The following is a 120,335-nucleotide window of genomic DNA, read 5'->3' as shown; positions in this document are numbered from 1 at the left end:
AGGAGGGAACCGGTCCAGGAGGGAACCGATCCAGGAGGGAACCGGTCCAGGAGGGAACCGGTCCAGGAGGGAACCGGAACTGGAGGGAACCGGTCCAGGAGGGAACCGGTCCAGGAGGGAACCGGTCCAGGAGGGAACCGGTCCAGGAGGGAACCGGAACTGGAGGGAACCGGTCCAGGAGGGAACCGGTCCAGGAGGGAACCGATCCAGGAGGGAACCGGTCCAGGAGGGAACCGGTCCAGGAGGGAACCGGAACTGGAGGGAACCGGTCCAGGAAGGAACCGGTCCAGGAAGGAACCGGTCCAGGAGGGAACCGGTCCAGGAGGGAACCGGTCCAGGAGGGAACCGGAACTGGAGGGAACCGGTCCAGGAGGGAACCGGAACTGGAGGGAACCGGTCCAGGAAGGAACCGGTCCAGGAGGGAACCGGTCCAGGAGGGAACCGGTCCAGGAGGGAACCGGTCCAGGAGGGAACCGGAACTGGAGGGAACCGGTCCAGGAAGGAACCGGTCCAGGAAGGAACCGGTCCAGGAGGGAACCGGAACTGGAGGGAACCGGTCCAGGAAGGAACCGGTCCAGGAGGGAACCGATCCAGGAGGGAACCGGTCCAGGAGGGAACTGGAGGGAACCGGTCCAGGAGGGAACCGATCCAGGAGGGAACCGGTCCAGGAGGGAACTGGAGGGAACCGGTCCAGGAGGGAACCGGAACTGGAGGGAACCGGTCCAGGAAGGAACCGGTCCAGGAGGGAACCGGTCCAGGAGGGAACCGGAACTGGAGGGAACTGGAGGGAACCGATCCAGGAGGGAACCGGAGGGAACTGGAGGGAACTGGTCCAGGAGGGAACTGGAGGGAACCGATCCAGGAGGGAACCGGAGGGAACTGGAGGGAACTGGTCCAGGAGGGAACCGGAACTGGAGGGAACCGGTCCAGGAAGGAACCGGTCCAGGAGGGAACCGGTCCAGGAGGGAACCGGAACTGGAGGGAACTGGAGGGAACCGATCCAGGAGGGAACCGGAGGGAACTGGAGGGAACCGGAACTGGAGGGAACTGGAGGGAACCGATCCAGGAGGGAACCGGAGGGAACTGGAGGGAACTGGTCCAGGAGGGAACTGGTCCAGGAGGGAACTGGAGGGAACTGGTCCAGGAGGGAACTGGAGGGAACCGGTCCAGGAGGGAACCGGAACTGGAGGGAACTGGAGGGAACCGATCCAGGAGGGAACCGGTCCAGGAGGGAACTGGAGGGAACTGGTCCAGGAAGGACAGTCCGGCTGCAGGTCTCACAGCTGCCAAAAGCTCCTTCTCTAGTTCTTACTTTTAGTTTTTTATTTCATATTTTAGTATTTAAAAATTCCTTATTTCACTTTTTTTTTTTTTTTTTACTGTATTTTTTGTTTTTATTTAAAAATGTTTTAAATGTGTCTTTCTTCATTTATTTATGTTTTTACATTTAGATTTTTTTAAACTTCCTTATTTAATCATTTTTAAATCTGCAAGTTCTTAACATTTAAATAACTTTTTTTATATTTTGTTTTGGGTTTTTTTCCCATTTTTATTTGTTTTAAAAAAATTAGTAATTTTTTTCTTTATTTTTGTCTTATTAAAATATTAATGACGTGAATGAACGTAAATAAAGGGGAAAAAGCTAAAAGGTTTAAATAAAAGAATAAAAATAAAATTAAATAACTCAATAAATAGAAAATAAATAAAAGTTAAAATTGCAAAAACAAAAACAAATAAATAACAGCAATGTTTCAGCGCCTGTATTTTTTAGGAGGAAATACTTGTTTTTATATTTGAAATAAACAATGTTTAACGTCCTGCTACCGTCCCCCGTGTCTAACTGGAACCAGTATACTGTGATGGACTGGCCACCTGTCCAGGTGTTCCTGGGGACTGCTGGGATAGACTCCAGCTTCCTGCATCCTGACCTGGACTAAATGGTTCGGAACATAAATGAATGAATGGAAGCAGTCAGTCAGGGGTGTCCAGGTCCGGTCTGTGGGACCCACCATCCTGCAGCTGCAGCTGTTCTCCTCACAGCTGGATGTGTCGTTTCCAACCAGCTGCCTGGGAACGACACATCATTTGGTTCAGACCAGAGCTGCAGCATCTCCAGACCTGGACTTGGACCCCCCTGCAGGGACCACACATACTGCCCTCTGCTGGTGGCAGAACAGAAATGTGTTTAACTTTTTCATTTACATTAAAATCAGATTTCCTGCCAGGCCAGCCAGAATGACAGCATGAATCTAAGAAGCAAGCAGAGCAGAGCATGAAGAAGTGGTTCCTCTCCGACCACCCAGACCTCCAGCTGCACATCAGCAGGTTTTAAGATGAGAAAGTGGCCTCAGTCTGGAGGAAACAGGCGCGTTTCTCAGCATTTCAACACATTTTCTAGACATTCTAGTTTCTACAACAAAGCAAACAGACCTGCAGCTTCTAGAACATAAATGCAACAAATCTGCATCATTTACTGGACCTGGCTCAGGTCCCATCAACATTTTACAGACTTTTCTAGCATAAAAGGGGAAGAATGCTTCTCCTTTGCAAGCAGACGGAAGTCTTCATGCATCTCCCAGTTTCCTGATCAGCTTTTCATTCCTGCATCAGACACTTACAGATCAGCCGCTCTGCGTCCCCGTCCTCCACACACCCGACTCCCACGTCCATGTAGGGAGACGCTGGCTTGTTTCTGCAGGAAACACCCCCTAGGCCGTCCTCTCCGCCCACATCTCCACCCTTTGCTGCAGCACAGCTGCAGGAAACAAATGCATCTGCAGCTTGGAACCAGTTGAACCAGTTCATCCAGTTTACATGATCTAAAGAATCAAAATGTTTCCATGGATGTCTCTGTGGACAGCATGGACGGCGTGTCCTGCAGACTAAAGAGGAGAGGGAGCATCCAGCTTGTTATCAGCCTGCATCTCTGATGGGATGGGGTTGCATTAGTACCGCTTCCACATCTGGAGGTTTTAGAGCAACATCTGCTCCCAGATTCTCTTTCAGGGAACACCTCGCAGAGTTCATGGGAAACAATATGGCTTGATGACATTCTGGTTTTATTCATCCAGTCTCACCTTTTTGGGGTCTAAGATTTTATTCTAATACAGTCATCAGCGATGCTTTAATCCAAGAGTGAGAGTGAGAACACCACAAGCAGAAGATCCAACAGTAGGAACAGCATAGACCAGTGCTGGTCAGACTGGTGCGAGTCCAGTTGGATGCAGGTGTTACCAAGTAGAGAAGGAGTCTCTATTGTTCCCTTCCTTCCTGCAACAGTCCCTTTGTTAAAATACAGAAACTATAAATCCAAAAATATTTGTTCCAAAGAACTGGGCTAAGTTCTCCAGCTCCTCTGACAAACAGTTAAACTAAGTTCAGAAACGAACAGCTGAGTCTTCATCTTGAAGCAGATCAGGACTCTGCAGAGCGGACAGAGTTCGGCAGGTTGTTCCACCATCGTGGAACAACAGAGGAAAAGAGTCTGGTGGTGGTTTCGTCCAACGTTGTCATGGTAACGCTAGGCGTCTTCTAGCTGTGGAGAGGGAGTGTAGGTCTGGATTAGGGAGTGGAGGTAGACGGGAGACGTTTCAGTTATTGTTTTGTAAACCAGAAGCAGAGCTCTGAATCTGATGCTCTGCAACTGGAAACCAGTGAAGCGCGATTAGCAGCGGAGTGACATGAACCCGTTTGGGTTGGTTGAAAACCAGACGCGCTGCTGGTTCTGGATCATCTGCAGAGGTTTAACCAGCATGCAGGCAGACCTGCCAGTAGGGAACTGCAGTAATCCATGTGTGAGATGACCAGAACCTGAACCAGAAGCTGAGTTGTGTGTTCTGTCAGGTACGTCTGATTCTCTTGATGTTGTAGAGAGCATATCAGCAGGTACGGGCAACCGAGGCAACATGGACCTTAAAGGTCAACTGGTCACCCACCATGACACCCAGATTCCAGGCAGCAGACGTAGGAACAAGTGTGATAGAGTGGAGCTTCACACGTATCTGCAGAGGTAATGAAGGATCAGCTGGACAGACAATGAGCTCTGTCTTGGACAGATTGAGCTGAAGGTGGCGATCCTTCATCCATGCAGAGATATCAGCAAGGCAAGCTGATATTCTCAGTGAAACATTGTGTCGTCTGGTGGGAAGGAGAGGAAAAGCTGAGTGTCATCTGCATAGCAGTGGTAGGAGAAGCCATGAGAGCTTCTAACTGCACCGAGTGAGGAGGTGTATGGTGGAAAGAGAAGAGGGCCGAGCACCGATCCCTGAGGCTCCCCTGTTTTCATGTGATCTGGACACTTCTCCTCACCAGGATACTCTGAAGGAGCTTCCTGAGAGGTAGGACGTGGACCACGAGAGGACAGATCCAGAGATGCCGAGCTCAGAGAGTGGAGAGGAGAATCTGATGCTTGGCTGGGTCAGAAGCAGCAGACTCTAGGACTGACCGGTAGATCTGGTCCAGCAGGACCAGGACTAACCAGTGGATCTGGTCCAGCAGGACCAGGACTGAGTGGATCTGGTCTAGCAGGACCAGGACTGATTAGATCTGGTCCAGCAGGATCAGGACTGACCGGTGGATTTGGTCCAGCAGGACCAGGACTGAGGACTGAGCGGTGGATCTGGTCCAGCAGGACGTTGGACAGGATAGGATTCGTGGATTGTCTCGGTCTGAACCGCATCAGACAGGTGTGGGTTTAGGTGACATCGTGCTCGGTGGACTGGAAGACTCGCAGGCCTTCCCCCTTAGCGGTCTCAACCCGAGGTGGACTGGCGCTTCAGCGCAGCAGGACGCCTCTTTCCGTCCCGGCGGGGAACGGGAGCGTCGCGGACTCGGCTGTCCTCAGGTTGCAGGGAGACGGAACCAGCAGTGCAAATAAGAACCCGAAACGGAGACAGAAGGTCCAGCATCAGAGAATACCTCAGACCGCTCATTTCTAAAGTTTCTCATTTAAATCGTAAAAAGGCAAATAAATGCCGTTGGAGCAGAGTGAGGATCAGGAAGGCTGCTCCTCTTCCTCCTGAACTAATCCCAGGATTTTTATGGTTCCAGGAGCTTTTATCACCCCCCCCCACCCCATGGTTTTCCTCAGCACCTCCTCCTCCTGTTCCTCCTCCTCCTCCTCCTCCTGTTCCTCCTCCTCCACCTCCTCCTCCACCTCCTCCTCCTCCACCTCCTCCTCCTCCTGTTCCTCCTCCTCCACCTCCTCCACCTCCTCCTCCTCCACCTCCTCCTCCTGTTCCTCCTCCTCCTCCTGTTCCTCCACCTCCTCCTCCTGTTCCTCCTCCTCCTCCTGTTCCTCCACCTCCTCCTCCTCCACCTCCTCCTCCTGTTCCTCCTCCTCCTCCTGTTCCTCCACCTCCTCCTCCTCCACCTCCTCCTCCTCCTGTTCCTCCTCCTCCTCCTCCTCCTCCTCCTCCTCCTCCACCTCCTCTTCCTCCTGAACTAATCCCAGGATTTTTATGGTTCCAGGAGCTTTTATCACCCCCCCCCCCCCCCCCCCCGCCCCATGGTTTTCCTCAGCACCTCCTCCTCCTGTTCTTCCTCCTCCTCCTCCTCCTCCACCTCCTCCTCCTCCTCCTCCACCTCCTCCTGTTCCTCCTCCTCCTCCTCCTCCACCTCCACCTCCTCCTCCACCTCCTCCTCCACCTCCTCCTCCTCCTGTTCCTCCTCCTCCTCCTCCTCCTCCTGTTCCTCCTCCTCCTCCACCTCCTCCTCCTCCTGTTCCTCCTCCTCAGACCCCGTCGTGTTTTCCTGGAAGCAGCAGTGAGGCTGCGTGGGAGCCAACACACCCAGACACATACTTCCTGCTCCAACACGTCTGTCTGCTACATGATGAATGTGTGGTCAGTACGGGAAGCCTCGGCAGGTCGCAGACCGGCATGATGGGAAAAAGCTGCTTCCTGGTGCTGAGTTCAGGAGGAAAGCTGGATCCTGCTGGCTGAAGCGGACTTCACATGTTGAACAACAAAACTTTATTTCATTCTGTGACGCTTTCTGACATCAAACTGGATCCGCCGTCCCTCTGCGGGGATTCAGGCGCCACGGCTAGCCAGAGGGAGCCAATGAGGAGGGAAGGTTACGTCACCCGTTTGCCTGATGGTTCCACCATGGTGGGGGGGGGACTCCGGTCCTCAACGACTGCAGTCCTGAAAATGTTCGCAGCAACACACCATCATCTGTGTTGAAGCAGGGAAACTCAGAACGTCTGCAGGACTGTGGCCCCGGAGGGGGACCGGCTCCTCCTCCGGAAGGCGGTCCCCCTCCGGGAGCCGGTCCCCCTCCGGGAGCCGGTCCCCCTCCGGGAGCCGGTTCCCCTCCGGGAGCCGGTCCCCGGACCGCCCCTAAATATGCTGAACTCAAGATTAAATTACTTTTAAACGGGCGAGTTAGAAAAAAACATGTTTATTCCTGCTGTAAACATGTTTATTCCTGCTGTAAACATGTTTATTTCTGCTGTAAACATGTTTATTTCTGCTGTAAACATGTTTATTCCTGCTGTAAACATGTTATTCCTGCTGTAAACATGTTTATTCCTGCTGTAAACATGTTTATTTCTGCTGTAAACATGTTTATTCCTGCTGCAAACATGTTTATTCCTGCTGTAAACATGTTTATTCCTGCTGTAAACATGTTTATTCCTGCTGTAAACATGTTTATTTCTGCTGTAAACATGTTTATTCCTGCTGCAAACATGTTTATTCCTGCTGTAAACATGTTTATTTCTGCTGTAAACATGTTTATTCCTGCTGTAAACATGTTTATTCCTGCTGCAAACATGTTTATTCCTGCTGTAAACATGTTTATTCCTGCTGTAAACATGTTTATTTCTGCTGTAAACATGTTTATTCCTGCTGTAAACATGTTTATTCCTGCTGTAAACATGTTTATTCCTGCTGCAAACATGTTTATTCCTGCTGTAAACATGTTTATTCCTGCTGTAAACATGTTTATTCCTGCTGTAAACATGTTTATTCCTGCTGTAAACATGTTTATTCCTGCTGCAAACATGTTTATTCCTGCTGTAAACATGTTTATTTCTGCTGTAAACATGTTTATTCCTGCTGTAAACATGTTTATTCCTGCTGTAAACATGTTTATTTCTGCTGTAAACATGTTTATTCCTGCTGTAAACATGTTTATTCCTGCTGTAAACATGTTTATTTCTGCTGTAAACATGTTTATTCCTGCTGTAAACATGTTTATTCCTGCTGTAAACATGTTTATTCCTGCTGCAAACATGTTTATTCCTGCTGTAAACATGTTTATTCCTGCTGTAAACATGTTTATTCCTGCTGTAAACATGTTTATTTCTGCTGTAAACATGTTTATTCCTGCTGTAAACATGTTTATTCCTGCTGTAAACATGTTTATTCCTGCTGTAAACATGTTTATTTCTGCTGTAAACATGTTTATTCCTGCTGTAGACATGTTTATTCCTGCTGTAAACATGTTTATTCCTGCTGTAAACATGTTTATTTCTGCTGTAAACATGTTTATTCCTGCTGTAAACATGTTTATTCCTGCTGTAAACATGTTTATTTCTGCTGTAAACATGTTTATTCCTGCTGTAAACATGTTTATTCCTGCTGTAAACATGTTTATTCCTGCTGCAAACATGTTTATTCCTGCTGTAAACATGTTTATTCCTGCTGTAAACATGTTTATTCCTGCTGTAAACATGTTTATTTCTGCTGTAAACATGTTTATTCCTGCTGTAAACATGTTTATTCCTGCTGTAAACATGTTTATTTCTGCTGTAAACATGTTTATTCCTGCTGTAAACATGTTTATTCCTGCTGTAAACATGTTTATTCCTGCTGTAAACATGTTTATTCCTGCTGTGAAGTTGGTCTTTTTAACATGGGAGTCTGTGGGGATTTGCTGTGTTTTGCAGCCCCTATGCACTTCAGCATTGGCTTCACTTTTTACCGCAGGAGGCTGCTGATTGGTCCAGATGCAACTTATCAGCTGATTATTCTCCTGAAACAGGGTTTGGATTTACTGTTAACAATGATAATGACGATGAAAATGATGAGGATAAATATAATGAAGATGATGATGATGATTAAGGTCAGCTTTGTCGTGGTAGAACCTGGTGATGTTCATCTTCCGATCTGGATCCAACATGCACATCTGGGTCGGAGTAAAAATCTGGATCAGAACAGCCGGTTTCAGCTGTTTCCATCATCACTTCATCTTCATCTCAGCGTGCCTGCAGAGAACGCTCCATTTAAATCTGATGGTCCTTGTTCTGGTTCGGTGAGGTTCTGAGAGGTTCTGAGGTTCTGTGAAGTTCTGTAAGGTTCTGTATGGTTCTGTGAAGGTCTGTAAGGTTGTGTGAAGTTCTGTGTAGTTCTGGGAGGTTCTGTAAGGTTCTGTGAGGTTCTGTGAGGTTCTGTGAAGTTCTGTGAGGTTCTGTGAAGTTCTGTGAGGTTCTGTGAGGTTCTGTGAAGTTCTGTGAGGTTCTGTGAGGTTCTGTAAGGTTCTGTGAGGTTCTGTGAAGTTCTGTGAGGTTCTGTGAGGTTCTGTAAGGTTCTGTGAGGTTCTGTGAAGTTCTGTGAGGTTCTGTGAGGTTCTGTGAGGTTCTGTAAGGTTCTGTGAAGTTCTGTGAGGTTCTGTGAGGTTCTGTGAAGTTCTGTGAGGTTCTGTGAGGTTCTGTATGGTTCTGTGAAGGTCTGTAAGGTTGTGTGAAGTTCTGTGTAGTTCTGGGAGGTTCTGTAAGGTTCTGTGAGGTTCTGTGAGGTTCTACCAGCAGCCTCTGACTGTCTGACCTGACAGAAAGCTGCTGAGGAGAAACGGCGCCCTCTTGTGGAAGCAGGACGAACTGCAGACGTGTTTCGGGGCAGGATGGAGGAAAGCCTGCCGTCTGGTTGGAACCAGATTTGATCCTGATGAGATTTTCTGCAAAACGCTACGAAGGACAGACTGACGTCATTTCTCCTCATGTTGCATCTCCGCTTTATTCTGGCAGTAAATAAGAAAAATAAACTGTAAATGGTGAAGAGACAGAATGGTCCACTAGGTGGCAACAGCGTATCACACTGGTTAGCGCAGGTTAAGGCTGGTTAGTGCAGGTTAAGGCTGGTTAGTGCAGGTTAAGGCTGGTTAGTGCAGGTTAAGGCTGGTTTAGTAGGTTAAGGCTGGTTAGTGCAGGTTAAGGCTGGTTTAGTAGGTTAAGGCTGGTTAGCGCAGGTTAAGGCTGGTTAGTGCAGGTTAAGGCTGGTTAGTGCAGGTTAAGGCTGGTTTAGTAGGTTAAGGCTGGTTAGTGCAGGTTAAGGCTGGTTAGTGCAGGTTAAGGCTGGTTTAGTAGGTTAAGGCTGGTTAGTGCAGGTTAAGGCTGGTTAGTGCAGGTTAAGGCTGGTTTAGTAGGTTAAGGCTGGTTAGTGCAGGTTAAGGCTGGTTTAGTAGGTTAAGGCTGGTTAGCGCAGGTTAAGGCTGGTTAGTGCAGGTTAAGGCTGGTTTAGTAGGTTAAGGCTGGTTAGCGCAGGTTAAGGCTGGTTTAGTAGGTTAAGGCTGGTTAGCGCAGGTTATGGCTGGTTAGCGCAGGTTAAGGCTGGTTAGTGCAGGTTAAGGCTGGTTAGCGCAGGTTAAGGCTGGTTAGTGCAGGTTAAGGCTGGTTAGCGCAGGTTAAGGCTGGTTAGTGCAGGTTAAGGCTAGTTAGCGCAGGTTATGGCTGGTTAGTGCAGGTTAAGGCTGGTTAGCGCAGGTTAAGGCTGGTTAGTGCAGGTTAAGGCTGGTTTAGTAGGTTAGCGGTGTAAACATATTCACGACTCCTCTGATCACATGATCGTCCATCGTGACACCTCATTGGTTGGATCATTCTCCAACATCAGCTGAAACAGAGTTTTGTCCCTTTTGGTGCGCCGTGGTCCTGAAACATTCCCTGGTGTGTTTGAGTGCAGTCGTAAATGAAAGATGTCCTGATGCTGACTCAGGTGTAAGTCTCCTCCTTCTTCCACAGCTAGAACATCTGGATCTGCTCCACATCAGGCGACTTCTCCTGCAGCCGCCGGCCTACCTGCTGGGAAGCAGATGATTGGATGCAGGTGGCGATGACATCACTGTGCTCTTCGTCGCCGCGGCAATCGGCCACACCTCCTTCAGGTGCAGGAACGTCGCAGCAGACCTTCATCCCTCCATCATCACGTTACCTGAAGCTGGACTCCCATCAGCTCCTCCTCCGCTCGCCGTGTTGACGCCGTCCATCTGCTTGGTGTCCATGACGACGTCAGTCAGAGCTTCATCTGCTGCCAACTCCTCCTCCTCCTGCTCCTCCTGCTCCTCCTCCTCCTGCTCCACAGTGCGCTGCCTGGACAGAAACGTCGGGAGGTTTCCTCTCGACCCCGTCGCTGCATTTCTGACTTTTTTAATCATCTGATTCATTTATTCATTTTTTTCACTCTGACTTATGAATTTATCTTAAAACATGTTTATATTCATATTTATTTAATGTTTTATTGGATTTCATTCTTTCCTTCTGTATTTATTTATAGTTGTGCTCATATGTCTTCATCCCCTTTCATTAAAGAAAAGCTGAATTTACAACAGTCACTCAAATAACTGGAGACTTAAAAAAAGGAACAACAACTAAAAATTTGCAAAAATATAATTTAGTAATATAAGACACTGTTTTTTCATTTAACTGAGTTGAAGAAAAAAACAACAACAAACAAACAAATGTGTCCTGGACAAATGAGAGACTTTTCTGTTGAACAGTGGGACAAAATACCTGTCAACAGGTGCAGAAGTCTGACTGAGAGGAACAGAAAACACCTGACTGGAGCGGAAACATTAAAGGATTGTTCAACTAACCATTACTTTATGACTGATGGAATATGTAATAAATTATCTTTGTTTGCTTTATGAAAAAAATATTTCTATTGAAGCAGAATTAGAAAATAATGTAATGATTTTCATAAAATTTTTATTTATTATTACTTGAGTCAATTTCATCCTATTTTACAGGCAGCTGTTTTTTTTTCCCTCCTTTAATGAAAGGGTGTGAATAAACATGCATAATTATGAATACATATGAATAATTATGAATAAACATACATAATTATAAATAAATATGAATAATTATGAATAAACATACATAATTATGAATAAATATGAATAATTATGAATAAACATACATGATTATGAATAAATATGAATAAACATGTGAATAATAACGGAATAAATAAACCATTAAGGGGATAAAAAGGTGAAACATCATTTCTAAGCCGGAGTCAACGGCACTGATGATGATGAAGATTATGATAATGACAATGATGATGAAGATTAAGATGATAATGATGATGATGATGGTGATGATGATGAAGGTGGTGATGAAGCTCCCGCCGGGACATTACCTGTCGGCGACGCGGCCGGTGTCTCTCCACTGGACGCAGGACGTCTTCAGCGACGGAGGAGGATACGTGTTCAGACCGTCTGAAAGAAAACATTGATCAGCTCAGGATGAAGAGCGAGCATCATCATCATCACACATCGGCAGCTGTCACGTCGCCGCTGCAAAGGATTGTGGGAGATGAGCCTTCGTCCAGCTGTCATAGCGGTGCTTTTCTTAAATTCGACTGGAGAACTGGATCCAGAACCAGATCAGACCAGTTTAGACCAGAACCAGGCCAGACCAGGCCAGACCAGACCAGGCCAGACAAGACCAGACCAGAACCGGACCAGACCAGGCCAGACAAGACCAGACCAGACCAGGCCAGACCAGACCAGACCAGAACCGGACCAGACCAGGCCAGACCAGACCAGACCAGACCAGACCAGAACCGGACCAGAGCAGGCCAGACCAGGCCAGGCCAGACCAGACCAGAGCAGGCCAGACCAGGCCAGACAAGACCAGACCAGGCCAGACCTGTCCAGACCAGGCCAGACCAGGCCAGACCAGACCAGACCAGGCCAGGCCAGGCCAGACCAGACCACACCAGACCAGACCTGTCCAGGCCAGACCAGTCCAGACCAGACCAGACCAGACCAGACCAGACATGTCTAGACTTGACCAGGCCAGGCCAGACCAGACCAGACCAGACCAGACATGTCTAGACTTGACCAGGCCAGGCCAGACTAGACCAGACCTGTCCAGACCAGGCCAGACCAGGCCAGATCAGACCAGACCAGACCAGAGCAGGCCAGACCAGGCCAGACCAGGCCAGGCCAGACCAGACCAGACCAGACCAGACCATACCTGTCCAGGCCAGGCCAGACTAGACCAGACCAGACCAGACCAGACATGTCTAGACTTGACCAGGCCAGGCCAGACTAGACCAGACCTGTCCAGACCAGGCCAGATCAGACCAGACCAGACCAGACCAGGCCAGGCCAGACCAGACCACACCAGACCAGACATGTCTAGACTAGACCAGGCCAGACCAGGCCAGACCAGGCCAGGCTAGACCAGGCCAGGCCAGGCCAGGCCAGGCCAGGCCAGGCCAGACCAGGCCAGGCCAGATCAGACCAGACCAGGCTAGACCAGGCCAGGCCAGGCCAGGCCAGGCTAGACCAGGCCAGGCCAGGCCAGGCCAGGCCAGACCAGACCAGACCAGGCCAGGCCAGATCAGACCAGACCAGACCACACATGTCTAGACTTGACCAGGCTAGACCAGGCCAGGCCAGGCCAGGCCAGGCTAGACCAGGCCAGGCCAGGCCAGGCCAGACCAGATCCGACCAGATCAGATCAGATCAGATCAGATCAGACCAGACCACACATGTCTAGACTAGACCAGGCCAGACCAGGCCAGACCAGGCCAGGCTAGACCAGGCCAGGCCAGGCCAGGCTAGACCAGACCAGGCCAGACCAGTCCAGACCAGTCCAGACCAGACCAGACCAGACATGTCTAGACTAGACCAGGCCAGACCAGGCCAGGCTAGACCAGGCCAGGCCAGGCCAGGCCAGGCCAGACCAGACCAGGCCAGACCAGGCCAGGCCAGGCCAGATCAGACCAGACCAGACCACACATGTCTAGACTTGACCAGGCTAGACCAGGCCAGGCCAGGCCAGGCCAGGCTAGACCAGGCCAGGCCAGACCAGATCCGACCAGATCAGATCAGATCAGATCAGATCAGATCAGATCAGATCAGATCAGATCAGACCAGGCCAGGCTAGACCAGACCAGGCCAGACCAGTCCAGACCAGACCAGACCAGACCAGACCAGACCAGACATGTCTAGACTTGACCAGGCCAGGCCAGACTAGACCAGACCTGTCCAGACCAGGCCAGACCAGGCCAGATCAGACCAGATCCGACCAGATCAGATCAGATCAGATCAGATCAGATCAGATCAGATCAGATCAGATCAGATCAGATCAGACCAGGCCAGGCTAGACCAGACCAGGCCAGACCAGTCCAGACCAGACCATACCAGACCAGACCAGACCAGACATGTCTAGACTTGACCAGGCCAGACCAGGCCAGACCAGGCCAGGCTAGACTAGGCCAGACCTGTCCAGACCAGGCCAGACTTGTCCAGACCAGGCCAGATCAGGCCAGACCAGACCAGAGCAGGCCAGACCAGGCCAGACCAGACCAGGCCAGACCAGGCCAGGCCAGACCAGACCAGACCAGACCATACCAGACATGTCTAGACTAGACCAGGCCAGACCAGGCCAGGCTAGACCAGGCCAGGCCAGACCAGATCAAACCAGATCAGATCAGATCAGACCAGGCCAGGCTAGACCAGACCAGGCCAGGCTAGACCAGGCCAGGCCAGACCAGACTACTGTGTGTTCTTACTGCTGAGGGCGGAGAGGAAGACCCTGAAGAAGCGTTGGGTGTAGGCCAGCTCCTCGGCCTCCAGCCTGCTGACGTGGATCAGGTGCTGCTGGACCGGAAGACCGGCCAGCTCCTCCACCTGCGTCCGGTTGTAGCGGTCGCCCACTGTCACCACGAACATCGCCACTCCATCACACTTGGCCTTCTGGGAGACGTAACGGAGCCTGGCCTGGTCCCCGGAGGCCGTCTGGGTAGCCACCACTGTCAGCAGAACCTTCTTCCGGCCCGGCTGGCCGGCCTTCAGCAGAACCTCCTTGAGGGTGTAGTCCAGGGTCTGTCCCAGCACCGACGAGCCGCCCTGCTGCCGCGTGTTCTGGATCAAGTGCCTCCTCATCAGCTCCTGGTTCTGGTAGGTCTGCAGGCCAAACTCTAGCTTGGCGGTCTGGGCGACGCCCTGCTGGACCAGGGCCACCCGGGCCCTTTTTGCGGCCCGTTGAGGTTGAGAGCTCACGGCGAGCTGCTCCACCACAGAACCCAGCAGCTGCTGAGCCCCGGCGTACTGGTCCGCCTGCATCTCCCTGGACCCGTCCAGCACCATGGCCAGGTCCACCTCCACCTGCTGAGGCTGCTGCTGGTCCTGGATGTAGGAGCAGTCCTCTGAGGGTCTGCAGGGGTCTGAGGACACACACAAGACCACTTAACCAAAGATCAGAACCTGCTGGTCCTGCTGGAGACTTGCTGCTTACCGTAACAGATGGCGCAGTTCCTGACCTTCCTCAAGTCAGCAGCCAGGGTCTGCGGCCTCCCCAGAACCGTGAAGATGGACTGCCCCGTCTCGTCCACCTGGAAGGAGACAGAACCTCAAATCAGTTTTATTTGTAAAGTCAGAAACACAAAGAGCTTCACGTGCTCAAACCTCAGTATTAAACTAAAATATTCACACAGTAGGTATCAACTTACACACACTCTCATGGTATCACACAGCCTACACACACACACACACACACACACACACACACACACACACACACACAAAGACAAACCCCATCCCTCACCACCTAAACCCGCACAACCACAAATCCCCAACTTCTGTCATTTAACAGAATAAATATGGATGGATGAGTGGGTGAGTGAATGGATAGATGGATAGACGAATGAATGAATGGAGGGAGGGATGGATGGATGGATGGACGGACGGACGGACGGATGGATGGATAAGTGAATGAATGGATGGAGGGATGGATGAGTGGGTGACTGAATGAATGGATGGATGGATGAATGGATGGGTGGATGGATGGATGGATGAATGAATGAATGAATGAATGAATGGATGGATGGATGGATGGATAGACGAATGAATTAATGAATGGAGGGATGGTTGGATGAGTGAATGAATGAATGAAATAATGAATGAATGAATGGATGGATGGATGGATGGATGGATGGATGGATGGATGGATGAATGAATGGATGGATGGATGGATGGATGGATGAATGAATGAATGAATGAATGAATGAATGGATGGATGGAGGGAGGGATGAGTGAATGAGTGAATGAATGGATGGATGGATGAATGGATGGGTGGATGGATGGATGGATAGACAAATGAATTAATGAATGGAGGGATGGTTGGATGAGTGAATGAATGAATGAAATAATGAATGAATGGATGGATGGATGGATGAGTGAATGGAGGGATGGATGAGTGGGTGAATGAATGAATGGATGGATGGATCGATGAGTCGATGGGTGAATGGATGGATGGATGGATGAGTGAATGAGTGAATGAATGGATGGAAGAGTGAATGAATGAATGGAGGGATGGATGAGTGGGTGAATTAATGAATGGATGGATGAGTGATGGATGGATGGATGGATGGATGGATGGATGGATGAGTGGAGGGATGAATGGATGAATGGATGAATGACCTCCATGGCTTTAGCGATGGCTGAGGCGTCCTTCAGGGAGATGACCACAGGGATGATGTCCAGCGCCCGGTACACCATCATGGCTCTTACAATGTCTTCGGTGTCCTGGGATGGCCCAATGGTGAAGAAGATGGCCACCTTTCTCATCCTCAAACCGGACCTGACCCGCTTAAAGATGTTCTGACCCACAGCGAGCATGGCGGCTCCGAGCTGGCGCTGGTCCATGGTACGATTCCAGGGAAGGTCCCGCACGGCTGCCATCAGCTGCTTCCTGCTGCGGTGCTCCTGGAAGCGGATCAGAGACCTGGTCTGGCCTCCGAAGTCTACCACAGCGACCCGGGCGCCGGTTGGACAGTTGCTCTCCGCCACGGTGATGTCCTCCAGCAGGGTCAGCAGGGCCCGGCGCTGCCTCTCAAAGAGGGCTTTGGACACGTCTCTGGACTGGTCCAAACCGAAGACCAGCTCCGTGGGATAGGCTGGGCACCTGGATGCACCTGAACCGGATCACGTGGAGAAAGACAACACACTGAGGTTAGATTGGGTTTTATGATGTAAAATTTCTTTTCCTATGCCTTATAACTGCATGTCCATCTACCGGGGCTTGGTGCCCACAGTGGGGTGGGAAACTTATCTGTTCAGATTGTTAAACAATAAATTAAATTTCATTGCTTTATGGGATCCAGATCACACTAGACCAGGTCTTGTTGGGACCAATCCCGGCCACCTCTGGCTCATTTACGGCACATTGTGGACAAGCCCAGCCCTTGTGCGTCCCATTTCCAACCCGAGCAAACATGCGGTTGCTGTTTCTGTCCAGCAGAGGGCGGCGGTGCAGTTGGACCGGACTTCCTGGTGGAGGAAGCAGCAGGTGATGTATCACCATGTATCAGGCTTCGTAATCATTTCATAATGATTAATCACATTTTAATTACATGAAAACAAGTTGTTTTAAATTGTATTAAGTATTTTTGTGGACAACGTTAAACTGGAGTCATGGAAATGGTGTCTAGTAGAAAACACTCCAGTCTACAACACATTCCAGGATGTACAGGTTTTCATCCACATGTTTCAATAACAGACCTAACACTAAACGGGGGATGGGCGGACACCACTGGAGCTGCGCTGTTCGAGAACGGGGGAGGAACCTGCAGCAGCGTCTTTCACATCAGTTTCCATGGGAAAGTAGTCAACAGATTTGTCAAAATCTGGTATGTGTAAAAACTCACAAAGCGTAGCAAAAAGTAGCTGAGTTAGCAACAGTATTAGCGACAGCGTTAGCAACAGGGTTAGCAACGGAGTTAGCAAGAGTTGGCAACAGGGTTAGCAACTGCATTAGCAATGGAGCTAGCAACAGGGTTAGTATCAGAGCTAGCAACAGGATTAGCAATAGAGTTAGCGACAGTGTTAGCAACAGGGTTAGCAACGGAGTTAGCAAGAGTTAGCAAGAGGGTTAGCAACTGCATTAGCAATGGAGCTAGCAACAGGGTTAGTATCAGAGTTAGCAACAGCATTAGCAATAGAGTTAGCATCAGACTTAGCAACAACATTAGCAATAGAGTTAGCAACAGGGTTAGTAACAGTGTTAGCAATGGAGTTAGTAAGAGCATTAGCGACAGCGTTAACAACAGGGTTAGCAACAGCATTAGCAATGGAGTTAGCAACAAGGTTAGCATCAGAGTTAGCGACAGGGTTAGCATCAGAGTTAGCAAAGGTATTAGCAACAGTGTTAGCAACATAGTTAGCTACAGCGTTAGCAACAGCGTTAATAACAGACTTGGAAACCACATTAACCAAACTCCGAGCACATGAAGAATTTGTCCAGAATGCAAATGAATATATTCATTATTAATTAATCAATATGTCCCATAGTTGTGTTTTTATTAGTTTATTTTATCATCCTGACCAAGGTGAGAAAATGTTAACACTTCACTCATAGTGAAATTTAAAATTTAAAATTATGTCAGCTTTTTTTTTTTTTTTTTTTTTTTTTCTTTTTTTGTCATATGTTGTCTATTGAACTGTTTTTTTATTCAAGCTTTAATGTTGATTTATTTTATGAACCTGTACAACACTTAGGATACCTTGTGGTTTATGAAAGTGCTCTATAAGTAAAGTTTTTATTTGATGTTTGATTTGAACATTGTTTTCCTGCAGTTGAAGCTGATTATTTGTCCTCAGAACGTGTTTTAGAACCAAACGGAACTGCAGTTCTGTCCGTATCAAGCAGTGTTGTTGTTACAGTTAAGGTTGTGACCCGCTGCTGAATCATCATGTCGTTATGCCAACAACACGGCAATTAGTTGCTTTGAAATGAGCTGCAGGAGCGTGTGGGCTGCTGGTTGTGGTTTTAGCTTTGTTTTCTGTCCAAACCTGCTCATGAACCTGTTTAACTGGGAGCTGTGGTTTGTTTTCTCTGCAGAGGTTCTGATGTCCTGAAAAAACAGGGACCTTTACACCTGCTAGTTTTGGGTTTTTCTCTTTTAAGTGGCTGAAACCAAAGAAAAACATGGTGAAACTTGATACAGAGTAGTGGTTCCCAAACTGGGGGCCCAGAGTTTTCTCAGGCGGGGGTGCGGCAAGGCTAAATAAAATTTGGGACTTTTGGCACTGGACAAATTTGTAAAAGTACTCATAGGAAATGTTGATAAATCAACAAGAAAGACTTCAAGTAATTTAAAATTAAATAAACAAACCTATGATGGAGCATATCTGTCCCTGTTTGACCCGTAATAGTAATAACCAATGGTGGGTAATAATGAGACCATTGTCTTTTGCATGTACCAAAACATTTTCTAATATAATGAAGTATGAAGTCAAACAAGTTACACCACCACTTGAGGACTTTTCCTCCTGAACACAAAGAGAAGCCTGCAGGTTACTTTAGAAATAAACTATCCAACCATCATACACTATTCACAAAAAGTTAGGGATATTCAGCTTTTGGGTGAAATTTCACAACAAGCCTAAAATGCATTAAAACCTGTACAGGTGAACTTAATGTGATCTTCTCTAAGCTTTTAAATGCACATGTCCAACTGTTAAATGTTTCAATAAATTTTGCACAAGTTGCTGTTCTCTAACAAGGAGCTTAACGGCAAAAATCCCGGCAAGTGTGTGATCCTTGAATTGACCAATAAATGTCCTGGTTCAATTAGAGCTGGTGTTTAAACAGTTGTCCTTATCATGCTGTTCACATTTTGACATCATGAGACCAAGACGACACCTAACAATGGAACAACAGTCCCTTGCCATTGCGATGCTTCAAACAGGACGTTCTCAGACAGAAGTGGCCACTGAGCTTGGAGTGTCACAGAGTGTCATCAGCAGGTTGCAGCAGAGATATGGAGAGACTGGAAGAGTCACAGAAAGGCCTAGAAGTGGACGTCCTTTGGCCACATCCCGTGCTGATGACCGCTACATTGTGAACACTGCCCTGAGAAACCGGATGATGAATGCCACTCAACTCCAGGCACGTTTAAGAGAGGTGAGAGGCACCAAGTGTCACGTCAGACCATTCCAAACCGTTTCCATCAGCGTGGTCTGCGTGCTAGACGACCTGCACGGGTACCTGACCACACCACCAGGCACAGGCATCATCGTCTTGCATGGGCCAGGGAGCATTTACGCTGGACGAGGAACCAGTGGGCCTCAGTGCTGTTCTCTGATGAAAGTCGATTCACACTGAGCAGAAATGATGGCCGGCAACGATGTTGGAGACGTCAGGGAGAGCGCTATGCATCAGCCACTGTTGTCACCAGGCCAGCTTTTGGTGGTGGCGGTGTTACAGTGTGGGCAGGGGTGTCCACTTGGTACAGAACTGCCCTACACTTTGTGAATGGTACAGTGACAAGCCCATACTACCTGAATAACATCATTAATCCAGTGATTGTGCCCCTACATGAACAGCACAGGCCTAATTTCATCTTCATGGACGACAATGCTCCTGCTCATCGAGGCCGCATCATCAGGGAACGGCTGTTGGAGACTGGTGTACCTCAAATGGAATGGCCTGCACTCTCTCCAGACCTGAATCCCATTGAAAACCTGTGGGATCAGCTGAGCCGTCATGTAGAGGCTCGAGACCCTGCACCCCAGAACCTCAATGACCTGAGGGCTGCCCTTCAAGAAGAGTGGGATGCCATGCCTCAGCAGGCAATAAGTTGCCTTGTGAACAGCATGAGACGTCGTTGTCAAGCTGTAATTGATGCTCAAGGGCACATGACCAGATATTGAGACGTTCAAATTTCTTGTTGTGGTGTAACTACCATTGTTGTTACCTTTTGTGTTGAATTAATTTTTTGAGATGAGGAAATCAGTAGTGCATCCTTCTACTTAAATGTCTTACTTTTATGATATTATATCACTGTAGCATGAACATATTGCATTTTCCATAAATTTCACCTGAAAGCCAAATATCCCTAACTTTTTGTGAGTAGTATAGCAAAGTTGTCTGACAGAAGCAGCATCGTCTCATAGAAAACTCACCTGAAGTAGTTTGCAGAGATTCCTGGTTTAAAATGTTTCAAACTGAAGAAGAAGAACGAATAATGATACTGACACGGTTTTAATCATAATTACCTACAATACAGACTCTAAAACTGAAGAATGTTTCGTATGTTTCTTTGGTTTATGAGACGGGAGTGGGGGCTCGACATTATTGTCGTCAATGAAAAATCTGGAAGAAGAGATGTTCATGACGCACTGTTTTCCTCCCTTGTACCCCTCCCTCACCCTCTGATTTACCACTTTCCTGGACTGTGTGTTGTCTTTGTTTGAATTTGTGCTTATGTGTACAAGAGGTGGTTTTTGTCTCTCCAGACTGCACCTTCTAGAGGCACAGTCTGGTGGTACCTGTTTTTTTCCCTCGACCCTAATGATCCTAATGTACCTCTGTTCTTATCTGTTGTAAGCCTGCGCTGGTAAATCTGGCTGTGGGGCCTGAGTTTAGTTCGGACCGGTTAATCTGTGTCATAAATGTTCACTGTCTGTCAAATCTTGGACGAGCTGTCTTAAACTTTGAATCTCCCCTTGGGGATGAATAAAGTATCTTTGATTTGATTTGATAACTGGTGTAACTTCATCTGCTGTGGTGTTTCCTGCAGCTCACGCTACTACAAACAGCCACAGGGTTTCTGGAGAGATACTGCTGGCCGCTGGCATGGCCACCATGACAAGTTGCTGAGAGGAGATAGGTGGTCTTTGCACTGAAAATCATGACATCCATGCTGGTGGCATCTTTATTCCTGCTGTAACCCTAACCCTAACTCTTCCTGCTGTGAAGTTGGTCTTTTTAACATGGGAGTCTATGGGGATTTGCTCTATTTTGCAGCCCCTAGTGGATGAAGGGGGAACTGCAGTTTTATGCACTTCCTCATAGGCTTCACTTTTATCGGCCTGAGGCTCCGTCCATCTTTCACATATGGTCTGTGAAAACATCTCTCTATGGCCGAGATGGATAAAAAGCTGAAAAAATACAAAAGAACGTGGAAGGAACCTGAATTCCTGCTGCAACACACAGTCAGATTGATGTGCAGAACTTCTGAGGCTGATCAATCGAGAAAATCAGTCTGTTGGAGCAGGGAAATCCTGCAAACCTGCAGGACCCAACTGAGTAGTGCTGGTCTAAAATCTCCAAGCAGAACCTGCTGCGTCTTTCCAGACACGCTGAAACAGTTTGTTTACTTCTAGACGTCCTGAAGGTCGACATTAGGTTTGGATTCTCTGGTCCAGAATTCCAGTCAAACAAATCCAGTAAACGTGCTGAAAGACACGGAGCCACCGGCAACACGAAAGTCTGACTCCAACCATCACACGCTTCCCTCCACTTCCACCTGAGTTTAACTTGCAGGACTTCTCTTTTCAGGCGTCTTGTGGCTGAATGAAGGCGAGAACTGCTCCCTGTTTCTGGTTGTGTGTTATGGGGAGGTCGTGTCCCTGCAGAAGGCTGGTGCTGCTGGTGGGAAGGTTGGGTCTCCTTCAGAGAGCGCAGACATGCAGCAGGAGGGCGCTTCTTCCGCGCCACAGCAAGCATATCTGGTTGAACGGGTTTGAAACTACCTGCAGACACTACCTGGAAACCAGGTGACAATGGCGTGGAGGAGGGTGGAGCTAAACCTGCCTCTGCCAATAATCATTCAGACGAAATTTACTCTGCAGCATCTCAAGACCTCCGACGTTATCTAGCCGCCGCGTTTCAGCATCAAACTGCAGACCGATACCATCATGGACTTCTCAGAACCTTTCGGTACAACAGGAAATACTGGACCACATCTCACCAGACTAGACCTCTCCAGTCCAGACCTCACCTGTCTACATCACACCAGTCCAGACCTCTCCAGTCCAGACCTCACCTGTCTACATCACACCAGTCCAGACCTCTCCAGTCCAGACCTCACCAGTCTACATCACACCAGTCCAGACCTCACCTGTCTACATCACACCAGTCCAGACCTCTCCAGTCCAGACCTCACCTGTCTACATCACACCAGTCCAGACCTCTCCAGTCCAGACCTCACCTGTCTACATCACACCAGTCCAGACCTCTCCAGTCCAGACCTCACCTGTCTACATCACACCAGTCCAGACCTCTCCAGTCCAGACCTCACCAGTCTACATCACACCAGTCCAGACCTCACCAGTCTACATCACACCAGTCCAGACCTCACCAGTCTACATCACACCAGTCCAGACCTCACCAGTCTACATCACACCAGTCCAGACCTCTCCAGTCTACATCACACCAGTCCAGACCTCACCAGTCCAGACCTCACCTGTCTACATCACACCAGTCCAGACCTCACCAGTCTACATCACACCAGTCCAGACCTCACCAGTCTACATCACACCAGTCCAGACCTCACCAGTCCAGACCTCACCAGTCTACATCACACCAGTCCAGACCTCACCAGTCTACATCACACCAGTCCAGACCTCACCAGTCTACATCACACCAGTCCAGACCTCTCCAGTCTACATCACACCAGTCCAGACCTCTCCAGTCTACATCACACCAGTCCAGACCTCTCCAGTCTACATCACACCAGTCCAGACCTCTCCAGTCTACATCACACCAGTCCAGACCTCACCTGTCTACATCACACCAGTCCAGACCTCTCCAGTCTACATCACACCAGTCCAGACCTCACCAGTCTACATCACACCAGTCCAGACCTCTCCAGTCTACATCACACCAGTCCAGACCTCTCCAGTCTACATCACACCAGTCCAGACCTCTCCAGTCCAGACCTCACCTGTCTACATCACACCAGTCCAGACCTCTCCAGTCTACATCACACCAGTCCAGACCTCTCCAGTCCAGACCTCACCAGTCTACATCACACCAGTCCAGACCTCTCCAGTCTACATCACACCAGTCCAGACCTCACCAGTCTACATCACACCAGTCCAGACCTCTCCAGTCCAGACCTCACCAGTCTACATCACAGCAGTCCAGACCTCTCCAGTCCAGACCTCACCAGTCTACATCACACCAGTCCAGACCTCACCAGTCTACATCACACCAGTCCAGACCTCACCAGTCTATATCACACCAGTCCAGACCTCACCAGTCCAGACCTCACCAGTCTATATCACACCAGTCCAGACCTCACCAGTCTACATCACACCAGTCCAGACCTCTCCAGTCCAGACCTCACCAGTCCAGACCTCACCAGTCTATATCACACCAGTCCAGACCTCACCAGTCCAGACCTCACCAGTCTATATCACACCAGTCCAGACCTCTCCAGTCCAGACCTCTCCAGTCCAGACCTCACCAGTCCAGACCTCACCAGTCCAGACCTCACCAGTCTACATCACACCAGTCCAGACCTCACCAGTCCAGACCTCACCAGTCTACATCACACCAGTCCAGACCTCACCAGTCTACATCACACCAGTCCAGACCTCACCAGTCTACATCACACCAGTCCAGACCTCTCCAGTCTACATCACACCAGTCCAGACCTCTCCAGTCCAGACCTCACCAGTCTACATCACACCAGTCCAGACCTCACCAGTCTACATCACACCAGTCCAGACCTCACCAGTCTACATCACACCAGTCCAGACCTCACCAGTCTACATCACACCAGTCCAGACCTCTCCAGTCTACATCACACCAGTCCAGACCTCTCCAGTCTACATCACACCAGTCCAGACCTCTCCAGTCTACATCACACCAGTCCAGACCTCTCCAGTCTACATCACACCAGTCCAGACCTCACCTGTCTACATCACACCAGTCCAGACCTCTCCAGTCTACATCACACCAGTCCAGACCTCACCAGTCTACATCACACCAGTCCAGACCTCTCCAGTCTACATCACACCAGTCCAGACCTCTCCAGTCTACATCACACCAGTCCAGACCTCTCCAGTCCAGACCTCACCTGTCTACATCACACCAGTCCAGACCTCTCCAGTCTACATCACACCAGTCCAGACCTCTCCAGTCCAGACCTCACCAGTCTACATCACACCAGTCCAGACCTCTCCAGTCTACATCACACCAGTCCAGACCTCACCAGTCTACATCACACCAGTCCAGACCTCTCCAGTCCAGACCTCACCAGTCCAGACCTCACCAGTCTACATCACACCAGTCCAGACCTCTCCAGTCCAGACCTCACCAGTCTACATCACACCAGTCCAGACCTCACCAGTCTACATCACAGCAGTCCAGACCTCTCCAGTCCAGACCTCACCAGTCTACATCACACCAGTCCAGACCTCACCAGTCTACATCACACCAGTCCAGACCTCACCAGTCTATATCACACCAGTCCAGACCTCACCAGTCTATATCACACCAGTCCAGACCTCACCAGTCTACATCACACCAGTCCAGACCTCTCCAGTCCAGACCTCACCAGTCCAGACCTCACCAGTCTATATCACACCAGTCCAGACCTCACCAGTCCAGACCTCACCAGTCTATATCACACCAGTCCAGACCTCTCCAGTCCAGACCTCTCCAGTCCAGACCTCACCAGTCCAGACCTCACCAGTCCAGACCTCACCAGTCTACATCACACCAGTCCAGACCTCACCAGTCCAGACCTCACCAGTCTACATCACACCAGTCCAGACCTCACCAGTCTACATCACACCAGTCCAGACCTCACCAGTCTACATCACACCAGTCCAGACCTCTCCAGTCTACATCACACCAGTCCAGACCTCTCCAGTCCAGACCTCACCAGTCTACATCACACCAGTCCAGACCTCACCAGTCTACATCACACCAGTCCAGACCTCTCCAGTCCAGACCTCACCAGTCTACATCACACCAGTCCAGACCTCTCCAGTCCAGACCTCTCCAGTCCAGACCTCACCAGTCTACATCACACCAGTCCAGACCTCACCAGTCTACATCACACCAGTCCAGACCTCTCCAGTCCAGACCTCTCCAGTCCAGACCTCACCAGTCCAGACCTCACCAGTCCAGACCTCACCAGTCTACATCACACCAGTCCAGACCTCACCTGTCTACATCACACCAGTCCAGACCTCACCAGTCTATATCACACCAATCCAGACCTCTCCAGTCCAGACCTCACCAGTCCAGACCTCTCCAGTCCAGACCTCACCAGTCTATATCACACCAGTCCAGACCTCACCAGTCCAGACCTCTCCAGTCCAGACCTCACCAGTCCAGACCTCTCCAGTCCAGACCTCTCCAGTCCAGACCTCACCAGTCTATATCACACCAGTCCAGACCTCTCCAGTCCAGACCTCACCTGTCTACATCACACCAGTCCAGACCTCACCTGTCTACATCACACCAGTCCAGACCTCTCCAGTCCAGACCTCACCAGTCTACATCACACCAGTCCAGACCTCACCAGTCTACATCACACCAGTCCAGACCTCTCCAGTCCAGACCTCTCCAGTCTACATCACACCAGTCCAGACCTCACCAGTCTACATCACACCAGTCCAGACCTCACCAGTCTACATCACACCAGTCCAGACCTCACCAGTCTATATCACACCAATCCAGACCTCTCCAGTCCAGACCTCACCAGTCCAGACCTCTCCAGTCCAGACCTCTCCAGTCCAGACCTCACCAGTCTATATCACACCAGTCCAGACCTCACCAGTCCAGACCTCTCCAGTCCAGACCTCACCAGTCCAGACCTCACCAGTCCAGACCTCACCAGTCTATATCACACCAGTCCAGACCTCTCCAGTCCAGACCTCACCAGTCTATATCACACCAGTCCAGACCTCACCAGTCTATACCTCTCCAGTCCAGACCTCACCAGTCCAGACCTCACCAATCCAGACCTCTCCAGTCCAGACCTCTCCAGTCCAGACCTCACCAGTCCAGGCCTCTCCAGTCCAGACCTCACCAGTCCAGACCTCTCCAGTCCAGACCTCACCAGTCCAGGCCTCTCCAGTCTACATCACAGCAGTCCAGACCTCTCCAGTCCAGACCTCACCTGTCTACATCACACCAGTCCAGACCTCTCCAGTCCAGACCTCTCCAGTCCAGACCTCACCAGTCTACATCACACCAGTCCAGACCTCACCAGTCTACATCACACCAGTCCAGACCTCACCAGTCTATACCTCTCCAGTCCAGACCTCACCAGTCCAGACCTCACCAATCCAGACCTCTCCAGTCCAGACCTCTCCAGTCCAGACCTCACCAGTCTACATCACACCAGTCCAGACCTCACCTGTCTACATCACACCAGTCCAGACCTCTCCAGTCCAGACCTCACCAGTCCAGACCTCACCAGTCTACATCACACCAGTCCAGACCTCACCAGTCTACATCACACCAGTCCAGACCTCACCAGTCTATATCACACCAGTCCAGACCTCACCAGTCCAGACCTCACCAATCCAGACCTCTCCAGTCCAGACCTCTCCAGTCCAGACCTCACCAGTCTATATCACACCAGTCCAGACCTCACCAGTCCAGACCTCTCCAGTCCAGACCTCACCAGTCCAGACCTCTCCAGTCCAGACCTCTCCAGTCCAGACCTCACCAGTCCACACCTCTCCAGTCCAGACCTCTCCAGTCCAGACCTCTCCAGTCCAGACCTCACCAGTCCAGACCTCACCAGTCCAGACCTCTCCAGTCCAGACCTCACCAGTCCAGACCTCACCAGTCCAGACCTCACCAGTCTATATCACACCAGTCCAGACCTCACCAGTCTATATCACACCAGTCCAGACCTCTCCAGTCCAGACCTCACCAGTCCAGACCTCACCAGTCCAGACCTCTCCAGTCCAGACCTCACCAGTCCAGACCTCACTAGTCTACACCTCTCCAGTCCAGACCTCTCCAGTCCAGACCTCACCAGTCTACACCTCTCCAGTCCAGACCTCACCAGTCCAGACCTCACCAGTCTACACCTCTCCAGTCCAGACCTCACCAGTCCAGACCTCACCAGTCCAGACCTCTCCAGTCCAGACCTCACCTGTCCAGACCTCACCTGTCTACATCACACCAGTCCACACCTCACCAGTATAGACCTCACCAGTCTAGACCTCACCAGTCCAGACCTCATCAGTCTAGACCTCTCCAGTCCAGATCTCACCAGTCCACACCTCACCAGTATAGACCTCACCAGTCCAGACCTCAACAGTCCAGACCTCACCAGTCTAGACCTCACCAGTCCAGACCTCACCAGTCCAGACCTCACCAGACCAGAACCAACCAGTCTAGACCTCACCAGACCAGAACCAACCAACGCTGCAGATGTGAACTGAAGTGGGACTAATTTCTCCATGTTTCAGAAGGAACTGGGGCTCGCCGTGTGACTCCCGGCTGGAGGCGGAAATACGTACCATGGGAACAGACTGTGGAGGAGGAAGACGACCTTTAGTTTTCAGGTGGAAAGCAGCGAGTACAATTTCTGAATGTCAACACTCACCACAGTTGTCCCTGATGAAGGCGATGAGCTCACAGTCCTACAAAGACATGGAACGGTTTTACTGTCACGGTTTTTCCTGACTGACGCTGCGGTGGACTTACCGTCTGGTTTCTGTGTCCTGCAGAACCTCTGAGCCCCTGCAAGCAGGAGAGAGAGCAGAAGCTTCAACTCCTTCCAGACTGAAACTAGGAGTGAAATGTTCCTGATGAAAAACCGTCAGCTGATGACGAGACCAGAAGAAAGTTTTTTCACTGAAAACTAAAACGAGTTTCAGTCGAGATAAAATGACTCATTCATTCATTTACCAAAACCGCTTAGTTTAGTTAGGGGTCGCACGGAAGGCTGGCACAGATCCCAGCGATCCCAGCTATCCCAGCGATCCCAGCAATCCCAGCAACCCCAGCAATCCCACTGATCCTAGCTATCCCAGCTATCTCACCGATCCCACCGATCCCAGGTATCCCAGCTAACCCAGCTAACCCAGCTATCCCAGCTATCCCAGCGATCCCAGCTATCCCAGCTATCCCACCGATCCCACCGATCCCAGCTATCCCAGCTATCCCAGCGATCCCAGCTATCTCACCGATCCCAGCTATCCCAGCTATCCCACCGATCCCACTGATCCCAGCTATCCCACCTATCCCAGCTATCCCAGCTATCCCAGCGATCCCAGCTATCCCACCGATCCCAGCTATCCCAGCTATCCCAGCGATCCCAGCTATCTCACCGATCCCAGCTATCCCAGCTATCCCACCGATCCCACCTATCCCAGCTATCCCAGCTATCCCAGCGATCCCACCGATCCCAGCTATCCCACCGATCCCACCGATCCCAGCTATCCCAGCTATCCCAGCTATCTCACCGATCCCACCGATCCCAGAAATCCCAGCTATCCCAGGTATCCCACCGATCCCACCGATCCCAGCTATCCCAGCTATCCCACCGATCCCAGCTAACCCAGCTATCCCAGCGATCCCAGCTATTCCAGCTATCCCAGAGATCGCAGCGATCCTTGCTATCCCAGCCAACCCACCGATCCCAGCGATCCCAGCAATCCCAGCTAACCCACCGATCCCAGCAATCCCAGCTATCTCACCGATCCCAGCTATCCCAGCAATCCCAGCGATCCCAGCTATCCCAGCTAACCCGGCTATCTCACCGATCCCACCGATCCCATAAATCCCAGCTATCCCAGGTATCCCAGCGATCCCAGCGATCCCAGCAATCCCAGCAATCCCAGCTAACCCACCGATCCCAGCAATCCCAGCTATCTCACCGATCCCAGCTATCCCAGCGATCTCAGCGATCCCAGCTATCCCAGCTAACCCGGCTATCTCACCGATCCCACCGATCCCATAAATCCCAGCTATCCCAGGTATCCCAGCGATCCCAGCGATCCCAGCAATCCCAGCAATCCCAGCTATCCCACCGATCCCACCGATCCCAGCAATCCCAGCTATCCCACCGATCCCAGCTATCCCAGTGATCTCAGCGATCTCAGCGATCCCAGCTATCCCAGCGATCCCAGCTATCCCAGCTAACCCGGCTATCTCACCGATCCCACCGATCACAGAAATCCCAGCTATCCCAGGTATCCCACCGATCCCAGCGATCCCAGCTATCCCAGCTATCCCAGCTAACCCAGCTATCCCAGCGATCCCAGAAATCCCAGCGATCCCAGCTATGTCACTGATCCCAGCTATCCCAGCTATCCCAGTGATCCCAGCGATCCCAGCTATCCCAGAGATCCCACCGATCCCAGCGATCCCAGCAATCCCAGCTATCTCACCGATCCCAGCGATCCAAGCTATCCCAGCTATCCCAGCAATCCCAGCTATCCCAGCGATCCCAGCTATCCCAGCTAAACCACCAATCCCAGCGATCCCAGCGATCCCAGAAATCCCACCGATCCCAGCTATCCCAGCAATCCCAGATATCCCACCGATCCCAGCGATCCCAGCTAACCCGGCTATCTCACCGATCCCACCGATCCCAGAAATCCCAGCTATCCCAGGTATCCCACCGATCCCAGGTATCCCAGAGATCCCAGCGATCCCAGCGATCCCAGCTAACCCAGTAATCCCAGCGATCCCAGCGATCCCAGCTATCCCAGAAATCCCAGCTATCCCAGCAATCCCAGCTATCTCACCGATCCCAGCTATCCCAGCTATGTCACTGATCCGAGCTATCCCAGGTATCCCAGCTATCCCAGTGATCCCAGCGATCCCAGCTATCCCAGAGATCCCACCGATCCCAGCGATCCCAGCAATCCCAGCTATCCCACCGATCCCAGCGATCCCAGCTATCTCACCGATCCCAGCGATCCCAGCTATCTCACCGATCCCAGCTATCCCAGCTATCCCACTGATCCCACCGATCCCAGCGATCCCAGCTATCCCAGCTATCCCAGCAATCCCAGCTATCCCACCGATCCCAGCAATCCCAGCAATCCCAGCTATCCCACCGATCCCAGCAATCCCAGCTATCCCACCGATCCCAGCTATCCCAGCGATCTCAGCGATCCCAGCGACCCCAGCAATCCCAGCTATCCCACCGATCCCACCGATCCCAGCAATCCCAGCTATCCCACCGATCCCAGCTATCCCAGTGATCTCTGCGATCTCAGCGATCCCAGCTATCCCAGCGATCCCAGCTATCCCAGCTAACCCGGCTATCTCACCGATCCCACCGATCACAGAAATCCCAGCTATCCCAGGTATCCCACCGATCCAAGCTATCCCAGCGATCCCAGCTATCCCAGCTAACCCAGCGATCCCAGCTATCCCAGAAATCCCAGCGATCCCAGCTATGTCACTGATCCCAGCTATCCCAGCTATCCCAGTGATCCCAGCGATCCCAGCTATCCCAGAGATCCCAGCGATCCCAGCAATCCCACCTATCCCAGCTATCCCAGCTATCCCAGCGATCCAACCGATCCCAGCTATCCCACCGATCCCACCGATCCCAGCTATCCCAGCTATCTCACCGATCCCACCGATCCCAGAAATCCCAGCTATCCCAGGTATCCCACCGATCCCACCGATCCCAGCTATCCCAGCTATCCCAGCTATCCCACCGATCCCAGCTAACCCAGCTATCCCAGCGATCCCAGCTATTCCAGCTATCCCAGAGATCGCAGCGATCCTTGCTATCCCAGCCAACCCACCGATCCCAGCGATCCCAGCAATCCCAGCTAACCCACCGATCCCACCGATCCCAGCAATCCCAGCTATCTCACCGATCCCAGCTATCCCAGCAATCCCAGCTATCCCACCGATCCCAGCTATCCCAGCGATCCCAGCGATCCCAGCAATCCCAGCAATCCCAGCTATCCCAGCAATCCCAGCTATCCCACCGATCCCAGCTATCCCAGCTATCTCAGCGATCCCAGCTATCCCAGCTAACCCGGCTATCTCACCGATCCCACCGATCCCATAAATCCCAGCTATCCCAGGTATCCCAGCTATCCCAGTGATCCCAGCGATCCCAGCTATCCCACAGATCCCACCGATCCCAGCGATCCCAGCAATCCCAGCTATCCCACCGATCCCAGCGATCCCAGCTATCTCACCGATCCCAGCGATCCCAGCTATCTCACCGATCCCAGCTATCCCAGCTATCCCACTGATCCCACCGATCCCAGCGATCCCAGCTATCCCAGCTATCCCAGCAATCCCAGCTATCCCACCGATCCCAGCAATCCCAGCGATCCCAGCTATCCCACCGATCCCAGCAATCCCAGCTATCCCACCGATCCCAGCTATCCCAGCGATCTCAGCGATCCCAGCGACCCCAGCAATCCCAGCTATCCCACCGATCCCACCGATCCCAGCAATCCCAGCTATCCCACCGATCCCAGCTATCCCAGTGATCTCAGCGATCTCAGCGATCCCAGCTATCCCAGCGATCCCAGCTATCCCAGCTATCCCAGCTATCCCACTGATCCCACCGATCCCAGCGATCCCAGCTATCCCAGCTATCCCAGCAATCCCAGCTATCCCACCGATCCCAGCAATCCCAGCAATCCCAGCTATCCCACCGATCCCAGCAATCCCAGCTATCCCACCGATCCCAGCTATCCCAGCGATCTCAGCGATCCCAGCGACCCCAGCAATCCCAGCTATCCCACCGATCCCACCGATCCCAGCTATCCCACCGATCCCAGCTATCCCAGTGATCTCAGCGATCTCAGCGATCCCAGCTATCCCAGCGATCCCAGCTATCCCAGCTAACCCGGCTATCTCACCGATCCCACCGATCACAGAAATCCCAGCTATCCCAGGTATCCCACCGATCCAAGCTATCCCAGCGATCCCAGCTATCCCAGCTAACCCAGCGATCCCAGCTATCCCAGAAATCCCAGCGATCCCAGCTATGTCACTGATCCCAGCTATCCCAGCTATCCCAGTGATCCCAGCGATCCCAGCTATCCCAGAGATCCCAGCGATCCCAGCAATCCCACCTATCCCAGCTATCCCAGCTATCCCAGCGATCCCACCGATCCCAGCTATCCCACCGATCCCACCGATCCCAGCTATCCCAGCTATCTCACCGATCCCACCGATCCCAAAAATCCCAGCTATCCCAGGTATCCCACCGATCCCACCGATCCCAGCTATCCCAGCTATCCCAGCTATCCCACTGATCCCAGCTAACCCAGCTATCCCAGCGATCCCAGCTATTCCAGCTATCCCAGAGATCGCAGCGATCCTTGCTATCCCAGCCAACCCACCGATCCCAGCGATCCCAGCAATCCCAGCTAACCCACCGATCCCACCGATCCCAGATATCCCAGCTATCTCACCGATCCCAGCTATCCCAGCAATCCCAGCTATCCCACCGATCCCAGCTATCCCAGCGATCCCAGCGATCCCAGCAATCCCAGCAATCCCAGCTATCCCACCGATCCCAGCAATCCCAGCTATCCCACCGATCCCAGCTATCCCAGCTATCTCAGCGATCCCAGCTATCCCAGCTAACCCGGCTATCTCACCGATCCCACCGATCCCATAAATCCCAGCTATCCCAGGTATCCCAGCGATCCCAGCGATCCCAGCAATCCCAGCAATCCCAGCTATCCCACCGATCCCACCGATCCCAGCAATCCCAGCTATCCCACCGATCCCAGCTATCCCAGTGATCTCAGCGATCTCAGCTATCCCAGCTATCCCAGCGATCCCAGCTATCCCAGCTAACCCGGCTATCTCACCGATCCCACCGATCACAGAAATCCCAGCTATCCCAGGTATCCCAGGTATCCCACCGATCCCAGCTATCCCAGCGATCCCAGCTATCCCAGCTATCCCAGCTAACCCAGCTATCCCAGCGATCCCAGAAATCCCAGCGATCCCAGCTATGTCACTGATCCCAGCTATCCCAGCTATCCCAGTGATCCCAGCGATCCCAGCTATCCCAGAGATCCCACCGATCCCAGCGATCCCAGCGATCCCAGCTATCCCAGCTAAACCACCAATCCCAGCGATCCCAGCGATCCCAGAAATCCCACCGATCCCAGCTATCCCAGCAATCCCAGATATCCCACCGATCCCAGCAATCCCAGCTATCCAACCGATCCCAGCAATCCCAGCTATCCCACCGATCCCAGCTATCCCAGCGATCTCAGTGATCCCAGCTATCCCAGCTATCCCAGCTAACCCGGCTATCTCACCGATCCCACCGATCCCAGAAATCCCAGCTATCCCAGGTATCCCAGCGATCCCAGCGATCCCAGCGACCCCAGCAATCCCAGCTATCCCACCGATCCCAGCAATCCCAGCTATCCTACCGATCCCAGCTATCCCAGCGATCCCAGCTATCCCAGCTATCCCAGCTATCCCAGCTAACCCGGCTATCTCACCGATCCCACCGATCCCAGAAATCCCAGCTATCCCAGGTATCCCACCGATCCCAGGTATCCCAGAGATCCCAGCGATCCCAGCGATCCCAGCTAACCCAGCAATCCCAGCGATCCCAGCTATCCCAGCTATCCCAGAAATCCCAGCTATCCCAGCGATCCCAGCTATCTCACCGATCCCAGCTATCCCAGCTATGTCACTGATCCGAGCTATCCCAGGTATCCCAGCTATCCCAGTGATCCCAGCGATCCCAGCTATCCCAGAGATCCCACCGATCCCAGCGATCTCAGCAATCCCAGCTATCCCACCGATCTCAGCGATCTCAGCTATCCCAGCTATCCCAGCGATCCCACCGATCCCAGCTATCCCACCGATCCCACCGATCCCAGCTATCCCAGCTATCCCAGCTATCTCACCGATCCCACCGATCCCAGAAATCCCAGCTATCCCAGGTATCCCACCGATCCCACCGATCCCAGCTATCCCAGCTATCCCAGCTATCCCACCGATCCCAGCTAACCCAGCTATCCCAGCGATCCCAGCTATTCCAGCTATCCCAGAGATCGCAGCGATCCTTGCTATCCCAGCCAACCCACCGATCCCAGCGATCCCAGCAATCCCAGCTAACCCACCGATCCCACCGATCCCAGATATCCCAGCTATCTCACCGATCCCAGCTATCCCAGCAATCCCAGCTATCCCACCGATCCCAGCTATCCCAGCGATCCCAGCGATCCCAGCAATCCCAGCAATCCCAGCTATCCCACCGATCCCAGCAATCCCAGCTATCCCACCGATCCCAGCTATCCCAGCTATCTCAGCGATCCCAGCTATCCCAGCTAACCCGGCTATCTCACCGATCCCACCGATCCCATAAATCCCAGCTATCCTAGGTATCCCAGCGATCCCAGCGATCCCAGCAATCCCAGCAATCCCAGCTATCCCACCGATCCCACCGATCCCAGCAATCCCAGCTATCCCACCGATCCCAGCTATCCCAGTGATCTCAGCGATCTCAGCTATCCCAGCTATCCCAGCGATCCCAGCTATCCCAGCTAACCCGGCTATCTCACCGATCCAACCGATCACAGAAATCCCAGCTATCCCAGGTATCCCACCGATCCCAGCTATCCCAGCGATCCCAGCTATCCCAGCTATCCCAGCTAACCCAGCTATCCCAGCGATCCCAGAAATCCCAGCGATCCCAGCTATGTCACTGATCCCAGCTATCCCAGCTATCCCAGTGATCCCAGCGATCCCAGCTATCCCAGAGATCCCACCGATCCCAGCGATCCCAGCAATCCCAGCTATCCCACCGATCCCAGCGATCCCAGCTATCTCACCGATCCCAGCGATCCAAGCTATCCCAGCTATCCCAGCAATCCCAGCTATCCCAGCGATCCCAGCTATCCCAGCTAACCCACCAATCCCAGCGATCCCAGCGATCCCAGAAATCCCACCGATCCCAGCTATCCCAGCAATCCCAGATATCCCACCGATCCCAGCAATCCCAGCAATCCCAGCTATCCCACCGATCCCAGCTATCCCAGCGATCTCAGTGATCCCAGCTATCCCAGCTATCCCAGCTAACCCGGCTATCTCACCGATCCCACCGATCCCAGAAATCCCAGCTATCCCAGGTATCCCAGCGATCCCAGCGATCCCAGCGACCCCAGCAATCCCAGCTATCCCACCGATCCCACCGATCCCAGCAATCCCAGCTATCCTACCGATCCCAGCTATCCCAGCGATCCCAGCTATCCCAGCTATCCCAGCTATCCCAGCTAACCCGGCTATCTCACCGATCCCACCGATCCCAGAAATCCCAGCTATCCCAGGTATCCCACCGATCCCAGGTATCCCAGAGATCCCAGCGATCCCAGCGATCCCAGCTAACCCAGCAATCCCAGCGATCCCAGCTATCCCAGCTATCCCAGAAATCCCAGCTATCCCAGCGATCCCAGCTATCTCACCGATCCCAGCTATCCCAGCTATGTCACTGATCCGAGCTATCCCAGGTATCCCAGCTATCCCAGTGATCCCAGCGATCCCAGCTATCCCAGAGATCCCACCGATCCCAGCGATCCCAGCAATCCCAGCTATCCCACCGATCCCAGCGATCCCAGCTATCTCACCGATCCCAGCGATCCCAGCTATCTCACCGATCCCAGCTATCCCAGCTATCCCACTGATCCCACCGATCCCAGCGATCCCAGCTATCCCACCGATCCCAGCTATCCCAGCAATCCCAGCTATCCCACCGATCCCAGCAATCCCAGCAATCCCAGCTATCCCACCGATCCCAGCAATCCCAGCTATCCCACCGATCCCAGCGATCCCAGCGATCTCAGCGATCCCAGCGACCCCAGCAATCCCAGCTATCCCACCGATCCCACCGATCCCAGCAATCCCAGCTGTCCCACCGATCCCAGCTATCCCAGTGATCTCAGCGATCTCAGCGATCCCAGCGATCCCAGCTATCCCAGCTAACCCGGCTATCTCACCGATCCCACCGATCACAGAAATCCCAGCTATCCCAGGTATCCCACCGATCCAAGCTATCCCAGCGATCCCAGCTATCCCAGCTAACCCAGCGATCCCAGCTATCCCAGAAATCCCAGCGATCCCAGCTATGTCACTGATCCCAGCTATCCCAGCTATCCCAGTGATCCCAGCGATCCCAGCTATCCCAGAGATCCCAGCGATCCCAGCAATCCCAGCAATCCCAGCTATCCCACCGATCCCAGCGATCCCAGCTATCTCACCGATCCCAGCGATCCAAGCTATCCCACCTATCCCAGCAATCCCAGCTATCCCAGCTATCCCAGCGATCCCAGCTATCACAGCTAAACCACCAATCCCAGCGATCCCAGCAATCCCAGCTATCTCACCGATCCCAGCTATCCCAGCAATCCCAGATATCCCACCGATCCCAGCAATCCCAGCAATCCCAGCTATCCCACCGATCCCACCGATCCCAGCAATCCCAGCTATCCCACCGATCCCAGCTATCCCAGCGATCTCAGTGATCCCAGCTATCCCAGCTATCCCAGCTATCCCAGCTAACCCGGCTATCTCACCGATCCCACCGATCCCAGAAATCCCAGCTATCCCAGGTATCCCACCGATCCCAGCAATCCCAGCTATCCCACCGATCCCAGCTATCCCAGCGATCCCAGCTATCCCAGCTATCCCAGCGATCCCAGCTATCCCAGCTAACCCGGCTATCTCACCGATCCCACCAATCCCAGAAATCCCAGCTATCCCAGGTATCCCACCGATCCCAGGTATCCCAGAGATCCCAGCGATCCCAGCAATCCCAGCGATCCCAGCTATCCCAGCTATCCCAGCGATTCCAGCGATCCCAGCTATCCCACCGATCCCAGCTATCCCAGCGATCCCAGAGATCCCAGCGATCCCAGCTATCCCACCGATCCCAGCAATCCCAGCTATCCCACCGATCCCAACGATCTCAGCGATCCCAGCTATCCCAGCTATCCCAGCGATCCTAGCTATCCCAGCTAACCCGGCTATCTCACCGATCCCAGCGATCTCAGAAATCCCAGCTATCCCAGGTATCCCAGCTATCCCAGCGATCCCAGCGATCCCAGCGACCCCAGCAATCCCAGCTAACCCACCGATCCCACCGATCCCAGCTATCCCACCGATCTCAGCTATCCCAGCTATCCCAGGTATCCCACCGATCCCAGCTATCCCAGCTATCCCAGAAATCCCAGCGATCCCAGCTATGTCACCGATCCGAGCTATCCCAGCTATCCCAGTGATCCCAGCGATCCCAGCTATCCCAGCGATCCCAGCGATCCCAGCTATCCCACCGATCCCAGCGATCCCAGCTATCTCACCGATCCCAGCGATCCCAGCTATCCCACCGATCCCAGCTATCCCACCGATCCCAGCAATCCCAGCTATCTCACCGATCCCAGCTATCCCAGCTATCCCACCGATCCCAGCTATCCCAGCTAACCCAGCTATCCCACCGATCCCAGCTATCCCAGCGATCCCAGCTATCCCAGTGATCCCAGCTATCCCAGCTATCCCAGCAATCTCACCGATCCCAGCTATCCCAGCAATCCCAGCTATCCCAGCTGTCCCAGCGATCCCAGCAATCCCAGCAATCCCAGCTATCCCACCGATCCCACCGATCCCAGCAATCCCAGCTATCTCACCGATCCCAGCTATCCCAGCTATCCCACCGATCCCAGCTATCCCAGCTAACCCGGCTATCTCACCGATCCCAGCGATCCCAGAAATCCAGGCTATCCCAGGTATCCCACCGATCCCAGCTATCCCAGCAATCCCAGCTATCCCAGCGATCCAAGCTATCCCAGCTATCCCAGCAATCCCAGCTATCCCAGATAAACCACCAATCCCAGCGATCCCAGCGATCCCAGCTATCCCACCGATCCCAGCTATCCCAGCAATCCCAGCAATCCCAGATATCCCACCGATCCCAGCAATCCCAGCAATCCCAGCTATCCCACCGATCCCAGCAATCCCAGCTATCCCACCGATCCCAGCTATCCCAGCGATCTCAGTGATCCCAGCTATCCCAGCTATCCCAGCTATCCCAGCTAACCCGGCTATCTCACCGATCCCACCGATCCCAGAAATCCCAGCTATCCCAGAGATCCCAGCGATCCCAGCGATCCCAGCTAACCCAGCAATCCCAGCGATCCCAGCTATCCCAGCTATCCCAGAAATCCCAGCTATCCCAGCGATCCCAGCTATCTCACCGATCCCAGCTATCCCAGCTATGTCACTGATCCGAGCTATCCCAGCTATCCCAGCTATCCCAGTGATCCCAGCGATCCCAGCTATCCCAGAGATCCCACCGATCCCAGCGATCCCAGCAATCCCACCGATCCCAGCGATCCCAGCTATCTCACCGATCCCAGCGATCCCAGCTATCTCACCGATCCCAGCTATCCCAGCTATCCCACTGATCCCAGCGATCCCAGCGATCCCAGCTATCCCACCGATCCCAGCTATCCCAGCAATCCCAGCTATCCCACCGATCCCAGTGATCCCAGCAATCCCAGCTATCCCACCGATCCCACCGATCCCAGCAATCCCAGCTATCCCACCGATCCCAGCTATCCCAGCGATCTCAGCGATCCCAGCGACCCCAGCAATCCCAGCGATCCCAGCTATCCCAGCTAACCCGGCTATCTCACCGATCCCACCGATCACAGAAATCCCAGCTATCCCAGGTATCCCACCGATCCAAGCTATCCCAGCGATCCCAGCTATCCCAGCTAACCCAGCGATCCCAGCTATCCCAGAAATCCCACCGATCCCAGCTATGTCACTGATCCCAGCTATCCCAGCTATCCCAGCTATCCCAGCGATCCCAGCGATCCCAGCTATCCCAGAGATCCCAGCGATCCCAGCGATCCCAGCAATCCCAGCTATCCCACCGATCCCAGCGATCCCAGCTATCTCACCGATCCCAGCGATCCAAGCTATCCCACCTATCCCAGCAATCCCAGCTATCCCAGCTATCCCAGCGATCCCAGCTATCCCAGCTAAACCACCAATCCCAGCGATCCCAGCAATCCCAGCTATCTCACCGATCCCAGCTATCCCAGCAATCCCAGATATCCCACCGATCCCAGCAATCCCAGCAATCCAAGCTATCCCACCGATCCCACCGATCCCAGCAATCCCAGCTATCCCACCGATCCCAGCTATCCCAGCGATCTCAGTGATCCCAGCTATCCCAGCTATCCCAGCTATCCCAGCTAACCCGGCTATCTCACCGATCCCACCGATCCCAGAAATCCCAGCTATCCCAGGTATCCCACCGATCCCACCGATCCCAGCAATCCCAGCTATCCTACCGATCCCAGCTATCCCAGCGATCCCAGCTATCCCAGCTATCCCAGCGATCCCAGCTATCCCAGCTAACCCGGCTATCTCACCGATCCCACCGATCCCAGAAATCCCAGCTATCCCAGGTATCCCACCGATCCCAGGTATCCCAGAGATCCCAGCGATCCCAGCAATCCCAGCGATCCCAGCTATCCCAGCTATCCCAGCGATTCCAGCGATCCCAGCTATCCCACCGATCCCAGCTATCCCAGCTATCCCAGCGATCCCAGATATCCCAGCGATCCCAGCTATCCCACCGATCCCAGCAATCCCAGCTATCCCACCGATCCCAACGATCTCAGCGATCCCAGCTATCCCAGCTATCCCAGCGATCCTAGCTATCCCAGCTAACCCGGCTATCTCACCGATCCCAGCGATCTCAGAAATCCCAGCTATCCCAGGTATCCCAGCTATCCCAGCGATCCCAGCGACCCCAGCAATCCCAGCTAACCCACCGATCCCAGCAATCCCAGCTATCCCACCGATCTCAGCTATCCCAGCGATCTCAGCGATCTCAGCGATCCCAGCTATCCCAGCTATCCCAGCTAACCCGGCTATCTCACCGATCCCACCGATCCCAGAAATCCCAGCTATCCCAGGTATCCCACCGATCCCAGCTATCCCAGCTATCCCAGAAATCCCAGCGATCCCAGCTATGTAACCGATCCGAGCTATCCCAGCTATCCCAGTGATCCCAGCGATCCCAGCTATCCCACCGATCCCAGCGATCCCAGCTATCTCACCGATCCCAGCGATCCCAGCTATCCCACCGATCCCAGCAATCCCAGCAATCCCAGCTATCCCACCGATCCCACCGATCCCAGCTATCCCAGCGATCCCAGCTATCCCAGTGATCCCAGCTATCCCAGCTATCCCAGCAATCTCACCGATCCCAGCTATCCCAGCAATCCCAGCTATCCCAGCTATCCCAGCGAACCCAGCAATCCCAGCAATCCCAGCTATCCCACCGATCCCAGCAATCCCAGCTATCTCACCGATCCCAGCTATCCCAGCTATCCCACCGATCCCAGCTATCCCAGCGATCTCAGCCGATCCCAGCTATCCCAGCTAACCCGGCTATCTCACCGATCCCAGCGATCCCAGAAATCCCAGCTATCCCAGGTATCCCACCGATCCCAGCTATCCCAGCTATCCCAGCGATCCCAGCTAACCCAGCTAAACCAGCTATCCCAGAGATCCCAGCGATCCCAGCTATCCCAGCGATCCCAGAGATCCCAGAGATCCCAGCGATCCCAGCGATCCCACCGATCCCACCAATTCCACCAATCCCAGCAGAACCGGTACTGACCTAGGTTCTGACCGGTTCTGGTGTAAGTTCATATCTGCTCTGACAGCGGTTCGGACTGGTTTTGACATTAGTTTGGACCAGTTCTGGTGTGGTAAGGGTTCGGACCGGTTCTGGTGTGGGTTCGTTTACCTCTGAGACAGAAAGTAGGTCTTTAAAACTGAACTGACCCTTCGTCCGGGATATCCTGGTCTTCCCGGCGTTCCCGGGTCTCCTGACGTTCCTGCGTATCCCTGCACGTCGACACGACAATCATCGCTGATGAAACAAACGCTGATGTGATTAATCAGACAACCGATTAGATGCTCACCCCTTGGCCTTGGTTCCCTTTACGTCCCGGATGTCCCTTGGATCCCTGCAGACCGGACTCTCCCTGAAGACAGAAAAACCAACAAGCATCGTCCAACAGTGAAACCCGTTTCCTCCCGTTCCCCATCCTCCAGACTCACCGGCAGACCAGGATAACCAGGAAAACCGGGTTCTCCCTGCACAGAGACGGGATGAAGGAATCATTACACTCATGTGGAGACTCTGAGGTGGACTTTCCTCCACCAGCTGACATCAGGACAGCTGTCAGGCTGCTAGCAGAAAGTCAGGCAGCTGTACCTTGGCACCGCTGGGTCCTGCAGGTCCAAACCCATCTCTTCCGTCGGAGCCCTGAGAACAGAGTCAGAGTCACGTCTGGAAAAGATTTTCACACATCAACATCTGATCATTCCCTCAGAGTCACAAGATTCAGTCCAGACGTCACATCGAGACTGGAGTCTCCATAGCAACGGCTTCTGTTGATCAACAGATCAGCATCACCAGCAGCCGAGTGGAAAACAGCATTGTTCCCAGCATCATACTGGGAAACCACATGACTCCCTCCGTCCCGGAGCATCACTTTACCGCAGCATTTCACTTTACGGCACCTCGTCACACGCAAGCAACTGGGTATCAACGCTCCGGCTACAGCAGGTCTCAGCATTCAAGACACCAACCGGACATTATCAGAGGACGAGAGAGAGAAAGGAACAGAGGACAGACAGGTCAACATCAGACTGACTTTCAGCGGCTTGAGGGATCTCAGAGGAGAAACAGGAGGAAAGTATCGGCCGTCGTAAGGAGACGTCAGAGAAGAGTCGTGATAAAGAAGCTAGAAGAAGAAACACTGAGAAAATCGGTAAAGTTTGTGGTTTCTGTGTCGGGATTTTGAGCACACAGAACCGAATCCACCTGAAACACAGGAATGACTTCATATCAGTTAAAAAAACCAAAGATCTACTGTTCAAACCAGAGGACGCGAGTTCTCCAGGATGCATGTCGGACCTAAATGTTGACGTCACCGGCAGTGTTAAGGTCAAACTGGGTCTCGTTTGGACGTTGTCACAGCCAGCCAGTCCCTGTCTGTCCCAGTCTGTCCCAGTCAGTCCCAGTCTGTCCGAGTCAGTCCCAGTCTGTCCGAGTCAGTCATAGTCAGTCATAGTCAGTCCCAGTCAGTCCCAGTCAGTCATAGTCTGTCCCAGTCTGTCCCAGTCTGTCCCAGTCAGTCATAGTCTGTCCCAGTCTGTCCGAGTCAGTCCCAGTCAGTCCCAGTCAGTCCGAGTCAGTCATAGTCAGTCCCAGTCAGTCCCAGTCAGTCATAGTCTGTCATAGTCTGTCCCAGTCTGTCCCAGTCAGTCCCAGTCTGTCCCAGTCAGTCATAGTCAGTCCCAGTCAGTCCCAGTCTGTCCGAGTCAGTCATAGTCAGTCATAGTCTGTCCCAGTCAGTCCCAGTCTGTCCGAGTCAGTCCCAGCCAGTCCCAGTCAGTCCCAGTCTGTCCCAGTCTGTCCGAGTCAGTCCCAGTCAGTCCCAGTCAGTCCGAGTCAGTCATAGTCAGTCCCAGTCAGTCCCAGTCAGTCCCAGTCAGTCATAGTCTGTCATAGTCTGTCCCAGTCTGTCCCAGTCAGTCCCAGTCTGTCCCAGTCAGTCATAGTCAGTCCCAGTCAGTCCCAGTCAGTCCCAGTCTGTCCGAGTCAGTCATAGTCAGTCATAGTCTGTCCCAGTCAGTCCCAGTCTGTCCGAGTCAGTCCCAGCCAGTCCCAGTCAGTCCCAGTCTGTCCCAGTCTGTCCGAGTCAGTCATAGTCAGTCCCAGTCAGTCCCAGTCAGTCATAGTCTGTCATAGTCTGTCCCAGTCTGTCCCAGTCAGTCTCAGTCTGTCCGAGTCAGTCCCAGTCAGTCCCAGTCAGTCCCAGTCTGTCCGAGTCAGTCATAGTCTGTCATAGTCTGTCCCAGTCAGTCCCAGTCTGTCTGAGTCAGTCCCAGTCTATCCCAGTCTATCCCAGTCAGTCCCAGTGAGTCCCAGTCAGTCCCAGTCTCTCCCAGTCAGTCCCAGTCCGACCCAGTCACTCCCAGTCAGTCCCAGTCACTTACAGTCAGTCCCAGTCAGTCGCAGTCAGTCCCAGTCTGACCCAGTCTCACCCAATCAGTCCCAGTCCGACCCAGTCCGTCCCAGTCAGTCCCAGTCTGTCCGAGTCAGTCCCAGTCAGTCCCAGTCAGTCATAGTCTGTCCGAGTCAGTCCCAGTCTGTCCCAGTCAGTCCCAGTCTGTCCGAGTCTGTCCCAGTCAGTCCCAGTCTGTCCGAGTCAGTCATAGTCTGTCATAGTCTGTCCCAGTCAGTCCCAGTCTGTCTGAGTCTGTCCGAGTCAGTCATAGTCAGTCCCAGTCAGTCCCAGTCAGTCATAGTCTGTCATAGTCTGTCCCAGTCTTTCCCAGTCAGTCATAGTCAGTCCCAGTCAGTCCCAGTCTGTCCGAGTCAGTCATAGTCTGTCATAGTCTGTCCCAGTCTGTCCCAGTCAGTCCCAGTCTGTCCCAGTCAGTCATAGTCAGTCCCAGTCTGTCCGAGTCAGTCATAGTCAGTCCCAGTCAGTCCCAGTCTGTCCGAGTCAGTCCCAGTCTGTCCGAGTCAGTCCCAGTCAGTCATAGTCTGTCCCAGTCTCTCCCAGTCTGTCCCAGTCAGTCCCAGTCTGTCCCAGTCAGTCATAGTCAGTCCCAGTCTGTCCCAGTCAGTCATAGTCAGTCCCAGTCAGTCATAGTAAGTCCCAGTCTGTCCGAGTCAGTCCCAGTCTGTCCGAGTCAGTCCCAGTCAGTCATAGTCTGTCCCAGTCAGTCCCAGTCGGTCCCAGTCTCTCCCAGTCGGTCCCAGTCAGTCCCAGTCCAACCCAGTCAGTCCCAGTCACTCCCAGTCACTCCAAGTCTGCCCCAGTCTGACCCAGTCAGTCCCAGTCCGACCAAGTCAGTCCCAGTAAGTCCCAGTCTGACCCAGTCTGTCCCAGTCTGTCCCAGTCAGTCTCAGTGAGTTCCAGTCAGTCCCAGTCAGTCCCAGTCCTACCCAGTCAGTCCCAGTCTGTCCCAGTCCGACCCAGTCTATCCCAGTCAGTCCCAGTGAGTCCCAGTCAGTCCCAGTCTCTCCCAGTCAGTCCCAGTCCGACCCAGTCAGTCCCAGTCAGTCCCAGTCTGACCCAGTCTCACCCAATCAGTCCCAGTCCGACCCAGTCTTTCCCAGTCTGTCCCAGTCTTCCCCAGTCAGTCCCAGTCTGTCCCAGTCTGACCCAGTCAGTCCCAGTCAGTCCCAGTCTTTCCAAGTCTGTCCCAGTCTTTCCCAGTCAGTCCCAGTCAGTCCCAGTCTGTCCCAGTCTGTCCCAGTCAGTCCCAGTCTGACCCAGTCTGTCCCAGTCTGTCCCAGTCAGTCCCAGTGCGACCGAGTCTGTCCCAGTCTGTCCAAGTCCGACCCAGTCCGACCCAGTCTGTCCCAGTCTTTCCCAGTCTGTCCCAGTTAGTCCCAGTCAGTCCCAGTCAGTCCCAGTCCGACCCAGTCTGTCCCAGTCAGTCCCAGTCTTTCCCAGTCAGTCCCAGTCTGACCCAGTCAGTCCCAGTCTTTCCCAGTCTGTCCCAGTCCGACCCAGTCAGTCCCAGTCTTTCCCAGTCCGACCCAGTCTTTCCCAGTCTGTCCCAGTCAGTCCCAGTCTTTCCCGGTCTGTCCCAGTCCGACCCAGTCAGTCCCAGTCTTTCCCAGTCCGACCCAGTCTTTCCCAGTCTGTCCCAGTCAGTCCCAGTCTTTCCCAGTCTGTCCCAGTCAGTCCCAGTCAGTCCCAGTCAGTCCCAGTCTTTCTCAGTCTGTCCCAGTCAGTCCCAGTCAGTCCCAGTCTTTCCCAGTCAGTCCCAGTCAGTCCCAGTCTTTCCCAGTCAGTCCCAGTCAGTCCCAGTCTTTCTCAGTCTGTCCCAGTCTGTCCCAGTCAGTCCCAGTCTTTCCCAGTCAGTCCCAGTCTTTCCCAGTCAGTCCCAGTCAGTCCCAGTCTTTCCCAGTCTGTCCCAGTCTGTCCCAGTCAGTCCCAGTCTTTCCCAGTCAGTCCCAGTCTTTCTCAGTCTGTCCCAGTCTGTCCCAGTCAGTCCCAGTCTTTCCCAGTCAGTCCCAGTCAGTCCCAGTCTTTCCCAGTCTGTCCCAGTCTGTCCCAGTCAGTCCCAGTCTTTCCCAGTCAGTCCCAGTCTTTCCCAGTCAGTCCCAGTCAGTCCCAGTCAGTCCCAGTCTGTCCCAGTCTGTCCCAGTCAGTCCCAGTCTTTCCCAGTCTGTCCCAGTCTTTCCCAGTCTGTCCCAGTAGGTCCCAGTCTGTCCGAGTCTGTCCCAGTCAGTCCCAGTCTGTCCGAGTCAGTCATAGTCTGTCATAGTCTGTCCCAGTCAGTCCCAGTCTGTCTGAGTCTGTCCGAGTCAGTCATAGTCAGTCCCAGTCAGTCCCAGTCAGTCATAGTCTGTCATAGTCTGTCCCAGTCTTTCCCAGTCAGTCATAGTCAGTCCCAGTCAGTCCCAGTCTGTCCGAGTCAGTCATAGTCTGTCATAGTCTGTCCCAGTCTGTCCCAGTCAGTCCCAGTCTGTCCCAGTCAGTCATAGTCAGTCCCAGTCTGTCCCAGTCAGTCATAGTCAGTCCCAGTCAGTCCCAGTCTGTCCGAGTCAGTCCCAGTCTGTCCGAGTCAGTCCCAGTCAGTCATAGTCTGTCCCAGTCTCTCCCAGTCTGTCCCAGTCAGTCCCAGTCTGTCCCAGTCAGTCATAGTCAGTCCCAGTCTGTCCCAGTCAGTCATAGTCAGTCCCAGTCAGTCCCAGTCAGTCATAGTAAGTCCCAGTCTGTCCGAGTCAGTCCCAGTCTGTCCGAGTCAGTCCCAGTCAGTCATAGTCTGTCCCAGTCAGTCCCAGTCGGTCCCAGTCTCTCCCAGTCGGTCCCAGTCAGTCCCAGTCCAACCCAGTCAGTCCCAGTCACTCCCAGTCACTCCAAGTCTGCCCCAGTCTGACCCAGTCAGTCCCAGTCCGACCAAGTCAGTCCCAGTAAGTCCCAGTCTGACCCAGTCTGTCCCAGTCTGTCCCAGTCAGTCTCAGTGAGTTCCAGTCAGTCCCAGTCAGTCCCAGTCCTACCCAGTCAGTCCCAGTCTGTCCCAGTCCGACCCAGTCAGTCCCAGTCTATCCCAGTCAGTCCCAGTGAGTCCCAGTCAGTCCCAGTCTCTCCCAGTCAGTCCCAGTCCGACCCAGTCACTCCCAGTCAGTCCCAGTCACTTACAGTCAGTCCCAGTCAGTCCCAGTCTGACCCAGTCTCACCCAATCAGTCCCAGTCCGACCCAGTCTTTCCCAGTCTGTCCCAGTCTTCCCCAGTCAGTCCCAGTCAGTCCCAGTCTGACCCAGTCAGTCCCAGTCAGTCCCAGTCTTTCCAAGTCTGTCCCAGTCTTTCCCAGTCAGTCCCAGTCAGTCCCAGTCTGTCCCAGTCTGTCCCAGTCAGTCCCAGTCTGACCCAGTCTGTCCCAGTCTGTCCCAGTCAGTCCCAGTCAGTCCCAGTCTTTCCCAGTCTGTCCCAGTCTGTCCCAGTCAGTCCCAGTGCGACCGAGTCTGTCCCAGTCTGTCCAAGTCCGACCCAGTCCGACCCAGTCTGTCCCAGTCTTTCCCAGTCAGTCCCAGTCAGTCCCAGTCTTTCCAAGTCTGTCCCAGTCTTTCCCAGTCAGTCCCAGTCAGTCCCAGTCTGTCCCAGTCTGTCCCAGTCAGTCCCAGTCTTTCCCAGTCTGTCCCAGTCTGTCCCAGTCAGTCCCAGTGCGACCGAGTCTGTCCCAGTCTGTCCAAGTCCGACCCAGTCAGTCCCAGTCTGTCCCAGTCAGTCCCAGTCAGTCCCAGTCCGACCCAGTCTGTCCCAGTCAGTCCCAGTCTTTCCCAGTCAGTCCCAGTCTGACCCAGTCAGTCCCAGTCTTTCCCAGTCTGTCCCAGTCCGACCCAGTCAGTCCCAGTCTTTCCCAGTCCGACCCAGTCTTTCCCAGTCTGTCCCAGTCAGTCCCAGTCTTTCCCAGTCTGTCCCAGTCCGACCCAGTCAGTCCCAGTCTTTCCCAGTCCGACCCAGTCTTTCCCAGTCTGTCCCAGTCAGTCCCAGTCTTTCCCAGTCTGTCCCAGTCAGTCCCAGTCAGTCCCAGTCTTTCTCAGTCTGTCCCAGTCAGTCCCAGTCAGTCCCAGTCTTTCCCAGTCAGTCCCAGTCAGTCCCAGTCTTTCCCAGTCAGTCCCAGTCAGTCCCAGTCTTTCTCAGTCTGTCCCAGTCTGTCCCAGTCAGTCCCAGTCTTTCCCAGTCAGTCCCAGTCAGTCCCAGTCTTTCCCAGTCTGTCCCAGTCTGTCCCAGTCAGTCCCAGTCTTTCCCAGTCAGTCCCAGTCTTTCCCAGTCTGTCCCAGTCTGTCCCAGTCAGTCCCAGTCTTTCCCAGTCTGTCCCAGTCTTTCCCAGTCTGTCCCAGTAGGTCCCAGTCAGTCCCAGTCTTTCCCAGTCAGTCCCAGTCTGTTTCACACTGCTGTATTTACAGATTCGACACATCGGCGTTCCTACCGGTATTCCTCCTGGTCCCTGAATTCCCGGCGTTCCCTTTATGCCCGGCTCTCCTGGTTGGCCCTTCAGCAACAACAAACAGGTTCATCAGACAAGAAACTCCCATCTCACACGTTGTAAACCTGTGGTCCAGTTTTTGGTCCAGACTGATGGACGTTCACGGCGGTTGCTCGGATCGTCCACACCGAACTCTTCCTGCTTTCTTTACTTCGTTTAACCGGAAAGCCACAAAAACATTTTCTACACTAAGGCTTCATCCTTTTCCGCTCACTTCTTTCTTTTTGTTTCTTCTTCCTTTTTATTTATTTATCTGACTTTCTGATGTGGAAATGCATCAGCTATAATTTATGCAATCTGTTTAATGTGAGAGAAACAAACCAAAAAGATTAAAAACCTGGTTTTGGACCGCCGGTCTTTAAAGGTCCAGTGTAAAGAACTACTGCCATCTAGTGGTATAGCACAGTAGTGAAGGTATGGTGGCCATCAATGACCAAACCAGACATGAGGCAGCTCTCTGAATGGACGTTACCGTCAGTTTAAGCTCTCTGATTGGTGGAAAGTCTGAGAGGAAGTGTCTTCATCATCATGTCCAGGTGAAAATAGAGGTCTCTTAGCAACATGGTAGTGATGGTGATGAAGATGTGATAAATAATGGTGGATTTACCATCTAGAGTCTCTGAATAAACTCTACATCTGGATTGTAGACCTCCTGGACGGATAGAAAACCTCCGTAAACCAGCTGGAGGTCCTACATCCTACAGAACTTATCGGGTCAGAAACAGGATGGTCCACACCTTCTGCCCAGTAGCACCACGACTCCCAGCTGGTCCTGGTTTTCCCAGCGGTCCCGGTCTTCCCTGCAGGAAAAGCTGGAGTCAGACCTGAACCAGCTGGAGGGGGGTGGGGGGGGTCAGGTAATGCTCTGACCTGAGGTCCAGGAAACCCAGGTGGTCCATCTGGTCCTTGTAGACCGACACCTCCTCTACGTCCCTGGTGGGGGGGGGTCAGTTTAAAACATGGTTCCTGTTAGAGACACAGGAGGGGCAGGAGGGAGTGGGGAGGAGCAGGAGGGAGTGGGGAGGAGCAGGAGGGAGTGGGGAGGGGCAGGAGGGAGTGGGGAGGGGCAGGAGGGAGTGGGGAGGAGCAGGAGGGAGTGGGGAGGAGCAGGAGGGAGTGGGGAGGGGCAGGAGGGAGTGGGGAGGAGCAGGAGGGAGTGGGGAGGGGCAGGAGGGAGTGGGGAGGAGCAGGAGGGAGTGGGGAGGGGCAGGAGGGAGTGGGGAGGGGCAGGAGGGAGTGGGGAGGAGCAGGAGGGAGTGGGGAGGAGCAGGAGGGAGTGGGGAGGAGCAGGAGGGAGTGGGGAGGGGCAGGAGGGAGTGGGGAGGGGCAGGAGGGAGTGGGGAGGAGCAGGAGGGAGTGGGGAGGAGCAGGAGGGAGTGGGGAGGGGCAGGAGGGAGTGGGGAGGAGCAGGAGGGAGTGGGGAGGGGCAGGAGGGAGTGGGGAGGGGCAGGAGGGAGTGGGGAGGAGCAGGAGGGAGTGGGGAGGGGCAGGAGGGAGTGGGGAGGAGCAGGAGGGAGTGGGGAGGGGCAGGAGGGAGTGGGGAGGGGCAGGAGGGAGTGGGGAGGAGCAGGAGGAGCAGGGAAGAGCAGGAGGAGCAGGACGGGGCGAGGAGGAGCAGGAGAAGCAGGAGGAGCAGGACGGGGCGAGGAGGAGCAGGAGAAGCAGGAGGAGCAGGACGGGGCGAGGAGGAGCAGGAGAAGCAGGAGGGGGCGAGGAGGAGCAGGGAAGAGCAGGAGGAGCAGGACGGGGCGAGGGGGAGCAGGAGAAGCAGGAGGAGCAGGAGGGGGCGAGGAGGAGCAGGATGCGGCGAGGAGAAGCAGGAGGAGCAGGGAAGAGCAGGAGGAGCAGGAGGAGCAGGATGCGGCGAGGAGGAGCAGGAGGAGCAGGAGGAGCAGGATGCGGCGAGGAGGAGCAGGATGCGGTGAGGAGGAGCAGGAGGAGCTGGAGGAGCAGGAGGAGCAGGATGCGGCGAGGAGGAGCAGGAGGAGCAGGATGCGGCGAGGAGGAGCAGGATGCGGCGAGGAGGAGCAGGAGGAGCAGGATGCGGCGAGGAGGAGCAGGAGGAGCTGGAGGAGCAGGAGGAGCAGGATGCGGCGAGGAGGAGCAGGAGGAGCAGGATGCGGCGAGGAGGAGCAGGAGGAGCAGGATGCGGCGAGGAGGAGCAGGAGGAGCTGGAGGAGCAGGAGGAGCAGGATGCGGCGAGGAGGAGCAGGAGGAGCAGGAGGAGCAGGAGGAGCAGGAGGAGCTGGAGGAGCAGGAGGAGCAGGATGCGGCGAGGAGGAGCAGGAGGAGCAGGAGGAGCAGGATGCGGCGAGGAGGAGCAGGAGGAGCTGGAGGAGCAGGAGGAGCAGGAGGAGCTGGAGGAGCAGGAGGAGCAGGATGCGGCAAGGAGGAGCAGGAGGAGCAGGAGGAGCAGGGTGAAAGCAGGAAGTAACAACTGATGTTCTCCATCCTGACCTGTGGACCTGCAGCACCGGGGATCCCCGGGAGTCCTGGAGCTCCGGCGCCGCCCAGTTCTCCCTGAAACGGGTCACGAGCGTTACATAAGAAGACACAGAGCAGAACCGACAGTCCGATTCCTTCTCCTACCGGCTGACTGCGGGGCCCCCGTCGTCCATCTGGACCCTGTGCAGAAACACGGAACTGGATCACTAAGCCTGTTCACATGAACACGTGTACAGAAGAACAGCCAGAACCAGAACCGGAACTGGAACTGGAACCGGAACCAGAACCAGAACCGGAACCGGAACCAGAACTGGTTCATCACATCTTTCTGAGTAAACATGGACCAGATGTTCCACCATAATCCTGCTAATCAATGAGCTGATTAACTGATCACCTTCATTAGTTTTCATCCAATCAAAAGAGACACGCATCATGTGATCGCCTCAGCTAATTTCCCCCCCCCCCCATGTGTACACGCTAGCGTACATATTTAAGCATTTTTAGCTCATGTGAGACCGTTAACATCCATGTTCTCCTGCTGCTGATGAGGATTAAAATCACGTGTTCTGCTCACCACGCGTGTCTCACCTGGTTTCCTCTGCCTCCGTCCACGCCACGCTCTCCGTCCAGTCCAGGCCGTCCCTGTGGATGGAAACAGCAGACTGTCATGGCTCCTCATGTTGCCTGCAGGGAATCAGCGCTACGTACACCAGTAGCAGGACTAAAACCCAATCCCAGTAGCAGGACTAAATCCCGATCCCAGTAGCAGGACTAAAACCCAATCCCAGTAGCAGGACTAAAACCCGATCCCAGTAGCAGGACTAAAACCCAATCCCAGTAGCAGGACTAAAACCCGATCCCAGTAGCAGGACTAAAACCCGATCCCAGTAGCAGGACTAAAACCCGATCCCAGTAGCAGGACTAAATCCCGATCCCAGTAGCAGGACTAAATCCCGATCCCAGTAGCAGGACTAAAACCCAATCCCAGTAGCAGGACTAAATCCCGATCCCAGTAGCAGGACTAAAACCCAATCCCAGTAGCAGGACTAAAACCCGATCCCAGTAGCAGGACTAAAACCCGATCCCAGTAGCAGGACTAAAACCCGATCCCAGTAGCAGGACTAAAACCCAATCCCAGTAGCAGGACTAAAACCCGATCCCAGTAGCAGGACTAAAACCCGATCCCAGTAGCAGGACTAAATCCCGATCCCAGTAGCAGGACTAAAACCCGATCCCAGTAGCAGGACTAAAACCCGATCCCAGTAGCAGGACTAAATCCCGATCCCAGTAGCAGGACTAAAACCCGATCCCAGTAGCAGGACTAAAACCCGATCCCAGTAGCAGGACTAAAACCCGATCCCAGTAGCAGGACTAAAACCCGATCCCAGTAGCAGGACTAAAACCCGATCCCAGTAGCAGGACTAAAACCCGATCCCAGTAGCAGGACTAAAACCCGATCCCAGTAGCAGGACTAAAACCCGATCCCAGTAGCAGGACTAAAACCCGATCCCAGTAGCAGGACTAAATCCCGATCCCAGTAGCAGGACTAAAACCCGATCCCAGTAGCAGGACTAAAACCCGATCCCAGTAGCAGGACTAAAACCCGATCCCAGTAGCAGGACTAAAACCCGATCCCAGTAGCAGGACTAAAACCCGATCCCAGTAGCAGGACTAAAACCCAATCCCAGTAGCAGGACTAAAACCCGATCCCAGTAGCAGGACTAAAACCCGATCCCAGTAGCAGGACTAAAACCCGATCCCAGTAGCAGGACTAAAACCCGATCCCAGTAGCAGGACTAAAACCCGATCCCAGTAGCAGGACTAAAACCCGATCCCAGTAGCAGGACTAAAACCCGATCCCAGTAGCAGGACTAAAACCCGATCCCAGTAGCAGGACTAAATCCCGATCCCAGTAGCAGGACTAAAACCCGATCCCAGTAGCAGGACTAAAACCCGATCCCAGTAGCAGGACTAAAACCCGATCCCAGTAGCAGGACTAAAACCCGATCCCAGTAGCAGGACTAAAACCCGATCCCAGTAGCAGGACTAAAACCCGATCCCAGTAGCAGGACTAAAACCCGATCCCAGTAGCAGGACTAAAACCCGATCCCAGTAGCAGGACTAAAACCCGATCCCAGTAGCAGGACTAAAACCCGATCCCAGTAGCAGGACTAAAACCCGATCCCAGAGGATCTGGCTGGTCTAGGAGGGTCAAACCGGTCCAGTTTCCACAGCAGGAACCATCAGAACCAGGACCAGAACAGGAACATTATCCAGATGTATCCACCCGGGCGGACCCTGAGGAAACCAGGTCCTGGAGCAGACACCTGAAACCTGGATGGTTCTGATTTTAACCCGGGTTTGGATTCATCAGGCCCGGCTGCTGCAGACGGACTCATGAATGGAGCTCCACCTGAGGATCTGAGCTGGTTCTCTTACCGGTATTCCTGGGTTTCCCGGCTCTCCTTTCGCTCCTGGACTGGTGTTACTGGTTCCCAGTTCTCCCTGTCAGACAAGAAGCAGTCAGATAGTTTCCAGATGTTATCCAGAGCCCGCTATGAGGACAGAGTTCTTTCCCCACACTGGAACTGGAACTGGACCTGGTTCCGTCCTCTCTTCATCTGTCAGCAAACCGGGCCGGTTCCTGGTTTCATATAAAAACCACTTAAAGCGCCTCGTTTACAAACTGGTTCCTCCTTGTTCACATTCTGACCAGAACCCAAAGGCTGAGCAGGACTCCCCATGGCCTCAGTCCTGACCCGGATCTCCCTATCCCGGTTCTGCCTGACCAAGTTCTACCTGATTTAGTTCTGCCTGACCCGGTTCCACTTGACCTGGTTCTGCCCGACCCAGTTCTACCAAAAGTGGTTCCAACAGATCTGTTTCTATTTGACCTGGTTCTGCATGACCCGGTTCTACCGGATCTGGTTCCATCAGGGCTGATTCTACCATCTGTACGACAGTCAAACAGAACCAGTTCCGTGTTTGTCGACCCGTTTCTGATACTTCCTGTACGCTTTGTACGAAGCCGAGACCCTGAAACAAACACTCCCAGTAACATCCCAGTAACCTCCCAGTAACATCCCAGTAACCTCCCAGTAACATCCCAGTAAAATCCCAGTAAAATCCTAGTAGTCTCCCAGTAACATCCCAGTAACCTCCCAGTAACATCCTAGTAACATCCTAGTAATCTCCCAGTAACATCTCAGTAACCTCCCAGTAACATCCCAGTAAAATCCTAGTAGTCTCCCAGTAACATCCCAGTAACATCTCTGCAACCTCCCAGTAACCACCCAGTAACCTCCCAGTAATATCCCATTAACATCTCAGTGACATCCCAGTAACATACCAGTAACCTCCCAGTAACATCCCAGTAACATCCTAGTAACATCACAGTGACATCCCAGTAACCTCCCAGTAACATCCTAGTAACATCCCAGTAACCACCCAGTAACATCTCAGTAACATCCCAGTAACATCCCAGTAACCACCAAGTAACATCTCAGTAACATCCCAGTAACCTCCCAGTAACCTCCCAGTAACATCCCAGTAAAGTCCTAGTAGTCTCCCAGTAACATCCCAGTAACATCCCAGTAACCTCCCAGTAACATCTTAGTAACATCACAGTAACCTCCCAGTAACATTCTAGTAACATCCCAGTAACCTCCCAGTAACATCTCAGTAACATCCCAGTAACATCCCAGTAACATCCCATTAACATCCCAGTAACATACCAGTAACTTCACAGAAACCTCCCAGTAACATCCCAGTGATATCCAAGTGACATCCCAGTAACATCCCAGTAACATCCCAATAACCTCCCAGTAACATCTCAGTAACCACCCAGGAACTTCCCAGTAACATCCCAGTAACATCCCAGTAACCTACCAGTAACTTCCCAGTAACCTCCCAGTAATATCCCAGTAACATCCCAGTGATATCCAAGTGACATCCCAGTAACATCCCAATAACCTCCCAGTAACATCTCAGTAACCACCCAGGAACTTCCCAGTAACATCCCAGTAACCTACCAGTAACTTCCCAGTAACCTCCCAGTAATATCCCAGTAACATCACAGTAACCCCCAGTAACCTCCCAGTAAGATACCAGTAACCTCCCAGTAACATCCCAGTAAAGTCCTAGTAGTCTCCCAGTAACATCCCAGTAACATCCCAGTAACCTCCCAGTAACATCTTAGTAACATCACAGTAACCTCCCAGTAACATTCTAGTAACATCCCAGTAACCTCCCAGTAACATCTCAGTAACATCCCAATAACCTCCCAGTAACATCCTATTAACATCCCAGTAACATACCAGTAACTTCACAGAAACCTCCCAGTAACATCCCAGTGATATCCAAGTGACATCCCAGTAACATCCCAGTAACATCCCAATAACCTCCCAGTAACATCTCAGTAACCACCCAGGAACTTCCCAGTAACATCCCAGTAACCTACCAGTAACTTCCCAGTAACCTCCCAGTCATATCCCAGTAACATCCCAGCAACCTCCCAGTAAAATACCTGTAACCTCCCAGTAACATCCAAGTAACATCTTAGTAACATCACAGTAACCTCCCAGTAACATTCTAGTAACATCCCAATAACCTCCCAGTAACATCCTATTAACATCCCAGTAACATACCAGTAACTTCACAGAAACCTCCCAGTAACATCCCAGTGATATCCAAGTGACATCCCAGTAACATCCCAGTAACATCCCAATAACCTCCCAGTAACATCTCAGTAACCACCCAGTAACATCTCAGTAACCACCCAGGAACTTCCCAGTAACATCCCAGTAACCTACCAGTAACTTCCCAGTAACCTCCCAGTCATATCCCAGTAACATCCCAGCAACCTCCCAGTAAAATACCTGTAACCTCCCAGTAACATCCCAGTAACATCCCAGTAACCTCCCAGTAACATCGCAGTGACATCCCAGTAACCTCCCAGTAACCTCCCAGTAACCTCCCAGTGATATCCAAGTGACATCCCAGTAACCTCCCAGTAACCTCCCTGTGACCTCCCAGTAACTTCCCAGAAACCTCCCAGTAACATCCCAGTGAACTCCCAGTAACCTCCCAGTAACATCCTGGTGACCTCCCAGTAACATCCCAGTGACATACCAGTAACCTCCCAGTAACATCCCAGTAATCTCCCAGTAACCTCCCAGTAACCTCCCAGTGACCTCCCAGTAACTTCCCAGAAACCTCCCAGTAACATCCCAGTGAACTCCCAGTAACCTCCCAGTAACCTCCCAGTAACATCCTAGTGACCTCCCAGTAACATCCTAGTGACCTCCCAGTGACCTACCAGTAACATCCCAGTGAACTCCCAGTAACATCCCAGTGAACTCCCAGTAATCTCCCAGTAATCTCCCAGTAACCTCCCAGTAACCTCCCAGTAACATTCCAGTAACCTCCCAGTGACCTCCCAGTAACTTCCCAGAAACCTCCCAGTAACATCCCAGTGAACTCCCAGTGACCTCCCAGTAACATCCTAGTGACCTCCCAGTAACATCCTAGTGACCTCCCAGTGACCTACCAGTAACTTCCCAGAAACCTCCCAGTAACATCCCAGTGAACTCCCAGTAATCTCCCAGTAACATCCCAGTAATCTCCCAGTAACCTCCCAGTAACATTCCAGTAACCTCCCAGTAACCTCCCAGTGATATCCAAGTGACATCCCAGTAACCTCCCAGTAACCTCCCAGTAACATCCCAGTAATCTCCCAGTAACCTCCCAGTAACATCCTAGTGACCTCCCAGTAACATCCCAGTGACATACCAGTAACCTCCCAGTAACATCCCAGTAATCTCCCAGTAACCTCCCAGTAACCTCCCAGTGACCTCCCAGTAACTTCCCAGAAACCTCCCAGTAACATCCCAGTGAACTCCCAGTAACCTCCCAGTAACCTCCCAGTAACATCCTAGTGACCTCCCAGTAACATCCTAGTGACCTCCCAGTGACCTACCAGTAACATCCCAGTGAACTCCCAGTAACATCCCAGTGAACTCCCAGTAATCTCCCAGTAACATCCCAGTAATCTCCCAGTAACCTCCCAGTAACATTCCAGTAACCTCCCAGTGACCTCCCAGTAACTGCCCAGAAACCTCCCAGTAACATCCCAGTGAACTCCCAGTAACCTCCCAGTAACATCCTAGTGACCTCCCAGTAACATCCTAGTGACCTCCCAGTGACCTACCAGTAACTTCCCAGAAACCTCCCAGTAACATCCCAGTGAACTCCCAGTAATCTCCCAGTAACATCCCAGTAATCTCCCAGTAACATCCCAGTAATCTCCCAGTAACCTCCCAGTAACATTCCAGTAACCTCCCAGTAACCTCCCAGTGATATCCAAGTGACATCCCAGTAACCTCCCAGTAACATCCCAGTAACATCCCAGTAATCTCCCAGTAACCTCCCAGTAACCTCCCAGTGACCTACCAGTAACATCCCAGTAACATCCCAGTAATCTCCCAGTAACCTCCCAGTAACCTCCCAGTGACCTCCCAGTAACATCCCAGTAACATCCCAGTAACCTGCCAGTAACCTTCACACTGGTTTGGACGTTCTGCTGGAACCCTACAGAGACGATGAGAAACAGGAGGTCCTGCTCGCTGGTCGACTCTTCCACTTATGAGACAAAGCTCACCGGATCTCCTCTCAGTCCTCGCTGTCCTTTCAGCCCAGCCTCTCCTCTGATACCCGGGTTACCCTGGAAACCACAGTTCCACCTGTCAATCACCTGATGAGGAGCTTTGCACCTCAAAGACGAAGTTTTTGGTGATTTACCTGGTTTCCATGGTTTCCTTTCTCTCCTTGAATCCCGTCTCCTCCCGTGTCTCCCTGTGAGAGAAGAAACCAGTTTAGTTCATCTGGTCGTCGGACTTCCCGCCGCTCCGTGGGACTTCCCACCGCTACGTGGGACTTCCCACCGCTCCGTGGGACTTCCCACCGCTACGTGGGACTTCCCACCGCTCCGTGGGACTTCCCGCCGCTACGTGGGACTTCCCGCCTCTCCGTGGGACTTCCCACCGCTACGTGGGACTTCCCGCCGCTCCGTGGGACTTCCCACCGCTACGTGGGACTTCCCACCGCTCCGTGGGACTTCCCGCCGCTACGTGGGACTTCCCACCGCTCCGTGGGACTTCCCGCCGCTACGTGGGACTTCCCACCGCTCCGTGGGACTTCCCGCCGCTACGTGGGACTTCCCGCCTCTCCGTGGGACTTCCCGCTGCTACGTGGGACTTCCCACCGCTCCGTGGGACTTCCCGCCGCTACGTGGGACTTCCCGCCTCTCCGTGGGACTTCCCGCCGCTACGTGGGACTTCCCGCCTCTCCGTGGGACTTCCCGCCGCTTCGTGGGACTTCCCACCGCTCCGTGGGACTTCCCGCCGCTACGTGGGACTTCCCGCCTCTCCGTGGGACTTCCCGCTGCTACGTGGGACTTCCCACCGCTCCGTGGGACTTCCCGCCTCTCCGTGGGACTTCCCGCCGCTACGTGGGACTTCCCGCCGCTCCGTGGGATTTCCCACCGTTCTGTGGGACTTCCCGCCTCTCCGTGGGACTTCCCGCCTCTCCGTGGGACTTCCCGCCTCTCCGTGGGACTTCCCGCCGCTTCGTGGGACTTCCCGCCTCTCCGTGGGACTTCCCACCGCTCCGTGGGACTTCCCGCCGCTACGTGGGACTTCCCGCCGCTACGTGGGACTTCCCGCCGCTCCGTGGGACTTCCCGCCGCTACGTGGGACTTCCCGCCGCTACGTGGGACTTCCCACCGCTCCGTGGGACTTCCCGCCTCTCCGTGGGACTTCCCGCCGCTTCGTGGGACTTCCCGCCTCTCCGTGGGACTTCCCGCCTCTCCGTGGGACTTCCCGCCGCTCCGTGGGACTTCCCGCCTCTCCGTGGGACTTCCCGCCGCTTCGTGGGACTTCCCGCCTCTCCGTGGGACTTCCCGCCTCTCCGTGGGACTTCCCGCCGCTACGTGGGACTTCCCGCCTCTCCGTGGGACTTCCCGCCGCTCCGTGGGACTTCCCGCCTCTCCGTGGGACTTCCCGCCGCTCCGTGGGACTTCCCGCCTCTCCGTGGGACTTCCCGCCTCTCCGTGGGACTTCCCACCGCTTCGTGGGACTTCCCGCCGCTTCGTGGGACTTCCCGCCTCTCCGTGGGACTTCCCGCCGCTACGTGGGACTTCCCGCCTCTCCGTGGGACTTCCCGCCTCTCCGTGGGACTTCCCGCCGCTCCGTGGGACTTCCCGCCTCTCCGTGGGACTTCCCGCCGCTCCGTGGGACTTCCCGCCTCTCCGTGGGACTTCCCGCCTCTCCGTGGGACTTCCCGCCGCTCCGTGGGACTTCCCGCCTCTCCGTGGGACTTCCCGCCGCTACGTGGGACTTCCCGCCTCTCCGTGGGACTTCCCGCCTCTCCGTGGGATTTCCCGCCTCTCCGTGGGATTTCCCGCCTCTCCGTGGGACTTCCCGCCGCTCCGTGGGACTTCCCGCCGCTACGTGGGACTTCCCGCCTCTCCGTGGGACTTCCCGCCTCTCCGTGGGACTTCCCGCCTCTCCGTGGGACTTCCCGCCGCTCCGTGGGATTTCCCACCGTTCCGTGGGACTTCCCGCCTCTCCGTGGGACTTCCTGCCGGTCGCTGCACGGTTCATTCCTGATCAGCAGAACATGGAAGGGAAGCTCTGCTGGTTTCCTCTCAGCAGCGAATCAAACCGCAACAAGACTCGTCTTCACCAATCCGAATCATGACGGTGGAACCAACTCGTTTCTGCGAATGTGTCTCGTCGACATGAATCCGAATCGTGACGGTGGAACCGACTCGTTTCTGCGAATGTGTCTCGTCGACATGAATCCGAATCGTGACGGTGGAACCGACTCGTTTCTGCGAATGTGTCTCGTCGACATGAATCCGAATCGTGACGGTGGAACCGACTCGTTTCTGCGAATGTGTCTCGTCGACATGAATCCGAATCGTGACGGTGGAACCGACTCGTTTCTGCGAATGTGTCTCGTCGACATGAATCCGAATCGTGACGGTGGAACCGACTCGTTTCTGTGAATCTAACTACAGAAGTACAACTTGACTCGCTAGCAGGAATCTACCTGTTCTGACTCAGACCCGGTTTATGTACATCGTTCTGTGTTTACGGTTGGATGTCGGAGTGATGGAGCTCTCAGGGAAGATTTGGCTTCTTCGTCTATTTTTTAGTCCCTTTATGGGCAGCTCACTGCTCTCATTGTTTAAAACAGTCTTGTTAAATTTCCACTTTCCTGCAGTCAGAGTGGAAAATCAACCCAAGCCTCTCGGCTGTTGCAGGTCCAGTCCTTTTCCTGGTCTCTCAGGTTCGCATTCCACTCATTTCTACTCACCCTGTTTATTAAATATAAAAATGATATATTGAGCGCTACTGATCAGTACATGTACATCCATGGTGTGTAGGGAACAGACTAGCGGCGCTGCGTGTGATGCTGCTTCTTGTAAATAAATAAAGAACTTATTTTAGTAATTCTAACGACTCGGGTCTGATAAACTGATGCTGTCCTGCTGTAACGTCCTTGGGACATGTGAATCACATGCGCATGTACACACATGCAGTGTTTTTCATGCCAACGTGTCCGGGTTGTTCTGTTTATACCTGCTCTCCATCCACGGCATCCACACCATCTTCTCCGTCTTCACCCTGCAGCGTTGGAGGAGAAGCAGCTGTCATGTCTCCCTGCCTCTCTCAGCCAATAAAAGCATGTCCAAATAGTCTAGAAGAGGCGGTGGACCCGTTCCAGCAGATCTGAGTCACTCACCCTGCTGCCAGAGAAGCTTCTGGAGCCCTGCACATGAAAACAAGTGGCTTTCAGTGAACTCTTCTCAACAGATGTGGTAAAGCAGGGACGGCTGGTACCTTCTGTCCTCTGTCTCCAGGACAGCCTCGGAGTCCCTGGAGTCCGCTGGGTCCAGGAAGTCCGCGTTCCCCCTGCAGGAAGACACATTTCACAGAAACATCAGCATGACGTTCAGCATAAAGCCGGATTTTCCAGCCTTTCCTCTCCTCCTTCCATCCCGTCTGCTCTGAAACATCACTGTGCTGAAAAACTGATGGGAGACGGACTTACAGGGACTCCTTCATCTCCTGTAAAGCCCTGCTGACCCTTCATTCCAGGTGGACCCTGTAAACCAAGCAGAAAGCAGCTGAAAGTCCACCGTCTGAAGCTGCTAATGTCCTTCCCGACAGAACTTCGGGTTACCTTTGTTCCAGGTGTTCCAGGAAGACCGCGCTCGCCTTCGTGTCCTGTACATTCACACGTTACGTTGCAGCAAATTCTGTTGGCAACAGATCTCTGCAGGGAGGACAAAACCATCAGTCCAGTTCTACATAAAACTAGTCCATCTCAGAACCTGCAACGTTCCCCGGAACGGTACAGTCCCACGTCCAGGAATGACAATTATTATTTTTTATTTAATTTTAAATGGTTTCATTTTAGTACATATTTATATCTTTATCACATTTAATCTAATATTTCATTGTATTTTTTATACTACATTCATATTACACCTGTACATACATGGTATACCATGGTCTGGGGAAATACTGGATTCTGATTGGTTGCAAGGTGTCCGTTAAAAAGTGATAAAAGACACCAGTCAAAAAAGTTCTGTCAAACAGCCCAGTAGTTTTAAGTCACTGCACCGGCTCAAACGCCAGTTGGTAACCATGGCAACAGAAATGTTAGCGCCAAACAGAAAACAGAAAGAATATATGGATGGACCACGTCAGACGGTGGAACACGGTTACTACTGGATGTGTATTTTTCCAGGTTATTTGGAGCATCAGTTGAACGACTGATCCCTCCCCATCTCGGTACTGTGGTGATGTTCTACTGAGATGTTAGCTAAAATCAGTCACTGCAGATAAAACATTTATCATGTTGTTCCAACCGTGTTAAATAATATTTAATCCATTAGTTTGTGATGAAGCTCCGGGTCTCAGAGCGGCTCTGGCGTCACCCTGCAGCGGTGAAGCGGCGCGAGTTTCTCTGCAATAATGCTCCAGGTCCCCATTTCACAGCCATCTTCTCAAATCTAGAATAAAATTATTGCAATAACAGGAACAACAAATTGCAGGAACAATGGGTCAACATGAATGAGGTTTAATGTCTGCAGTATATTGTAAGTGGATGGATTTTCTTTTTTTTTTGGGTGCATATGGTAGTTTCATATGTTTTATATGTCTTGTCTGTAAATGTTTGAGGACTACGGATGGAAAGCAGCTTCTAGCTAAATCTGGCATATTTATACACTGTTTTGTACAAAGTGTTCAGAAATGTGCACTGTCCTCACTGAAATAAATAAATTACATAAAAGCAACGTGCTATTTGCATGTAGATTTTCCCACAGCTGCATTTGTCTTCTGTTGTTACAGAAACCATCGCAAATCCTCTCCATTTCCTTCATATTGTGAAGAAAAATGGATTTTTAGGCAGAAAATCCCCATATTTTCACTGGAATCTGTTGAGAAGAGAGGGATGGCACTTCTGTCCAACACTTCTCTTTCAGATCACCTGACGGCGCGCCATGCGCACGCAAACACTCATACACACTGAAGTCCCTGGACCACACATACATCCCTCAACACTCATATTTCATCATCATCATTGTGATGTGTTGCAACAGTATCTGCTGCTGAACCAAAGCTGGTTACCTTGGCAACGCCACAACAAGAGACGTTAAATAGTCCGCTCAGCGGGTTCTTGTTAGAAACATCAATTCTCCTCCTCCCAAGGTGGTGGAGAATGAGAGGAGTAAGATCTTCTGGGACTTCCAGATCCAGACAGATAAAATGGTGGTGGCCACCAAGCGGACATAGTGATCATGGAGAAGCAGCAGAGGAAAGCCGTAGTGATCCATGTATCCATCCCCAATGATGGAAATATCAGGAAAAAGGAGAAACTGGAGAAGTACCAAGGGCTCAAGGAAGACCTGGAGAAGGCCTGGAGGGTGGAAGCAACAGTAGTACCCATAGTGATGGGAGCACTATGGGTACTACACACTGGAGACGTGGCTCCAACAGATACCTGGTGGAACATCAGACATCTCCATCCAGAAAAGATCAGTCCTTGGAACAGCTAAGATACTGCGTAGGACCCTCAAGCTCCCAGGACTCTGGTAGAGAACCCAAGCTGGAGATTAAAAGCCCTCCACCCTCAGATGGGAAGGGTGGGTGTATACAATTATACACCATCCATCCATCCATCTTCTGCAGCTTATCCGGGGTCGGGTCGCGGGGGCAGCAGCCTAAGCAGGGAAGCCCAGACTTCCCTCTCCCCAGCCACATTTGCCAACTCTGCGGGGGGATCCCGAGGCGTTCCCAGACCAGCTGAGAGATGTAATCCCTCCAGCGTGTCCTGGGTCTTCCCCGGGGTCTCCTCCCAGAGGGACGTGCCTGGAACACCTCACCAGGGAGGTCCAGGAGGCATCCTGACCAGATGCCCGAGCCACCTCAACTGGTTCCTCTCGATGCGGAGGAGCAGCGGCTCTACTCTGATCTCCTCCCGGATGACTGAGCTCCTCACCCTATCTCTAAGGGAGAGCCCGGCCACCCTGCGGAGGAAACTCATTTCAGCCGCCTGTATACGAGATCTCCTTCTTTCGGTCACGACCCACAGCTCATGACCATAGGTGAGGGTAGGAACGTAGATCGACTGGTATATCGAGAGCTTCGCCTTCTGGCTCAGCTCCTTCTTCACCACGACAGACCGGCGCAGAGACCGCATGACTGCAGACGCCACACCGATCCGTCTGTCCATCTCACGCTCCATCCTTCCCTCACTCGTGAACAAGACCCCGAGATATTTAAACTCCTCCGCTTGAGGCAGGACCTGACCCCCGACCCGGAGAGGGCAATCCACCCTATTCCGGCTGAGGACCATGGTCTCAGATTTGGAGGTGCTGATTCTCATCCCAGCCGCTTCACACTCGGCCGCGAATCGCTCAGGTGAGAGCTGGAGATCACGACCAGATGAAGCCAACAGGACCACGTCATCTGCAAAAAGCAGGGACCCAATCCTGAGGCCACCAAGTCGGATCCCCTCAACGCCTCGGCTGCTCCTAGAAATTCTGTCCATATAAGTTATGAACAGAATCGGTGATAAAGGGCAGCCTTGGCGGAGTCCAACCCTCACCGGAAACGAATCCAACGAATACGACCCCAAAGAGGGTATAGAGCTGGTCCACTGTTCCACGACCAGGACAAAAACCACACTGCTCCTCCTCAATCCGAGATTCGACTATCTGGCTATTCGACTATCAAAACAAAAGATAAAACCTTCAGCCGGCTCCTTGTTGCTGGTCAGTGTCAGGGGGTAAAACGAGCAAGATGCCATGAAACGAAATAGATTGCGTCATTTCTGCACTGAAACATTTTGAATCCTAATTTAACATTTAGACAATATTGCAGACATGTTCTGCGAAACGTTTACACTGCTGGTTGCTCTTTTGGACTGAAGTCATGTTTTATCTTCTCTGCAACTGAAACCATCTCGTCTGCAGCGTGAAGGACTCACAATCTGCCGCAGGACGGAGCCACCGAGGCTCGGCATCCCCACGGTGATTGGAAGATGGTGGCTGAAACCTCGACCAAACTCCACCATGTGCAGCTGGAAGGGGTTGGCGCCGTCCAGAGCAACGGCCACCAGAGCGCTGACCCCTGCAGTAGACAAGATCTGGCCTGAGATTTAAACTTAAACAAGTCTGACAGGCTTGTTTGTACTCCGCATGCACGATTTGAACATTTCATAATGTTTATAATATAACAGCAACTTACACTCTCCAAACAGACCTACATTTGTTATGATTACAAGCTGAACCCCTCAATAAATCACACTCCGTTACAAACCCCAAAAGCGAACAGAAAATGTGGAAGCACTTACCCAAATTCCTGGAATGGTGAAAAAACAGTTTAAATGTGGTTTTAAATATTTACAGAGGAAGTAGAAGAAAATGTTGAACATACTTTCACTGTTTCGTCAAATGAACAAAGAGCTTCTTAACCCTAGAACACCACAGTAGCATGAGTTCTCAGTGAATATCCCTTTACAAAAGTGTTCTAGGTTTAAATAGGAAATAAAACATTGTAATTTACATTTGTGCAGCGTTCAGGTTCTGAGATGAGCAGTGAGTTATTACTCCTGCTCCTTGTGAAAGCGTGACATTGGAGGAAGAAAAGGAGCAACAGAGGAAGGAAGTCAAATAGAAGAAATGTTGGTTTTACCAGAGTTTCGCAGTAGCTCCGAGTCCTGTTCCAGTTTCATCACGTTCTTCTCATCCAGACCGTCCGAGAAGATGAGCAGCACCTGATGGGAAAGACCAGCGACATGAGACCAGACCTCTGATTTCACCATAATCTTATCAAACACTGTGATTAACTAAGAAGCACCGAGCGGTCGGACCTCCAGCAAACAGCTCATACATCACAGCAGTATCCAGAACGTTGTTCCCGTTCTGGATGGTAGTATCCAGAACGTTGTTCCTGTTCTGGATGATAGTATCCAGAACGTTGTTCCCGTTCTGGATGGTAGTATCCAGAACGTTGTTCCTGTTCTGGATGATAGTATCCAGAACGTTGTTCCTGTTCTGGATGGTAGTATCCAGAACGTTGTTCCTGTTCTGGATGATAGTATCCAGAACGTTGTTCCCGGTCTGGATGGTAGTATCCAGAACGTTGTTCCCGTTCTGGATGGTAGTATCCAGAACGTTGTTCCTGTTCTGGATGATAGTATCCAGAATCTTGTTCCCGTTCTGGATGATAGTATCCAGAATGTTGTTCCCGTTCTGGATGATAGTATCCAGAACGTTGTTCCCGTTCTGGATGGTAGTATCCAGAACGTTGTTCCTGTTCTGGATGATAGTATCCAGAATCTTGTTCCCGTTCTGGATGATAGTATCCAGAATGTTGTCCCCGTTCTGGATGGTAGTATCCAGAACGTTGCTCCCGTTCTGGATGGCAGTATCCAGAACGTTGTTCCCGTTCTGGATGATAGTATCCAGAACGTTGTTCCTGTTCTGGATGATAGTATCCAGAATCTTGTTCCCATTCTGGATGATAGTATCCAGAATGTTGTCCCCGTTCTGGATGATAGTATCCAGAACGTTGCTCCCGTTCTGGATGGCAGTATCCAGAACGTTGTTCCCGTTCTGGATGATAGTATCCAGAACGTTGTTCCTGTTCTGGATGATAGTATCCAGAATCTTGTTCCCATTCTGGATGATAGTATCCAGAATGTTGTTCCCGTTCTGGATGATAGTATCCAGAACATTGTTCCCGTTCTGGATGGTAGTATCCAGAACGTTGTTCCTGTTCTGGATGATAGTATCCAGAACGTTGTTCCCGTTCTGGATGGTAGTATCCAGAACGTTGTTCCTGTTCTGGATGATAGTATCCAGAACGTTGTTCCTGTTCTGGATGATAGTATCCAGAACGTTGTTCCTGGTCTGGATGGCAGTATCCAGAACGTTGTTCCCGTTCTGGATGATAGTATCCAGAACGTTGTTCCCGTTCTGGATGGTAGTATCCAGAACGTTGTTCCTGTTCTGGATGATAGTATCCAGAACGTTGTTCCTGTTCTGGATGATAGTATCCAGAACGTTGTTCCTGGTCTGGATGGCAGTATCCAGAACGTTGTTCCCGTTCTGGATGGTAGTATCCAGAACGTTGTTCCTGGTCTGGATGGCAGTATCCAGAACGTTGTTCCTGGTCTGGATGGTAGTATCCAGAATCTTGTTCCCGTTCTGGATGATAGTATCCAGAATGTTGTTCCCGTTCTGGATGATAGTATCCAGAACGTTGTTCCCGTTCTGGATGGTAGTATCCAGAACGTTGTTCCTGTTCTGGATGATAGTATCCAGAATCTTGTTCCCGTTCTGGATGATAGTATCCAGAATGTTGTCCCCGTTCTGGATGATAGTATCCAGAACGTTGCTCCCGTTCTGGATGGCAGTATCCAGAACGTTGTTCCTGTTCTGGATGATAGTATCCAGAACGTTGTTCCCGTTCTGGATGGCAGTATCCAGAACGTTGTTCCCATTCTGGATGGTAGTATCCAGAATCTTGTTCCCGTTCTGGATGATAGTATCCAGAATGTTGTCCCCGTTCTGGATGATAGTATCCAGAACGTTGCTCCCGTTCTGGATGGCAGTATCCAGAACGTTGTTCCTGTTCTGGATGATAGTATCCAGAACGTTGTTCCCATTCTGGATGGCAGTATCCAGAACGTTGTTCCCGTTCTGGATGATAGTATCCAGAACGTTGTTCCCGTTCTGGATGGCAGTATCCAGAATGTTGTCCCCGTTCTGGATGATAGTATCCAGAACGTTGTTCCCGTTCTGGATGGCAGTATCCAGAACATTGTTCCCGTTCTGGATGATAGTATCCAGAATGTTGTTCCCGTTCTGGATGGCAGTATCCAGAACGTTGTTCCCATTTAGTTCCTGTTAGGTCCAGGTTGGCTCCAGTTAGTTCCCGTTTGTTCCAGGTTAGTTCCAGTTAGTTCCCGTTAGGTCCAGGTTAGTTCCAGTGAGTCACTGTTAGGTCCGGGTTCGCTCCAGTTAGTTCCTGTTTGTTCCGGGTTAGTTCCAGTTAGTTCCTGTTTGTTCCAGGTTAGTTCCAGTTAGTTCCCGTTAGGTCCGGGTTAGTTCCAGTTAGTTCCCGTTAGGTCCGGGTTAGCTCCAGTTAGCTCCAGTTATGTCCGTGTTAGTTCAGTTAGTTCCCGTTAGGTCCGGGTTAGTTCCAGTTAGTCACTGTTCGGTCCGGGTTAGTTCCAGTTAGTTCCCGTTAGGTCCGGGTTAGCTCCAGTTAGTTCCCGTTAGGTCCGGGTTAGCTCCAGTTAGTCACCGTTAGGTCCGGGTTAGCTCTAGTTAGTTCCCATTAGATCCGGGTTACCTCCAGTTAGTTCCTGTTAGGTCCAGGTTGGCTCCAGTTAGTTCCCGTTTGTTCCAGGTTAGTTCCAGTTAGTTCCCGTTAGGTCCAGGTTAGTTCCAGTTAGTCACTGTTAGGTCCGGGTTCGCTCCAGTTAGTTCCTGTTTGTTCCGGGTTAGTTCCAGTTAGTTCCTGTTTGTTCCAGGTTAGTTCCAGTTAGTTCCCGTTAGGTCCGGGTTAGTTCCAGTTAGTTCCCGTTAGGTCCGGGTTAGCTCCAGTTAGCTCCAGTTATGTCCGTGTTAGTTCAGTTAGTTCCCGTTAGGTCCGGGTTAGTTCCAGTTAGTTCCCATTAAGTCCGAGTTAGCTCAGTTAGTTACCGTGAGGTCCGGGTTAGCTCAGTTAGTTCCAATTAGGTTCAAGTTAACTCAGTTAGTTCCAATTAGGTCCGGGTTAACTCCAGTTAGTTCCCGTTAGGTCAGGGTTAGCTCCAGTTAGTCACCGTTAGGTCCAGGTTAGCTCCAGTTAGTTCCCGTTTGTTCCGGGTTCATTCCAGTTAGTTCCCATTAGGTCCAGGTAAGCTCCAGTTAGTTCCCGTTAGGTCCGCGTTAGCTCCAGTTAGTCACCGTTAGGTCCGGGTTAGCTCCAGTTAGTTCCCGTTTGTTCCGGGTTCATTCCAGTTAGTTCCCATTAGGTCCAGGTAAGCTCCAGTTAGTTCCCGTTAGGTCCGGGTTTGCTCAGTTAGCGACATGCAGCTCAGAGTTTGATGGGTGTCAAACATCCACCCCCATGCTCTGAGCTCCACCTCATTGCCCATTTTTGTATTTTCCCAGTGTGACGACCTGCGTGACGCTGCCAAGACTGCGACAGTGGGAATCGCTCAATGAGCTTCAATTTAGGTGACATCCCCATCTTTTCCTTTACATTCTATGAGGAAATCAGAACTAAACATGACAAGACTACAAACCACAAAAGCTCACCATCATGACAGAGCAAAAAAAAAAAAAAAAGCAAAAAGCAAGGACTCCCTCTCACCTTGACTAGAGCTTTGGACTTGGTCTTGAATTTGTCCTTAAAGAAGTTCAGCAGGGCAGAGTTGAAGAAGGAGGGCTGTGACCAGGGCATGGTTAAGACCGCTTTCATCACGTCCTCACTGTAAGGCTCAAACTTTGTCTCGTAGGAGGACCGACTGTCGAAGGGTCCAACGTGGAAGGCAATTTTGGTCTGAACCGGTGAGGTGCAGCACGCATCCTGAATCCCTGAAACATAACGGATCACCTCCTCCAGCCGAGGTACGTACCTCCGAAGTGACATGCTGGGAGTTCTGGTTGTAGAAATATCGAATCCCACAGCGACATCTATGTTGCAGTCTGGTGGAAAAGAAGTTTGTTATTTCAGCTAGTCATAGACCCAGATGGGGAATGTGATTAACTTGCTACCTACCGACAGGCTCATCAGCTGGGTCCTTGCAGAGCTCATCATAAACCTTTTTCTTGATATCTTTAAGGCCATTAAAGTTTTGAACATGAAACACTTTCTCTGGGGTACCAGTGGTCTGCAAGAGCCTTAAGACATGGATATCCCCAATCCCAATGGCAAATATTTCTATATCCATTTTCCTGAGTTCCTGAGCTACATCTTCCACATCATCATGCGAATCACCATCTGAGATCAACAACAGTGTCTTAGGAATGCCCCTGCGACTTCCGGTTGATTCCTGAAAGTAATTCTTCATGTGCTTCAAGGCCTTCCCCAGGTAGGTGTCTCCACCTTTGTAAATCAGCTTGCGGATTTGTTCAGTTACCTCCTTCTTGCTGTTGTACTTGCTGAGGTAAAATTCATCTTTTGGGTCGTTGCTGAACTGTGCAAGTCCAACACGCACCCACTCCTGACTGACCTCAAAATTTCCCACCATATCAGCCACGAAGTTCAACATGGTGTCGTAGTTTGTTATGTTTTCTTCATTGATGCTGCTGGAATGATCCAGCAAAAAGACCAGGTCCGACTTTTCACAATGTTCTAAAGAAAAGACAAAAACCATGTGAGCAATAGGATCTGTGCTGAGAAAAGTTTGATGCTGCAAAGATCATTACAATTTATAATAAAATAATCATTAGAATTACTTATGGATAAAAACAATCATTACTTCTTCAGTAGGTTTTTGTACCCTCAAAGTACATGAGAGACCAGACTGTGTCATTATTTACTGTACACAAATCCACGCTGATGGCTCCCACAAAGTGACCAAGACCTGCCGATTTATTGGTCTTCAGGTGCTTTAAAAGGTTCAGGTTGTTCCGATGGGTATTACCAGGATGCCAAGGAGGAAAGACATCAGCAATGATCTTAGAGAAGCAACAGCCGCCCAGAAATCTGTTGACGTTCATGATTCTCCAGCTCTGACAGCATGGCACCGTCCAACTGTCCCAGTCAGACCTGGTCCTGACTGCAGGAACCAGACCGGCTGGAGGAGGACCAGGTCTCAGTGTGGTCCAGTCAGACCTGGTCCTGACTGCAGGAACCAGACCGGCTGGAGGAGGACCAGGTCTCAGTGTGGTCCAGTCAGACCTGGTCCTGACTGCAGGAACCAGACCGGCTGGAGGAGGACCAGGTCTCAGTGTGGTCCAGAGACCAGACCTGGTCCTGACTGCAGGAACCAGACCGGCTGGAGGAGGACCAGGTCTCAGTGTGGTCCAGTCAGACCTGGTCCTGACTGCAGGAACCAGACCGGCTGGAGGAGGACCAGGTCTCAGTGTGGTCCAGTCAGACCTGGTCCTGACTGCAGGAACCAGACCGGCTGGAGGAGGACCAGGTCTCAGTGTGGTCCAGAGACCAGACCTGGTCCTGACTGCAGGAACCAGACCGGCTGGAAGAGGACCAGGTCTCAGTGTGGTCCAGAGACCAGACCTGGTCCTGACTGCAGGAACCAGACCGGCTGGAGGAGGACCAGGTCTCAGTGCTGTCCAGTCAGACCTGGTCCTGACTGCAGGAACCAGACCGGCTGGAGGAGGACCAGGTCTCAGTGTGGTCCAGTCAGACCTGGTCCTGACTGCAGGAACCAGACCGGCTGGAGGAGGACCAGGTCTCAGTGTGGTCCAGAGACCAGACCTGGTCCTGACTGCAGGAACCAGACCGGCTGGAGGAGGACCAGGTCTCAGTGTGGTCCAGTCAGACCTGGTCCTGACTGCAGGAACCAGACCGGCTGGAGGAGGACCAGGTCTCAGTGTGGTCCAGAGACCAGACCTGGTCCTGACTGCAGGAACCAGACCGGCTGGAGGAGGACCAGGTGTCAGTGTGGTCCAGAGACCAGACCTGGTCCTGACTGCAGGAACCAGACCGGCTGGAGGAGGACCAGGTCTCAGTGTGGTCCAGTCAGACCTGGTCCTGACTGCAGGAACCAGACCGACTGGAGGAGGACCAGGTCTCAGTGTGGTCCAGTCAGACCTGGTCCTGACTGCAGGAACCAGACCGACTGGAGGAGGACCAGGTCTCAGTGTGGTCCAGTCAGACCTGGTCCTGACTGCAGGAACCAGACCGGCTGGAGGAGGACCAGGTCTCAGTGTGGTCCAGTCAGACCTGGTCCTGACTGCAGGAACCAGACCGGCTGGAGGAGGACCAGGTCTCAGTGTGGTCCAGAGACCAGACCTGGTCCTGACTGCAGGAACCAGACCGGCTGGAGGAGGACCAGGTCTCAGTGTGGTCCAGAGACCAGACCTGGTCCTGACTGCAGGAACCAGACCGGCTGGAGGAGGACCAGGTCTCAGTGTGGTCCAGTCAGACCTGGTCCTGACTGCAGGAACCAGACCGACTGGAGGAGGACCAGGTCTCAGTGTGGTCCAGAGACCAGACCTGGTCCTGACTGCAGGAACCAGACCGGCTGGAGGAGGACCAGGTCTCAGTGTGGTCCAGTCAGACCTGGTCCTGACTGCAGGAACCAGACCGGCTGGAGGAGGACCAGGTCTCAGTGTGGTCCAGAGACCAGACCTGGTCCTGACTGCAGGAACCAGACCGGCTGGAGGAGGACCAGGTCTCAGTGTGGTCCAGTCAGACCTGGTCCTGACTGCAGGAACCAGACCGGCTGGAAGAGGACCAGGTCTCAGTGTGGTCCAGAGACCAGACCTGGTCCTGACTGCAGGAACCAGACCGACTGGAGGAGGACCAGGTCTCAGTGTGGTCCAGAGACCAGACCTGGTCCTGACTGCAGGAACCAGACCGGCTGGAGGAGGACCAGGTCTCAGTGTGGTCCAGTCAGACCTGGTCCTGACTGCAGGAACCAGACCGACTGGAGGAGGACCAGGTCTCAGTGTGGTCCAGTCAGACCTGGTCCTGACTGCAGGAACCAGACCGGCTGGAGGAGGACCAGGTCTCAGTGTGGTCCAGAGTCCAGACCTGGTCCTGACTGCAGGAACCAGACCGGCTGGAGGAGGACCAGGTCTCAGTGCTGTCCAGTCAGACCTGGTCCTGACTGCAGGAACCAGACCGGCTGGAGGAGGACCAGGTCTCAGTGTGGTCCAGAGACCAGACCTGGTCCTGACTGCAGGAACCAGACCGACTGGAAGAGGACCAGGTCTCAGTGTGGTCCAGAGACCAGACCTGGTCCTGACTGCAGGAACCAGACCGGCTGGAGGAGGACCAGGTCTCAGTGTGGTCCAGTCAGACCTGGTCCTGACTGCAGGAACCAGACCGGCTGGAAGAGGACCAGGTCTCAGTGTGGTCCAGAGACCAGACCTGGTCCTGACTGCAGGAACCAGACCGGCTGGAGGAGGACCAGGTCTCAGTGTGGTCCAGTCAGACCTGGTCCTGACTGCAGGAACCAGACCGGCTGGAGGAGGACCAGGTCTCAGTGTGGTCCAGAGTCCAGACCTGGTCCTGACTGCAGGAACCAGACCGGCTGGAGGAGGACCAGGTCTCAGTGCTGTCCAGTCAGACCTGGTCCTGACTGCAGGAACCAGACCGGCTGGAGGAGGACCAGGTCTCAGTGTGGTCCAGAGACCAGACCTGGTCCTGACTGCAGGAACCAGACCGGCTGGAGGAGGACCAGGTCTCAGTGTGGTCCAGTCAGACCTGGTCCTGACTGCAGGAACCAGACCGGCTGGAGGAGGACCAGGTCTCAGTGTGGTCCAGTCAGACCTGGTCCTGACTGCAGGAACCAGACCGGCTGGAAGAGGACCAGGTCTCAGTGTGGTCCAGAGACCAGACCTGGTCCTGACTGCAGGAACCAGACCGACTGGAGGAGGACCAGGTCTCAGTGTGGTCCAGAGACCAGACCTGGTCCTGACTGCAGGAACCAGACCGGCTGGAGGAGGACCAGGTCTCAGTGTGGTCCAGTCAGACCTGGTCCTGACTGCAGGAACCAGACCGACTGGAGGAGGACCAGGTCTCAGTGTGGTCCAGTCAGACCTGGTCCTGACTGCAGGAACCAGACCGGCTGGAGGAGGACCAGGTCTCAGTGTGGTCCAGAGTCCAGACCTGGTCCTGACTGCAGGAACCAGACCGGCTGGAGGAGGACCAGGTCTCAGTGCTGTCCAGTCAGACCTGGTCCTGACTGCAGGAACCAGACCGGCTGGAGGAGGACCAGGTCTCAGTGTGGTCCAGAGACCAGACCTGGTCCTGACTGCAGGAACCAGACCGACTGGAAGAGGACCAGGTCTCAGTGTGGTCCAGAGACCAGACCTGGTCCTGACTGCAGGAACCAGACCGGCTGGAGGAGGACCAGGTCTCAGTGTGGTCCAGTCAGACCTGGTCCTGACTGCAGGAACCAGACCGGCTGGAAGAGGACCAGGTCTCAGTGTGGTCCAGAGACCAGACCTGGTCCTGACTGCAGGAACCAGACCGGCTGGAGGAGGACCAGGTCTCAGTGTGGTCCAGTCAGACCTGGTCCTGACTGCAGGAACCAGACCGGCTGGAGGAGGACCAGGTCTCAGTGTGGTCCAGAGTCCAGACCTGGTCCTGACTGCAGGAACCAGACCGGCTGGAGGAGGACCAGGTCTCAGTGCTGTCCAGTCAGACCTGGTCCTGACTGCAGGAACCAGACCGGCTGGAGGAGGACCAGGTCTCAGTGTGGTCCAGAGACCAGACCTGGTCCTGACTGCAGGAACCAGACCGACTGGAAGAGGACCAGGTCTCAGTGTGGTCCAGAGTCCAGACCTGGTCCTGACTGCAGGAACCAGACCGGCTGGAGGAGGACCAGGTCTCAGTGTGGTCCAGAGACCAGACCTGGTCCTGACTGCAGGAACCAGACCGGCTGGAGGAGGACCAGGTCTCAGTGTGGTCCAGAGACCAGACCTGGTCCTGACTGCAGGAACCAGACCGGCTGGAGGAGGACCAGGTCTCAGTGTGGTCCAGTCAGACCTGGTCCTGACTGCAGGAACCAGACCGGCTGGAGGAGGACCAGGTCTCAGTGTGGTCCAGAGACCAGACCTGGTCCTGACTGCAGGAACCAGACCGGCTGGAGGAGGACCAGGTCTCAGTGTGGTCCAGAGACCAGACCTGGTCCTGACTGCAGGAACCAGACCGGCTGGAGGAGGACCAGGTCTCAGTGTGGTCCAGAGACCAGACCTGGTCCTGACTGCAGGAACCAGACCGGCTGGAGGAGGACCAGGTCTCAGTGTGGTCCAGAGACCAGACCTGGTCCTGACTGCAGGAACCAGACCGACTGGAAGAGGACCAGGTCTCAGTGTGGTCCAGAGTCCAGACCTGGTCCTGACTGCAGGAACCAGACCGGCTGGAGGAGGACCAGGTCTCAGTGTGGTCCAGAGACCAGACCTGGTCCTGACTGCAGGAACCAGACCGGCTGGAGGAGGACCAGGTCTCAGTGTGGTCCAGTCAGACCTGGTCCTGACTGCAGGAACCAGACCGACTGGAGGAGGACCAGGTCTCAGTGTGGTCCAGAGACCAGACCTGGTCCTGACTGCAGGAACCAGACCGACTGGAGGAGGACCAGGTCTCAGTGTGGTCCAGAGACCAGACCTGGTCCTGACTGCAGGAACCAGACCGGCTGGAGGAGGACCAGGTCTCAGTGTGGTCCAGAGACCAGACCTGGTCCTGACTGCAGGAACCAGACCGGCTGGAGGAGGACCAGGTCTCAGTGTGGTCCAGAGACCAGACCTGGTCCTGACTGCAGGAACCAGACCGGCTGGAGGAGGACCAGGTCTCAGTGTGGTCCAGAGACCAGACCTGGTCCTGACTGCAGGAACCAGACCGGCTGGAGGAGGACCAGGTCTCAGTGTGGTCCAGTCAGACCTGGTCCTGACTGCAGGAACCAGACCGGCTGGAGGAGGACCAGGTCTCAGTGTGGTCCAGAGACCAGACCTGGTCCTGACTGCAGGAACCAGACCGGCTGGAGGAGGACCAGGTCTCAGTGTGGTCCAGAGACCAGACCTGGTCCTGACTGCAGGAACCAGACCGGCTGGAGGAGGACCAGGTCTCAGTGTGGTCCAGAGACCAGACCTGGTCCTGACTGCAGGAACCAGACCGGCTGGAGGAGGACCAGGTCTCAGTGTGGTCCAGTCAGACCTGGTCCTGACTGCAGGAACCAGACCGGCTGGAGGAGGACCAGGTCTCAGTGTGGTCCAGAGACCAGACCTGGTCCTGACTGCAGGAACCAGACCGGCTGGAGGAGGACCAGGTCTCAGTGTGGTCCAGAGACCAGACCTGGTCCTGACTGCAGGAACCAGACCGGCTGGAGGAGGACCAGGTCTCAGTGTGGTCCAGAGACCAGACCTGGTCCTGACTGCAGGAACCAGACCGGCTGGAGGAGGACCAGGTCTCAGTGTGGTCCAGAGACCAGACCTGGTCCTGACTGCAGGAACCAGACCGACTGGAAGAGGACCAGGTCTCAGTGTGGTCCAGAGTCCAGACCTGGTCCTGACTGCAGGAACCAGACCGGCTGGAGGAGGACCAGGTCTCAGTGTGGTCCAGAGACCAGACCTGGTCCTGACTGCAGGAACCAGACCGGCTGGAGGAGGACCAGGTCTCAGTGTGGTCCAGTCAGACCTGGTCCTGACTGCAGGAACCAGACCGACTGGAGGAGGACCAGGTCTCAGTGTGGTCCAGAGACCAGACCTGGTCCTGACTGCAGGAAACAGACCGGCTGGAGGAGGACCAGGTCTCAGTGTGGTCCAGAGACCAGACCTGGTCCTGACTGCAGGAACCAGACCGACTGGAGGAGGACCAGGTCTCAGTGTGGTCCAGTCAGACCTGGTCCTGACTGCAGGAACCAGACCGGCTGGAGGAGGACCAGGTCTCAGTGTGGTCCAGAGACCAGACCTGGTCCTGACTGCAGGAACCAGACCGGCTGGAGGAGGACCAGGTCTCAGTGTGGTCCAGAGACCAGACCTGGTCCTGACTGCAGGAACCAGACCGGCTGGAGGAGGACCAGGTCTCAGTGTGGTCCAGAAACCAGACCTGGTCCTGACTGCAGGAACCAGACCGGCTGGAGGAGGACCAGGTCTCAGTGTGGTCCAGTCAGACCTGGTCCTGACTGCAGGAACCAGACCGGCTGGAGGAGGACCAGGTCTCAGTGTGGTCCAGAGACCAGACCTGGTCCTGACTGCAGGAACCAGACCGGCTGGAGGAGGACCAGGTCTCAGTGTGGTCCAGAGACCAGACCTGGTCCTGACTGCAGGAAACAGACCGGCTGGAGGAGGACCAGGTCTCAGTGTGGTCCAGTCAGACCTGGTCCTGACTGCAGGAACCAGACCGGCTGGAGGAGGACCAGGTCTCAGTGTGGTCCAGAGACCAGACCTGGTCCTGACTGCAGGAACCAGACCGGCTGGAGGAGGACCAGGTCTCAGTGTGGTCCAGAGACCAGACCTGGTCCTGACTGCAGGAACCAGACCGGCTGGAGGAGGACCAGGTCTCAGTGTGGTCCAGAGACCAGACCTGGTCCTGACTGCAGGAACCAGACCGGCTGGAGGAGGACCAGGTCTCAGTGTGGTCCAGAGACCAGACCTGGTCCTGACTGCAGGAACCAGACCGGCTGGAGGAGGACCAGGTCTCAGTGTGGTCCAGTCAGACCTGGTCCTGACTGCAGGAACCAGACCGACTGGAGGAGGACCAGGTCTCAGTGTGGTCCAGAGACCAGACCTGGTCCTGACTGCAGGAACCAGACCGGCTGGAGGAGGACCAGGTCTCAGTGTGGTCCAGTCAGACCTGGTCCTGACTGCAGGAACCAGACCGACTGGAGGAGGACCAGGTCTCAGTGTGGTCCAGAGACCAGACCTGGTCCTGACTGCAGGAACCAGACCGACTGGAAGAGGACCAGGTCTCAGTGTGGTCCAGAGACCAGACCTGGTCCTGACTGCAGGAACCAGACCGGCTGGAGGAGGACCAGGTCTCAGTGTGGTCCAGTCAGACCTGGTCCTGACTGCAGGAACCAGACCGACTGGAGGAGGACCAGGTCTCAGTGTGGTCCAGTCAGACCTGGTCCTGACTGCAGGAACCAGACCGGCTGGAGGAGGACCAGGTCTCAGTGTGGTCCAGAGTCCAGACCTGGTCCTGACTGCAGGAACCAGACCGGCTGGAGGAGGACCAGGTCTCAGTGTGGTCCAGTCAGACCTGGTCCTGACTGCAGGAACCAGACCGGCTGGAGGAGGACCAGGTCTCAGTGTGGTCCAGTCAGACCTGGTCCTGGCTGCAGGAACCAGACCGGCTGGAGGAGGACCAGGTCTCAGTGTGGTCCAGAGACCAGACCTGGTCCTGACTGCAGGAACCAGACCGACTGGAGGAGGACCAGGTCTCAGTGTGGTCCAGTCAGACCTGGTCCTGACTGCAGGAACCAGACCGGCTGGAAGAGGACCAGGTCTCAGTGTGGTCCAGTCAGACCTGGTCCTGACTGCAGGAACCAGACCGACTGGAGGAGGACCAGGTCTCAGTGTGGTCCAGAGACCAGACCTGGTCCTGACTGCAGGAACCAGACCGGCTGGAGGAGGACCAGGTCTCAGTGTGGTCCAGTCAGACCTGGTCCTGACTGCAGGAACCAGACCGGCTGGAAGAGGACCAGGTCTCAGTGTGGTCCAGAGACCAGACCTGGTCCTGACTGCAGGAACCAGACCGGCTGGAGGAGGACCAGGTCTCAGTGTGGTCCAGTCAGACCTGGTCCTGACTGCAGGAACCAGACCGGCTGGAGGAGGACCAGGTCTCAGTGTGGTCCAGAGACCAGACCTGGTCCTGACTGCAGGAACCAGACCGGCTGGAGGAGGACCAGGTCTCAGTGTGGTCCAGAGACCAGACCTGGTCCTGACTGCAGGAACCAGACCGGCTGGAGGAGGACCAGGTCTCAGTGTGGTCCAGAGACCAGACCTGGTCCTGACTGCAGGAACCAGACCGGCTGGAGGAGGACCAGGTCTCAGTGTGGTCCAGAGACCAGACCTGGTCCTGACTGCAGGAACCAGACCGGCTGGAAGAGGACCAGGTCTCAGTGTGGTCCAGAGTCCAGACCTGGTCCTGACTGCAGGAACCAGACCGGCTGGAGGAGGACCAGGTCTCAGTGTGGTCCAAAGACCAGACCTGGTCCTGACTGCAGGAACCAGACCGGCTGGAGGAGGACCAGGTCTCAGTGTGGTCCAGAGTCCAGACCTGGTCCTGACTGCAGGAACCAGACCGGCTGGAGGAGGACCAGGTCTCAGTGTGGTCCAGAGACCAGACCTGGTCCTGACTGCAGGAACCAGACCGGCTGGAGGAGGACCAGGTCTCAGTGTGGTCCAGAGACCAGACCTGGTCCTGACTGCAGGAACCAGACCGGCTGGAGGAGGACCAGGTCTCAGTGCTGTCCAGTCAGACCTGGTCCTGACTGCAGGAACCAGACCGGCTGGAGGAGGACCAGGTCTCAGTGTGGTCCAGAGACCAGACCTGGTCCTGACTGCAGGAACCAGACCGACTGGAAGAGGACCAGGTCTCAGTGTGGTCCAGAGTCCAGACCTGGTCCTGACTGCAGGAACCAGACCGGCTGGAGGAGGACCAGGTCTCAGTGTGGTCCAGAGACCAGACCTGGTCCTGACTGCAGGAACCAGACCGACTGGAGGAGGACCAGGTCTCAGTGTGGTCCAGAGACCAGACCTGGTCCTGACTGCAGGAACCAGACCGGCTGGAGGAGGACCAGGTCTCAGTGTGGTCCAGTCAGACCTGGTCCTGACTGCAGGAACCAGACCGACTGGAGGAGGACCAGGTCTCAGTGTGGTCCAGTCAGACCTGGTCCTGACTGCAGGAACCAGACCGGCTGGAGGAGGACCAGGTCTCAGTGTGGTCCAGAGACCAGACCTGGTCCTGACTGCAGGAACCAGACCGGCTGGAGGAGGACCAGGTCTCAGTGTGGTCCAGAGACCAGACCTGGTCCTGACTGCAGGAACCAGACCGGCTGGAGGAGGACCAGGTCTCAGTGTGGTCCAGAGACCAGACCTGGTCCTGACTGCAGGAACCAGACCGGCTGGAGGAGGACCAGGTCTCAGTGTGGTCCAGAGACCAGACCTGGTCCTGACTGCAGGAACCAGACCGGCTGGAGGAGGACCAGGTCTCAGTGTGGTCCAGTCAGACCTGGTCCTGACTGCAGGAACCAGACCGGCTGGAGGAGGACCAGGTCTCAGTGTGGTCCAGAGTCCAGACCTGGTCCTGACTGCAGGAACCAGACCGGCTGGAGGAGGACCAGGTCTCAGTGTGGTCCAGAGACCAGACCTGGTCCTGACTGCAGGAACCAGACCGGCTGGAGGAGGACCAGGTCTCAGTGTGGTCCAGAGACCAGACCTGGTCCTGACTGCAGGAACCAGACCGGCTGGAGGAGGACCAGGTCTCAGTGTGGTCCAGAGACCAGACCTGGTCCTGACTGCAGGAACCAGACCGGCTGGAGGAGGACCAGGTCTCAGTGTGGTCCAGAGACCAGACCTGGTCCTGACTGCAGGAACCAGACCGGCTGGAGGAGGACCAGGTCTCAGTGTGGTCCAGTCAGACCTGGTCCTGACTGCAGGAACCAGACCGGCTGGAGGAGGACCAGGTCTCAGTGTGGTCCAGAGACCAGACCTGGTCCTGACTGCAGGAACCAGACCGGCTGGAGGAGGACCAGGTCTCAGTGTGGTCCAGTCAGACCTGGTCCTGACTGCAGGAACCAGACCGGCTGGAGGAGGACCAGGTCTCAGTGTGGTCCAGTCAGACCTGGTCCTGACTGCAGGAACCAGACCGGCTGGAGGAGGACCAGGTCTCAGTGTGGTCCAGAGACCAGACCTGGTCCTGACTGCAGGAACCAGACCGACTGGAGGAGGACCAGGTCTCAGTGTGGTCCAGTCAGACCTGGTCCTGACTGCAGGAACCAGACCGGCTGGAGGAGGACCAGGTCTCAGTGTGGTCCAGTCAGACCTGGTCCTGACTGCAGGAACCAGACCGGCTGGAGGAGGACCAGGTCTCAGTGTGGTCCAGTCAGACCTGGTCCTGACTGCAGGAACCAGACCGGCTGGAGGAGGACCAGGTCTCAGTGTGGTCCAGAGACCAGACCTGGTCCTGACTGCAGGAACCAGACCGGCTGGAGGAGGACCAGGTCTCAGTGTGGTCCAGTCAGACCTGGTCCTGACTGCAGGAACCAGACCGACTGGAGGAGGACCAGGTCTCAGTGTGGTCCAGAGTCCTGACCTGATCCTGACTGCAGGAACCAGACCGGCTGGAGGAGGACCAGGTCTCAGTGTGGTCCAGAGACCAGACCTGGTCCTGACTGCAGGAACCAGACCGGCTGGAGGAGGACCAGGTCTCAGTGTGGTCCAGAGACCAGACCTGGTCCTGACTGCAGGAACCAGACCGGCTGGAGGAGGACCAGGTCTCAGTGTGGTCCAGAGACCAGACCTGGTCCTGACTGCAGGAACCAGACCGGCTGGAGGAGGACCAGGTCTCAGTGTGGTCCAGAGACCAGACCTGGTCCTGACTGCAGGAACCAGACCGGCTGGAGGAGGACCAGGTCTCAGTGTGGTCCAGAGACCAGACCTGGTCCTGACTGCAGGAACCAGACCGGCTGGAGGAGGACCAGGTCTCAGTGTGGTCCAGTCAGACCTGGTCCTGACTGCAGGAACCAGACCGGCTGGAAGAGGACCAGGTCTCAGTGTGGTCCAGAGACCAGACCTGGTCCTGACTGCAGGAACCAGACCGGCTGGAGGAGGACCAGGTCTCAGTGTGGTCCAGAGACCAGACCTGGTCCTGACTGCAGGAACCAGACCGGCTGGAGGAGGACCAGGTCTCAGTGTGGTCCAGAGACCAGACCTGGTCCTGACTGCAGGAACCAGACCGGCTGGAGGAGGACCAGGTCTCAGTGTGGTCCAAAGACCAGACCTGGTCCTGACTGCAGGAACCAGACCGGCTGGAGGAGGACCAGGTCTCAGTGTGGTCCAGAGTCCAGACCTGGTCCTGACTGCAGGAACCAGACCGGCTGGAGGAGGACCAGGTCTCAGTGTGGTCCAGAGACCAGACCTGGTCCTGACTGCAGGAACCAGACCGGCTGGAGGAGGACCAGGTCTCAGTGTGGTCCAGAGACCAGACCTGGTCCTGACTGCAGGAACCAGACCGGCTGGAGGAGGACCAGGTCTCAGTGTGGTCCAGAGTCCAGACCTGATCCTGACTGCAGGAACCAGACCGGCTGGAGGAGGACCAGGTCTCAGTGTGGTCCAGAGTCCAGACCTGGTCCTGACTGCAGGAACCAGACCGGCTGGAGGAGGACCAGGTCTCAGTGTGGTCCAGAGACCAGACCTGGTCCTGACTGCAGGAACCAGACCGACTGGAAGAGGACCAGGTCTCAGTGTGGTCCAGAGTCCAGACCTGGTCCTGACTGCAGGAACCAGACCGGCTGGAGGAGGACCAGGTCTCAGTGTGGTCCAGAGACCAGACCTGGTCCTGACTGCAGGAACCAGACCGGCTGGAGGAGGACCAGGTCTCAGTGTGGTCCAGAGACCAGACCTGGTCCTGACTGCAGGAACCAGACCGGCTGGAGGAGGACCAGGTCTCAGTGTGGTCCAGAGACCAGACCTGGTCCTGACTGCAGGAACCAGACCGGCTGGAGGAGGACCAGGTCTCAGTGTGGTCCAGTCAGACCTGGTCCTGACTGCAGGAACCAGACCGGCTGGAGGAGGACCAGGTCTCAGTGTGGTCCAGTCAGACCTGGTCCTGACTGCAGGAACCAGACCGGCTGGAGGAGGACCAGGTCTCAGTGTGGTCCAGAGACCAGACCTGGTCCTGACTGCAGGAACCAGACCGGCTGGAGGAGGACCAGGTCTCAGTGTGGTCCAGAGACCAGACCTGGTCCTGACTGCAGGAACCAGACCGGCTGGAGGAGGACCAGGTCTCAGTGTGGTCCAGAGTCCAGACCTGGTCCTGACTGCAGGAACCAGACCGGCTGGAGGAGGACCAGGTCTCAGTGTGGTCCAGAGTCCAGACCTAGTCCAGACCTGGTCCTGATTTGTTGGTGGAACATGAAAGCGAATCACTTCTTACTCGACTGAGTCGTGTTGCAGAAGATGGGAAATATCTTCTTGGACAGAGTCTCTAGTCCCTTAAAATCATCCACGAAGAAAACCTTGGATTCGTCTCCTCCGGCCATGGTCATGAGCTCCTGTGGGACGGCGTCCTTCACCCCAATGCTGAAGACACTGATCTGGTTTTTCCTCAGAGCATCGGAAGAGTCCTTCAGCTTCAGCGGGTCGGTGGCGGCTCCGTCTGTGATCACCATGAGGATCTGAGGCACCCTGCGTGTCCTCCGGCCGCCATGTTCATCATTAAAGAACTGTAAGGAGTACTCCAGAGCTGCGCCTGTGTAGGTGTTTTCATCTGGTTTCACCAAAGAGTTTATCGCCTGACGAACCTGCTCTCTGGATTCATAGTCACTGAGTTTAAATATGGAGACCGGTTCGTCTGAGTAGAGAATGACCCCGAAGCGAGTCAGCTCCCGGCCCACCGTGGTAAGGTTCACCATGGAGTCCATGAACACCTGCATGCTGGCAAACTGATCCGAACTGATGCTTCTGGATCCATCCACCAGGAAGATGATGTCAGCTTTTTCTGTCTTCTTACACTCTGGAGAAGAAAGGAGAAGAAGAACACAGCTTGTTTACTAAACATTTACAGTTTCAGAAGAATGCTGCTCCTTCCTGAAGCTCTGAAAGCTGCCTTCGCATCAGGCCACGTGGCTCATGTAGCCTCCATGGTTCCAAACAGCTCAGCGCCGTCAGTCCAGCTGAACGGGTTCTGCATCAGTTTTCCTCAGTATTTCCCAGTATTGATCACGAAGCTGTCTATTTAATGCATTAAAGCTTTATTTTCAGAGATGAAATTAATCAGTTTTACACTGTAGACAGAAACGAGACGGTAAACACACCAATAAATACATTTACAGCTTGTATTTAGTGATAAAACAAATTATTTAAAGCAACAAGGTAAAACATGGAGGTACATCCTCCATTTTAAAACGGATTCTCTCTGCGCGCTAGCATGTGAACGCTACACCTCGTCCCGCTACATGTACCGGAGGATTACCTGAGCTCACCTTCACATCTATATGAGACAACAAATCCTGATATTACTGTCAGTTCCAGGATTGACTGTCTGCAAATAGTCCAGCAGTAGAAACCAGTCAGTCTGTCTGGTCTCACTTACCTATAATCTATTCTAATTAATGACTTTGGAATAATTTTCTAGTTAATCATATTAACTACAGAAAACAGCATTATTATAACACTATAAAATTCATATTTCACTTTTCATTGTGTAAATTGAATAAATACAGGTGCAACCCTGTTTTTTGTTGTTTTAGACAAAGTACTATTGTAAAATATTAAAAATATTGAATTCACGTCAAATATTTCTGGTTAAGAACATTAAATGAGTTTATCACATCTTAAAAAACACAACTTTTAACCAAACAGAAAACAAACATTTTTATTCAGTATAACTTTATGCTACGGTCTCACAGAGGTGGACAATGTGTGCAGACTGGATGAGAAGGTAACCACGGCAACGTGGAGCTGCTGGGAGGAACTTGGAAGCTTTCTGAGGATGTGACTAGACATACTGGAGCAGCAAAAATTCATCTTCATCTTCTGCCGCTTATCCGGGGTCGGGTCGCGGGGGCAGCAGCCTAAGCAGGGAAGCCCAGACTTCCCTCTCCTCAGCCACATTTGCCAACTCTGTGGGGGGGATCCCGAGGCGTTCCCAGGCCAGCCGAGAGATATAATCCCTCCAGCGTGTCCTGGGTCTTCCCCGGGGTCTCCTCCCAGAGGGACGTGCCTGGAACACCTCACCAGGGAGGTCCAGGAGGCATCCTGACCAGATGCCCGAGACACCTCAACTGGTTCCTCTCGATGCGGAGGAGCAGCGGCTCTACTCTGATCTCCTCCCGGATGACTGAGCTCCTCACCCTATCTCTAAGGGAGAGCCCGGCCACCCTGCGGAGGAAACTCATTTCAGCCGCCTGTATACGAGATCTCCTTCTTTCGGTCACGACCCACAGCTCATGACCATAGGTGAGGGTAGGAATGTAGATCGACTGGTAAATCGAGAGCTTCGCCTTCTGGCTCAGCTCCTTCTTCACCACGACAGACCGGCGCAGAGTCCGCATTACTGCAGACGCCGCACCGATCCGTCTGTCGATCTCACGCTCCATCCTTCCCTCACTCATGAACAAGACCCCGAGATATTTAAACTCCTCCACTTGAGGCAGGACCTGACTCCCGACCCGGAGAGGACAATCCACCCTATTCCAGCTTAGGATCATGGTCTCAGATCTGGAGGTGCTGATTCTCATCCCAGCTGCTTCACACTCGGCCGCGAATCACTCAAGTGAGAGCTGGAGATCACGACCAGATGAAGCCAACAGGACCACGTCATCTGCAAAAAGCAGGGACCCAATCCTGAGGCCACCAAGCCGGATCCCCTCAACACCTCGGCTGCTCCTAGAAATTCTGTCCATATAAGTTATGAACAGAATCGGTGATAAAGAGCAGCCTTGGCGGAGTCCAACCCTCACCGGAAACGAATCCGACTTACTACCGGCAATGCGGACCAAGCTCTGACACCTGTCGTACAGGGACCGGACAGCTCGTACAAGGGGGTCCGGTACCCCATACTCCCGGAGTACCCCCCACAGGAGCCCCCCGGGGGACACGGTCGAACGCCTTTTCCAGGTCCACAAAGCACATGTAGACTGGTTGGGCAAACTCCCATGCCCCCTCCAGGACCCCAGAGAGGGTATAGAGCTGGTCCACTGTTCCACGACCAGGACGAAAACCACACTGCTCCTCCTCATTCCGAGATTCGACTATCCGGCGGACCATCCTCTCCAGGACCCCTGAATAGACCTTACCAGGGAGGCTGAGGAGTGTGATTCCCCTGTAATTGGAACACACCCTCCGGTCCCCCTTCTTAAAAAGGGGGACCACCACCCCAGTCTGCCAGTCCAGCGGTACTGTCCCCGATGTCCACGCGATGCTGCAGAGGCGTGTCAGCCAGGACAGCCCCACAGCATCCAGAGCCTTAAGGAACTCCGGGCGGATCTCATCCACCCCCGGGGCCTTGTGGCCAAGGAGCTTTTTGACCACCTCAGCGACTTCAGCCCCAGAGATAGGAGAGTCCACCCCTGAGTCCACCAGCTCTGCTCCCTCATGGGAAGACGTGTTGGTAGGATTGAGGAGGTCTTTGAAGTATTCCCTCCACCGACCCACAACGTCCCGAGTTGAGGTCAGCAGCTCCCCACCTCCACTGTACACAGTATTGATGGAGCACTGCTTCCCCCTCCTGAGCCGCCGGATGGTGGACCAGAATCTCCTCGAAGCCGTCCGGAAGTCTTTCTCCATGGCCTCGCCGAACTCCTCCCATGCCCGAGTTTTTGCCTCGGCAACAGCCGAAGCCGCATGCCGCTTAGCCCGTCGGTACCCATCAGCTGCCTCCAGAGTCCCACAGGCCAAGAAGGCCCGATAGGACTCCTTCTTCAGCTTGACGGCATCCCTCACTGCTGGTGTCCACCAACGAGTCCTGGGATTACCGCCACGACAGGCACCAACAACCTTACAGCCACAGCTCCGGCCGGCCGCCTCAGCAATAGAGGCACGGAACACAGCCCATTCGGACTCAATGTCCCCCGCCTCACTCGGGACATGGTTGAAGCTCTGCTGAAGGTGGGAGTTGAAGCTCGCTCTGACAGGGGACTCAGCCAGACGTTCCCAGCAGACCCTCACAACACGTTTGGGCCTGCCAGCTCTGACCGGCTTCCTCCCCCACCATCTGAGCCAACTCACCACCAGGTGGTGATCAGTTGAAGCTCCGCTCCCCTCTTCACCAGAGTGTCCAAGGCATGTGGCCGCAGGTCCGACGATACGACTACAAAGTCGATCATTGAACTGCGGCCCAGGGAATCCTGATGCCAGGTGTACATATGGACACTCTTATGCTGGAACATGGTGTTCGTTATAGACAATCCATGACGAGCACAGAAGTCCAATAACAAAACACCGTTTGGGTTCGGGGGGGGGGTGGCACAGACAACAGTCAGGACCCGTCCCCCCACCCGGAGGCGGAGGGAAACTACCCTTTCATCCACCGGGGTAAACCCCAACGTGCAGGCACCAAGCTGGGGGCTGATGAGAATGCCCACACCTGCTCGGCGCCTCCCACCATGAGCAACTCCAGAGTGGAAGAAGGTCCAGCCCCTCTCGAGGGTTCTGGTTCCAGAGCCCAAGCCATGCGTCGAGGTGAGTCCAACTATATCTAGTCGGAACCTCTCAACCTCGCGCACAAGCTCAGGCTCCTTCCCCACCAGAGAGGTGACGTTCCACGTCCCTAGAGCCAGCTTCTGCAGCCGGGGATCGGACCGCCAGGGTCCCCGCCTCTTGCTGCCGCCCAGCTCACACTGCACCTGACCCCTACGGCTCCTCCCGCAGATGGTGAGCCCACGGGAGGTGGGGCCCATGTAACCCTTTCGGGATGAGCCCGTCCAGGCCCCATGGGTAAAGACCCAGCCACCAGACACTTTCTCTCGTACCCCACCTCCAGACCAGACTCCAGAGGAGGGTCCTGGTAACCCGCATCCAGGAGAGGGAACATTCATGCCAAGGTTTGTGGTTATCATAGGGGGAGCAGCAACATGTTTTTATGTTACAAGTTGATCCACAAGATGGAAAAGACTGTGGAAAACTACAGCAGCTCATCTGGCAGAGGAATCCCGAAGGTTTACCAGGCTCTGATGTCAGCTGGAAAACAATAAATACACATTTATACTTTCAAATATTTATCATTTAACCCATAACATGCAAATTTATCCGGCAGGACAAGCCTGTCTCTGCATTAATGCTGTTCTTACTGAGGCTTTGTCTCTTTAAGATGTAAAACTCCAAATGAACGTCATTAGTCTCAGAAGAAAAGTTAAATATCTGGCACATATAATAATGCCTAGTTTACAAGCAGGAATTAAAACCAGGTGAAGTAATTCAGTCATCACCAAAGGATAAATCTAAAATCCAACAAAAATCTTTACATGAGAACAAACAACAGATACTAACTGCAATTACTTAGTGATAAATCCAGGTTTATCACTAGCTCCTAGTCTGGCTCCTGTTGGCTAACCACAGTTTTAACTTCCACTACCTGGTTAATTACACAACTAGTTAACTAAAACCGGACCAATTAAATCACACAGTTGATTTAATTTGTTTCTGAATATTCAACTAATGACTCACAACGCCAAAACGCCACTTACCTGAGAAAATTCCAAAACAACAAAAATGAACGTCGTTGTGGTGGAACTGTTGGTGTCTGAAACTATAGGCAGCTCCATGAACCATGTGACTTCTGCATTCCACCCTTCTAGAGAAGTCCACAGGAATATCGCCGCTCTCACTGAAGCTCTCTGACATCAGTCCACTAGACTTCATCCACCCAGACATCTGGGTGGGTCAGGTTCTAGTGGTCTGGGTTTATCAGGTTCTAGTGGTCTGGGTTTATCAGGTTCTAGTGGTCTGGGTGGGTCAGGTTCTAGTGGTCTGGGTGGGTCAGGTTCTAGTGGTCTGGGTTTATCAGGTTCTAGTGGTCTGGGTGGGTCAGGTTCTAGTGGTCTGGGTCTATCAGGTTCTAGTGGTCTGGGTGGGTCCGGTTCTAGTGGTCTGGGTTTATCAGGTTCTAGTGGTCTGGGTCTATCAGGTTCTAGTGGTCTGGGTGGGTCAGGTTCTAGTGGTCTGGGTTTATCAGGTTCTAGTGGTCTGGGTGGGTCAGGTTCTAGTGGTCTGGGTGGGTCAGGTTTTAGTGGTCTGGGTTTATCAGGTTCTAGTGGTCTGGGTGGGTCAGGTTCTAGTGGTCTGGGTTTATCAGGTTCTAGTGGTCTGGGTGGGTCAGGTTCTAGTGGTCTGGGTGGGTCAGGTTTTAGTGGTCTGGGTTTATCAGGTTCTAGTGGTCTGGGTGAGTCAGGTTCTAGTGGTCTGGGTGGGCCGGGTTCTAGTGGTCTGGGTGGGTCAGGTTCTAGTGGTCTGGGTGGGTCAGGTTCTAGTGGTCTGGGTTTATCAGGTTCTAGTGGTCTGGGTGGGTCGGGTTCTAGTGGTCTGGGTGGGTCAGGTTCTAGTGGTCTGGGTTTATCAGGTTCTAGTGGTCTGGGTGGGTCAGGTTCTAGTGGTCTGGGTTTATCAGGTTCTAGTGGTCTGGGTGGGTCAGGTTCTAGTGGTCTGGGTTTATCAGGTTCTAGTGGTCTGGGTGGGTCAGGTTCTAGTGGTCTGGGTTTATCAGGTTCTAGTGGTCTGGGTGGGTCAGGTTCTAGTGGTCTGGGTGGGTCAGGTTTTAGTGGTCTGGGTTTATCAGGTTCTAGTGGTCTGGGTGGGTCGGGTTCTAGTGGTCTGGGTTTATCAGGTTCTAGTGGTCTGGGTGGGTCCGGTTCTAGTGGTCTGGGTGGGTCAGGTTCTAGTGGTCTGGGTCTATCAGGTTCTAGTGGTCTGGGTGGGTCAGGTTCTAGTGGTCTGGGTTTATCAGGTTCTAGTGGTCTGGGTGGGTCGGGTTCTAGTGGTCTGGGTGGGTCAGGTTCTAGTGGTCTGGGTTTATCAGGTTCTAGTGGTCTGGGTGAGTCAGGTTCTAGTGGTCTGGGTGGGTCGGGTTCTAGTGGTCTGGGTGGGTCAGGTTCTAGTGGTCTGGGTGGGTCGGGTTCTAGTGGTCTGGGTGGGTCAGGTTTTAGTGGTCTGGGTGGGTCAGGTTCTAGTTGGCTGGGTTTATCAGGTTCTAGTGGTCTGGGTGGGTCAGGTTCTAGTGGTCTGGGTTTATCAGGTTCTAGTGGTCTGGGTGGGTCAGGTTCTAGTGGTCTGGGTTTATCAGGTTCTAGTGGTCTGGGTGGGTCAGGTTCTAGTGGTCTGGGTGGGTCAGGTTTTAGTGGTCTGGGTTTATCAGGTTCTAGTGGTCTGGGTGGGTCAGGTTCTAGTGGTCTGGGTGGGTCAGGTTCTAGTAGTCTGGGTGGGTCGGGTTCTAGTGGTCTGGGTGTGTCGGGTTCTAGTGGTCTGGGTGGGTCAGGTTCTAGTGGTCTGGGTTTATCAGGTTCTAGTGGTCTGGGTGGGTCAGGTTCTAGTGGTCTGGGTGGGTCAGGTTCTAGTGGTCTGGGTGTGTCGGGTTCTAGTGGTCTGGGTTTATCAGGTTCTAGTGGTCTGGGTCTATCAGGTTCTAGTGGTCTGGGTGGGTCAGGTTCTAGTGGTCTGGGTTTATCAGGTTCTAGTGGTCTGGGTGGGTCAGGTTCTAGTGGTCTGGGTGGGTCAGGTTTTAGTGGTCTGGGTTTATCAGGTTCTAGTGGTCTGGGTGGGTCAGGTTCTAGTGGTCTGGGTTTATCAGGTTCTAGTGGTCTGGGTGGGTCAGGTTCTAGTGGTCTGGGTGGGTCAGGTTTTAGTGGTCTGGGTTTATCAGGTTCTAGTGGTCTGGGTGAGTCAGGTTCTAGTGGTCTGGGTGGGCCGGGTTCTAGTGGTCTGGGTGGGTCGGGTTCTAGTGGTCTGGGTGGGTCGGGTTCTAGTGGTCTGGGTGGGTCAGGTTCTAGTGGTCTGGGTGGGTCAGGTTCTAGTGGTCTGGGTTTATCAGGTTCTAGTGGTCTGGGTGGGTCGGGTTCTAGTGGTCTGGGTGGGTCAGGTTCTAGTGGTCTGGGTTTATCAGGTTCTAGTGGTCTGGGTGGGTCAGGTTCTAGTGGTCTGGGTTTATCAGGTTCTAGTGGTCTGGGTGGGTCAGGTTCTAGTGGTCTGGGTTTATCAGGTTCTAGTGGTCTGGGTGGGTCAGGTTCTAGTGGTCTGGGTTTATCAGGTTCTAGTGGTCTGGGTGGGTCAGGTTCTAGTGGTCTGGGTGGGTCAGGTTTTAGTGGTCTGGGTTTATCAGGTTCTAGTGGTCTGGGTGGGTCGGGTTCTAGTGGTCTGGGTTTATCAGGTTCTAGTGGTCTGGGTGGGTCCGGTTCTAGTGGTCTGGGTGGGTCAGGTTCTAGTGGTCTGGGTCTATCAGGTTCTAGTGGTCTGGGTGGGTCAGGTTCTAGTGGTCTGGGTTTATCAGGTTCTAGTGGTCTGGGTGGGTCGGGTTCTAGTGGTCTGGGTGGGTCAGGTTCTAGTGGTCTGGGTTTATCAGGTTCTAGTGGTCTGGGTGAGTCAGGTTCTAGTGGTCTGGGTGGGTCAGGTTCTAGTGGTCTGGGTGGGTCAGGTTCTAGTGGTCTGGGTGGGTCGGGTTCTAGTGGTCTGGGTGGGTCAGGTTTTAGTGGTCTGGGTGGGTCAGGTTCTAGTTGGCTGGGTTTATCAGGTTCTAGTGGTCTGGGTGGGTCAGGTTCTAGTGGTCTGGGTTTATCAGGTTCTAGTGGTCTGGGTGGGTCAGGTTCTAGTGGTCTGGGTTTATCAGGTTCTAGTGGTCTGGGTGGGTCAGGTTCTAGTGGTCTGGGTGGGTCAGGTTTTAGTGGTCTGGGTTTATCAGGTTCTAGTGGTCTGGGTGGGTCAGGTTCTAGTGGTCTGGGTGGGTCAGGTTCTAGTAGTCTGGGTGGGTCGGGTTCTAGCGGTCTGGGTGGGTCGGGTTCTAGTGGTCTGGGTGGGTCGGGTTCTAGTGGTCTGGGTGGGTCGGGTTCTAGTGGTCTGGGTGTGTCGGGTTCTAGTGGTCTGGGTGGGTCAGGTTCTAGTGGTCTGGGTTTATCAGGTTCTAGTGGTCTGGGTGGGTCAGGTTCTAGTGGTCTGGGTGGGTCAGGTTCTAGTGGTCTGGGTGTGTCGGGTTCTAGTGGTCTGGGTGTGTCGGGTTCTAGTGGTCTGGGTGGGTCAGGTTCTAGTGGTCTGGGTTTATCAGGTTCTAGTGGTCTGGGTGGGTCAGGTTCTAGTGGTCTGGGTGGGTCAGGTTCTAGTGGTCTGGGTGTGTCGGGTTCTAGTGGTCTGGGTGTGTCGGGTTCTAGTGGTCTGGGTGGGTCAGGTTCTAGTGGTCTGGGTGGGTCAGGTTCTAGTGGTCTGGGTGTGTCGGGTTCTAGTGGTCTGGGTGTGTCGGGTTCTAGTGGTCTGGGTGGGTCAGGTTCTAGTGGTCTGGGTGGGTCAGGTTCTAGTGGTCTGGGTGGGTCAGGTTCATGTATGTTTTGGTTGTGTTTACTGACGATGCCATGCACTGAATGTTATGTAGTGCACTTCCTGTATTTGGCCCGCTTGAAACAGACCAAGACCTAAGGCCACGTCCCCATCGCTTTATCGGACCGAATCCGAGTTCGTTTGCTCAGAAAGTCGCTTCGTTTGGGGATATGTGAACACTCCAAACAACTTCTGATTCAGACCAAAGAAGCGAATCAACCCGCCTACAAACGCAGGTATCTGTCCGTTTCAAGCGGACCAAATACAGGAAGCGGACTACAAAACAAGTCCCTTCCTGCATGTGGCGTAGCATTGCATTGTGGGTAAATCCATAGCAATGGCATTAAGGGTCCTCTGCCTCGTCTGGTGTTCATACTGCGTCCATTGTTGCAGTGGATTTCTGCAGGATACTTGCATAAGACACAATAAAAACCCAAAACAGCCATAGTTTGGTCTCCATGTTTAACTGGCAGGTGGAGGAAACAGAGTTTTCTTCTTCACGCCGGTCTGGTCCTCTCTTCTGCTAAATACTAGTGCAGCGCCACCTCTGGTGGGAATGGGGAGATATTATGCTAATGGTTTGGCTGGTTTCACCAAAGGTCAGCGTGAACACGGTCTCGGTCACCATGGATACAACCCCCTACAGCTGGACCCAGTCCCCAACCGAACCGAGTCCCAAATTGAACCGAGTCCCAAATCGGACCAAGTCCCCAATCTGACCAAGTCACCAATCGAACCAAGCCTAGCGGACTGCCTTGATGTTAGTTTTTAGGCAGACCGGGTCCACTTCTTTGATCCAAATCAGAATTTGTTTACACGTTCACACAATCCCCACAAACTGACGGACCAGGATTTGGGTCAAAAATGCTGCGGGAAATCTGTCCCAACGTGTCTCCAGTAAGTGCTGCTCTGGACTTACCTCTTTGAGGATCGCAGAGCTTCAAGGCCAGATTCCTGTCGACTTCCTGCAGGGCACTGAAGTCTTCCTGGTTAAAGGTTTGCTCTAGTGAACCACTGATCTGCACCAGCTGGTTGATGTTGGCCTCCATCACTCCAATTGAGTAGATCACTACTCCCATTGCCCTCAGTGCTTCAGCAGGGCCCCTGACCTCATCTTTAGCCCGACTGGCTGTTATTAACACCAGTACCTGCCTCACAGCTGGACGTCCTCCATTGGAGGATTCAAAATACTTTGAGACTTGGGTGATGGCTTTCCCAGGGTAGCTGTCCTCATTCATCTGCTCCATGCCATCGATGGCTTTCATCATGTCCTCTTTGGTGCGGTACTCTTTGAGGTCAAACTGTAATTTCTGATCGGTGCTGAACTGCATGACGCCAACTTGCATCTCAGTTTGCCCAATGGAGGACTTGCTGATGACAGATTTCATGAAAACTTTCATTTTTATGAAGTCTTCCTCAGAGATGCCCTCAGAGCTCTCAACGAGGAAGAATATGTCGCTCTGTACATCTTTGCAAACTGTGGATACAGGACATAAAAAGTTTAGCTGGATAGCCAATAGCATGATTATTGATCCTATTTCTGACCAAATCTATAACTTAGAGAGCCAAGGTAAAAGTGCAACTTCCAAAATCATGGACATAAAATAACCTAACATCACTTTAATCAAATGCAAATATGAAGCTTCAACACTTTGACTAAATCTGTGTCATGGTATTACAGAGTGCACCATCATTGCACTTAAAGAGCTATTGCTTTAAATGAATGACTAAAACAGCAGTAGCATACAATGACATCAAACCATCACAAGCATAATTATCATAGGTTTTCTTTTGTAAAACATATTTCACAAATGTCAGTCTTATTTTGAATTATTTGATTTCCTACACTACACAACGTGTAGAATCACATGAACGCTCCTTAGTATGGCTGGAAGTCATAAATTCCCTGCAGCAATTCGATTCAGAACTTCTAATCTGAGAGCCTGTGGTTTTAGCATTAGCTGCTAATCTGAGAGCCTGTGGTTTTAGCATTAACTGCTAATCTGAGAGCCTGTGGTTTTAGCATTAGCTGCTAATCTGAGAGCCTGTGGTTTTAGCATTAGCTGCTAATCTGAGAGCCTGTGGTTTTAGCATTAACTGCTAATCTGAGAGCCTGTGGTTTTAGCATTAGCTGCTAATCTGAGAGCCTGTGGTTTTAGCATTAGCTGCTAATCTGAGAGGCTGTGGTTTTAGCATTAACTGCTAATCTGAGAGCCTGTGGTTTTAGCATTAACTGCTAATCTGAGAGCCTGTGGTTTTAGCATTAGCTGCTAATCTGAGAGCCTGTGGTTTTAGCATTAGCTGCTAATCTGAGAGCCTGTGGTTTTAGCATTAACTGCTAATCTGAGAGCCTGTGGTTTTAGCATTAGCTGCTAATCTGAGAGCCTGTGGTTTTAGCATTAGCTGCTAATCTGAGAGCCTGTGGTTTTAGCATTAACTGCTAATCTGAGAGCCTGTGGTTTTAGCATTAGCTGCTAATCTGAGAGCCTGTGGTTTTAGCATTAGCTGCTAATCTGAGAGCCTGTGGTCTTAGCATTAGCTGCTAATGTGAGGAGCTTTGGTCTTAGCGTTGTTTTCTTTGTTTGGTTTTTTTGTTTGTTTTTATTGAAAACACATTAAAAGAATAAAACTAATTCAATGGTGTGTGTGTGTGTGTGTGTCCGTGTGTGTGTGCTATGGGCGGAGTTTGGCTCAAAAAATTGCAACAGGGAAAGGAAGAAGAACATGGAATAAATCCAAACAATTTGTAATATGTTTCCTTTACGTTAACAGCATTGTGACCCATAATTAAGAACATAAACTGGGACTCAGTGTTCACCATTATGTGGACAACGACCTTATCATAGTAGGTTGGTCTGTGACGAGTAAAAAAAGTTTGACATTACAGGAGTTTGTTAAAGGTCACAAAGTTGAGCTTCTGCTGGATAAAACATTTTAGGATGGATGTAGAAATCTATCATTTAAATTAAACTTCAGGAGAAAATAAAACAACGCACAAGGTTTTTTTCTCTGTCAAACATGGTGGTGGTAGTATCATAGCTTGGGCGACATCATCATTCACAGAACACAGATATCAGATCTATACCATGTAAAGTTAGGAAAACTTAAGACTTTTTCTTTGAACTGAATTTAAACAAAGCTGGTAAAGTTTCACAAAAAGTGGTCCTACCACCGAGCGGTCAGAGTTCATAGACCTCTGAGAAACATTGCATCAATAATATTTTAATCAAAAACAACCATAGGACCAACGTCCATAAGAAATATTTATAAGTATTACAACCAGACCAACAAAGGACAAACTATCCGCCAATTATAATTTCCCCTCTGTGGAGGGAATACAGAAACTCAGGGACAGACACCAAATCTGTCTGGGGAAGTTGTCTTTGATTAAAACATTCAGTGTCATTATGGGCGTATATCGCAAAAGTAGATTAGAAACACTTTTTCCACATTTACATAGGTGGTCACATGACCAGATTTTTTCAGGTAAAGATGGCGCAGTGTCCATGGACGGAGGAGGAAAGGACATCTTTTTATAAATATTTAAAGAGAAAATGAAACCTTCAGCCTTGGTAGCAAACAACATCGAAAAATGCAGACTTTTCTAAAGAAATGAAGGAGAACAACTAGCGATGGAGAATTCTCCACAGCTATTGGAAAACCCTGAAACAACCTGGTTACCTGGCAAAAATCACAACTAGCAGAATTAGAATCCCAGTTGTACTTTGTTGCAGTTTTAGGAATATCACTTTTCTTTTTTAAAAACTCGTTCTTGAAAAGCTATAACGACCATGCAGCTCATGTCCAATAAACTAAGGACGATGAAACATGTCGATGCATCGATATTCCAGTTTTACTTTGGTTCATGATACGAGGTAAAAGTTTTCTCACCTGCCGTAGCACAGATTTCTGTAAAGATACCATCAGTGATGGATTTCAAGGCATCAAAGTTACCGACATGGAACATCCTCTTGGAATCACCAGCAATCTCATGCAGTTGAGTTCCGTTGTAATTCTCCACTCCGATGGCGAAGATGGTGACGCCCTGCAGCCTCAGGGCTTCTGCCGGACCTTTGACTTGATCTGCAGACTCTCCATCGGTGATCACAACCAGGTACTTTGGGACTTGACGAGTTGCTGCTTTCCTCCACAAAGGCTGCATGAATGACAATGCCTTCCCAGTATTTGTCCCTCCTCCTGCATGACTAATTTTCAACACAGCCTTTTCCATTTCTTTAGCAGTTGAGTGCTGTGTCAGGTCAAATTGTAGAGTAGCTGAATCACTGTATTTTACAAGTCCTATGCGAACATGATGCGGCCCAATACGGAAGATATGAAGAAACTCCAAGACAAACTTCTTCATGTCATAGAAATCCAGGTTACTGATGCTTCCCGAGTCATCTATGAGGAAGTAGATGTCTGCTTCATCTTTTTGTACACATGCTGAAGAGGAAAAACACCACTTTGTTAGACATTTAAAGAAAATTAAGGTTAAAAAGGAAAACTTAAACACTAAAATGTAGGTACGTAGATTATTTTTGTCCTTTTAAGAACCAAGACTGAACCTATTTAAAGGTCCACTTTCTTAACTTTGCTGTTTATTTAGCATTGCAACGTTATATAACATTGGATGAGGGCGTTCGGGTCTCTGCAGGGAGATTCCAAACAGTTTTAGGTGGGTTCAAAGAATGGAGGTGAAGAAATAGGGCATTTCTCATCACAGGATTGATTTAGAGGGCTGTAATGTGATTAAAGAGCTGAGTCTGATGGAATTTCTTTGGTTTTCCCAAAGTCTGGAACAAATAAAGGGGACAGGAATTTGTAAAACAGTAAATTGGTTTTCTTCGCAGAGCGGGTTTCGTTGAGAGTTGACCAAACAGAATTAATATAAAGATTCCCTCAGAGAGTTAGCTAACTGTCTCAGACAGAGCTCACATCAGGATTAATTAAAGTTTGTCAGTGCTTACACATCTGTAAACATTTAGGAGAAAAGTGCAAACCTTCCTTGATGTCTTTCTTGGGGATTGACTTTTTAATGATGTTGTTGCACAGGTTCTTCTGCAGGATTACTCTCAGGGGTTTCAGCAGGTCGAAACTGTCAATGTTAAAAACATGACGGGTCGGTGGGTACGATGCCATCTCCTCCAGCTCCGTTCTGTTGGCGTTTGCGATTCCTACTGCATACACTGTGATGCCCATCCGACGGAGATCGATGGCTGCTTGCCTCACACTATCCTGGGATTTCCCATCGGTAATCACGATGACAACCTTCTGGACACCCAACCTGCTGCCCTGTTTCTCTTGGAAAATGTGATCCCGAGTGAAGTTTAACGCAGCTCCAGTTTTGGTCAGACCTCCACGGTAACGGATCATGTCAATGAACTGCAGGATTTCTGCCTTGGTCTTGAATGTATTGAGGTAGAACTGTGCTTTAGGCTCGCTGTTGTAGGTAACTACGCCCACTCTAACTCTGGCTTGACTGACATTAAGACCGCTGACCACTGAGTGCAGAAAAGTTTGTATCAGTTGGAAGTTCTCATTTTTAATGCTTTTGGACTCATCTACAACAAACACGATGTCTGCAACGTCGACTCCTTTGCAATCTGCGAAGAGAGAGTTTAATCAGTAATCAGGAATTCAGTTTTAGTTTAAATTCAGTTTCCAGTATAAATAAGTATAGAACACATCAACATGAAATTTTCACCAGACTAAATGAAGTAAGTTGAGAAGTTATGTGTGATGAAATACGCATTAGCATGGCAAGGCTAACAGCTAGCTAGCTAGCTAGTATACATAACCATAAAAAAAAAAAGTCAATGCTGGCAGGGTGCGAGACACTGTCTAACTAGAAAAACAGGAATAAGCCAAACAGCTAAACCACTTAGCTTTTACATGCTAGTTATAAAAGACTGCTAAAAAGGTTGTGAGCTTAGGCATGCTAGTTGTTAGCCTCTCCATGCTAATACCAAACCAAGGTGGACTTTTCAACCTGGTAAAATCAGAAGTGTAAAACTATCTCACTAGATCTGAATTTGACAAGTCTTTGAATTTAAATACCTGCATTTTATGCAGTTTGTATCTGAAAATAATTCAGAGATCCATTTTTTACAGTGTTAGAATTTTTTTTAGTCCAGAACTGAGCGCTAATAAATTTTATTTAATTAGATCTGAGTTTCTTAAATTTGACAGACTTCAGTGCCTATTATTTTATAATGACAAAAAAAAGGTTAACATGAGGACACAGGGATGACCAGTTGATGCTAGCCAATCAAATTATACTCAGCTGGTCACGTGATGCTACATGTTTGTAACAGGAAGCTACATCCAATAATATACAGTAAGATGCTTACTAATCTGATCAATGAGCCGGCAGTGGTGACTAAAAAATCCATCAGTTGCAAAGAAGAATCAGAATCCGAAGCTTTTATTGCCACTGAAGTGGCGTGCCAGCACAACAGAGTAAAAGGTGCCGTAACTGATGCTCATATCCCCCTGTATGCTGATGATACTATCATCTACAATTAAACTTCCTGAGAAATTGTTTTAGTACATTCAACATGTTTTTTTAATCTTCATTTAACCCTGAAAACAGTCAAGCAGGTGGACCTATTCTTCTTTCAGATGCAAAATGTTCCTCAACATAATCTGAAGACAATGTTGGTAGTTAAAATCTGAAGATGGATTTACCACTGTTCACTGTTCAGTTATCAATAACCAGATCTGTGGCTAAGTTATGAAAGAATACAACCTCAAACTGCCAATAAAAAAGCTTTTCTACCAGCTCAGCAGCGTTTTGTCCTTTTGAGTGTTCTGCAGGAATAAAATCATAGCTGTCTTCTTCAAGTTTGTCTTCTAGCTTAAACTTCAAGGTTTATTTCAACAAAATACAGCTACATTATTTGATTGATTTTAGGAGTAAGTAAGGTTAAAAAAAAATAAAATAAAATAAAAAAAACTTGATTTCCTTAAACCCTGAACCAGCAGGACCCTTTCGAAGATGATGAAACAGTGTCTCACAGTTTCTCGCAGTTATTGTCAATAATAAATAGATACAGTTCATATATATTATTAATATATCAGAAAAGCAATGATACCTTCATTGATGCCATATTTCAGTACTACTGCGCATGACAGAAGTCCGTCATGCACAGTGGTACTGAAATATGAAACGTCTCACAGATTGGATAAGATTTTGTATAAAAAACCATTAAAACAGTCTGGGGGCGGAGCCCTGCTGATTTAAGGCTAATTCGAGATGACTCATGACGTGTTGATGTAGAATTGATTAATTGAACATTTGACCCTTGAATATGGAGAGAAAATTGACTCAACATCCTTGTGTGTGTAATACATGAATTTACCCCGAAGCTAGCTGCAGCTTCTCGCTCAGCTTCCTGAGCTGGTTTGGAGGTGGAAAATTTAACAACTGCTTCTGTCTGAGTTTTCAGACGGTGAAGATACAAAGCAGAGCAGCACGGTTACTGAACGGGTAAAGAAATGTTGAACTTCTGGGCCAGGTGGGCTAAACAGGCGCTGTGTTTAGCCCACTTGCTAAAGCAGTTGCTCCAGGCGTAGATTTACATTCCGACATCTCTCTGATCCACCATCTCATCTACTGCCCATCTAATTGCCCACCTCAGATCCCACACCATGTTATGGTGTTTGAAAGAAAAATATGTGTATAGAGCACAAGCAGTAAATAACGTTTGAGCCTGCAGTTTACATGAGGATCAGATCAGAGCTTCACACAAAGGACAAACCCAGCGTGGGACGCTGAGCTTTTCTTTTTCCACAGAAAAACATGGCTACCAACTGACACAAGCATAGAGACAAACACTAGACTCCGGCCAATATTCAGATGTCCCAGCTTTTCAATGAGCATTAAATGCACCATCTACGCATGTATCTGTGAGCCTCCGGTGTGAAAGGAGCTCCGAACCTCTCCTGCATTTGTACCCTGACCTGTGTGTTGTTGATGTTGTGTGTGTGTGTGTGTGTGTGTGTGTGTGTGTGTGTGTGTGTGTGTACCAGGTAATTCTTGCAAAAGTGTTTTATGATCCTTTTTCAACAGTGAACCATTCCATTTGTGAGGTTGTAGGTAAAAAAAAAAATTTGTGCATAAAACACTGACGTTTGTGCATTTTTAAATTTGTGTGAAACTTTTTTGTGCACGTCATTTCTGAATATCTGTGTGTGAATTTCAACACATTTGTAAACACTGAAGTAACGCACAAAATGTTTTATACGATTTACATGTCTGGCACATACAAGTAGCCAAAGTTGCAAACAAATCAGTTTACACAGTTTGTAAATCATGTATGACACACACACACACACACACACACACACACACACAGAGTCGGTTTTCTCTCCATACCTGAAGGCCATATAAATTCGTATTTTTCACTTTATGGTAAAAAACCATTTAACACGCTTTTGGACACAATCTGACGCTTGTCTTCTGCCCCCTGGTGGACACCTTTTGCACTAAGATAGTATTGACATATCCCCACAGTAATAAACAGTAACATTTAAGCACTTTTTTAGAGGGACAAATAAACACTTCAGATTTAAACAAAATCTTTAATTTTCGCCCCGTTTTTTATTGAGTCGAGCTTTGAGGATGCAGGCCTATCGTCTGATGCATCATGGTGGTAAAAGTAGAACAATCTCACCTTCAGTCACCGTTTCCACTCTCTTGGTGATGAGCTTATCCTTCAGCTGAGTGACTCTCAGACTGTTGAGTGTAAATCCCGGGCTCGCAAAGCGCTCCAGGATGTCTTGTGGCACACTTGAACTCACCCCTACAACAGTTACTCCTGTGGATTTCAGACTTTTAGCTGGCTGAACAACATGATCGTCTGATTGTTTTCCTGTAACGGCCACCAGAAACTGCTCGGACCCTTGATGTGCACGTCCACCATTCTCAACGAGGAAAAATCTGCGAGCAGCCTGTTTCATAGCATTGCCCAGGTTTCGTTTTTGGTTGGTTTGCAGCTGTTGCTTTACATTCTCAATGGCTTTCATGGTCTGCTTCTTGGTTTTGTGATCAGTCAGACTGAATTCAACCTTGACGTCTTGACTATACTGGGCCAAACCAACGCGGTATCCTGATATTCCAACATCGGTCTGATTTACCAGCCTCACAAGCTCATTCTTAAACAGTTTAAACTGTCGGGGGAGCAATCCGTTATCCACCAGGAAAAAAATATCTGCAAACCTGTTGGCCAAAGCTGAAAGAAGACAGAAAGAAAGTTTATCCATTATGCTTCATTAGCGAGATGGAAACAGCAATGCAGACAAAGTGAACTTCTTGTTTTCTACATTCTCATTTGAAGATAATTCTCTCAAGTCTTTCAGGAAAAAAAACATATTAGTATTAAAACAAACATAGAACAGACTGGAGCTGCAGACAGGTTGATGTTAATACACACTGCTGCATCACAACATTAAGATTTAATCATACAAAAGGAAAAGCAGCGAGTCCAGATCCCTGTGGGACACCTCTAAGCATCAAACCTGAGACCTGTTGGCACTGAAACAAACACACAACACACACAGTTTCCATGTTTCCACACGTCTTCCTGCTACTATCTACCTGCTCTCCTCACTGCAGCACCTCCACCTCAGCTGCATCCCAAATGTCTTCTTGGCTTTATTCCAGCCATAGAGGATCATTATTTTCCTGCTTTTCTCATCACTTGTTGATCTTCAAGAGCAAATTATGGGCAGTTTAGAAAATAACCAAGCAAAAGTTTAGACACACTTTCCCATTAGATTTAATGGCTTTCAGGGTTCTACGTGTGCTTTCAGGGTTCTACATTGGCTTTCAGGGTTCTACGTGTGCTTTCAGGGTTCTACATTGGCTTTCAGGGTTCTACATTTGCTTTCAGGGTTCTACGTGGGCTTTCAGAGTTCTACGTGGGCTTTCAGGGTTCTACATTGGCTTTCAGGATTCTACATTGGCTTTCAGGGTTCTACGTGGGCTTTCAGGGTTCTACGTGGGCTTTCAGAGTTCTACGTGGGCTTTCAGAGTTCTACGTGGGCTTTCAGGATTCTACATTGGCTTTCAGGGTTCTATGTGGGCTTTCAGGGTTCTACGTGGGCTTTCAGGGTTCTACGTGGGCTTTCAGGGTTCTACATTGGCTTTCAGGATTCTACGTTGGCTTTCAGGGTTCTATGTGGGCTTTCAGGGTTCTACGTGGGCTTTCAGGGTTCTACATTGGCTTTCAGGATTCTACGTTGGCTTTCAGGGTTCTACGTGGGCTTTCAGAGTTCTACGTGGGCTTTCAGGGTTCTACTTTGGCTTTCAGGATTCTACATTGGCTTTCAGGATTCTACGTTGGCTTTCAGGGTTCTACGTGGGCTTTCAGAGTTCTACTTTGGCTTTCAGGATTCTACATTGGCTTTCAGGATTCTACATTGGCTTTCAGGACTCTACATTGGCTTTCAGGGTTCTACGTGGGCTTTCAGGGTTCTACGTTGGCTTTCAGGGTTCTACGTGGGCTTTCAGGGTTCTACATTGGCTTTCAGGGTTCTACATTGGCTTTCAGGGTTCTACGTGGGCTTTCAGAGTTCTACGTGGGCTTTCAGGGTTCTACATTGGCTTTCAGGATTCTACATTGGCTTTCAGGGTTCTACGTGGGCTTTCAGGGTTCTACGTGGGCTTTCAGAGTTCTACGTGGGCTTTCAGAGTTCTACGTGGGCTTTCAGGATTCTACATTGGCTTTCAGGGTTCTATGTGGGCTTTCAGGGTTCTACGTGGGCTTTCAGGGTTCTACATTGGCTTTCAGGATTCTACGTTGGCTTTCAGGGTTCTACGTGGGCTTTCAGAGTTCTACGTGGGCTTTCAGAGTTCTACGTGGGCTTTCAGAGTTCTACGTGGGCTTTCAGGGTTCTACTTTGGCTTTCAGGATTCTACATTGGCTTTCAGGATTCTACGTTGGCTTTCAGGGTTCTACGTGGGCTTTCAGAGTTCTACTTTGGCTTTCAGGATTCTACATTGGCTTTCAGGATTCTACATTGGCTTTCAGGACTCTACATTGGCTTTCAGGGTTCTACGTGGGCTTTCAGGGTTCTACGTTGGCTTTCAGGGTTCTACGTGGGCTTTCAGGGTTCTACATTGGCTTTCAGGGTTCTACATTGGCTTTCAGGGTTCTACGTGGGCTTTCAGGATTCTACATTGGCTTTCAGGGTTCTACATTGGCTTTCAGGATTCTACATTGGCTTTCAGGGTTCTACGTGGGCTTTCAGGGTTCTACGTTGGCTTTCAGGGTTCTACGTGGGCTTTCAGGGTTCTACATTGGCTTTCAGGATTCTACATTGGCTTTCAGGGTTCTACGTGGGCTTTCAGAGTTCTACGTGGGCTTTCAGGGTTCTACTTTGGCTTTCAGGATTCTACATTGGCTTTCAGGATTCTACGTGGGCTTTCAGAGTTCTACTTTGGCTTTCAGGATTCTACATTGGCTTTCAGGATTCTACATTGGCTTTCAGGACTCTACATTGGCTTTCAGGGTTCTACGTGGGCTTTCAGGGTTCTACGTTGGCTTTCAGGGTTCTACGTGGGCTTTCAGGGTTCTACATTGGCTTTCAGGGTTCTACATTGGCTTTCAGGGTTCTACGTGGGCTTTCAGGATTCTACATTGGCTTTCAGGGTTCTACATTGGCTTTCAGGATTCTACATTGGCTTTCAGGGTTCTACGTGGGCTTTCAGGGTTCTACGTTGGCTTTCAGGGTTCTACGTGGGCTTTCAGGGTTCTACATTGGCTTTCAGGATTCTACATTGGCTTTCAGGGTTCTACGTGGGCTTTCAGAGTTCTACGTGGGCTTTCAGAGTTCTACGTGGGCTTTCAGAGTTCTACATGGGCTTTTAGGGTTCTACGTGGGCTTTTAGGGTTCTACATTGGCTTTCAGGATTCTACATTGGCTTTCAGGGTTCTACGTGGGCTTTCAGGTTTCTACGTTGGCTTTCAGGGTTCTACGTGGGCTTTCAGGGTTCTACATTGGCTTTCAGGATTCTACATTGGCTTTCAGGGTTCTACGTGGGCTTTCAGGGTTCTACGTTGGCTTTCAGGGTTCTACGTGGGCTTTCAGGGTTCTACATTGGCTTTCAGGATTCTACATTGGCTTTCAGGGTTCTACGTGGGCTTTCAGAGTTCTACGTGGGCTTTCAGAGTTCTACGTGGGCTTTCAGAGTTCTACGTGGGCTTTCAGGGTTCTACGTGGGCTTTCAGAGTTCTACGTGGGCTTTCAGAGTTCTACATGGGCTTTTAGGGTTCTACGTGGGCTTTCAGAGTTCTACGTGGGCTTTCAGAGTTCTACATGGGCTTTTAGGGTTCTACGTGGGCTTTCAGAGTTCTACGTGGGCTTTCAGAGTTCTACATGGGCTTTTAGGGTTTTACATTGGCTTTCAGAGAAAATGACAACAATATTCTTCTTCAGAAGATACAGGTTGCACATTTAAAACTTTGCTAGAAATGTATGAGTTGGTTCTAATACGATCCATGAAAGACTGGAAGGTGCTTGCTTTTACCTTCCCTCTGCTCCACCATGGAGATGCACAGCGACGTCAGCAGACTGTCCGTCAGGCCACGCAGACCCCGGAAGTTGTCCGTGGCGTTGAGGAAATGCTCTTTGGGCCAGTTAGCTATAGTTTCCAGCTGCGTCCGGCTGTATTTTCCCACCCCAATGCCAAAGACCACAACTCCATGCTGCCTCAGATCCTGTGCAGGTCTATCTACTTCATCTCTAGACTCTCCACCAGTTATGACCACAGCAATCTGAGGTACCTGCTGGCCGGTTCTGCTCCCAGCTTCTTCCGTAAAGAACTCTTCACGGATCCGGTTGATGGCATTGCCGGTTAACGGTTTGGGATTCCGACCTGTAGAGTAGCGAATCTGTTCAACTGCAGCCAACAGGGAGGCCTGGTCCTTATGATCCTTCAGCAGGAATTCCTTTTGGAAATCATCACTGTGCTGGGCCAAGCCGACCTGGACTTTCTGAGGACCAATATCAAGACTCTTGATGATGTTAGAGAGAAACGTTTGCACTTCCTGAAAGTTCTCTGAGCTGATGCTGGCGGAGTCATCGATGAGGAAGACGATGTCACCCAGAGTAGCATTTTCACACTCAGGGGAAACTGAACAGGGGAAACACAAACCGGGAAATCATTTTTTTCATTAAACCAATACATCCTCAAGACTACTGACTGACAAAGGTACCCAACAGCAAGGAACCCATAGGAAATACAGCACACAACAAAACAGAACATGAAATCATCTTCAGATCATCACTTACAGACTTCAGGTGTGAGTGCACCTAATACAGCTTCAAACAGCCCAAAACAGAACAAGTGACATCACTTTAAAGTGTCCTGGAGAGTATTCCAGAACGACGGTGCAGCTCCTAAAAAGGATTTCGTATGTTTAACAGCAGCAGCTGGCAAAATGTTTTATAGACCAAAGTTAGCTGCTGATGTTTTCTATTGAGGAAACAACAATGTTGATGGGGAGGAATTAGAATCTAAACGCAGGATTGGTGATGAACAGAGTCAAAGCTACTGAGCACAGTCGATGAAACATGCATATAGAATGTATCACTATAGTCTAAACATGTCAAAATGTTGCTGGAAGAGCCCTGCACACTCACTTTAATAATAAAACAAGGAACAGCTGAGTAGAAGATGGTGTCGTCAACGTACAGGTTTATTTTAGCTGGACATTAGTTGATTCCAGTGTTTTATATCAAAATGGAAAAGAAGTGCGGGGCATATTTGGGCCAAAAGATGGCCCACCTCTGCTGTTTGGTTTGGTCCATTTTGGCCTTGACCTTTGGTGTTTATGAGTGTTGAAGTCAAAACTCATCAGCATGACGACCAGATGTGGCCCACAAGGAACCAGTTTCTGTCCATGCTGGCTCCTCATGAGCCAAGATTTGACATCTGAAACACATGTCCCACACAACACTTCCTGTAACCTACATTCAAGCCGGCAACTAACATGCGGACCACACACCCCCTGTTGGAGCCGTAACTGAGCCATAAGTACAGAAAGTAGCTCAGTTAGGCCGCCTGCTGACCTGCTGACCTCCTCTAATGAGCCGTCAACTACAATCTATGGAAACTAAATGTGGAGGAAGATGAAGAACAAACCAAGGAAACATGGAGAGAAGCCTGCAGTTCTGTTTCCGTCATACTGTTGACATGTAAACGAACATATGTGTGAGAACAAACGGCTTGGTTTCTGTTTCCTTTCCACAGTGTCTGATTAGCCGGAGTGTTTACATGGTTACATGAAAACTCACCTGTTTCCTGAGCAGTGACACCACCGAAGCAGACCGCTGTGACGAGGCTGAGGAGAACTGCTGATCCCCGCATGATGGCAAACCTTCCTGCTTTTCTGAAGAAACATAGAGAAGGTTCTGGCTTTTCTCCTCAGCTGTAAGTGACTTCTGTTAACCAGCTTATTATAGTGGAAGCAAAGTTCCTGAGAGACTCACATGTGTTTCAGATTAAAGCCTGAGAATGGAGGTACAGTTAGAGCTGTCGGTGATGTAACAGTGATCACCACAAAGCTGAAAGGCTTTTGCAAAGAAGGAAACTTTAAGCAAGAAATGAGGTAAAAATGATGACGGGATCCATGAAATATGTTCAGATGCTTGTTGCATTCCAACCCAAACAGCTTTTAACCAACTTCTGCACATAAGCACACTGATGCTTATACACACACATTCATTATCTATTTCTTTACACACACACACGCACACACATGTATGTAGATTATATATTATATATATATGTGTGTATATATATATATATAATATCATGTTTTGTTTCTGTTGACTGTTTTACTGCCACAGAGCTTTGCAAACTGTTTTTTATTGAACTGACTACATACACTCAGCACTCTGTTAGGAGACGAGACTCTCCCCTTCTTCCTGGAGATGAAGCAACAGGTTCTCCACACCTGGATTAGGGTTCCTCTCCAGTTCCTCCGGGTTTCAGTCGGGTTCTGGTCCATTCAGCAACAGTCCCAGAGTCTGGGAGGCTGGAGGCTGCAGGGTGGAGGCTGCAGGGTGGTGGAGGCTGCAGGGTGGAGGAGGCTGCAGGGTGGAGGCTGCAGGGTGGAGGAGGCTGCAGGGTGGTGGAGGCTGCAGGGTGGAGGCTGCAGGGTGGAGGAGGCTGCAGGGTGGAGGCTGCAGGGTGGTGGAGGCTGCAGGGTGGAGGAGGCTGCAGGGTGGAGGCTGCAGGGTGGAGGAGGCTGCAGGGTGGTGGAGGCTGCAGGGTGGAGGCTGCAGGGTGGAGGAGGCTGCAGGGTGGAGGCTGCAGGGTGGTGGAGGCTGCAGGGTGGAGGAGGCTGCAGGGTGGAGGCTGCAGGGTGGAGGAGGCTGCAGGGTGGTGGAGGCTGCAGGGTGGAGGCTGCAGGGTGGAGGAGGCTGCAGGGTGGAGGCTGCAGGGTGGAGGAGGCTGCAGGGTGGAGGCTGCAGGGTGGAGGAGGCTGCAGGGTGGAGGCTGCAGGGTGGTGGAGGCTGCAGGGTGGAGGCTGCAGGGTGGAGGAGGCTGCAGGGTGGTGGAGGCTGCAGGGTGGTGGAGGCTGCAGGGTGGAGGAGGCTGCAGGGTGGTGGAGGCTGCAGGGTGGTGGAGGCTGCAGGGTGGTGGAGGCTGCAGGGTGGAGGAGGCTGCAGGGTGGTGGAGGCTGCAGGGTGGTGGAGGCTGCAGGGTGGTGGAGGCTGCAGGGTGGAGGAGGCTGCAGGGTGGTGGAGGCTGCAGGGGGGTGGAGGCTGCAGGGTGGTGGAGGCTGCAGGGTGGAGGAGGCTGCAGGGTGGTGGAGGCTGCAGGGGGGTGGAGGCTGCAGGGTGGTGGAGGCTGCAGGGTGGAGGAGGCTGCAGGGTGGTGGAGGCTGCAGGGGGGTGGAGGCTGCAGGGTGGAGGAGGCTGCAGGGGGGTGGAGGCTGCAGGGTGGAGGAGGCTGCAGGGTGGAGGCTGCAGGGTGGTGGAGGCTGCAGGGTGGAGGCTGCAGGGTGGAGGAGGCTGCAGGGTGGAGGAGGCTGCAGGGTGGAGGAGGCTGCAGGGTGGTGGAGGCTGCAGGGTGGAGGCTGCAGGGTGGTGGAGGCTGCAGGGTGGAGGAGGCTGCAGGGTGGTGGAGGCTGCAGGGTGGAGGAGGCTGCAGGGGGGTGGAGGCTCCGTCAGGTCCAGGGAAAGGAACCTGGTTCTGTGGAACCTCCAGCAGCAGGAACCCTGCGGAGACGAAGTCCGGATCTGGACCACAGTTCTGTCTCTGAGCTCTTCAGCCGCTCCTCTTCCTCTCTGACCTTCCTCACCAGTCAGGTTGATGAAACGCAGCTGGTCTTCAGCCGAGGTGGAGAACGGTTTCCCAGACGACCAGGAGAAACGGACCGACGGAGTTCAACACTGCTTCACAGCTTCGTGTCGTGTTTCAGGGTTGATCCTAGACCTGCAGAATGCGTCCTTCAGTCACCAGGCAGAGCGGTGCTGGGTGTGCACGGTGGTGTGCACGGTGGTGTGCACGGTGGTGTGCACGGTGAAACTTTACATGCATGTGAATACTTTCCCTGCCTACTGTACTCTTACTGAGTTTACTGATCAGATATTTGTGTAAAATCATGTTAAAATTGTTCCTGAATGAACAAAAAGGAACATTAGTATTTTGTGGTAAAGATGCTGAAGCTGAATGTGTTTCTGCTCCTCAGGTTCCCACCTGCAGGATGCAGACCTCCTTCCAAAAGCACAACAACCCACATTTCTGCTCATCTTCTACAAAACAGAAAAGAAACGTTGAGTCACTCACAGTTCTGCTGCTCCATCAGCGTCGTCTGCACCCGATCACAGCCTGCTTCACGTTCACAGCTGCAGGATTTATTTTCAGAGGAGGGTCGGACCCAGAGGTGGACTCCTCCCCCGCCTTCCCCTCCAGAACCCTGCAGTCCAGGCAGTTTAACTGCCCTGACTCATTTTACCTAACTAGTGGATGTTCAGGTGACGGATCAGAAGATTTGTTCCCAGCCAGACAGATGTTAAAATCCTCCACTAAAACACATTTAAATAATTCATGAGATGAAAAACCATCAGCCAATCGCATCACTCCAAACTTCACGTACAACTCTGTAAACACATGAAGTCCGGAGACCATGTCTCGGTGTTTCCTCAGTTTGGATCCCAGTCCAGCTCTACAGTCATGTTTAGCCACCTTTCAGACACCTTACACCAAGGGACGCCCACCACAGCCCCAGTCCAGGCGGGGGGAGGGGGGGCCGGGGGGAAGTATGTGTTGTGCTCCTGTCTTAAAGGATATATTAAGGAATCAATTAATCAAACTTAAAGAATAAAATGCTTTATTAGAAATGAAATCATTCTTTGTTGAGCAACATTGTTGGATATAAAATGTTGCTGATTCCACAACATGAAGTTGTGATCACATGGATCTCTACTAACATGAGGAAAATACTTTTTGTATTAACATCTGTTCCACTTCACCAGCGTGTGGTAAGAGGGGAGGAGGCGGATGAATTCAGATCATTTATACCGTGGTCACTGATAGTTGGGCAAGTTAAACTACACCGTTGCACTGAATTAATCAGCAGGTTCAGATCAGCTGACCTTTGACTGGTGATGAGAGAAGCGCAACCTGACAACGGTTAGTTAACATAAAAACGGCAACGAGGGCAACATAAAATAGTTCCAACCTTAGCATGTCTAGCTAGCTTTGTAAAAACAGAAATAAACATTTGTTATAAAATGTTTACCGTGTGGGGGCACGGTGGGAACATGGTGGGGGCACGGTGGGGGCACGGTGGGACCATGGTGGGGGTATGCTGGAGGCACGGTGGGACCATGGTGGGGGCACGGTGGGAACATGGTGGGGGTATGCTGGAGGCACGGTGGGACCATGGTGGGGGCACGGTGGAGGCACGGTGGGACCATAGTGGGGGCACGGTGGGAACATGGTGGGGGCATGCTGGAGGCACGGTGGGACCATAGTGGGGGCACGGTGGGACCATGGTGGGACCATGGTGGAGGCACGGTGGGACCATAGTGGGGGCACGGTGGGAACATGGTGGGGGCATGCTGGAGGCACGGTGGGGGCACGGTGGAGGCACGGTGGGGGCACGGTGGGACCATAGTGGGGGCACGGTGGGAACATGGTGGGGGCATGCTGGAGGCACGGTGGGGGCACGGTGGAGGCACGGTGGGGGCACGGTGGGACCATGGTGGGGGCACGGTGGGACCATGGTGGGGGCACGGTGGGAACATGGTGGGGGCATGCTGGAGGCACGGTGGGGGCACGGTGGAGGCACGGTGGGGGCACGGTGGGACCATGGTGGGGGCACGGTGGGGGCACGGTGGGACCATGGTGGGGGCACGGTGGGAACATGGTGGGGGCACGGTGGGGGCACGGTGGGGGCACGGTGGGGGCACGGTGGAGGCACGGTGGGACCATGGTGGGGGCACGGTGGGAACATGGTGGGGGCACGGTGGGGGCACGGTGGGGGCACGGTGGGGGCACGGTGGGAACATGGTGGGGGCACGGTGGGAACATGGTGGGGGCACGGTGGGGGCACGGTGGAGGCATGCTGGGAACATGGTGGGGGCACGGTGGGAACATGGTGGGAACATGGTGGGGGCACGGTGGGGGCACGGTGGGGGCACGGTGGGAACATGGTGGGGGCACGGTGGGAACATGGTGGGGGCACGGTGGGGGCACGGTGGAGGCATGCTGGGAACATGGTGGGGGCACGGTGGGGGCACGGTGGAGGCAGGGTGGGGGCACGGTGGGACCATGGTGGGGGCATGCTGGAGGCACGGTGGGAACATGGTGGGGGCACGGTGGGAACATGGTGGGGGCATGCTGGAGGCACGGTGGGGGCACGGTGGGAACATGGTGGGGGCACGGTGGGGGCACGGTGGGAACATGGTGGGGGCACGGTGGGGGCACGGTGGGAACATGGTGGGGGCACGGTGGAGGCATGCTGGGAACATGGTGGGGGCACGGTGGAGGCACGGTGGGAACATGGTGGGGGCACGGTGGGACCATGGTGGGGGCATGCTGGAGGCACGGTGGGAACATGGTGGGGGCACGGTGGAGGCACGGTGGGAACATGGTGGGGGCACGGTGGGAACATGGTGGGGGCATGCTGGAGGCACGGTGGGGGCACGGTGGAGGCACGGTGGGGGCACGGTGGGGGCACGGTGGAGGCACGGTGGGGGCACGGTGGGGGCACGGTGGGAACATGGTGGGGGCATGCTGGAGGCACGGTGGGGGCATGGTGGGGGCACGGTGGGGGCACGGTGGGAACATGGTGGGGGCACGGTGGAGGCACGGTGGGGGCACGGTGGAGGCACGGTGGGAACATGGTGGGGGCACGGTGGAGGCACGGTGGGAACATGGTGGGGGCACGGTGGGGGCACGGTGGAGGCACGGTGGGAACATGGTGGGGGCACGGTGGGAACATGGTGGGGGCACGGTGGGGGCACGGTGGGACCATGGTGGGGGCACGGTGGGAACATGGTGGGGGCACGGTGGGGGCACGGTGGGAACATGGTGGGGGCACGGTGGGGGCACGGTGGGACCATGGTGGGGGCACGGTGGGAACATGGTGGGGGCACGGTGGGGGCACGGTGGGACCATGGTGGGGACACGGTGGAGGCACGGTGGGACCATGGTGGGGGCACGGTGGGGGCACGGTGGAGGCACGGTGGGAACATGGTGGGGACACGGTGGAGGCACGGTGGGACCATGGTGGGGGCACGGTGGGGGCACGGTGGGACCATGGTGGGGGCACGGTGGGGGCACGGTGGAGGCACGGTGGAGGCACGGTGGGAACATGGTGGGGGCACGGTGGAGGCACGGTGGGAACATGGTGGGGGCACGGTGGGGGCACGGTGGGAACATGGTGGGGGCACGGTGGGACCATGGTGGGGGTATGCTGGAGGCACGGTGGGACCATGGTGGGGGCACGGTGGGAACATGGTGGGGGTATGCTGGAGGCACGGTGGGACCATGGTGGGGGCACGGTGGAGGCACGGTGGGACCATAGTGGGGGCACGGTGGGAACATGGTGGGGGCATGCTGGAGGCACGGTGGGACCATGGTGGGGGCACGGTGGGGGCACGGTGGGACCATAGTGGGGGCACGGTGGGACCATAGTGGAGGCACGGTGGGACCATGGTGGGACCATGGTGGAGGCACGGTGGGACCATAGTGGGGGCACGGTGGGAACATGGTGGGGGCATGCTGGAGGCACGGTGGGGGCACGGTGGAGGCACGGTGGGGGCACGGTGGGACCATAGTGGGGGCACGGTGGGAACATGGTGGGGGCATGCTGGAGGCACGGTGGGGGCACGGTGGAGGCACGGTGGGGGCACGGTGGGACCATGGTGGGGGCACGGTGGGAATATGGTGGGGGCATGCTGGAGGCACGGTGGGGGCACGGTGGAGGCACGGTGGGGGCACGGTGGGACCATGGTGGGGGCACGGTGGGGGCACGGTGGGACCATGGTGGGGGCACGGTGGGAACATGGTGGGGGCACGGTGGGGGCACGGTGGGGGCACGGTGGGGGCACGGTGGGGGCACGGTGGAGGCACGGTGGGACCATGGTGGGGGCACGGTGGGAACATGGTGGGGGCACGGTGGGGGCACGGTGGGGGCACGGTGGGGGCACGGTGGGAACATGGTGGGGGCACGGTGGGAACATGGTGGGGGCACGGTGGGGGCACGGTGGAGGCATGCTGGGAACATGGTGGGGGCACGGTGGGAACATGGTGGGAACATGGTGGGGGCACGGTGGGGGCACGGTGGGGGCACGGTGGGAACATGGTGGGGGCACGGTGGGAACATGGTGGGGGCACGGTGGGGGCACGGTGGAGGCATGCTGGGAACATGGTGGGGGCACGGTGGGGGCACGGTGGAGGCAGGGTGGGGGCACGGTGGGACCATGGTGGGGGCACGGTGGGAACATGGTGGGGGCATGCTGGAGGCACGGTGGGAACATGGTGGGGGCACGGTGGGAACATGGTGGGGGCATGCTGGAGGCACGGTGGGAACATGGTGGGGGCACGGTGGGGGCACGGTGGGAACATGGTGGGGGCACGGTGGGGGCACGGTGGGAACATGGTGGGGGCACGGTGGAGGCATGCTGGGAACATGGTGGGGGCACGGTGGAGGCACGGTGGGAACATGGTGGGGGCACGGTGGGACCATGGTGGGGGCATGCTGGAGGCACGGTGGGAACATGGTGGGGGCACGGTGGGAACATGGTGGGGGCATGCTGGAGGCACGGTGGGGGCACGGTGGGGGCACGGTGGAGGCACGGTGGGGGCACGGTGGGGGCACGGTGGAGGCACGGTGGGGGCACGGTGGGGGCACGGTGGGAACATGGTGGGGGCATGCTGGAGGCACGGTGGGGGCATGGTGGGGGCACGGTGGGGGCACGGTGGGAACATGGTGGGGGCACGGTGGAGGCACGGTGGGGGCACGGTGGAGGCACGGTGGGAACATGGTGGGGGCACGGTGGAGGCACGGTGGGGGCACGGTGGAGGCACGGTGGGAACATGGTGGGGGCACGGTGGGAACATGGTGGGGGCACGGTGGGGGCACGGTGGGACCATGGTGGGGGCACGGTGGGAACATGGTGGGGGCACGGTGGGGGCACGGTGGGAACATGGTGGGGGCACGGTGGGGGCACGGTGGGACCATGGTGGGGGCACGGTGGGAACATGGTGGGGGCACGGTGGGGGCACGGTGGGACCATGGTGGGGACACGGTGGAGGCACGGTGGGACCATGGTGGGGGCACGGTGGGGGCACGGTGGAGGCACGGTGGGGGCACGGTGGGAACATGGTGGGGACACGGTGGAGGCACGGTGGGACCATGGTGGGGGCACGGTGGGGGCACGGTGGGACCATGGTGGGGGCACGGTGGGGGCACGGTGGAGGCACGGTGGAGGCACGGTGGGAACATGGTCGGGGCACGGTGGAGGCACGGTGGGAACATGGTGGGGGCACGGTGGGGGCACGGTGGGAACATGGTGGGGGCACGGTGGGACCATGGTGGGGGCACGGTGGGGGCACGGTCGGAACATGGTGGGGGCACGGTGGAGGCACGGTGGGAACATGGTGGAGGCACGGTGGGGGCACGGTGGGAACATGGTGGGGGCATGCTGGAGGCACGGTGGGGGCACGGTGGGGGCACGGTGGGGGCACGGTGGAGGCACGGTGGAGGCACGGTGGGGGCACGGTGGAGGCACGGTGGAGGCACGGTGGGGGCACGGTGGAGGCACGGTGGAGGCACGGTGGGGGCACGGTGGAGGCACGGTGGGACCATGGTGGGGGCATGCTGGAGGCACGGTGGGGGCACGGTGGGGGCACGGTGGGGGCACGGTGGGGGCACGGTGGAGGCACGGTGGGGGCACGGTGGGGGCACGGTGGGAACATGGTGGGGGCACGGTGGGGGCACGGTGGGAACATGGTGGGGGCACGGTGGAGGCACGGTGGAGGCACGGTGGGAACATGGTGGGGGCACGGTGGAGGCACGGTGGGGGCACGGTGGAGGCACGGTGGGAACATGGTGGGGGCACGGTGGGAACATGGTGGGGGCACGGTGGGGGCACGGTGGGACCATGGTGGGGGCACGGTGGGAACATGGTGGGGGCACGGTGGGAACATGGTGGGGGCATGCTGGAGGCACGGTGGGGGCACGGTGGGACCATGGTGGGGGCATGCTGGAGGCACGGTGGGAACATGGTGGGGGCATGCTGGAGGCGCGGTGGGGGCACGGTGGAGGCACGGTGGGACCACGGTGGGGGCACGGTGGGGGCACGGTGGGACCATGGTGGGGGCACGGTGGGAACATGGTGGGGGCACGGTGGGGGCACGGTGGGACCATGGTGGGGGCACGGTGGGGGCACGGTGGAGGCACGGTGGGGGCACGGTGGGAACATGGTGGGGGCACGGTGGGACCATGGTGGGGGCACGGTGGGACCATGGTGGGACCATGGTGGGGGCACGGTGGGGGCACGGTGGGAACATGGTGGGGGCATGCTGGAGGCACGGTGGGGGCACGGTGGAGGCACGGTGGGAACATGGTGGGGGCATGCTGGAGGCACGGTGGGGGCACGGTGGAGGCACGGTGGGACCATGGTGGGGGCACGGTGGGGGCACGGTGGGAACATGGTGGGGGCATGCTGGAGGCACGGTGGGGGCACGGTGGGAACACGGTGGGGGCATGCTGGAGGCACGGTGGGACCATGGTGGGGGCACGGTGGGGGCACGGTGGGAACATGGTGGGGGCATGGTGGGGGCACGGTGGGAACATGGTGGGGGCACGGTGGGGGCACGGTGGGAACATGGTGGGGGCACGGTGGGGGCACGGTGGGAACATGGTGGGACCATGGTGGGGGCACGGTGGGAACATGGTGGGGGCACGGTGGGAACATGGTGGGACCATGGTGGGGGCACGGTGGGAACATGCTGGAGGCACGGTGGGACCATGGTGGGAACATGGTGGGGGCACGGTGGGAACATGGTGGGGGCACGGTGGGGGCACGGTGGGGGCACGGTGGGACCATGGTGGGGGCACGGTGGGGGCACGGTGGGAACATGGTGGGGGCACGGTGGGGGCACGGTGGGACCATGGTGGGGGCACGGTGGGGGCACGGTGGAGGCACGGTGGGGGCACGGTGGGGGCATGCTGGAGGCACGGTGGGACCATGGTGGGAACATGGTGGGTGCACGGTGGGGGCACGGTGGGGGCACGGTGGGACCATGGTGGGGGCACGGTGGGGGCACGGTGGGACCATGGTGGGGGCACGGTGGGGGCACGGTGGAGGCACGGTGGGACCATGGTGGGGGCACGGTGGGGGCACGGTGGGGGCACGGTGGGACCATGGTGGGGGCACGGTGGGGGCACGGTGGAGGCACGGTGGGGGCACGGTGGGAACATGGTGGGGGCACGGTGGAGGCACGGTGGGACCATGGTGGGGGCACGGTGGGGGCACGGTGGGAACATGGTGGGGGCATGCTGGAGGCACGGTGGGGGCACGGTGGGAACATGGTGGGAACATGGTGGGGGCATGCTGGAGGCACGGTGGGACCATGGTGGGGGCACGGTGGGGGCACGGTGGGAACATGGTGGGGGCATGCTGGAGGCACGGTGGGGGCACGGTGGGAACATGGTGGGAACATGGTGGGGGCATGCTGGAGGCACGGTGGGACCATGGTGGGGGCATGCTGGAGGCACGGTGGAGGCACGGTGGGAACATGGTGGGGGCATGCTGCAGGCACGGTGGGACCATGGTGGGGGCACGGTGGGACCATGGTGGGGGCACGGTGGGACCATGGTGGGACCACGGTGGAGGCAAGGTGGGAACATGGTGGGGGCACGGTGGGAACATGGTGGGGGCACGGTGGGACCATGGTGGGAACATGGTGGGGGCACGGTGGGAACATGGTGGGGGCACGGTGGGGGCACGGTGGGAACATAGTGGGGGCACGGTGGGACCATGGTGGGGGCACGGTGGGGGCACGGTGGGGGCACGGTGGAGGCACGGTGGGGGCACGGTGGGAACATGGTGGGGGCACGGTGGGGGCACGGTGGGGGCACGGTGGGACCATGGTGGGACCATGGTGGGGGCACGGTGGAGGCACGGTGGGAACATGGTGGGGGCACGGTGGGGGCACGGTGGGACCATGGTGGGGGCACGGTGGAGGCACGGTGGGAACATGGTGGGGGCACAGTGGGGGCACGGTGGGAACATGGTGGGGGCATGCTGGAGGCACGGTGGGGGCACGGTGGGACCATGGTGGGGGCACGGTGGAGGCACGGTGGGACCATGGTGGGGGCACGGTGGGAACATGGTGGGGGCATGCTGGAGGCACGGTGGGGGCACGGTGGGAACATGGTGGGGGCATGCTGGAGGCACGGTGGGGGCACGGTGGAGGCACGGTGGGGGCACGGTGGGAACATGGTGGGGGCACGGTGGGAACATGGTGGGGGCATGCTGGAGGCACGGTGGGGGCACGGTGGGAACATGGTGGGGGCATGCTGGAGGCACGGTGGGGGCACGGTGGGACCATGGTGGGGGCACGGTGGGGGCACGGTGGGAACATGGTGGGGGCATGGTGGGGGCACGGTGGGAACATGGTGGGGGCACGGTGGGGGCACGTTGGGGGCACGGTGGGAACATGGTGGGACCATGGTGGGGGCACGGTGGGAACATGGTGGGGGCACGGTGGGACCATGGTGGGACCATGCTGGAGGCACGGTGGGACCATGGTGGGAACATGGTGGGGGCACGGTGGGGGCACGGTGGAGGCACGGTGGGGGCACGGTGGGACCATGGTGGGGGCATGCTGGAGGCACGGTGGGACCATGGTGGGGGTATGCTGGAGGCACGGTGGGACCATGGTGGGGGCACGGTGGGGGCACGGTGGGAACATGGTGGGGGTATGGTGGGGGCACGGTGGGACCATGGTGGGGGCATGGTGGGGGCACGGTGGGGGCACGGTGGGACCATGGTGGGGGTATGGTGGGGGCACGGTGGGACCATGGTGGGGGCATGGTGGGGGCACGGTGGGGGCACGGTGGGACCATGGTGGGGGTATGGTGGAGGCACGGTGGGACCATGGTGGGGGCATGGTGGGGGCACGGTGGGGGCACGGTGGGAACATCGTGGGGGCACGGTGGGACCATGGTGGGGGCACGGTGCGGGCACGGTGGGACCATGGTGGGGGTATGGTGGGACCATGGTGGGGGCACGGTGGGGGCACGGTGGGAACATGGTGGGACCATGGTGGGGGCACGGTGGGAACATGGTGGGGGCACGGTGGGACCATGGTGGGGGCACGGTGGGGGCACGGTGGGACCATGGTGGGGGCACGGTGGGGGTACGGTGGGACCATGGTGGGGGCACGGTGGGGGCACGGTGGGACCATGGTGGGGGCACGGTGGGGGCACGGTGGGGGTATGGTGGGGGCACGGTGGAGGCACGGTGGGGGCACGGTGGGACCATGGTGGGGGCACGGTGGGGGCACGGTGGGACCATGGTGGGGGCACGGTGGGGGCACGGTGGGGGTATGGTGGGGGCACGGTGGGAACATGGTGGGACCATGGTGGGGGTATGGTGGGGGCACGGTGGGACCATGGTGGGGGTATGGTGGGGGCACGGTGGGAACATGGTGGGGGCACGGTGGGAACATGGTGGGACCATGGTGGGGGTATGGTGGAGGCACGGTGGGACCATGGTGGGGGCACGGTGGAGGCACGGTGGGAACATGGTGGGGGCACGGTGGGGGCACGGTGGGAACATGGTGGGGGCACGGTGGGGGCACGGTGGGAACATGGTGGGGGCACGGTGGGACCATGGTGGGGGCACGGTGGGAACATGGTGGGGGCGTGGTGGAGGCACTGTGGGGGCACGGTGGGGGCACGGTGGGGGCACGGTGGGAACATGGTGGGGGTGTGGTGGAGGCACGGTGGGGGCACGGTGGGGGCACGGTGGAGGCACGGTGGGGGCACGGTGGGAACATGGTGGGGGTGTGGTGGGACCATGGTGGGGGTATGGTGGGACCATGGTGGGGGTATGGTGGGGGCACGGTGGGGGTATGGTGGGGGCACGGTGGGAACATGGTGGGACCATGGTGGGGGTATGGTGGGACCATGGTGGGGGTATGGTGGGGGCACGGTGGGGGCACGGTGGGACCATGGTGGGGGTATGGTGGGGGCACGGTGGGGGCACGGTGGGAACATGGTGGGGGTATGGTGGGACCATGGTGGGGGTATGGTGGGGGCACGGTGGGGGCACGGTGGGAACATGGTGGGGGCGTGGTGGAGGCACTGTGGGGGCACGGTGGGGGCACGGTGGGGGCACGGTGGGGGCACGGTGGGAACATGGTGGGACCATGGTGGGGGCATGCTGGAGGCACGGTGGGACCATGGTGGGGGCACGGTGGGGGCACGGTGGGAACATGGTGGGGGTATGGTGGGACCATGGTGGGGGCATGCTGGGACCATGGTGGGGGTATGGTGGGACCATGGTGGGGGCATGCTGGGACCATGGTGGGGGTATGGTGGGACCATGGTGGGGGCATGCTGGAGGCATGGTGGGACCATGGTGGGGGCATGCTGGGACCATGGTGGGGGTATGCTGGGGGCACGGTGGGGGCATGCTGGAGGCACGGTGGGACCATGGTGGGGGCATGCTGGGACCATGGTGGGGGTATGGTGGGACCATGGTGGGGGCATGCTGGGACCATGGTGGGGGTATGGTGGGACCATGGTGGGGGCATGCTGGAGGCATGGTGGGGGCATGCTGGAGGCACGGTGGGACCATGGTGGGGGCATGCTGGAGGCATGGTGGGGGCATGCTGGAGGCATGGTGGGGGCACGGTGGAGGCACGGTGGGACCATGGTGGGGGCACGGTGGGGGCACGGTGGGGGCACGGTGGGACCATGGTGGGGGCATGCTGGAGGCACGGTGGGACCATGGTGGGGGTATGCTGGAGGCACGGTGGGACCATGGTGGGGGCACGGTGGGGGCACGGTGGGGGCACGGTGGGAACATGGTGGGGGCACGGTGGGAACATGGTGGGGGCACGGTGGGACCATGGTGGGGGTATGGTGGGGGCACGGTGGAGGCACGGTGGGACCATGGTGGGGGCATGCTGGAGGCACGGTGGGACCATGGTGGGACCATGGTGGGGGCACGGTGGGGGCACGGTGGGGGCACGGTGGGAACATGGTGGGGGCACGGTGGGACCATGGTGGGGGCATGCTGGAGGCACGGTGGGAACATGGTGGGGGTACGGTGGGACCATGGTGGGGGCACGGTGGAGGCACGGTGGGGGTATGGTGGGACCATGGTGGGGGCACGGTGGAGGCACGGTGGGGGTATGGTGGGACCATGGTGGGGGCACGGTGGGGGCACGGTGGGAACATGGTGGGACCATGGTGGGGGCACGGTGGGGGCACGGTGGGAACATGGTGGGGGCACGGTGGGACCATGGTGGGGGCACGGTGGGGGCACGGTGGGGGCATGGTGGGACCATGGTGGGGGCACGGTGGGGGCACGGTGGGGGCACGGTGGAGGCACGGTGGGGGCACGGTGGGACCATGGTGGGGGCACGGTGGGGGCACGGTGGGGGTATGGTGGGGGCACGGTGGGAACATGGTGGGACCATGGTGGGGGTATGGTGGGGGCACGGTGGGAACATGGTGGGACCATGGTGGGGGCACGGTGGGGGCACGGTGGGAACATGGTGGGGGCACGGTGGGGGCACGGTGGGACCATGGTGGGGGCACGGTGGGGGCACGGTGGGGGCATGCTGGGACCATGGTGGGGGCATGCTTGGACCATGGTGGGGGCATGGTGGGGGCACGGTGGGGGCATGCTGGGACCATGGTGGGGGCACGGTGGAGGCACGGTGGGGGCACGGTGGGGGCACGGGGGGACCATGGTGGGGGCACGGTGGGGGCACGGGGGGACCATGGTGGGGGCACGGTGGGACCATGGTGGGGGCACGGTGGGAACATGGTGGGGGCACGGTGGAGGCACGGTGGGGGCACGGTGGGAACATGGTGGGGGCACGGTGGGAACATGGTGGGGGCACGGTGGAGGCACGGTGGGGGCACGGTGGGACCATGGTGGGGGCACGGTGGGGGCACGGTGGGGGTATGGTGGGACCATGGTGGGACCATGGTGGGGGCACGGTGGGGGTATGGTGGGAACATGGTGGGACCATGGTGGGGGTATGGTGGGACCATGGTGGGGGCATGCTGGAGGCACGGTGGGACCATGGTGGGACCATGGTGGGGGCACGGTGGGACCATGGTGGGGGCATGCTGGAGGCACGGTGGGACCATGGTGGGGGCACGGTGGGGGCACGGTGGGAACATGGTGGGGGCACGGTGGGGGCACGGTGGGACCATGGTGGGGGCACGGTGGGGGCATGCTGGGACCATGGTGGGGGCATGCTTGGACCATGGTGGGGGCATGGTGGGGGCACGGTGGGGGCATGCTGGGACCATGGTGGGGGCATGCTGGGACCATGGTGGGGGCACGGTGGAGGCACGGTGGGGGCACGGTGGGGGAACGGTGGGGGCACGGGGGGACCATGGTGGGGGCACGGTGGGGGCACGGGGGGACCATGGTGGGGGCACGGTGGGACCATGGTGGGGGCACGGTGGGAACATGGTGGGGGCACGGTGGAGGCACGGTGGGGGCACGGTGGGAACATGGTGGGGGCACGGTGGAGGCACGGTGGGGGCACGGTGGGACCATGGTGGGGGCACGGTGGGAACATGGTGGGGGCGTGGTGGGGGCATGGTGGAGGCACGGTGGGGGCACGGTGGGACCATGGTGGGGGCACGGTGGGAACATGGTGGGGGCGTGGTGGGGGCATGGTGGAGGCACGGTGGGGGCACGGTGGGACCATGGTGGGGGCACGGTGGGAACATGGTGGGGGCACGGTGGGGGCACGGTGGGAACATGGTGGGGGCGTGGTGGAGGCACTGTGGGGGCACGGTGGGGGCACGGTGGGGGCACGGTGGGAACATGGTGGGGGTGTGGTGGAGGCACGGTGGGGGCACGGTGGGGGCACGGTGGAGGCACGGTGGGGGCACGGTGGGAACATGGTGGGACCATGGTGGGGGCATGCTGGAGGCACGGTGGGACCATGGTGGGGGCACGGTGGGGGCACGGTGGGAACATGGTGGGGGCACGGTGGGGGCACGGTGGGACCATGGTGGGGGTATGGTGGGACCATGGTGGGGGTATGGTGGGGGCACGGTGGGGGCACGGTGGGAACATGGTGGGGGCGTGGTGGAGGCACTGTGGGGGCACGGTGGGGGCACGGTGGGGGCACGGTGGGAACATGGTGGGACCATGGTGGGGGCATGCTGGAGGCACGGTGGGACCATGGTGGGGGCA

General features: G+C 54.2%; 1 protein-coding gene across 1 annotated transcript; it reads right to left on the bottom strand.

Annotated features, from left to right (window-relative positions):
- Window positions 1–9,003: 9,003 nt before the first annotated feature.
- On the bottom strand, window positions 9,004–107,233 carry LOC306755770 (collagen alpha-6(VI) chain-like). The gene is made up of 39 exons (XM_079240281.1): window positions 107,203–107,233; window positions 104,700–104,794; window positions 102,931–103,536; window positions 99,074–99,631; window positions 95,399–96,001; window positions 94,290–94,841; window positions 91,318–91,875; window positions 81,322–81,900; window positions 68,308–68,883; window positions 67,900–68,234; window positions 64,225–64,306; window positions 63,518–63,660; window positions 60,203–60,295; window positions 60,071–60,124; window positions 59,860–59,931; window positions 59,762–59,788; window positions 59,599–59,643; window positions 56,753–56,806; window positions 56,613–56,675; window positions 52,394–52,459; window positions 50,543–50,596; window positions 50,099–50,134; window positions 49,967–50,029; window positions 48,380–48,442; window positions 48,247–48,309; window positions 47,453–47,515; window positions 41,202–41,252; window positions 41,045–41,080; window positions 40,906–40,968; window positions 40,766–40,828; window positions 27,644–27,679; window positions 27,543–27,579; window positions 27,457–27,468; window positions 15,652–16,145; window positions 14,468–14,564; window positions 13,743–14,396; window positions 11,355–11,433; window positions 10,152–10,309; window positions 9,004–10,018 (listed from the first exon to the last, which is right to left on the bottom strand). Exons 2-39 carry the CDS (start codon window positions 104,770–104,772, stop codon window positions 9,987–9,989), a joined length of 7,293 nt encoding a protein of 2,430 aa, XP_079096407.1. The 5' UTR covers window positions 104,773–104,794; window positions 107,203–107,233; the 3' UTR covers window positions 9,004–9,986.
- Window positions 107,234–120,335: the final 13,102 nt, after the last annotated feature.

This window comes from Telmatherina bonti, assembly GCF_933228915.1.
Source record: "Telmatherina bonti genome assembly, chromosome: 5".
NCBI lineage: Eukaryota > Metazoa > Chordata > Actinopteri > Atheriniformes > Telmatherinidae > Telmatherina > Telmatherina bonti.
This window is presented reverse-complemented; position numbering and strand designations above follow the sequence as displayed.

Excerpts from the sequence above, each read along its gene's own strand:
- LOC306755770 (XM_079240281.1), bottom strand. The coding sequence starts at position 104,772 with ATGCGGGGATCAGCAGTTCTCCTCAGCCTCGTCACAGCGGTCTGCTTC. Across the intron at positions 68,884-81,321 it reads CTGCAACACGACTCAGTCGA|AACATTGTGAAAAGTCGGAC; the intron begins GTAAGAAGTGAT and ends TCTTTTCTTTAG. Across the intron at positions 10,310-11,354 it reads ACCGGCCGCGTCGCCGACAG|GCAGCGCACTGTGGAGCAGG; the intron begins GTAATGTCCCGG and ends GTTTCTGTCCAG.